This window comes from Indicator indicator, chromosome Z (genome assembly GCF_027791375.1).
Source record: "Indicator indicator isolate 239-I01 chromosome Z, UM_Iind_1.1, whole genome shotgun sequence".
In the NCBI taxonomy this organism is placed as follows: Eukaryota; Metazoa; Chordata; class Aves; order Piciformes; family Indicatoridae; genus Indicator; species Indicator indicator.
The window spans coordinates 45,219,394-45,353,937 of NC_072053.1; the positions used below are offsets into that span (position 1 = coordinate 45,219,394).

At 39.4% G+C, this 134,544-nt stretch overlaps 1 protein-coding gene across 1 annotated transcript; it reads right to left on the reverse strand.

Annotated features, from left to right (window-relative positions):
* Positions 1–1,991: 1,991 nt before the first annotated feature.
* Positions 1,992–112,827, reverse strand: SLC24A2 (solute carrier family 24 member 2). Its single transcript, XM_054397834.1, has 10 exons — positions 111,892–112,827; positions 58,140–58,178; positions 56,290–56,398; positions 34,753–34,803; positions 29,135–29,230; positions 27,557–27,645; positions 11,325–11,453; positions 5,323–5,412; positions 4,718–4,884; positions 1,992–2,241 (listed from the first exon to the last, which is right to left on the reverse strand). The coding sequence occupies exons 1-10, from the start codon at positions 112,825–112,827 to the stop codon at positions 1,992–1,994; spliced, it is 1,956 nt and encodes a 651-aa protein (XP_054253809.1).
* Between the last annotated feature and the right edge of the window lie 21,717 nt (positions 112,828–134,544).

Consider the following 134,544-nt stretch of genomic DNA (forward strand, 5'->3'; position numbering starts at 1 on the left):
AAAGCACTAAGACTAAGAACCCAGAGAGGTTGCAAATGTGTGCTCAAGATCAAACACTCATTCTGAATGTAGCTAGGACCTTAGGACAAGAACATGAATAGCAGACATTGCAGCTACTAGTTTTCTTGTTCATTAGTATCTCACATTTTTCTTCATGATATCATATAGGATTAACATGTTAGTAACTTTTAATATATATTTTTTACTGTTTTCTCTACTGCTTTTTCTGTCAAGTCCTTACTCTAATAAGATACTGTTATAAACAAACATATAACAGGAAAACAGTAAAGGACAAGGGTATGAGTGAGAGGCAAACAGCATGGAACACAGAAAAATTGAGAAGACAAAATGTGCTGAGCCTTGTTATACAGCTGTGAGCATGACATTGCCATTGTGAGCACAACATGAATGCTGAAACAGGTCACAGAAATGTGCTGAAATTTCATGAATTCTAGCTGCACAAAAGACTTGAACAAACAAATGATAATTACCTGAAATAATGTCTTAACATCTATTCCAGTTCTCTCACTTTTTTTTTTTTTTTAATTGTCCAAACTACAGGAAAGATGAACACTTAATTGCTTTCTCCTTCCTTATTTTTTTTTTTTTGTTCTAGGTTTGGACCTTCTCCTTCTCTTCAGTAGAAGAGTATTACGGTAGAAGAGTATTACGTTTTCACTCCTTCATGGGCTTCTTTAGGCATTCACACTCCAACAATATAGAAAAAAAAATCATGTAGGTTTCCTGTAGCTCCACTATATTAAAATTGTTAGTTTATCCTACCTAGTTTCAAGATTTATAAGAGCAAATATGAACTGCCCCAGCTTTGTACATCAGCTGGGATCTCTTTCAGCAATGCCTATATGTAGCTGTGAAGGTCCCTACATTCCAAGTAATACTGAAAGGTAGACTGTAAAACATATCACTTCAGCAATTAAGCTGCCACTTTACTTCTACTTTCTGTATTAAATACTATGCATAAGCAAATTAGCCTTTTTCTTCTGCAATGAAAAGGCAAACTCATACTGATAACAGCATCTGAAAGCCATGGTACTGTTGTTGGTATTGCTGCAATAGAAAAAAAGTGTTCACATAGTAGTTGTATGATGTCTCTGTATGCTGTGTTACTATGAGTGAAGAAAGAATATCCCCATTCTGGTCTTTGCATGTGAATGCAATGAAAATCTGCACCAGGCAGCATGGCCCCTTCAGTGCTGGAGCCAGAGTCTGTGGAATCTGAAGAGTTTTGCAATATGTAATAAACTACTATTAATATCCTGCTGACTGTCTTGCAGGGCTGTGGGGCAGAGGATCAAAACACTGATGAAGTCCCTGGTTTTATTGAAATCACATCATATAAATCCACTTATATGAAGAGACGTGAAAGCTCTTTCCTGTCTGCCACTCATGAGCTTGTTGTATGCTTTTGACTCAGGAGTTGTAGTAGAGTATCAGAAAAATCCCATACTGGAGTGTGCGGAGAGTGATTCCTCCACAAAGTTAATATTTGCATTCCCCTTAGAAGAGGAAGCTTTAAGAACTGAGCATGCCATGTGTCTGTGTATACTGCTACAGAGAATGAGAAGTCTGTGGGTATGTACGATAGGCATAGGAGAAGCAGCAGTTTTTGCTGTTTTTGTGCATGCACAGCATCTCCAGTAATGAGTGGTGAGGGTGTTCAGCAGCAGACAAAGAAAACCTCTGCACAGCTGGGCTCAGCCCTTCACGTGTGACTGCACTGTCCAGCAGTGGCCATTGTTCAGAATCCGAGATCCACCTGCTGTATCCTTTTCTTCCTTTCCTTTTCTCTCTTTTAAATTTGAGGGAGAGGAAATATACAAATCCATGGGTTATTCTCATAGAAGCTTTTCATTGTGGGTTTTGGGGTTTTTTTGGGTTTTGTTTTTTTGGTTTTTTTCTGTGTCATTTTGATACATATATTTTTTCTTGAATACATATTTACTTTTTTTCTTGAGAAACAGCACTTTCCACTAGATGGAGACTGGGCACTGGAGAACTTTGTCCTCCAGGAGGACACTGACAATCAGGAACACAAAGTAAAGCCCAAACATGAGAAAGCCCAGGATTTTATTCATCCTCCACTTGCAGAAAGCGATGGAGAGGATGACGAAGAGCAGCATGATGAAGAGGAGGACAATCGCACAGAACAGACCGTTGCTGCTGACTGTCACCGGTGCAAGGCTGTTAATCACAGCATACAGGAGCCATGGAAGAGGAAGACTGTTAAAAAAGAGGAAAATAAATTGGAAGCGTTGCAGAGATGCAGAAGGGGGTGCTATAAAGTTTCTGGAGGCAATTCAAAATACAGTGAGAGGGTTGCTGCATAAAGTGAGGCAGAAAGAGTTTCAACTCTTCTACTATATACATAAGTCCAATTGGTCAGCTTGCTGTCTGTGAGCAGGGAGATCACTTTCATTTACTTCTGGATTTCAGACCATATACTTTCACCTGTCTTTTCAAGAGCTTGCATGACGGGAGGGTGTGTCACATGCCATTGCCACAAAGCACCAGCATTCTGTAAGGTACTGCCCCCAGGATTTGGCCATTAAAAACCATGAGCTGCAGTAACTGTAAAAATCTGTGTTAAAAATGTGAACTTCAACTGAACTCCAACTTATTTTCTATTTCTGTATTTGCTCTTACTGCATTTTTCATTTCTGATGCTAAAGGACAAGGCAACATCCCTTTGGAAGATACCAAGCTGAAATAAATATTTAAGCCACTGATGGAGCTTTACAGACTTAAAAGCATGAAGAGAGCTGTCAGAAGCTCAGCACATTCACATTTTGAATAAGCAGCTCAAGAGAGAATAAATTATTACAGCCCCAGTACTAACTATGCCATCTCACTCGTGCCATTTCTGTTGTAAATATACCAGGGTTGACAGACTGGTAGAGGACAACATCATCTCTGGTGGCAGGAAGACTAAAATTATTATAGAAGTAATAAAGCATGGCAAAAATGTCTTCTGATGTAGCCTATGTTCTGTAAATTGAAGCACATGGTACCTAAATAATGTCTTTATATGTTTTGCAGGTCTGCTCCATATAGATGTTGTTTCAAACACTCTGGATTAAGAGAGAAAAGTGCCCCAGTTTTTCTGCTGTGTTCTAAGATACTGCCATTAACTAACAGGTGGAGTATATCCACTCTAAGTTCTGGATCCCTTTTTTTACCTATGCAGTTGCAGTATGCAGTTCTACAACTAGGCTGTTCAGGACTACAACTATAACTCGACCTGTTCTTCTGCATGTGTCATAGCAAGAAACAACCAAAGAAAGAGAAATTGAGAGTACAGACATGATTCTCAGTGCCTCTATCCTAAGATGGGAATAAAGACACTTTGTATAGTTCCTGTACGATTTTGAAGCACTAAGGCATAGATTACAACATGTCTGGAAATGATCTAGATCAGTCTCAAAAGGTCAAAAAGGAATCTGAATTCCATCTGCATCTCATCCATCATTATCCTAGAGTTGCTGTGAAGCAGAAAAGTGTAAATAGCACACTTCCTTTCACAATCTTATTTCCCCTCCCCTCCCCCCCCCACATTGACAGGGCTATAGAAAGGATCCTTAGTGTTAGTAGAGAACTGTATTGTAATTAGCCACTTGCCAGGTATATAGAAAAATCACAAATCAACAATAGCCTAAACAAGCTACATGCTATACAAGACTATGAGAGTCTGTTTTTATTACAGCAAAGGTGTTGAATACTGCAGAGGCAATTAGTTGTTCCCAACTACCATTTATAAAGAAAGGTCTAGTATAAGCACAATGAATGGTATAATGCAAACAACAGCAACCTGACAAAAAGCTGCAGAAATTCCTTCTTGGAAAAATACTTTTATATGAAGTGTGGCCAGCAGGTCAAGGGAGGTGATTCTCCCCCTCTACTCTGCCCTGGTGAGACCCCACCTGGAGTACTGTGTCCAGTTCTGGAGCCCCTATTACAAGAAGGATCTGGACATGCTGGAACGTGTCCAGAGAAGGGCCACCAGGATGATCAGAGGGCTGGAGCACCTCTCCTATGAGGACAGACTGAAAGAGTTGGGGCTGTTCAGTCTGGAGAAGAGAAGGCTCCGAGGTGACCTTACTGTGGCCTCCCAGTATCTGAAGGGGGCCTACAGGAAAGCTGGGGAGGGACTTTTTAGGATATCAGGTAGTGACAGGACTAGGGGGAATGGAGTAAAGCTGGAAGTGGGGAGATTCAGACAGGACATGAGGAAGAAGTTCTTCACCAAGAGAGTGGTGAGAGCCTGGAATGGGTTGTCCAGGGAGGTGGTTGAGGCCCTGTCCCTGGAGGTGTTTAAGGCCAGACTGGATGAGGCTCTGGCCAGCCTGATGTAGTGTGAGGTGTCCCTGCCCATGGCAGGGGGGTTGGAACTAGATGATCCTTGTGGTCCCTTCCAACCCTGATTGATTCTATGATTCTATGTGCAGTTCATTTCCCTAGTCAGCTCTGCAAGGTATCAAAGAGAGAATTAGCAACAAATATATAAATATTTTGTCATGCAAATGTCTATAAACTTCTGAGCAGCTGAAATAGTTACATACATTGCATATTTGCACCATTTTCCCTTTTAAGCATTGATAGCAAAAAGCTGTGGTAAGAAACACCCCAGCAAAATCATAGCTACAAGCTGAGAACAAAAGACTTGCTAAAATAAACACAATTTTCTTGCTGTAGGACTTACCCCACTGTGATGTCAAATATGTTGCTTCCAACAGAACTGGATACAGCCATGTCCCCAAGACCTTTGCGTGCTACAATAACACTAGTAATAAGGTCAGGAATGGACGTGCCAGCAGCTAGAATAGTTAATCCCATGATTTCTTCACTAATACCAATAGTCTCTCCAACCTAAAAGGGTAAGCAAAAACAGAAGTCCTGCAGTGAAGAAACGCTTTCTGCTGTAAACCTCTTTAACCAGGAATATTATCCTGGAGCATTCTGTCTAGCTTGGAGAATAGAAGCAAGATTGGAGAATTACTTGTTTTCACAGATTCCTACATGTTCCAGGAGAAAAGTAAGATTATCAAACAAAACCAGTAGGTATTGACAAGTGGTTGTCTATGGCTCTCATGTTCCCAGGACAATCAAGTCCTTTAGTCAGGACAATCACAGCTCTCTGAACTGCTTTCCATTTACCGAGTAGTGATTTACTTCATCCAGGGTTGCAGCTCCTAAAATAAAACACTACTCAGCATGAGACAGATGATGGACTCTGATTCTAAATGATCTCTCACAGTGCAAAATACAGCGCAGGGCTTGTACTTTGTACCAGTATCACCTCCTTACCTGATGTGCCCACCAGACCATTAAGTAAGAAAAAAATGCAATCCAGCTGATAGAGCCAAAAAATGTGATAGGAAAAAATTTTCTTGAGCTCTGAAATAGAAAGAAAGAGAAACAGTGAACAACTAGGTTGAAAGCTGTTGTGCTGTACTCTGAACTGTTTACTTACGAAAACGAGAGTGCTAGGTCTATGTAACAAAAAGAGAACAAGTTAAACTACTGAAGGAAGGAAATACAACTGCAATACTGTACAAGGCAGTAATTGTCTAAATCAAATTAGTGTTTAAAATAAAATCTGTACTGTCAATGAATGCTACCAGTCTTGAATAAAATCACAATCTTTATGGACATTGACCTTCTGAATACAGATCCCCACCCCAGATGACTTCTGACGTGCCACTAGCAGAATACTACAAATTTTCATGTACAATCAGTAGGGACTTGTGATGGTTTTAAGACTTTTTAATTTTTCTTCACAAAATTCAAACAGAGAAAGTGAAAGAATGTAAGTAAGTCACTCTTGGGTGTAAGAAAGCAAACTAATGATTATTCTAAACACTTCCATTGGAGAGATAGAAATGTTTAAGAACTACTACTCAAAACAAGGTTGGGGAGTTGGGCAGTTCGTGGCTGGCTCAGCTTCTGTCTGGCTTCTTCTTATTTTCTGGCTGAAGATAACACACTGACCTTGATAAGCTAAGTCTAACAGCCTCTCTGCTTCTTGACTCTGCCTTTTGCCAGGCTCCTGGGGGATTCCTTCTGGTTGTGGGGGGAGGCCCCTTGGGGAAAGGCCTCTTGGGGGAAGTAAAGGGGGCTTGGTTGTGCTTTTCTGTTGATTGTACACATTTGTAAATGTTATAAATAGTGTATATTTGTACATATTCATTGTATTACATCATAGATTGTAGTTTTGCTTGTAAATACAGCTTTCATTTGCTTCCAGACTGAGCTAGCTTGGTTATTGTCAGTGTGTGTGGAGGGATTTCAGCTCTCACACTGTTACAGGAGTACTTGTGGAAGCAAGCTGCACCACTCTGAATGCTTGTTTCAGCTGCTGCTTGATCAAGTGTGAGGTGTCCCTGTCCATGGCAGGGGGTTTTGAACTAGATGATCCTTGAGGTCTCTTCCAACCTGACAATTCTATGATTCTGTGATTCTATGATTGATGCTGCACTACCTTTTCCTGCAAAGTCCTTGCTAAATGCACTTCCGCTTTCCACTCTGCAGGGGCCTCCTGGTACAGCCTCAGGTTTAGGAACTGATGACCATGAGTGACTGTGGACAAAGAGAAGCTTGGTGAATTGGCCTGGCCATTAAAGCTGGTCATGTGGGAATGACCCTGATTTTTGTCGACTCCACCAGAAAAGAATGAGACTGGGCCACAGCTCACTGAAAATTGTGTAGACTCTTTCTGCTGATGGATATGTAATGAGATCAGGTCATTACTAATGGGAAAAAGGTGAAGTCAGCAATGGCAATTGTGCACACTTATCTACAGGACAGGACAATTAAAAGGTCTGTATCTGTTCCAGCTGCAGGTGCAGCTGTAGACTGTGGTACAGAATATTTGCAAACTCCCTGTGGGCGCTTTGCATATGCTAAAGATCTCATGAAAACCGAGCTTGTGCATGTTGACTAGCATAACCTATAAAATTCCATAACTGAATATACAGAGGAACACATGTTAAAGTTGTTGCAGACTTAACAACACTCCCCAAAAGACTTCAGATATAAATAAATAACTGAACTTCTGTTGGAGTAAGTAAGCTGTGCTGGTAGGTGTTTTAAACAAATTATCTTTAAATATAGGCATAAATATCCACAACAGCACCTGAAAACATCCTTTTCACATAAATTCCTTTTCTATCACAAGCACTGTTTCTAGAACTGCCCAGGACATGTTGGTTGATCTGGTTCTTAACTGCTTCTTAACTTCACAGAGCAAACAGAGTTACTTTTTCAAAACAAAGTTCTACATTTTTGTCAGGCCAGAAAATCTCACAAAGAGCTTCAAATGTTTAAATATATGCAGACTTTTAATTGTAAAATAAAAACTTCTTTTTCACCATTCTTAGGAGCCAACTCTTTCAACTCCCAATGTTTTTTTGTCTTTCTTGCAAAAACTGGAATTTTATTTTAATACATACAGTGAATGAGATGATAAAGTGATAAGCTCGTTACAGTTGGTCATATAATTTATGAGCTCCTCATAGCAATGCCATGTGAATAATTACAGTATTTAAGATAGAAGCATACATTGGCTTACACAAAACTACCAGAGCAATAGCTGTATTTGTCAGCAATGGCTCCTTGTCAGTGCAATTGTGTTTACCAAGTGGTTCTTGCAAAATAAGGTGACATCCACAGAATTCGGATGGTTAAGAATTATGTGTCAGTAACCTTGCAACACGTGTATTTCTAGCCTGTCCTAGCCAATCCTCCCCCAGTAAAATGAATTGATAAGCAGCAGTTCATGACCAAGAGTACTTTAATAGGCTTAACAGTTTAATTAACGTGTTTTAAAAGGGGGAACATTTAAACTCAAAAAGAGCACAATTTAATGCTTGTACGTGTTATAGGTGATGAAATCACGAATGGACGTGTTGAGCACGAATGCTCAATAATTTGGGCAGGGATTCAATTTTAAAAATGCAGTATTGACTGTGCTGATTCTATTTCAGATTGTGGATTTTATTTCCAGAGCGCATTAATGATCATGCTTATTTTGCAATTGATGACAGCACTCTTTTGAGATTTACCTTACTGCAACTCCCTGACTCTTGGAAATACAGGGAGATACCAATTCCATGCATTTTGCTCTAAGAATTAGAGAGAGCAGACAGTAATAGTCTCCACCTTTTCTGGTAGCTGTTGTGATGACTGTCTTGTAAAGAGAGTTCAGTTTATTAGCAATTGGTTCTGTTGTGGTTATGGTAACAGACAAATGAGAAAAGCTGTGTCTCATTCAATTCCTATGCTATTTTCTTTGAACAAAAGAAAAAAGAATTTCATAGTTTCACTGTAAATTGGTTGGATTGGTATTGTTCCTATCAGCAATCTTAATGATATTTTTCTTGGTATGTTGTTTTTATTGGTTTCATGCCAGTGTCTGAAAAATGGGACTTCAAGTACCAGGAATGATTGAAGTATTAAGTTTTTCCTCCTAAGAGCCTAACCCTGAAAGACAGTGAGTGCTTAATAATTTTCAAAGTAACTGTCTTAATTTTAGGTAGTATTATTAGCAACGTCTTTACTTTACCTTTTACCTGAATGAATCATATGTTTGTCTCACACATAATTTTATGTGCATTGCAAGGTTTGATTTTCCTTTCATACTTGACAGTGCTTAAATGTCATTACTCAGAACCTGCTCCTGTAACTGGATCTGTGCAGGAACATCTTGTCCTTCTCCCCTTAGTAACAGTGCATCTCTGTAAGGCAACAAGAGTTCATGTAAATTGTACCTCTTTGTTGGTAGTGGGAATTTGCAGAGATGGAATGAACAGCCCATATGGGCCATGGCAGCAGGATTGGAGCCCTGACAGTTTTTGGTTTTGGTTCTGTTTTTTTGGCGTGTAACACAAAGGAATGTACAGCGCAGTATGGCTATAACAAAAGAGACGGTGTTCAATATCTGTCACTGACCCGCTGGGCCATCTGGGTCATGCCATTTTTCTTTCAGTCTTTCAATAACCTTTACTGCAGGAGGCAGAGTTATGTTTGTGGCCTTTACAGACGCCACTGGGGAAATAAGATATTAGTGAAGGAAAAATTGTTATTGTTCAAAACACCTGAAAAAAAGTCAGGTACAAAAGTCCCCAAGAGCACAACCACATTTGGTATACTGCCTATAATGTTATTGATGTCATTGTAAGGATTTTAATATATACTGGCCTAATGTTAGCGTGTATCATTAAGGCACTAAATGCACATTAAAACGTGTCAGCTATCAAATCAGCAGAAAGTTAGTTGAACTAATGCATAATCTACTCTGTGTAAAAATATGCATATGTGTACACCAGAGCATAATAAAGCAAAAAGGACTTTGCAAACTTTATAACTGGAGACCTTGCATATGAAATAATTCTGAGTCTCATAAAACTCCATATAGCTTGGCATAGTAAAACTAGATGCAGCAGAGATAAGATATACTTTAGAGAAGAGGGTCTAGAAAGAAAGGAGGACTCATTTTTGAAAAGTGGATACCACAGGGAATGTCAAAAGCTCCATATGGTCTCTCCAATCAGTATATGACACACAAGTGTTCACTTTATCCACCTGCTAATCTGAGCATCTGGTTGCAGAATTTGCATTTCTGACTAAATTTGACACGCTTGCAAATCAAGCCCCTGATGGTAGGCCTAACTACAAAATCTATTTAAGTATTATTTTAGGTGTAACTAACCTTTGCCTCAGAGATTCCATGGGAAGTTGTTTCCTGCTGCACATGCTGACCTGTGATATTTGGTTTTGGTTTTGATAAGAAGGGGACAGCCATCAGTGAAAATATTTTAGAGACAAACACACAAATGAAGCATCCCTGAAAAATTAGGCAGTTTAAATAAACCACCTGGTTAACTTTTCGACAGCAATGATCAAAGTAAGCAGCTTGCTGTCACCTCTTTTGTTATTACTACATGCAATTACAAGCTGCATTTCTTCTGCATAAAACCCCTACTTCTTTCAGTGAATGAAATTTTAACACTGTCACCCATTGACATGTCTGGTATACACAACTGTTCTTAACTTGTGTGTTATGGCAGGATATTGTAGCTGGAAGATGTCAATATGCCAGTTCTGTTGTGAACAATATTAGTGTTAATAATCACATGCTGCACACAGTTACACACAATTTTTTGAGATACCACTTTCCAAAACCATTACTCTAACAACTGTTTTCGTTTGCGCAGAATATTGGATAAGGCTACCCTTCTACCAATGCTAACTGCAAATTAAAAAAAAAAAAATAACAGGGATGGTTTTGAATGATGGACCAGAAAAGCATAAATACAGAAATAATCAATCTTGAAATTCATGTAGTATGCTTTCTGTGTTACCAAACAAGAAGAGTTTACCAACATTTTTGGAAAAGTTTAGGAAAAGAAGGGAAGGGAAAACAGCAGTTTATATCCTTTGAGAAACCTTTATCTAAAACCAAATCAGAGCTCTTATTTTAGCTTGTTTCTTGCACTGAACTGCAGTTTTTCAGTGTGTGGGAGGAGGAAAACAGAATTTGGGGTGTTGATATATAACCTCATAAACTGTGCATCCCTCTCCTGCAGCAGTTTTAAATCTATTTTTGATCCAGAAAGGAAAAGAGATTAGAACACTACTAAAGATTTTTTTCAGCTCTTGACTTTTTTTCTTTTGCTTTCCATAACCCTCCCCAGTCAGGTCTATTTGTATATGTAAATATAAAAGTGGTCACAATAAGTCATTGGTATTAATAATCAGTATTACATTACTTCAAGCTCTGTTTGGGACAAAACTAGCATGCATTTTACATATGAAAGGACTTACAGATCTTATTTTAGAACAAAAATGAAAAGATGATGAGCAGAAGACAAAGGCCTAGTAGAATGTTCCTTTGAGAGAAACAAGTATCATTGTTTTTGAAGAACAGAGGAAATTTAGACAGTCTAAAGTGTTTCCAGTTGCACCCTTTAGGCCATTGCAGATGGACAGACTTCCCCCATACTTACATGATATTCAGTAAAGATCCACAAGTGCCGATGTGAGGGCCCCAAAGAGGTTTTTATGAGCTTTCACTTTGTGTCATAAAATATTCAAATGGCAATCTATACAGAGCTGTTGCCAATCAGGTGCCCACAAGCACTCATTTAAAGATCTGAAGACTGATCTTGTGACCAATTCTTCAAAGAAGAAACTATTTTAAAAAGCAATTAGCTGCATTTTTACACAAACCCACTACGGTATGTTTTTGGTGCTTGGCTAGACTGCCACCCAGTTGTGGAGAATACATCAACTTACAACAAGTTACTTACAGGTTTTCTGACATCTGGGAGGGAAGCCCACAGTGGAAAAACAATGGGTAATACAAGAAGGTAAGTGAGCTGCTTGCGTGGGGTGTCAGGCCAGGCCAGGCTGAGAGGCTGCTCCTCATCTTCTTCATTCTGTAAAAAAAAAGCAGAATACTGAAGGTTAGGGATTCTTTAAGGAGAAATCCTGAGAATTGCACTGTGTTTCTGTGAGAATCCATGAAGTCTGAAATCATTGCATTAACACTACACCTAACTAACAACATTAGTTAGGACACAGCAAAAAAATTTTGCCCAATTATGTATACCTGCAGCACAGGCTGCCTGAGGATGTCCATCTGTGGCTATGCTGAGAGTGAAGCTTTGGAATCTGGCCAAGTGGTCTCTTGGAAGGTACAGAGCAGTGTCATGCCTTATCCCTGGAGAAGAACCTTGTACCTCTTATACATCTTCTCACAATCTCTCTCCTATGGGGGACATGGGCTAGTCTAGTCATGGATCAAAACTGCTCTTGACCGCATCTCAAGCCTGGCCTTATAGCTAGATGTGGAGTGGGGCAGATAAGAAAGAATGCATGGAGAGAAAGGGAAAGGGAATGAGGGAGTGGGATGAGAGAGAGAACAAGAGAGAGAGATGCATGTGTGTGTACACACATGTACCAAGATATACGTGGATAGAAACACACATGTGGATATACGTATGTATACACAACTAAATTTTTTTGCGGTTTTGTGAGTAAATTTAAAAGGTACTGTTTAAGATATAACTGTATTTATATACATTGTCTGTAAGACCACAGGGTTAATTCAGGTTGCAAGGGACCTGGGGAGGTACACTGATTAGCTAGAGGGGTCAAACGAGGCTACTCAGGGCTCTGTGCAGTTAAGATATGAAATCACCAAGAACAGAGATGGCCCCAGCTTCACTGCTGGGCTGTCCTAGTGGGGAAACACCTTCTCTTTATCTCCAGCCTGAGCCTCTCGTGTTTAATCAGCCACAATACATCAGTCTTCTTAACAACTTAGTGCTAAAACTAAAGATAAGACTTTCTTCTCCTACTTGTGTGGCTTATTTCCACATCAATCTCTAATCTCCTTTTATGTGTGTGCTGTTCACTGTCATCTCTATTACAGAGCAGGTGTATAGGAATCTTGTCCCATACAGAAAAACTTTTGTCTGCCACACAGTTCCCTTCCTTAGACTACTAACAAAATGGAGCCCTCTCAGACTGCCACAGAAAGAAAGTGAAATGAACACAAAATATAGAATTGTTTTGGTTGCAAAAGACCTTTATGATCATTGAGTCCAATCACTATCTTACTCTGCCAAGTCTGGTGCTAAATCATGTCCCTCAGCACCACAAATATGTCTCTTTTAAACACCTCCAGAGAAGAGGATTCAACCACCTCCTTGGGGAGCCTATTCCAGTGTTGGATAACCCCTTCAGTAAAGAATTTTCTTTTAATATTTCTTCTAAACCTTCCCTAGCACCACTTGAGGATATTTCGTCTTGTGCTACCACTTGGTAGTAGGGAGAAGAGACCAACACTCACCTCGCTGCAACCTCCCTTCAGGTAGTTGCAGAGAGTGTTAAGGCCTCCCTTCAGCCTCCTTTTCTCCAGACTAAACAATTCCAACTCCCTCAGCTGCTCAGCATGATTCTGTCTTTTGGGTGTACGTACATGGTTCTAATTTATGCCACAGAACAAGGCAACAGAAAAAAATGGACCAAATGGTTCTTTCACATAGATGCATTACATGCAAACCCTGTCAAGACTATGGAAAGACTACTTCAGAGCTCAGTAAATGCTAAAGAAGCCTAAAAAAAGAGTGCCTGGTGAAGACTGCATTTGTTTGAGAGCATAAGAGGTACACAGGTATTTCTTCATATAGTCTTCCTGTTTTCTTTTAATAATTGAGAATTCAATTTTCTCTGCAGCGTGCAAGCTAACTTGCCCATAGATTTATAATACAGTCTTAAGATTGCTTACATAAACCTTGTAATGATGCTGTAACAACCACTCATTTGAATTATTGAAGCAAAAGAGTTTTTGATGAAACGTTACTGTATGTTGGTATTGTTCATAACATTTTCTAGTTATTGCTAATTTTGGTTGAAGAACCTGTCTTAGTCACTTCACCAATATGATCTCCTGAATTTCTCAGATGCTCAGCTACCTGAACTGGCAAATACCCACAGAAGGAAACCCAACTCTTAGCTCAGGCTCTTTCTTCATGACTGTATCATACGGATGGATTGAAAGCAAATCCATGTTTATCTCTCAACACATTGACAGGTTGCAGCTTCATTGACCATATGTGTTGATGTCAACAGAAGACAACATTTCATTAATTCCTACACTTTGCAAAACTCCCAAGTTGCCAGATTGTAAAATGACAGATGACAGTAAAGTGAACAGGTCATAACAGGTATAAGCATTCAGAGATTTTTAAAAGATACATAGGCACTATTTGTCATGCTCCACTTAGTACTTAAAGAGGGTCCTGTGCTGCTTCAAGAGTCAGCTTTTGCCTTTAGCTTTCAGCTCTTTACCAAAGGAAAGAGATGATCTGTACTTCACTAAGGTAATCTATTGAAGCCTGACTTTTAGGGGCTTGGGCTAGTGCAGGAGTTTGTGGGTCTAATTCCTACAAAACAGATCCATTGTGCTTCTATTCTTGTAAATGCTGCTGGGTGGGAAAGTCAATCTGAGACAGATACTCAGCATTGAAATATGATGACTGAAGTAAAATTTGAGCACAAAAGGACCAATTGATGTGTTGCCTAGGTAACTCTTTCTGAGTGGCCTGAGTATAATCCAAGCAATGGACTCAGCTGGAATAAAGCTCCATAAATGGCAGCTTCAGAAACAGCACTGAGTAACAAATACTTCCTGAATTGCCATCTTTAGAGATCAGCCATGATTAAGAACTGTGTTTAATCACAACAAAAGCTTTACATTAGTCTAAATTTGCACATGAGTTCGCAGAATGAATGGGAATGAAAAAATAAGCTGGTTCATGCAGTACTGTACTAGTAAACACTGCACTACAATGATGGGCCTCATTCTGGTCTTGTGCCTGTGTCTAAGAACACTGGGCTATCATGAGGACACAGGCAATGTGACTGACTGTAGGAAGGACCACAAAGTATTACATATGGATATTGGCAGATGTATCCTGAGAAACCCTGATCCATCTGTTTGAGACCTTTTAACCTTCAGGTTGTACTGCCTCATCCCTCTCCTTAAGATGCTGTCCCCAAAATATAATGCCAAGTTTGAGCTCACAGTGCTGTAGGGCAAAACCTTTTTTCTCATTAGTCTAACTGCAGGACATATTACAGATGCTACAGATTGGCTCTCCACTTCCTATTTTGTAAATCAGAATCAGTGTCTGATTTTCAAATGCTGACCTTCAAAAAGTCAGTTGAAGTGAGGAAGTGCAATGTACATGCAAATCTAGCTTCCATTAATTTCAAGCAGTGCTGAACTATTCACTGAAGTTGAAGACATGAGAGGGAAATACTTCTGGAAGCTATATGACCACACAAATATGAATGTCATGGACTAAGTCTGGACTAAGCAGCAGTGATACAAAGTATGCTGACATGGCACAGATTTATGGCAGAGATTGTACATGTTGTCTGTGGCTCTAGGCTATCTGCAATGTACGTACTGGATATGCATCCTCACAATTTGTAGAAACTGATACTGAAGCTACAGTTTTATTTTAGTCTGTATGATGAAAGGTCAGGATTCACAATGGTCAGTATGATTCTCTTCTGCAATGCTAAGATGAAAAACATAATGATAATGTGATATACTTGCTAGAATTCTGCTGCCTAAACACACATACAGTGGTGCCATTTTAGATACTTTCTGGTATCTCATTTGAACTCCTCACGGTCCATCAGAAGTAAAGAACATTCTGCTCATTTGCAACATACTTGCCACCACTACAAAAAAAAAAATCTACATTTCTCAAGGCTAGCTCAGATGGTGCTACCTAACCAGCTATATTCAAATGAGGGTCCTATGCCAAAACTCATTCCCTGATACGACTCTGTGGTGTGAATGGGAAAGCTGCATTAGTTGACATTAAGACTCTGATGATAATCCAGTACCTACAAAAAGTTTCATGTGAACCAATATTACCGGCACAAAAACACAAGCCATGTTATAGGCAAGCAAAACCTCACTCTATACAGACAATCATGGTTACCCATTTTGGTGACTTATCTGAAAGGCCAGGCCAGAATATGCTAATGAACATAGAAATGAACAGTTTACTTATATTAACACAAAAGTATTGATCCTAACTGTTCTTCGAACATTTAGAACACATAATATAGTCATGAAGTACATCAAGATTGTTCCTGGCAGAAATAACTAGTAACACTTTCTCTTAACCAGCATGATCATCTGAAGACATTTTCCCAGACTGCATTTAAAGGTTGGTATCTGGTAGGTAATAAGTGATTCAGGGGAGGGGAGAGAGGATAAAATAGTGTAAAATTGCTACAATATTTTTTATCATATGGTAAGATTGACTGTACTAGGAAGCTAGAAACAGCCATATTAAGTCAGACCAAAGGCCCATTTTCACCAATATCTTGCTTCTGGCAGTGCTAAGATATGGGCATTCTGGAAAGAAGAATTGGAATGTGGTATGATTTTTCATCCTTCACAAATTCATAGAATAATAACCCTCTTTCTTCTCTCATCATTCCCTGGAAGGATAGCAGAGAACACTAGTCGTGCACTTGATCCCTCTTAAGCAGTCATTAAAGACTCACACGTAAGTTGTATTAGATCATCCCATGTAACAGCTGTTAATGTGTTTCTATGAAATTCTCATTAGCTGTAATAATTCTTTCCACTCCTTATTTACTGCATCCTATTTTTTTCTTATTGTGCTTGGAATGTTTTGTTACATATTTTGGGTTCTTTGATCACAGGAAAGTTTATATGGCACCTGGTCTGCTGGTGGCAGATGGAGTATGAAGTGGCCATGAAAATGATCAGGGGGTTGGAGTACCTCTGCTATGAGGACAGGCTGAGGGAGCTGGGGTTGTTCAGCCTGGAGAAGAGGAAGCTCCAGGGAGACCTGATAGCAACCTTCCAGTACCTGAAGGGGGCCTACAGGAAGGATGGGGAGAGTCTGTTTGCCTGAGCCTGCAGTGACAGGACAAGAGGCAATGGCTTCAAACTAGAGAAGGGCAGATTTAGATTGGATATCAGGAAGAAGTTCTTCACTAGGAGGTGGTAGAACACTGGAAGAGGTTGCCCGTGGAGGTGGTTGAGACCCCTTCCCTGGAGATATTCAAGGTAAGACTTGATGAGGTCCTGGGCAGCCAGGTCTAGTTGGGGATGTTCCTGCTGACTGCAGGGTGGTCAAACTGGATGATCTTTGGAGGTCCCTTCCAGCCTGGACCATTCTGGGATTCTGTGATTCTGTGACTACACCTTCCTCAAAGGGGGAAAAGAATCCTTGGATAGGAGTTGGTGGGACTTGTTGAAAGGGCTTTAAACTAGGCTTACCAGAGAAGAGCCTAAGGACAGCCTTCAATCTGCTGTCCCACTTGAGGTGGATAACGGTGGTATATGCGACAATAAAAACACAGGGATCACTAATCACAGAAGTGGCTGGGAATGGTCAGATAGCAAGAGTGAAAACTGATGGCTGAAATCCCTCTCTGAAATGCATATATACCAATGCAAGGAGTATGGGGAATAAGTAGGGGGAATTAGAAACTATTGTACAACAGGGGAACCATGATATAATTTCTGTCGTGGAAATGTGGTGGGATGACTTGCACAGTTGGAGTGATGCAATGGATGGCTACAGGCTACAGGGGTAGGCAAGGAAAGAGAGGTGGAGGGGTAGCATTGTACATTAAGGAGTACTTTGACTGCCTCAAATTCGATGGTAGACACACCAAGGTGGAACGTCTATAGATAAGGATAAAGGGGAAGACCAAAAAGGCTGATTTTCTGGTGGGAGTCTGCTACAGACCACCTGACCAGGATAAAGACAGAGATGAGACATTCTTTCAACAACTTGGAGATGTCTTGCATTCCCTAGACCTTGTTTTCGTGGGGGACTTCAACGTACCAGATGTCTGTTGGAAATACAACACAACATAAAGGGGGCAGTCCAGGAGGTTTCTGAAATGTGTGGATGACAGCTTCCTGTTGCAGCTGGTAAATGAGCCTACCAGGGATAGTGCCCCACCTGACCTACAGTTTACAAACAGGGAAGGGCTGCTGGAAGATGTGGTGGTCAGAGGTTGGCTGGGGCACATTGACCATGACATAATAGAATTTTCAGTATGTGGTGAAGTTAGGAGGGCCATCAGCAAAACCTCTACCTTGGACTTCCGGAGGGCTGTCTTTGATCTATTCAGGATGCTGGTTTGGAGTCCCTTGGGAAGCAGCCCTCAAAAAGAAAGGGGCCTGGGAAGGCTGGGCTTACTTTAAGGATGAAATTATGAAGGCACAGGAGCAGGCTGTCCCTGTGTGCTGAAAAAAGAGCTGGTTGTAAGAAGCCCTGCCTGGTTGAGTGGAGATTTTGCAAGAACTCCGGAAGAAAAAGGGGCATCTTTGAAAAAAAGGGTCAGGTGAACCACGAAGTGTGTAAGGATATAGGCAGGTCATGTAGAAAGACAACTAGAGTTGCAAAAGATCAGTTAGAACTTAATCTGGCCAATTCTGTTAGGGATAATAAAAAGTGGTTTTATAAACACAAATAACAAAAGAAGGGCCAGGAAAAATCTCCATTCCATATTGCATGAAGCAGGGAACATAGTAATGGAAGACAAGGAAAAGGCTAAGGTACTTAACAGCTTCTTTGTCTCAGTCTTTAACAAAAAGATTGGATATCCTCAGGGCAGCTGGGCTCCTGAATTGGTAGACACAGACAGAAAGCAGGAGGAAGTAGTTAGTTACTACTGTGCCACTTAGATCCTAACAAGTCAATGGGCCTGGATGGGACTCATCCCTAGGGTGCTTAGGGATCTGGCATGAGATCTGGCTAAACTGCTCTCCATCATTTATCACCGGACCTGGCTAACTGGGGAGGTCCCAGGTGACTGGAGGTTGGCAAATGTGACAGCCATCTACAAGAAGGGCCAAAACTGGGGAACTACAGGCCTGTAAGCCTGACCTCAGTGCCTGGCAAGGTCATGGAGCAGCTCATCCTGAGTGCCATCAAGCAGCATGTACAAGACAACCAGGGGGATCAGGCCCAGACAACATGGGTTTAGGAAAAGAAGGTCCTGCCTAACCAATCTAATAACATACTGACTGAGTGACCCACCTCAAAGGTGAGGTCTGGTAGAAGAGGGGAAGGCTATTGATGTGGTCTACCTAGACCTCAGCAAAGCCTTTGACACAGTCTCCCACAGCATCCTTTTGGAAAAGCTTGCAGCCCATGGCTTGCACAGGTGCACTCTTCACTGGGTTAGAAACTGGCTGGATGACCAAGCACAGAGAGTGGTTGTGAATGGTGCAGCATCCAGCTGGTGTCCAGTGCCCAGGGGTGTCCCCCAGGGATCAATACTGGGCGCAGTGCCATTCAATATTTTTATTGATGACTTGGATGATGGGATGGAGTCTACTGTTAGTAAATTCATGGATGACACCAAGCTGGGGAGGAGTGTGGATCTGCTGGAGGGTAGGAAGACACTTCAGAGAGACCTGGACAGGCTGGGTCGAAGGGCTGATGCCAACAGGATGAGGTTTAACAAGGCCAAGTGCAGGGTCCTACACTTTGGCCACGATAACCCCATGCCGGACTGGGGGATGCGTGGCTGGAGGGACCTGTGAGTGCTGGTTGGTAACCAGCTGAGCATGAGCCAGCAGTGTGTCCAGGTGGCCAAGAAGGCCAATGGCATCTTGGGTTGTGTCAGGAATAGTGTGGCCAGCAGGACTAGGGAAGTAACTCTGCCCTGTACTCGGCACTGGTGAGGCCTCACCTCGAGTTCTGTCTGCAGCTCTGGGCCTCTCACTTCAGGAAGGATACTGAACTGCTGGAGTGAGTGGGTCCAGAGGAGAGCAATGAGACTGGTGAAGGGGCTGGAGGGAAAGTCTTATGAGGAGAGGCTGAGGCAGCTGGGACTGGTCAGCCTGGAGGAGGGGAGACTCAGCGGGGACCTTATCACACTCTGCAGCTACCTGGAGGGAAGTTGTAGTAAGGTGGGGGTCAGGCTCTTCTCCCAGGCAACTCGTGACAAGACGAGAGGGTGTGACTTGAAGCTGCACCAGGAGGTTTAGGTTGGATGTTAGGAAGCACTTCCTCACAAAGGGTGATTAGGCACAAGAATGGACTGCCCAGGGAGGTGATGGAGTTGCTGTAGCTGTTTAAGGAAAGATTGGATGTGGCACTTAGTGACATGTTCTATGTGGTGGTGTTAGGTCATAGGCTGGACTCGATGATCTCAGAGATCTATTCCAGCCTCAATAATCCTGTGTGATTCTGTGTGATATAAATTTTTAGAGATAATATCTTATGTATACTCATGCTTTTATTGGGTTATTTTGGTATCCTAATGCATATTAATTGATAATGATATTTAAACTAATTTTTTTAAAGAAAAACACTCTCTTCGCATATTCTGACAGAATTAACGAGGTACATCTTTAAACTACAAAAAATGCAGTTCTGATTCTGTATTTTCCAGCAACAAGATTAGAAGTGTTTTGCTCTCTCTTCTCTTTTATACGCCCTGTAACAAATCTCTTTTTCCCTTTTAAACAAGCGCATGTATATTCATAACTTTATTCTCACTACTTCAATTCTTCTTCTAGGTAACTCATTATAAACAATGGAAAAGCCACCAAATCTCTAGACATTCACAAGTTCTTAATCCAAAAGCATCTATCTCATGTCTCCAGTTCCACAGATGAAACCTCTAACTAGTTTGCTGACGTTTAGATATTAGGACATGGTTTAATAGCCACGGGGTCTTAGGTTGAAGGTTGGACTCCATGACCTTACAGGCCTCTTCCAAGTGAAACAATTCTACTCTGACAACTTCTTCCAGTCTCCCTAGAAAAGTGTTCCAAGTGAAATGATGCTGTGATTCACATTATATAAACAATGCCAACGTATGGTGACATTTCATCAATTAACTATTCTGTTTATAAACCACAGGTCATAGCAAACTCCATCTGCCAAAGTCATACTGTAGTCACTGCTTCCAGCAAACATCAGAAAATCATTGTCTCCATGGATGTTTACACTCATATCTTAGGAAAACTGGCTGCTTTTCTGGCACTACATCAACATGCATTTTTCTATTTTTTTTTCTGACAGTAGGACGGAATAGACAACAAGAACAATAAACTATCTCAAACTTATTTGAAATACTGAATCTGCCACTATTTACATACTGTTTTGTATTGTATCACATCTATAGCTTATGAATTATAAATATTGCATTCTAAAGATTATTCTGTTAGCTCAAATAAGTTGAAGAGTCTGAATGTCTGCACAGTTTCTGTTAATTTTGACTTCTGGTATCATTAATCAATTCAGAAGATACTGCATTAGGAACCCAGAAGAAACTGCAGATGGGACCCATTTGCAACTAAATATTTTCAAGCGGAAGTATAGATGTTTTACCACCTAGAAAATGGCAGTTTCTTTCTTTACCTGATAGTGTTGCAAAACACTCCCGTGCTTTTCTTTTTCTTGGGAGTGAAGAGCTCTGTACAACCTAGTCTCTCACAATGAAACAACAAAAAGTCATTATGGTTCAAAATGTTCCCTGTCTCAGAGGTAAGTACTTAGATAACTTTTTAGGTCACCTAATTTTTATTAACACTTTCTGCACTTTGAATTCACTGTCAATAGCTATTTGAGTGGAGCCCATGGGAAGGAGCAAGGATCAGGCAGGTATTTGTTCCAGATTCTACTATTGCTCCTTGTGTCCTCTTTGCTTTCTTGCATGAGCACCTGAAACTGCAGCTCCTGGGACTTATGTGCAGTTTTTTATGCCCAAGTTACTGCCAGTAGTCTTCACAGAATTTGAAAATAAATACAGGGATCTTATAGTCAAAACCGCAGTCAGCTCACTAGGACAAGTAATAGCTATTGTGCTATGGAGACATATCTGAAGATTAAGCCTTTGTCTTCACACCAGTTTTCAATGTCCTAGTTTTCAAGTAAATCAAACTGGTGTACACCAGAAAAAAAATGTGTGGAATAGGCATCTGAGTTGTCCTAGGAAAATAAAGATCAATTCCTGTTGATGTCAGCACCATTCTCTGTAAGTTACAAAAAGCTAAATTGGCAAACGATGTAGGCATTTACTTTAGACTGAGCATGGCAACTAAGAAAATGTTTGGGCCTCAGAAAATATATTTTTGATGATCCATCAAACAAATACAGGGATTCTGAAATATACCATCACCTTAAGACAAGGCTGATCTAATCTCCTCTACCCTCCCTCTGCAGACTAGAAATGTTTAATATAGCTCAGAATCACAACCTGGAACGCAGAACTCAACGTTGCTCAGATTCACATTTGATGCAAATGGAGTGAGCACTCCAGGGCAGGGGAGATTTTTACCCATGAGGAGCCCTGTCCTGAAACACTGTGCACTGTGCTGTGGGTTTTTGGTGTGGAAGGCAAAACATGGTCAGGTAAACGTATTAGATCCAATGAAAACAGTAACTCATTTGTAGCATTTCCTATGCATGGTTGTCATGTAAACATTTTCTGTTGGGACTTGCATAGAAACAGGTAAAAGTGTGCACATGGGTTCATGTGCCTGTGTGTATGTGTGTGTGTACACGTGTGTGTGTAGGTGGGAGGAAAAGCTGTTATCTTCAGATTGGAAGCTATTTTTAGGAAAGCCAGAGGTTAAAACGACTATGATTGAACACACTTAATCAAATGCTTGTTAAGAAGGTGGCAGGGGAGTGGGGAGAGAATTGAACTGCTCAGAAGGGTCACTTCTCTGAAGGGCATCCCATAAAACATTTCTTGAGATAGTCAGTGTCTAGATAGTGAAAGACAGCCTTCTTTCATTTTCTCATACATGTTCAGTACCACTGTATGAAATTTTATATAACAGCCTTCTCTGTTGTGGCATCCTGCTCAAGGTTAAGAGACAGAATGCTGTAAGTAGAACAAACTCCCTCAGGAAGATGCAATATCCAGCAAGAAGCAAGGCAATTTCTGGCTTTGAATGAAGCAGGAACATCTTACAGACCAAATGGTGAAAGGGAAGGAGACCAGTCTCCACCTTCTCAGCTGAGGATTCTGGTTTTCACAGAGTCACAGAATCAACCAAGTTGGAAAAGACCTCAGAGATCATCAAGGCCAACCTATCACCTAACACCATCTGACAACTAAGACATAGCTCCAAGGGCCACATCCAATCTTTTTTTAACACCTCCAGGGATGGTGACTCTACCACCTCCCTGGGCAGCCCATTCCACTGGCCAATTACTCTTTCTGTGAAGAACTTTCTCCTCACCCTTTCTCCCTTCGGCCTCCTCTTCTCCGGGCTTAACAATCCCAGCTCCCTCAACCTCTCCTCATAGGGCTTGTGTTTTATCAAAATGTAAGAGAGATCTGCCTGTTTACAATGGGAGTGGGATTATATGAGTCTTACTGTCTGGGACAAATCACCACGTTGCCGGGGACTTTTTCTGGAAAGCTTTTTTGAATTCATGCAAATAGCATGAGGACAGAGTTTACTTTATTGCTCAAGGGCTTGGGCTAGCAAGGAAAGTGGAGTAAAAAAGAATGAGTTAAGAGCCTAGGAGAAAGGGAAAAGCAAGACAGTGGTGTTTGGAAGAGAGAAATGAAGAAATGAAAAAAGAATAAAGTGACATCACCTAGATCATAAAGTTTTATGAAAGTCATTAACAGACAGTGTCCTCAGCTTTGTCCTGTGTAGTTTCAGTTATGTAAAATTGAAAAAGCTGGAAAGAGTGAGTCTGGAAAAACGTAAAGATTAAGAAAAAAAGAAAAGAAAGAAACGAGGAGATATAAAAGAAAAAAATAAATCATGGAATTTGGAATACTATGCTTTTTAAAGAAAATGTTTAATTTACAAGTAATGAAAATTAAAATAAAACATAAAGGTATTTTTCTCCCCCTCTCGTGCAGTCTTAGCCTGAGCCCTTCCTTACACTAGAATCCTCAATATCATACTTTCCAAAAAATACGGAGTTTATAAGATGGATTTATTTGCATATTCTCTTTGTACTAGTGGAAAGCACAGTTCTTAACATACTTATTTTTGGATGATTCTAACCCAAGTACAGAACTTTGTATCATTAAAATGCTTATGCCTAGGGATTTAGACCCAGCACCATAACCTGCACCAGTGAAAAGTAAGGAAAAACACAAATATGACTATGCTTGTTCTGCAAGAGGGAAAAGCATGAAGACCATAGAGGAACATGACAGTAGCAGAGAAAGAATGAGAGAAAGAATGAATGTCTTCTGTATCCTCACTGCAAACAGTTTTAGGAATACTTGATGACCTACTATGTGAGTACACCCATTTCCCATCTCACAGTTTTCAGAACAACATTTTCCTCCTCCTTCCTGAAAGCATATTAGAAGCTTGGTTCCTCAAGATGGACAGTGTCTCTAATTTCTCAGTTCTAAATGATCATCATTGGGATGTGGAGGCACTAATGGTAAATTTTCTTAAGAGATACTGTGAACAGCACTTACGGATCACAAAACTGTATCTCTGACATATACAAGTGAAAAACTGGAGAGAAGAAATTTTACACACTATTTCCAAATTCTGACACTACAGCACTTCCTTTTGCATTGGAGTAAAGAAAAAGTCATCAAAAATTCAACCTGGCAGATTGAATTCTACTCATGGAACAGAAGCAAATGATGTTCTCAGTGTAAAATGGAGAATATTTGTTCACAGAAAAGATCAAAATTCAAGAGTATTTATAGGTCAAGATCGAGTTATAATGAGATTGTTCTTGATCCTCAGCTTTAATGAATCAGTTTTTGAAAGAGAAGGAACAACTATTGGGGGGGACTGGCTGGTGTATTGTCCTGTGCCTTCAGTACTACTTCTCTGAAAGAGCGAATACCATTGTCTTTGAAGATACAGTATTTCCTAGGGTACATAGTGTCTGTATAAAGAAGAGTTGGGAAAGCAATGTTTAATTTTCCTTCCTCAAATTCTAATCATCAAAGAAAATGGTCATATGAATGCTGTGTGAGTGATCCTGTCATTGCTTACACTTTTATAAATCAGGAGAAATCCTACTAATATGCTTGATGCAAATATACGAAGCAGAAGGAAACTGAATAGCCAAGTTTTAGCTTCAGACTGATTCCATAGCTTGGGAAGGTGTATTAGGAAGCTGTGCACAAAATGCTAGGCAATGACTTGAGAAAGAGCCCCTGTACAGTACAGAGCAGACAGAGAATCTCACAGTGAATTAGGATCCTAAGTATCATAAAGACATATTTATTTGTTACATGGATGAGAAGATATCACAATTTTTCAAAAAATCCATTTATACTTTTAAATTACAAAATAGGTCCTAGCATATCACTAACTGAGGCAGCCTAAAACAGCAACAGCTGTTACGTTATCACTGGAAGATAAAATTAGAAAAGCCACTGGGAAAGAACCCAACAGGGGCCATCTCAAAATGTTACTAGTAGATTTCTATTTTTCAGTTGTGACAGCAGACACCTGAAGTCCTTTCTTTCAGACAGATGGACCTAAATCTGCAGAATCACTCCTCCACCAGTTGTACACCTCTCTGCTTGTTCCATCTTGTCACTTTGATAGGGATAAATAGTGTATCCAACCTCTGACACAGCACAACAGTTTTTCAGTATGTCCTAATATTTGTGGAAATTAATATATGAGTTCCAAATCCTGCCTCACTGAAAGTTTAAAATATCTAAAGGGAAATGGGATGAAGACATTGCTGAGTAATGTATGCTTGCACTGCAATTGCTTGTAATTGAAACCATTGTCTTGCATGGTGAGGCTGCTTGACCTTTCAAATTTTCGAACAAGCTTAGAAACTGCTTCATTACATAGCAAAATGATAGCATATGGCCATTTCTGGGAGACAAGATTGCTTAAGATTGACTTTTATTCATTATTTTCACTGAACAACCTCAGTGGAAAAAAATTTGCAAAGCAAGATCAGTTTCCTTCTTAAAGTACTGAACTCTATTAGAGATTTTTAGAATTTTCACACATCCCACACTGATTTACTTACACCCTAACAGGATACATCAGGCTATATCATCCCTATTTGACCTTTGAGAACAAAAGTCACCCTTGTTTTGCATGTCATTATTTTTTTTCCTGACAAAGTTAAAAAAATAGTCTAAAACCTCTGCAGTGGCACTGTTGGACTCTCAGAATAGGTTCCTAATGGATCTGAAAATTGATCTTCCCTTACCTTAAAATGTTGATTGTTGAAGTGCAGTGCAGAGATTTTTTTATTACATAGATTTTACTCATCTCACTTACTAAGTGGAATGTTTTGTTGGGCTGACAAGTATCTTTAAGTGGCATGTCAATCTGAACAACTCAGATTAACAGGCAATTTAAACTATGCTCTCCTTTCCAACAGGAGACTCATTATCACTACTGATCATTCAGGACACAACCGCCCCTGCCACATCTCTTTTAGATACTCAATTCTGTTCTCAGTTTCCATTCCTAGAGACCAAAATTATCTGTAAACAGGGAAGAATTAAAGCTATCTGCCAATAGTCTGTGCACTACCACAACATCTGGCCAGAATAATCTTGTCATTTCTCCATCTCCATCTGTGTAAAGCAAACAGATTCTTTCCTCAGAGACTCACCCTACTCCGTATCACTGGTTTTGCTGAGTCTTGCAGAAAAAAAATGGTAACTTCTCCCTGTTATGTTTCATTACAGATCATGCTTCTTGTGAAGGATAAGTGTGTTTAGGAAACAGCCAACAAACATAAACATACTCCATTACTTGTAGATCACTTGCAATTTCTCCTGTGGCTTGCAGAACCCTTTAAGGAAAGAATGTAACCTACACTGATGTTGCTCAGGTCGTGAAGGTGGCAAGACGATCTCTTGACTTGCACTAACAATTTTCCTAAATGACAAATAACTGAAAGCAATTAAGATATCAAAACCCAAACCTGGGATGATTGAAAGCAAAACTTGGCCATTGCCTTTACTGTGTGATTTTGCTGTATGTAAATGCAACACAGCTCATTGCACTTTTAATAAGGTTGTGTTATGGTATAGACCACTGCTATGTAATTTCTTGTCATACCTATCTAGTGTCACTATATCATAAGGACAAGGCTAAGAAGTAAACTGTACAAACAAATCCATTCTGAAAGGTTCTGTGCCGAAAAATTTTTAACAAGTCTTTCTCTCTCTATGCAGTGCTTGAGTTCAATGAAATCAATTTGCCAGCCTTCTTCCATTTGTTTGCCTACTTGAGAGGCAAGTGGTATTCTTTTTTTTTTTTTTTTTTTTTTTAATAGAAGACCTTATAAGAAGGCCTGGCAGAGCCAAAGTTTCCAGTCAGCTACCTTTGACAATGACAACTTATTTAAAAAACGAAGCTAGCTCAACTGCATGACTATGTCAGTAGCCATTGCACAAGTTAGACACAGTTATGGAATCACTTATTATCTGCAAAAGGCATATGTTAAATAAAACACATGTAAGTGTTTAATTACCTCTTTTGAAGATTCCGACAATATGCAATAGGAGTCATAAAAACACTGGTATGCTGTATCTCACTCAGTTTATTTTTTTTTGTCTCAATATAACAGAAAGCAGGATTGAGAAGTTTGTGTACAGCTCTGATTTTATAACTACTTTTAACTATCCCATGAAACACAACATGAGAGGTTACCCTCTTAAGAGAGCAGGTTTTGCACAATGTGATGATAATCAGACAAGTACATTCCATTAGCTGTACTTACGTTTGTGAACATCCAATCTGACAAGTAAAAGTACATTTCCTAAAAGAATACATTTCAGATCACCACCTTACCTTACACTGAAGGGCAGGGGCACATGAAAAGACCTTTTATATATAGCAAACTATACAACAGGCTGAGCTGTAAATGAAGATTAAATATATTGCAGACAGTTTACATTATCAGCTACTTGCTATTAAAACATACACTTTCCATGAAAAGCACAATCAAGCACACGATGTATTTACCAATGCAAAAATAAAAAGAAGAATAAAAAAGCCATTTACCTCTTCTTCAACATTATGGGCGATTCCATTCTGCACTGGTCCTGAATCACTTGGAGGTGTTACTGCAACTTCCACTTTTGCACTTTTTTCTGCAGCATCATCCATAAATAACAGTGGGAAAACAACAGAGGAGAATATTAAATCTGTTGGTGAAAATGCTGTCATATACTCAGTTTGTGTAAATCATCAAATATGAAAGTGGACCAACATCTTGCCTTTAAAAGGGAGGGACAAAAATCTGTCATGTTTGACCACTATGCATTTTGAATAAAATTCTTATGAGAGTTTACATCTAAAAAACTACTGGAACTCATGTCCTAGAAAACACTTACATTCTTTGCAATATTCAGTGATCTGTTTATGCTAAACTTGTGCAACGTAATATTCCAGGTGAAAAGTGACATACAGCATTCTCCCCAGACATTAGAGAAAACATGATGCATTTACTAGTGAGGGGATATACTCAGCAAGATGCAACTTTTGTAACACTCTAGCCCTTAAAATTAGTAGTTACTCCCAAACTGTAATCATGCTCTTTCTCATGCAAAAATGTGGGAAAAGGATGGTCTAATAGCATCCAGTGACAGAGGATATTCCTTAAAACAGACTCCTGTACTTCTTGTGCTTTTACAGGAATTGAATTACTATTACTGTCTTGAAATTCTCTAAGTATATACTAGATAAAAATGTCAATGGTAAAAAATTCCTTGGATAACATGAAGATATGGGGAATAGCAGTATGAAATGTCTAACTGAAGTTCAACGTGCCTTATGGTATGCTTCTGTGTGCAGAAGTAAACACAACTGTCTAGTTACATTACTGCTATTCTGAGATTCTACTAAATTAAAAATCAGAGATCACAGCCACATCAGAGTGCCAGACTACTTGTACTTATTTCAGTTAATGTGTACTGATTGTTAATCCCACAGCAAGCACTAAGGTTTATTAAGTGATTGTCCAATCCAAATACTTGATCCCAGAAGCAAATAGTACCTAAACATAGAACGTCAAAAAAAGTGTCCACTAATAAAATTATTAAGCTTTTATCAGATACATTTACATTTAGTTTTCTAATGTAGAGAACACATGAGGTAAAGTAGGGAAAAAAGAACATAGTACAAGTTTCTTTTAGTACAGGAACTTTGAACTAAAATGTAAATTCTCACCCTTAATGGAAAACCATAGTAAGCTAATTTTGCACAATTAACACATATTGGTCTAAATGACTCGCAGCAAGTAGTAGATAGACAAACCTTGAATATGAAGGTTGTTTCTTTTTGTGACAAGACTGATACCACACAAAACACATTCTCCTAGAGCAACTCAATAAAATCAGCGTTTCCTCTTTTCTTTCAACCCTGCCAGGAGACTTTCTAGATACCTTAACTGGCTTTATCTTCCAATATTTAACTCCTGTCCCATCCACAAGTTTCACAATATCTTGTTTAGGGAATAAGCAAATATTCACTAAAACAGCACAAATGAAATAGAAGGAGAACTAATCCCCAAGGATTTTTCAGTCAAAGAAAAAAAAAGGCCCTCAGGAACAGCTTATAAATCTGTCCTGCTGCACTCACCATGATTAGCAGCTCCATTCTGCCTTTCACTGTCTTCCACCTGGCACTTCTTTTTGGCGATCTTATGCAGAATTGAAGCCCTTTCCTTGAACTTTCCTAAAAGAGAGCATTTTTATTATTAAAATGCAGCCATTTTGAGAAGCAAAGTTTCTTTGCCATAGCTTAGGCTCCATAAATCAGTGCTGATAACCCATTTCCATTCCTCATCAAAGAGAAAGCATATATACTTTTAATTCTTTTTAGTGGAAATAAAAATGTATTTTTTTTCCTATACTGAGAACTCAGCAACAAACTGAACATAATAAATAAGAAAAAAAAGCTACTGTTTTTCTTAGGAAGTCATGGGTAAAGTTCCTTTTATAAAAGTGCTCTTGTGGGACTTAAGTCTAAACATACGATGAACAGAGATAAGTAAAAATAACATAATCAAACACCAAGAGTTTCAGGTCTCAATTAGAAGTGCAGTAACACAATTTCAGATGAACCCATATATTGCATCATGGTGAGTGTGGTCAACTTTGTACTCAGCTATGTGCCTGTGACTTCTACAGATATTTCAGAGGGGATGAAGAAATATCCACAACTCATGCCTTCCATACCAGCTTCTCAAAAGTAAGTTTTCCTCTCAACTTGCCAGGTGTTTTTTGTCTCCCATGAGGTTAACCACACATCTTATCATCTAGCTTGTCTCTAGAGCAACTCATCCTGTCCTTATTGACCTGGAGTCCAGCTGACACATTCAATCTAGGTAATGTCAAATATTAAGTGAAATTAATTTAATCCTTTCTCTATTTTGGTTGATCTTTCTATGTAAGGACTCTTTTGACATCTTATGATAGTCTGTGTTGTGTAGAAATATGATGTGTCTTTATTGTTATCCTCATTGCTGTTGCTCTTTAAGTCTTTTTTAAATCTGCCTAAAAGGTACTAATTGCTGGCTACAATACAATACTCTTCTAATGAAGAACACTATGGTCATACAGGCCCAGTAGCTGCTTTAATTAATCTCCAGTTTAAAAAAAATCCATTGAATACTGTTGGTGTCCCTGCAGCAAAACCGGCACAGACTTAAGACCAGAATCACACAACTGATTGACAGCAGAAATTAACAGTGACAACTCATGAATGAACTCAGTTGGATAACATTCATTGTTTCTACGCTAAGATAAAAGACGTACAAGAATAAATTATCATTCAAGAAAGAAATCCTCTTTTCTCTTCTCACAAATGGAAGCTTCAAATCCCTGTACCAACACCTTTGCATGAGAAGTAGCATATGCACAGTCCACAGGGACTAGCAGCTCTCGTTTGTTAGGAAGTGAAATTCATGTCAATAGCAAACCACTTGGAAAGTAATAAAAATACCACAAAGATTTAATAAGCAGCACTATCTGTTCAGCAGCCCTGGCTTTTGACAACCACATCATGCTCAAAAAGCCAATTAGCCATTCACAGTATATTGCAAAGATTATATTTTCTGGTACATAGTATCTAGAGTAACATTATCTGCAGAAGAGTATCTAAGCATAGAACACAATCATAAATAGCAAACCATCTCATTATTTCAATGCACATGGTCAGTGGCAGAGATTTCAGATAGAAGGGGAAGAAGAAACAAAGAGCTAAAGAAAAAGAAGAGATAGGAAAAGGAATTGCTTGGGATATATGATAAGTGAAAGAAAAAACAGAGGGAAAAAATGCAAGTAATATTTCCAAGTATTTTAAGCTGAAATGCTAAGAGTCAAGTCTGTTTCTAGCTTCTTTTGAAAATCTAGGAGCATTTAAAAAGTGCTTATCCAGAGGCATGTATAGGTACTGAAATGTGCCCGCATAATTTTCATCCCACATGTATGTTAGTTTACTAATGTATTGGTTTGGGTTTCAGACTCCAACACAACTTTGTGTGTTTGAGAACTTGGCTTGTGATGTCCAAAATACACAACAGTGTTTTTTCAAGTGATGCACATGATGCAAGTGAGGTATTTTCTGATCATTATCTCTGGAACCATCCATAATTCCACCAATTTGAGAACAGTTTAGGATCTTTTAAGGATCAATATAAAAAGGACATTCTAGTCTTCTGTTTGAGATTATTTGAAATAGTTTTGTTTTTAACAGATAAAATTGAGCCACTATTGAACTGAAAATGTATTTTGGTTTATTTCTATTTCTCAGTATATGCATGATGCAGCTTACATTGCTTTACATCATTTCTTTCCATTTGATTTACTCAGTGTAGCTAATGTTGTGAGAAAGTGATTAAAATACATACGAACTACCAAAAGCATGAAACTAAGGAAAGCAGTAGTAGTAGCCTGCAGTGAGAAGACAGTGAGATGTAAAAAGACAGCAGAGCTGTTCTATTCCTCTTCCCTCCCTTCTGCCTTCCATTTTCCTCCTTCAAACCAAGTTTTGTTCAGCAAAGAGGAAGCACAGACCCATAAAGGAAAAGCCATTAGCTCAGAATATTTCTAAGTCATTCAAATCTATAGAAAACTCTGAAGGTTTCATCTTAGGCACAGACATTCTCCCATATCTTTATTTCTATTCTTTAGGGTTACTAAAATGATCCATAGGAATTTCATGTTTCTGTTCTTATTTCTAGGAGGGGCCAGGAGCTTATGTTTCCTCTTTAGCAGTTATATGTACTATGGGTTTGACTACCTAAGAGTAGTTTTTACACCATCTGGTAACATGAGAGTTTAGGTGAATTACAATGCTTGATTGCATGGATCCAAAATAGGAAAAATCATCATAGAAAAATTCCTAATTAATCTAGATTTGCTGAACTCCGAGAATTTTCAACTCACTTTACAAAGAATGAGGCAAAATGAACAGAAGATCAAGGCCAGGTGACTAGCAAAGAAGATGGCTTAAAATTAAATTGTTTTTATTTGAATATATGCAAATAAATCATTATTGTGTAACTGAAATATGCCTTGATGTGTATGAGTAACTCCAGCTAGCATCACTTGTCTGAGATTCTGCTCCTGATCAAGGATATATTAAAAAGCCAATCCTCTGAACCCTAAATCACAGGCTATAGATTTTCTGGGTCAGAAAATCCTTTGAATTGATAGGAAACCAGTTTATCTTCAGAAATTCAGTTTTTTTTAGAAAATTCAAGATTCTACAATTTGCTGAGCTTTCAGTGTCTGATCAAATACGTATTATATATGTATGAAAGCCAAGCTTTCATAAGTCTTAAGACGTCAACTCTATTGCTGTTCCGCAGTCTACACTGCACCTACTAGTCCTGCTCATGGTCAGTCGTGGAAAATAAATAGCGTGTGACAACTGATCAGTTCCAGAAATCTACCTGATGTGCTTTTCCCTTTAATTTTAAAATGCCAGAGAAGTATCAAATGAAAATATACTCAGTTTTGTCACATTGTAGGCTGTTGGTGGGGGTTACTTGACATCACAAGATTAATATGAGGGTCTCTTACCATCTGGTAGAGTGTATTTTCTCTTGCAGTTGGGCCCAATTAATCTACAACTACTTTAAAGTCACTTTCATACAAAATAGGACCCAACAACACAATAGATATCATTGGAGCCATTAGGCTATATCTGATCAGGCATTGTATCATGACCTTACCACTAATTTTTGCCTCTGACTGGTCTGATGTATTAGCAAGCACAGAAGAACAGTTCTTCCACTGGAGGACTGAAAGATTTGTTGCCTATTTCCACTTTGAGTAGACCTGGAAATAAGGATGTGCTATTTGTAACTGGGTTTACATGTTCCTGTGATGAACTTTCTGTACAAAATGTATATCAAGCTCAGTCAAAAAAAAAAAAAAGAGAGAAAACATAACACAAATGCTTCATTTCTTATTTTAGCTACTGGATTTATGCTGTTGCTACAGCATGGGGAGTGCTTTATGAAATGACATTGAATACTAACAGCATTACTGCAGAATAGACACAGTATTGATATATACAGAATCACAGAACTGCCTGAATTGGAAAAGACCTTTAAGGTCATTGTGCCCAATCATTAACCAAACATTGACAAGTCCTTGACTAAACCATGTCTCTAAGCACTTCATCTAGACAACTCTAAAATATCTCCAGTGATGGGGACTCCACCACTGCCCCAGGCATGGGTATTTTCCATTTAACTGTCAATAGGATATGCATGAAAATCAGAAGGCTACTAATGTACTAATTACTTCTGAACTGACAGATTTAATACTTCAGCATAAAGAATAAAAACTTCAACATACCCAACTCTGATGCTACAATGAGAAACGACCTTCACATCTTGATTCAATGAAAACTGAGATGAGACATACTGCAAAATGCACAGCTCCAGTAGCTGTGTCTGAATAGCCTGGGTTAATGAATCATTTCAGGTGCTTCAGAGGTGTATTTAAACATATAGACATCACTGTTCAGCTATTAATATCTCCTCTCAGACATGTTATATTGGTGTCATCTCTGCGAATCAGATGAGCAATCTGGGCAATGGACAGCAGCAAGAGCATTCTAAGAGCTCACATCTGCTACTCATCTTCTAACACCAGGCACAAAGGAGAAAGAACTGTCTCCTAGAGCCAGTCCAAGAACAGTATGGACGTATGTGAGTATCAACCAAGCATAGTATGACTGATGTGAGTATCAACAGCAGATAGAGAAAATGGGCAATAGTCAGAAGTCATATAATGAAGATTTTCCTAAAACCTTTTTAGCTACAAGATTAATCTAAAATAGAAAATACCTTGTGTTTTTAAGAAGAAAATCCAGCTATTTCCCTTATATCTCCAATATTAAAAGTAAGTAGGAATAGATGGCCACCTGTTCTACAAGCCTCAAGCTTATTTCCATCCTCACACAGGTCATTAATTACTAAACTGAAAATTAATGAACCCATCTATCTGGATTATAGTCATAGAGATGGATAAGTGGCCTCGATCCTACAGACAATCAGGCCTCAGTTAAAGGAAATGTCCAAGTTATAGAAATGCTGACCACACTGGGACAGAAAGCATGTGCTGGAAATTTAGCTACTTTCCTGAATTAGTATAATAAATTGCAAGGCTTTTGAACCAGCAGAAACATTTCCCAAGACTTCACTGGGTCCTGATTCAGATCCAAATTGTTTCCATCTTGTATTCCTAGAATCAGAATTCAAAATTATATACCTTTTGCACTGCAATTAAGTGCACAATTAATAACCCAGAAATAGTTATGTCTAGTTTTCAGTCTACTCATTACTTTTGAATAAGATTGAATTCACAGAATAATTGTTCTCAAAACGAGTGCTATGAGCATCCATAAATTAATTCACTTTCTTGAATGCTATATAAAACATGGCATAAAATAAGCAGCTACAATTTATGTTATGCTGTGCCACGCTGTGTGGTTTTGTATGTATGCTCTTTAATAAAAACATTCCATTGTATTTCCTTATCTGAAATAGCAAAACTGAAATGCTGAAAACAAAACCTGAAAAAAAGAGCCATAACTGATCACGCTGTCAATGAAGACATGCAAAAAGGAGTTACTATGAAAATGGAGAAAATGAAAAATGGAGGAAAAAGTAAATACATAAGAGGCTCTTAAAGGGCTTCAAGAAAAGCTGACACAAACAATTCTAAAGCATTTCTTACCTTCTTCAGTCATTGTGTCATAATATTTTAGGTTTCCATATGATCCAAGCTCTACAACATCACAGTAAAAGACACAGAGATAAGGAACCAGCAGACATTCAAGAAATGTACACTTTTTTGCATGTGCTTCATAAACTCAAACAGTGATTATGCAAAGCTTCTGCAGGACAGCGAAACACAGATTACAGAAATGGCAATGCCTACCCCCCTTGAAATTTCACAGGTCACTGGCTTTAGATAAATAACTTGCTAAAGTGAGATGCAGGAGAAGCACTGAAATCTAAAATTCATCCCTTTCAAGCTGATCACCACTTTAGTGTCCTCTGCATTTGGGAAAATATAATAAACCTTGACCTCATCAGCAGAAGTGTTGGAAAATAAGATCTTTTAACATTCCCTAAGTCAGATACTAAAATACTCAAGCCATCCAAATTAAAAAAATCTCAAAACATTGTCCAAGGAACTCTTTATAATTCTGCCTCACAAACACTATTTTGATATCAATGCGGATGTTGATTTGCTTTAGAGAGGTTACTGTATTTAACCACATTCTCATCACTTGTGAAATCAGAAGAAAAACCTGCTCACTTCATTAGATGGTATGAGACCTAAATTGATTAAATATTTAAATAGAGCTGAATATATTGCATTATGCAGGACAAAGAAAAGAAAGGAATGCAGAGATCTCCAGATCTTTTAGGCCTACTATTTTTGCCTGATATGATATTGGATGAACTCGCCTTTTTTCTCTAGATGTTGCTTTACACCTCATTTCCTACAGTACTTTTTTCTTAAATGTTGGCATACATGTAAATATACATATAAATAAAATAACTAATGCAGGTCTATAAAAACAGGCACAGAGAAATTAAGCACAAGAAGGATTTTGTGGATTATTTAATTCGCAATTTTATGTAAAGTTTTACAACTGAGCTTCTGAGCAACCAACCTTTCATAAAGGGTAGTTATTGAAAAATGGATCTTAACAGTTTGGTAGTGCCATCTTCTTTGGAGGTATTCTTTTTTCATGTTTATGAACAAGCTTAAGCAATTAAATGTAGAAATACTGTACAATTATTTTTTGTTTTCAGCAGATGCACTTCATTATCTCTCAGTACTTTTCCACACAGGTGAATTTCAATAGGGGCCTGCCTATTAATTTTTAGCTATAAAATACTGTGGTGGTATGCAAATCTGATGCTTTGAAAGATCCTTTTTTAAAAAATGCTTATTTGCAGGCAGATACCTGAATCTACCAAATGAATATTCTTTCCACAAAGAGTGAAAACTTTATGGCCATGTTACTGGATCACCATTAAATTATTAAAACAGTTAAGACTGAATTGTAATGTTTTTTTTCATAGACATACTTTATCAAAACCAATTACAAATATTGACATATTCTTGCTCATCTAAAGTGTCTTACTTGTACATAAGTATGCCCAGTAGAATATGACATTACTCTAAGTCTCTCTTAAAAGAAAGATGCAAGTTAAAAACAGTTTAATGTTTTGTAATTATATGCAATACATAAGCTTTTTTGTAAAAATGTTCTTAGTGTTGCAATATTATTTTTGTAGCTTCTTTAATATAAAAGAAGCTATTGGGCTACCATCTTGATATTAGTCCTAAAGATCTGTATTCCTTACCTGGGAAGAGCTCCCAGTAACTTCAATACAAACTTCCCTCCACACAGCATTTGGGACCACATGTGGCTTACCTGGGGCTCAGTATCTGCCGACTCTATGGCCAGCACCTTTGTTTAAACTTATTCTCATTGACCTCTGCCTTGGTGTCTGCTTTAGTAGAACCTGGGGTGAGGACATGAGTAGAAAACAGATGCCAAAAGGAGTCCAAGAGTAATCAGAGAAATGAAAGCACATGCAGGATACAAGACAAACAGTAACGAATAAAGGAGGCTCTGACCTTACAGAGAATGCAAAGGAACAGGGAGATGCATGAGAGCGTATGACGCTGATGTTAATCATGTTCCAGGAACCCCGGTAATTCAACATGCCAAGGATAAAACTAGGTTAATTCTCACAGTTCATAAAATTATTTCCAGGAAAACTCTAATCTTGCTGGAGAGATTATGTTCCTTAAAGCTTTTCTAGCCCTATATTCAGTGCAGAACATTTTATACAATCAGCAGCTCACTAACTGCAGTGCACATTGACGATGCCAGAAAACGTCAGCTGTATGTACTCACATGAATTATTTTGTGGATGTCAAGATTACTCGGATCAGTGCTGCTCAGCAGCACGCAAGGCCTGACTCTATACAGTCCTGCCTCCAAATTCCAGTTTTATGAACATTATATGCAGCTCCCACAGGGTGGTCATAGCAGACTGGCTGACAGCCAGTACCTGCAACCCTTTGCTGTAAATTTTGGACTAAATCTGGTTTTAAAATTTTCCTGTTATAGTAAGATTCTGTTCAATATGATTCTGTCAATTCAAACTGAACTGTAATATTGTCTGGAAAAAAAATTATATTGGAAAATGTTCTCAGCTTTTAAAAGAAACTTACTTTAAATGGAATTGGAAATCTGAAATACTATGACAAAGGGTACTTGAAAAAATACCCCCCAGATCCAACACTACTAAAATTAAGTAATTCCAGTTTTATGAACATTATATGCAGCTCCCACAGGGTGGTCACAGCAGACAGACTGGCTGACAGCCAGTACCTGCAACCCTGCTTTTTGCATGTAACAAAGAGGATGCAGAGATGTGGATTAACAGCTGATCCTCAATGGTGTCAGTCATTGAATTAATTTGTTCCCTTTGTGTATTTTTACACTAGAAGAAAACAGATGGTTCCTGATAATCCTGTTTGACATTCCTGAAGGATTACAACAATATTTGCCTTATTACCTACTGCTCATCACTGTGTATGAAGGTGTCGCACCATATCAAAGCAAACAGCAAGAATAAAGTTGTTAGTCAACAGTGCTAAATTGTTTGTAATTTCAGATTACATTTGAGACAGCACATGGCTTCAACAAGGGCAGTTCTTGCCTGACCAACCTAGATGCCTTCTATGATGGAGTGAATATATCAGTGGACAAGGAAAGAGCTACGGATGTTTATCTTGGCTTCTGTAAGGTCTTTGACACAGCAGCCCACAACATCCTTCTCTCTAAAATGGAGACATGAATTTGATGAACTGACTGTTTGGTGAATAAGGAATTGGCTTGACAGTGGTTCAATGTATAGATGGAGAACAGTGTGTTCCTCAGAGGTCATTATTGCAACCAGCATTTTTTAATATAGGATCATAGAACCATAGAATTCCTTCATCTGGAAAAGATTTTTGAGATCATTGAGTCCAAAATTATCTAACTCTACTCAGTCTGGTGCTAAACCATGTCCCTTAGCATAATGGAATCACAGAACCACAGAATGGTAGGGGTCTCTGCAGATTCAACTCCCCTGCCAACGCTTTGAGAAGGTCACCAAGAACCCATCCAGTGGGTTTTGACTGTCTCTGGAGATGGAGACTTCACCAGATCTCTGGGCAGCCTTTTCCAGCGCTCTACCACCCTTAAAGAAATTTCTCCTCATTTAAATGAGAAGAAACTGATGTTCAGTTTGTGCCCCTTACCCCTCGTCCTGCTGCTGGGCACTACTGAAAAAAGCCCAGTCCTACCCTCCTGACACCTGCCCTTTAAGCCTTTATAAGCATTTGTGAGATCCACCCTCAATCTTCTCTTTTCCAGACTAAAAATACCCAATTCTCTCAGGCCTTCCACATATGAGAGATACTCTAGAATCTTAATCACCTTTACAGCCCTTTTCCAGCAAGTCCCTGCACTTCTTGAAACTGAGAGCCCAGAACTGGACCAGATGTGGTCTCACCAAGGCAGAGGAAAGGGGGAGGATAAACTCCCTCAACCGGCTTGCCACACTTCTTGATGCAACCCAGGATGTCATTGGCCTTCTTGGACACAAGGGCCCAATTTTCTCTTGTGGTCACAGAATCACAGAAGTATTGAGGCTAGAAGAGACCTCTGAGATCATCAAGTCCAGCCTATGACCTAACACCACAACATCAGCTAAACCATGCCACCAAGTGCACATCCAATCCTTTCTTAAAGTCCTCCAGTGATGGTGACTCCATCACCTCCCTGGGCAGTCCATTCTTGTGCCTAATCACCCTTTGTGAGGAAGTGCTTCCTAACATCCAACCTAAACCTCCTGGTGCAGCTTCAAGTCACACCCTCTCGTCTTGTCACGAGTTGCCTGGGAGAAGAGCCTGACCCCCACCTTACTACAACTTCCCTCCAGGTAGCTGCAGAGTGCGATAAGGTCCCCCCTGAGTCTCCCCTCCTCCAGGCTGACCAGCCCCAGCTGCCTCAGCCTCTCCTCATAAGACTTTCCCTCCAGCCCCTTCACCAGTCTCATTGCTCTCCTCTGGACCCACTCACTCCAGCAGCTCAGTATCCTTCCTGAAGTGTGAGGCCCAGAGCTGCAGACAGAACTCGAGGTGAGGCCTCACCAGTGCCGAGTACAGGGCAGAGTTACTTCCCTAGTCCTGCTGGCCACACTATTCCTGACACAACCCAAGATGCCATTGGCCTTCTTGGCCACCTGGACACACTGCTGGCTCATGCTCAGCTGGTTGCCAATCAGCACTCACAGGTCCCTCTCTGCGAGGCTGCTCTCCAGCCACGCATCCCCCAGTCCTGCATGGGGGTATCGTGGCCAAAGTGTAGGACCCTGCACTTGGCCTTGTTAAACCTCATCCTGTTGGCATCAGCCCTTCGACCCAGCCTGTCCAGGTCTCTCTGAAGTGTCTTCCTACCCTCCAGCAGATCCACACTTCCTCCAGCTTGGTGTCATCCAAGTCATCAATAAAGATGTTGAATAGAACTGGGCTCAGTATTGATCCCTGGGGGACACCCCTGGGCACTGGACACCAGCTGGATGCTGCACCATTCACAACCACTCTCTGTGCTTGGTCATCCAGCCAGTTTCTAACCCAGTGAAGAGTGCACCTGTGCAAGCCATGGGCTGCAAGCTTTTCCAAAAGGACGCTGTGGGAGACTGTGTCAAAGGCTTTGCTGAGGTCTAGGTAGACCACATCAATAGCCTTCTCCTCTTCTACCAGGTGGGTCACTCAATCAGTATGTGATTAGATTCTTTAGGCAAGACCTTCCTTTCTAAACCCATGTTGGTCATCCTGTTGTCCACCAGGTCTCACAGCTGGAGTCTTTAAACACACTTTTAAATGGAATGCTGATTTAGCCATCTCCCTGGGGGCTTATTCGAGTGTTTGATAACCCTTCCAGTGAAGATGCCTTCTCTCATCCTCCCTTTTCTCCAGATTCAACAACCCCAGTGCCCCCAGCCACTCCTCATAAGACCTGTTCTCCAGAACCTTCACCAGCTTCATTGTCCTTCTCTGGACATGCTCCAGCAACTCAATGTGTTTCTTGTGGTGAAGGCCCCAAAACTGAAGACACTACTCAAAGTGCATCCTCACCAGTGCAAAGTACAGGGGGACAATCACTTCCTTGGTCTTGCTGGCCACACTATTCCTGATACAGGCTAGGATGCTGTTGGCCTTCTTGGCTACCTGAGCACACTGCTAGCTCATGTTCAGCTGGCTATCAGTCAACAAGCCCAGGTAATTTTCTACCGGGCAGCCTTTCAGCCACTCTATCCCAAGCCTGTCACATTGCAAGGGGTTGTTGTGACCCTGGTGCAGACCCTGGTATTTGGCCTTGTTGAATCTCACACAGTTGACTGTGGCCCAGCCATCCAGCCTGTCCAGATCTCTTTGCAGAGCTTCCTACCCTCAAGCACATCAATGCTCACACTTGATTTAGTGTCATCTGCTGATAAAGATATTAAACAGAACTGGATACTGAGCCTTTGGGCACACCACTTGTGTGCATCTGCCAACTGGATTTAACTCCATTCACCACCACTCTTTCACAGAATCACAGAATTATTGAGGTTGGAATAGACCTCTGAGATCATCAAGCCCAGCCTATGACCTAACACCACCACACTGACTATAATGACCATGTCACTAAGTGCCACATCCAATCTTTCCTTAACCACCTCCAGAAACAGCAACTCCACCAAACCCCCCAGCAGTCCGTTCCAGTGCCTAATTACTCTTTCCATGAGGAAGTGCTTCCTAACATCCAACTTAAATTTCCCCTGGTGCAGCTTCATACCATGCCATTTTGCCTTGAAGAAGACCCTGACACCCACCTTACTACAACTTCCCCACAGGTAGTTTTAGAGTGTGGTAAGGTCCCCCCTGAGTCTCCTCCAGGCTAAATAACCCCAGCTCCCTCAGCCTCTCCTCACAAGACTTTCCCTCCACTCCCTTCACCAGTCATGTTGCTTTCCTCTGGGCCCACTCCAGCCATCCAGCCAGTTCCTATCCCAGCAAAGTATCCTCCCATCTGAGACAGTTTCTTCAGGAGGATGCTGTAGGAGGCAGTGTCATATGTTTTACTGAAGAACAGATAAACAACATCCACAGCCTTTCCCTCATCCACTAAGTAGGTCACCTTGTCATAGAAGGACATTGGGCTTGTCAAGCAGGACCTGCCCTTCATGAACCAATGCCAGACCACTTGATTGACCTGCACATCCTGCATAAAGGCACTCAGTATGATCTCCTCCATGACCTTCCCAGGCACAGAGGTCAGACTGACAGGTCTGTAGTCCCCCACATCCTCTTTCTGGCTCTCCTGGTAGACGGGCATCATGTTTGCTGATCTCCAGTCAGCAGGTACATCCCCAGTTAGGCAGAACTGCTGATAAATGTTGGAAAGGGAGCTCCCTCAGTGCTCCTGAGTGTATGCCATCTGGTCCCATACACTTGTGCAGCTGGTCACTAACCATCTCCTTCTGGATTTTGAAGGCTTCATTCTGCTCCCTATCTTCCAGCTCAGGGTTCTGGGTATCGAGTGACCAACTGGTGTTACTGCTAAGGAATGAGACAAATTAGATATTAAGTACTTCAGCCTTTTCCTCATTTCTTACCCTCTTCATCCAACAAACGATAGAGATTCTCTTTAGGCCTCCTTTTGTAGTTAATATATTTGTGGAAGCATTTCTTATCTTTAACATCTGAAGCCAGATTAATTTCCACTTGGGCTCAGGTCCTTCAAATTTTCTCTCTGCTTAGGCTCATAAAAATTTTGTTGTCCTCCTGAGTGCCCCAACCTTTCTTCTAACAACCCTAACTCTCCTTTTTCCCCTGAGTTGCAACCAAACCTCTCCACTCAAACAGGCAGGGCTTCTTCCCTGCTGACTCATCTTCCAACACATGAAGAAGACCTGCTCCTGTCCTTTAAGACTTCCCTTTTGAACAATGTCCAGCCTTCCTGGACTCTTTGGCCCCTCAGGACTGCTTACCAAAGAACTCTGTCCAGCAGCCTCTGAAATAGGCCAAAGTCTGCCTGCTGGACTCCTGCCTCTTTAGTTCTCTAACAATCAAGAACTCTTATCATTTCATGATCATTGTGCCCAAGACAAACCCCAAACATTACATCATCCACAAGCTCTTCTCTGTTTGCAAACAGCAGTTCCATCAGGGCACCTTGCCTAGTTGGGTCCATTTTCAGCTGCAACAGGAAGTTATCCTCCACAATCTCTAGGAATCTCTGGGACTGCTCCTTCTCTGCTGTGTTGTATTTCCAGAAATCAGGAAAGTTGAAATCCCCTATGAGAACATGGGCTAGCAATTGTGAGACTTCTCCCAGGTGATTAAAGGATATCTGTCTTTCTCTTCACGCTAGTTGGGTAGTCTGTACCAGACTCCCACAAAGATATCTGCTTTGTTGGCCTTCCCCCTGATTATTACCCATAAACACTTAACCCCATCACCACCACCATTAAGCTCATGACAGTTAAAATACCCCCTGACATATAGGACCACCCCACTGCCTCACCTTCCTTGCCTATCCCTTTTGAAGAATTCGTAGACGTTGATTGTAGCACTTCAGTTGTGTGAGACATCTCACTGCATTTCTGTGACAGCCACTATATCATAGTTTTCCTGATGCACAATGGCTTCCTGCTCTTCCTGTTTCTTCCCATGCTGCACACATTAGTGTAGATGTTCTTCAGCTGGTGTAACAGTCTCTTCACCTTTTTTGCAGGGAGAAGTCCTAATTCCTACCCAGATGTTCTCAGGAGCTCCTGTGGTTACTAACACATCAATAACCATTCCATCTTTGCTGCCCTGGGGATCTCCATTCTCTACATCCACTGACATGGCAGACCAAAAGACCTTGCTAGCACAGCACACTTCAAAGGTTGAGTGTGCTGGCCCCAGGCTTATTTCTAGCAAGCCCAGTTTTGTGTCCTAATCCCTTCCAATCTAGTTTAAAGGCCTTTCAATGAGTCCTGCTAGCTCCTGGGCTAGTATCCTTTTCCCCTCTTGAGTCAGGTGTATCTCATAAGTTGCCAACAGGCCTAGTGTCCTGTAATCAATCCCTGATTAAAGAACCCAAAGTCCTGCTAGTGACACAAGGCTCAGATTGAGACATTGAGATGATGACTCTTCCTGTTTATTCCCTCATCTTTCCCTGCAGCTGGAGGGATAGATGAGAACACTAATTGTGCCTCTGATCCCCTAACCAGGTGTTTCAAGGCTCTGAAGTACCTCTTCATTGCCCTTGGATTTCTTATTACTACTTCATCACCTGAAAGATCCATAGTGGATCATAATATGAGGGCTGTATTATGGAAGGAAGCTTTCTCCTTATATGCTTAAGCTGCGCCCAAGGGAAGCAGCAGACTTCCCTAAGAAATGGGTCCAGTCTGTATATCAGGCCTTCCACACCCTTCAGAAGTGCATCTTTTACTCTTTACTGAAGAGGCTTTGATATGAGATGTAGACTGACTAAACCTCAGCAACAACTACAAGCTTAGTAGCCTATTATCCTTACCACCATTCACTTCCTCTTGAAGAGCTTGGTATCTGTTTTGCAAGGGCATTTGGGAAGGTGGGGTAGTTACTGGGGAACTTGTTGCCATTGCCTAGTATCCTCTAAGTTGTCACGTTTAGTCAGGTGGACAGAGGACCGGGAATTCTCCGTACCGTGAGCTCAACTTCATGTCTACACCAATGCCATAGCAGGATCAACTGCACCCTCAGCAAGCTTGCAGATGATACCAAGATGAGTGGTGCGGTTGATATGCCTCAGCAACAGGATGCCATCCAGAGGGAGCTGAAGAAGCTTGAGAAGTGGGCCTGTGTGAACCTCATGAATTTCAACAAGACTAAGTGTACCTGGGTTGGAGCAACCCCCAAAACAGGCTAGGGGATGAAGGGATTGAGGGCAGCCCTGCCAAGGACTTGGGCGTACTGGTAAATGAAAAGTTTCTGAGTTTTCAATGCCCATAAACACAACTTACCAAAAGGCTGAATACACAAGATATAAGGGATAAATAAAATGAGTGTAAGGGCTTAAAATTCGTAAGTTGTGAATGAGCATGCAGCCATGAACTGCAATCAAATAATTAATAAAAAGATTGTAAACATGAAGCCTAACTGAGTATTGGAGAGAATTTTTGTGTGAGGTTTCACATGTAACTCTGACAGTTAGTAGGTTCCTGACAGTCTTCTAGCCGTCATAAGAAAATTCAATTAGATGATCAGAGACTAATCCATTAAAAAAAAAAAAAAAAAGAAGGCTGCTTCAAAAGTCACACTGGATAAGTTGTAGTAGCTATCCAAGCTAAACTGGAATTAAGCTTTATTTTATTTCATTAATGATGGTAGATTACAAACAAAGAACTCTCAGTGCTAAAAACTTGTAAAAATCTAGTAGAGATTAACATTAAAGGTGTAAAATAAGAATCCTAATTTCCATTAGATCTTTAATACATTTATATTTATTTGAGGCAAAATACAAAAAATCCTGCCAACTGACAGATATGATGCATTTTGATTTTTAAAACAGAAGAATCCTTCTGAAATAATTTCCTCGCAGTGAAACTCATCTTAATTTTGACTTCTACCTTTTACAAACTCCATAAACCTCTTAACTTTCTTGTGAGTACTTATGTTCTATCTGGAATCGACTGTAAGTGCTGTGGGAATATGTATGTGTTATTGCAGAATTACAGGCTGATTTGAGTTGGAAGGGACCTTTAATGCCCCTTCAGTGAGCAGAGACATCTTCAACCAGATCAGATTGCCAAAGTTACACTTACAAGTCTGTCCAGATAGGCAAGGATGAACTCCGTCTGGTTCCACCCACTCTGTGTACAGGATGAATGTGCATGCTCAGGACAGTACCCTACTCTGAAGTAACTGCCTAGAAGAAAAAAAAATAACTGTTCCATCCTCATCAAGTGTGGACCAAAGGTTTGCATGGTGTTGCAAGCACTGCTCCCTGGAGAACACAAACTGCTGCAAGGGGAGGATTTTTCCACCTCTATCCTGCCACAGAGAACTGTGTGAAAATGCACCATGCTTGTGACCTTCAACACATCTTCAAATTTAAAGTAACTGACTATCATACTGTCATAGAAGGGGCAGAGCAGTGGAAAATTCAAATTGTATTGAGTACTGACCAAGCAAACCATAATATGGTATGCTCCTGAGGAGTAAAAATACATACCACCTTTAAGCTCCATTCAGGTCTAATACAGAACAGCAAATTGGATTTTATAATTTGAAAGAGAAACATGGGAGATCAGTGCGTTGTGATGAAACTAGAAGACCTCTAGCCTGTTAAAATGCATGTGAAAAATGGGGCTATTTGGCCTAGATTTAATGAGAAAATAGAAATACCATATGGAACTGTAGCAGAAGAATAGGAAATGGATAATATTGTAATAATCTGAGCACAGGCACGTCAGTCATGTGACATAAATTTTATTTAGTGTTTCCCATTCACATCAAAGGCACTGCCCCTACAGCTTCAGTTTCTGCTTTTTAATGCATACAGGGAGGGAAGGTAGTTAACTCCCAGCATGGTGAGGTTGGCTGACCAGACACAGAATCACAGAATCAATATGGCTAGAAAAGACCCTTAATATCATTGGGTCCAACCATTACCTAATTCTACCAAGGTCACTAGTACACCATATCCTTGAGCACCATATCGAGATGGTTTTAAATACATCCAGAAACAGCAGTTTAACCACTTCCCTGGGAAGTCTGTTCCAAGTCTTTGAGAACACTTTTGATAACATCCAAACTAAACCTCCCCTGGCACAATTTGAGGCCATTTCCTGTTGTCCTACCAGATGTGACTTGTGAGAAGAGACCAAATCCCACTTCTCCACAACTTCTTTTCAAGTTAGATTAACCCTCCATTCCTTCCCAGACAGAACTGCTGCAGTGTTAGTGTCTGTCCCTTGGGAGTGATTGGACAGACAAGCCCTGATGGCACCAAGATGATTGGAAATCAGCTAGGCGGGAGGAAGAAGGATATGAGTGGGGAAAGAGGAATACATTGAAAAAAATCTCCACTGAACTTCAAGAACACGAATACTGTACTGGGAGACTGAGTTTGTTGCCCGTTATCCTACCCAGCACTGACCCCAGAAGAGCTGTGGTATGCAGAGGACAGGAAAGAAATGTTTGAAAATTCAACAAGACTTTTTCTCCTACTACTTCCAGGTAACCCAAACTATGCAAGTTATTATTAAATGTCATACTCTATATTTTCACTTGTGGACCTTCAAGATGCCAGTTCTTGCAAAACGGAAGTTCTGCCACTGAGCTGTTGCAGTGGAAACTACAAATGGACCTCTTTTGTATCTCAGTACTACAGTAAATAATACATGCATTTTAGAATTACTTCTTTTTGGATTATGCTACTACCAGTGTAGCTTTATTAATACTCCTAAGCAAATAAAGTCATATAAATAAAGACTTTCAGGTTTTCGACCAGAAGGCAGTACATTTGGATTAACTAAATTATGTTATGCTTTGTACATCTAAGCTCTAAAAACACGTGGTCACCTTTCATCTTGTGTTTAAATTGCAAGCCTTCTATTCTTGTTCTCTTTTCTCACATGTCCTTAGTCTGTTTTTTATTGTAGGTGTTTTTGTCCTAGTACTAATTTTATTAGCTGTATCTGCTTTTACTGTAATTAGTTTATTGCAATTTTATCAAATTGGAGTGTGACTACAAATATAATTAAAATTTTATACAATCAGTAGAGCCCTGGGCAGCTCAGGATAGTCAAAACACCCAAAAGCAAGATCTGCCTATTACTTTGTTGTTCTTACAGTTCGCATTGTCTAGCAAATCTTTTTGGGTGACAAAAAGAAATTTGTCAGAGGATGCATAGGAGTTCAGTTGATCCAAGTTAAAAAGTAAGTATTTTTAAGGAGGTGATTAATAGCATGGTATTAACACATATATGTAACAGAAAATAAAGCAATTGAAATTACTAATACGTGTCAGACTCCACTTTTGATATTTGTAGACCATTTTTTATATTAATTTAGGAAAAGCATGTTGTTCTTTGTTCCTGAGGGCTTTGTTTCCTATTCCATCTCTTTCACACATAAATTACCTTAGTGCCATCTGCCACCAAGCTCTTGCAGACAGGTGTCGTACATTCACTAGAATGTAATAACACCAAAACAAAACGGATATTTAACAGAATTGATCCTGCTTGGATCACACATTTCCATCTGTGTGGGTTATTTATCTTTGAAGATATAAACGGGTTAAAGGGTTTGAAAGTTAAAGGGGTTATTAATCATTGAAGATTTTTCAAATATTTCCAAAAAGGAAATTCCAAACTGTAGAAGTGAAAATCTTATCCTGTGGCATGAGGACACCGTGGGGTACTTGGCTCATACAACTCCAAGAGTGATAAATTTCAGCTGTTCTGGTTTTCAGAATGTCCAATGAGAATAATATGAGGGTAGCATACATTCCTTTCATTATCTGGTCATAAGATCCAACCATCCAGTGGAGGATGAAGTTATTTGTGATGTGGAAAATATATTAAAGGAAATAATTTACTTTCAAATTCAATACAAAGTCCCTTATAGCTGATATGCTTCCTTGATCCATACATGTTTATCAATTATTCATGTTCTTTGTTCTTAATATTTTTAACACAGAAATTCAGAGTTAGGAGGAAACTTAAAATGAGGCTAAAGCCATTAAGCAAGGAAATGCATCAACAGGACAGCTGTACCCTGTTCTGAGATCACACTTGTATTGAAATATTCATGTCTTCCTTGCACACTCTGTAAGGAATCCCAAGAAGAATATGCTGTCTGAAGAACAGGATGTCACTGGAAAATATCATGGAGATGAGAGACAAGAATTTTGTCTGCAGTAGCAGCTTGAGTAGATGATGCAATATATTGTTGCAAAAAGTAACATTTGCCACAAACCAAACCTAACGATTTCAGATTTTTCAAAAACAGATGTAAAAAAGCATCAGAAACTTTAATTATTTAAAATTTGCTACCTAAAAAGAGCGATATTGATTTTAAAGGGAAACTTGTTCTTCAATTTTTAAGTAGCTAGAAATTCTATCAGTGAAATTAGCAATGTGTGCTACCTTCTCTCTGTATTTTGGGACCATCCGAACTTAAGCCTATCTGACACTTACTGCTGCAGAGTTTGAGGCCATCTTAAGAATGAGGTACATTTTGCCACTGCACTGTCTATTCTGAGAGAAATTTGTTAGGGTTCCTTTGTGCCTCAAGTCATATATAACAATAACATAGCACATTTTTATATGTGTGGATAGGATAAAACCTGGAAGCCTGCTCACCCTATCAGTCATGGAAGTACACCCACTGTCTTTAGAAAACGCAAGACCAACACCCCTAAAATATGAAAAGAATGAAGTGGTTCCTGCATACATAAATCAGAAACATAATTTTGGTGGTCTCTACCATAACGGAAAGGTAAAGAAAGCAGAAAGGAGGCCTAACTAGTGAGTGATATGCTTCATTGCTTCACCAGTCTCATTTACTTGCTTCAAATCTTCCCCAGGAACATATTTCTTCTTGCTAATGACTGTGCAGAGTTAGCTGAGCTAGCTGAGCTAGCAATGTGCCCTTCCAGTCCTGGTCTAGCCTGTACACAAGACTCATGGACCCACCAGTACACCTCCAGCACTGGCTCACAAAGGTCACAAAGGAATGGGAGCATCTCTCATATGAAGAGAGGCTGAAAGAGTTTGGACTTTTCAGCCTGGAGTAGAGAAGGCTCAGGAAAATCATATCCACATGTATGAATACTTGATGGGAGGGAAAGAAGAAGAGGGAACACAACTTCTCAGAAGTGCCAATTGACAGGGTGAAAGTCAATGGGTGCAAATTAAAATCCAGAAAATTCCACCGTAAACACAATAAAACACCTTTTATTGCAATGACAGTCAAACACTGAAATGGTTTTCCCAGAAACACTGTGGAGTTCCACTTGTGGAAATACTCAAAAACCCATGACTGGACACAGTCCTGAACAACTTACTCTATGTGAACTGCACAAGCAGGTTAGACTAACTGAATTTTGTTATTCAAGAGGTTCCTCCCAAAAAACATGAAAAAAACCAACCCATTTCTGTGAAAGCTAGCTTCACAAAGGGGGTGTATCTGCCTTTGTAAGAAATAACTCAATTTTGAAGGTAAACCTAACTGTCCTCTTTATTGGTTTCCTGTCTTCGTATCAGGGCATAGCGATAAAGGGAAGATAGTATATTATAATCAACTGCTATTAATTTGTATGTGAGTCTGGCACAGAGCCTCTATCTTCTCTGACAGAAGTTCTTTGCAAACATTTCAGCCTTCATCACAGGAGAAAGCCAAAATGCTCTAAGCATAGTGCTCAGAGGGATGTGTTTCCCTGGTGGGCCAGAAGAGGAAGCAAAAACTGTTGCAAGCCAGGTAAGAACTGTTGCAAGCTGAACTACCCGATCTTACTTCTCTGAGGACGTAACAAATAAACATCTCAGGCAGAAAAGCCTTCCCAGTGAGAGGGAGCATGGACATGATCATGTAGCTTACTTAGGCCAAGGGAAAAACAAGAGCATAAGGGTATTGCAAAACATGACCAAACGCTGAAAGCTGCTGAGTAGCCAGGTGGGTGAAGGTAACACAACCTTTGCAGCTGTCTTTGCGGTACACTGACATTTGCATGGCATCTCAGAAAAGAATACAAGCAGCAGCAGCAAATTAATCCAAATTGTTTGAGGTGAATGGAAAAGCTGGAAAATTCTTAAGATCTAGGAACAGAACAGGATCTATTGAGTAATTATAAATCACTACTACATAAAATCTTTTAAGATTAGGTAAAACTTAATTTTCCTGAGAAACATGAATAGAGGTTTCTGCTCCAGTGCTGGCAGTGACAGTACTGTGTTTTTCTGCATTCAGTGGAGGAAGTGACAGAACTACCAGCTCAGCTTTATGCAACAGGTTGCTTCTATCACCAATAATATGCACCATTATTTGTGTTGGGTTCTTTTGCAGGTTTTGTTTTGTTTGTTTGTTTGTTTTTAAGTAAAGCACGTATGATAAACAACAACTTTTCTGCAGAAGTACATCCTGTAGTTCTCCACTTTGGAAATTGGACTAGAGGTGGGAATAGGAGAGCCAAAGATAGTTACTTCTGACTGGGGACTGGGCCATGACAGGTTCATTTTTATGCAGTGGATGTCATTTACATAAGAGTTATATCCTTGTCAAGCAGGGCACAAGGGAGTCAGCATCTAGCTAAATGCTCCCTTGAGGAAGATGTCGGCCTGTGGCAGCTCATTAGCAGAAAGAAAAGGGGTGGCATGATAAGGAAATTATCTCATCCTTCCTGTACCCTGCTAAAGGAAAGCAAGGTAGCTTAAGCTTGCACTGGCGCTCTGAATTCTCACTTCACCACCAGCATCCTCTCTCCCTTTTCAACAGAATACCGTCAGGAGGCTCCAAAGAGGAAAGCCTCTCTCCACAATCCTGAAGGAATCATTCTTTAAAGCAACATATATATATATATAGATATATATATCTATATATCTATATATATATATATCTATATATCTATCTTGTAAGGAGAAGGTAGGCCTACTATTCATGGTAGACACTTTCATACAAAATACTTTCCCTGTTTTTCCTTCCCCAGCTCCCACTGCAAAACAACAGCCCTCTTCTATTAAAAAATGTAAAGAAATTTTTGTAAACCATACACTTTAATCACTCAAGAATGTGTTTAAAAAACTAGGACAACGGTATCTGAGGTACAGGACTCAGAAGAAAAAAAAATAATTGCCATGATCTATGTTCAGGTTGCTTATATTTTGGATCGGGGACTGACCAACATAGCAGCTCTGATGAGGTCATACCTATTCACATGGGCAATGCTGTTATGAAGAGTTCAGCTCACTACTCAGTAAAGAGAGGATTGCCAGACCAGCACTTAAGCAGAAGCAAATACGGCACAGGATTTTCTGGGGATTAATGACTGGCTGGGAATTGATGATAGCCTGATGCACTGGCTGACATTAATCTTAATCCTCAGGAAATGGTCTGTACCAAGGTCATTAATTCTGTAATAAGATAAAAGCAAAAAACTAATGTCAGAGATATTTGCATGTTTTAATGAATAATGATGTTTCAACTATAAAGTTTACATCCCACTAATGAATACCTTATACATTCACCTGTTACGAGTCACTGAACTCTTAGGATCTTGATTCTGAGACCAAGATTCTGAGGAGGAGAAACCTTACTCGTCTTAAGACAAGGCTGCGCACCTGCCTGAACACAAAGTGTCAAATGTTGAGCAGCTCCTACTGATCTCAGTTTACTCATCTGTTAAAGGTAGGCTCAGCGCTTTGCAAGCCCACTGATTCCAAGGGGTTTACAAGATGGCTTTCGTAAGACAGGCACAAGTCATGGCAAAACCACATTTGTGTGGAAAGTTAAAAGGAAGGACAAGTTCACAAGTGTGTAATTTTATATCAGGACGTCTCTGATTATCTACATTTTGTGGAAGGTAAACCATCTTAAGGCAAATTCTCTTTTATTTCATATTTTCCTATTTAGAATCAAGTGCATTTTTAAGAGGTTCTCATTTAGAGGTTGGTTCTGACTTCACAAATGAATTATTCAGGAGTAAATGATGAGCTGGTTTCCTATAAATATATAGCATGTTAATGTAACCCTAACACTGTGTAGGTCAAGCTGACCTTTAACAGTCACACAACCTGATTATACATTCTATATTGCTTATGTTATCAGGTGTGCAAGCAGCGTGTGGATCCGGTGCTTAGCAACATGCTTTAGTGTTGACCCTTCAGTACTGGGTTCAAGGTTGGACTGAAGGATCTTTAAGGTCTCTTCCAACCAGATACATATTCTGTGATTCTATTATCAAGAGTTAGATGAGACTTATTTTCTGCTAGCCTTGCAAAATCCACACAGGTCCAAACAACAGAGCAGTGTGCCTTCTCATGCTCTTATAGTCCTTATAGTTATTCAAGAGAACATAACAGTGAACTTTATTATTGATGCAAAGAGAAAGAAAAGCTGGACCTTCCATCAGCAGTGCAACAACTTGAAATACTACTTCTAATGCCAACACTTGATGAGGAAGCTGTGAAGAGTTAAGCACAGAGCTCCTTGTTTTCAGAAGCGCTTTTCCAGAGATTGAAAATCCAGTTCTCTTCGTTGTGCCAGCTGCAGGGCTGCTGGCATCTTCTTGGAAAGTACTTTGACTGATGGATGCAGCAGTCCCAAAGGGCATGAATTGCTGATGAAGCCATCCTTCCAGAGGAGGCTGAAACAAGGTGGCTGCAGATGAGTGAGGTGAAATACAAGGAAAGGCAAAGGAATTAAATGGCAGCATAATGGGAAAAGAGGGAGAAGGACAGAAGGAGTATGCCCAGGTGCAGGAGATGCCAGAGTACATGTATCTGTTAGCTTTGATTTACACCTTTTACATCTTTTTTCCTTTGAGAACAAATAGCACTTTGTAATGTTCTTATACACAGTGTTCTCTTGCTGCAAACCCTACAAATATGGATAATGACACTATAGTTTTGACCTATTAATCTAAGTCATCATCTGGCATAAATACTGAAGGGATTTAAGCTGAGTAATATGGGTCAGAAAAATGCTTGGAACCTCTTTCTGCTGCTTGAGCATGTTCCATACTTGCATTAAATGATGTGGAAGAAATCTTTTGACCTCACAGGTCATCCACTAGGTCCATCATCTTTCATTACACTGTATCATGAGTGCAACAGAGCTAATTTCTTTTGCTTGCACAAAACTCAAAACTAATACATTATTTTGTCATTATGTCTAGTTTTTTTTTTTTTTTTCCATTAGGAAAGGACATGTGAAGTTGAGAAAGCAAAATGGGCCAGAGAAAACACCAGATAATTGTTTACATTTCTACATTACCCAAAATAGTGGGTTTATAGAGCAAATGACTGCAATTCTCAGACACTTCTAATTAATACTACCCCTTTTTTAATTCTTAACAGATAAATTTAATCAACTTAAAAAATTACTTAGGTAGCATGGTAAAAGTCTGCTACGCAGTAGTTGATTGTTTGATGTTCATTATACATAGGAAGAATAAAGCATATATTGTGAGATTTTGGCAGGTAATATTCATACAGAGTCAAACAGTTAATCAATATGGTGTTTACAGCATGTACCCATATCTGCTATTGCATATATATTTTTAATTCAATGTAAGATTCAAGTACAATCCAAATTTATTAACTAATACTACTCACCTTGGCCAGACACAGTATTTACATCAAACTAAAATACCTTTTATTTTATGGAGGTTTGTGGAATTACGTGCATTTAGAATAACAAACGTGCGTACTCAAATGTTCAGGAAGCAACGAGGGTTCAGTTGTGTTCAGATATCAAATATCTCCTGTGTCTGCTTCCAAACAGCTTTCAGTACAGAAGATCTTGAAATTCAAGTCTGCCTGCAAATGAGGTGGTGCCTTGGAAAAGCTTAGTGACCATACTGTTTCAAAGAAAAGTGTATAGATTTTGATTTCTCCTACACATATGGCCGGATTTGTAAAAAGCTACACAGTTCCATATGCAAAAATATTTATTGGATTGCACGCCTAAAATACTACTTCTGTGCTTTCATTAATTAAAATTTGAATTTTGTTGAAATTTGAACAATTAAGTCCCTTAATATTAACACCAACTTAAATGTCAGCACATACACAGGCTATTTTCCAGCGTCTTCTTGGACATTTCTTCATCAAAGTTGTGTATTAAAATACAATCTTTGTTGCAATGTAGGTAGTGATTTGTGGGGTTTTGTTTTGTTTTCTGATTTTTTTTCCTTTGTACATTTAAACTCAATGTGTCAGTTTTACAGGTATCTGTTGCCTTGTACTTATTTAAAGGTCACAAGAGACTTATATTCCATTTGCTTTTGAAGAATATTAGCTCCAGGACAAATATAAGAGTTTGGAGAGTCAAAAACAAACCCTAAAGTATTATGAGCAAAGAAACGCTGGAGAAAATTTTACTGCAGTATTTTAAATGAGATGTATCCATTGTAACTATATTTGTCAATCCACATTGATCTCAAGCATTTTACTGATACAACAAAGAACAGCATTCAGTTAACTGATAATTATAATATCTTAATTATAATATCTAATATTTAAAAGTGCTGGGCTTCTGTGTCTCCCAAGATGGATTTCAGATTTCAAAACTGTTTTCCTATGCTGTCATGACGGGGGAAGCCTCTGGATCACACTAAATGGTACAAGCTTGCTACAGAGCAAAAGTAGAGAGAAAATGTCCAAATGCTTAACAAGCTATGTCTAGGAAACAAGTGGAAGAAGCTTGAGCAATGGAAAAAATACTTGAAAGCTGATCTTATTTCTGAATCTTCTTTAAGTACAAACTGAACTCCACTCAACAGTTCTAGTTTTCCTGTAACCTTCAATCTGTCATAAAGGTTCCGTCCCAGCTAGTAAGCTCTTCCTAATCTGTTTCTGTTCTGTCTTATTTTAAAAAAATATTTTATAGAGTCTACCTAATGCTTCAGTTGATTGGTATTTTTGTGTTAGCAATACTTGAGATACTACCGATGAATCCACAGCCCAGGAACTTTGCTTTAAGGGTAAAGGGGAGTGCAAAGGATTGTAACGAAAAATCAGAACTTTTCATTAAAAAGTGAAAAACTGAGATTGAAAGTCCTTTGTTATTCTAGAAAAAGGAAAAGTTTGGCTACCAGCTGCATAAAGATGAGACTTACTGAGTGCAGCAGTTAGAAAGCCTGCTCATCTGCTATAGTGATGCAACTACGGGAAACCAAATATATAACTGGAATACATTTCTTAACTCCTTTTCTGGCATTGAATGGGATTACATTGAGCACAGTCTGTTCATGACTCCACTCTAACAGGCAACAGATTTTGGCAGCTGGTAGTGCAGCATTATCCAAAGAGAGAAGCAACATGAATCATGATTGGAGTAAAAATCGTGCTGTGGAGATTGCAAGGGCTAAAATTGCCCTTTTTTGACAAAATGAGTGTCAGCTTCAGCTTTTGAAGAGGGAAATGAAAGAGTAGATTTCCTTGTACAAGTGATACAGAGCAATTTAAAATGCTGTATGCACTGAGAAACAAAAATGAACTTAAATGAAGTGTTACATATACTTTTTGATCACTGAATTTGGAAGGCCACTCTGTCAGTAATATTTGAGGTCTCTAGTACCTCACAATTTCTTCCATAATGCTATTTCCTAAGACATACTTTACTACAGCAAAAAAACTTCAACAGACACATATTTAGCAAATAAACCCTTGACCTGTGGTGGTGTTTGTTGTTTGTTTGTTTTGTTTTGTATTGTTTTATTTTGGTTGATTGTTTTTTATTTGTTTGTTTGGTGTTATGTTTTGTTGTGTTTTGTTTTGGTTTACTGAAGTCTACCAGAAGCTGAGATTCAAAGCACTCTACAATTGCAAAGCAGTTCATGGTATTCCTTCCAGATTTTCAGACTGAAACTCCTAACTTCTCTAAGAAAAAAACCATAATTACACCCCACTTGGATAAAGCAAGCAAGCTATTAACATGCATGTAACACAAAGGAATGCTTACTGGTTTTTTACTAACATCAAGCCAACCCAACAGAGTCTCTCATTCTTTTCTATGTTCCATGCAATAAACTTCCATTTTGGCTTTTACTCACCAGTGGAAATCACTCACTAGTTTTTTTTCAGATGTATGAAAATCAAAGAAAATAAAAAAGCCTCTACAAAAATACATGATGGATAGAGATTCTGTAAATTTTTAATTGCTGCTGAAGCCAAAGGTAAAGCAAGACAGTAGTTACGATACGCATCAACCGAGTGATCAGTTTAAGTTAGCACCACAATTAACAGATTTTCTAAGACGAAAGTTTTGGTGGCAGCAGGTGTACCACACTATAGGAGTGCAAAAATCTCTCAGAAAATTCAGACACATTCGGAAAAGACTAGTGAAAGCAATTAAATGCAAAAACTAGTTTCACAGGGAGAAGAGAAAAGGAAAGTATTTGTTTGCTTTTGCAAGTAAGTTCCCCAAAATTAATAGGAATACCTTCAGCAAGTGGGTCAAGTGTGTGAATCATGAGCTGGAAGATGCTGTTCCTCATCAAACTGTTGTGGAGGGATGCGGAGCTTCCTCCCCGCTGAAGCCGTGGCTTGGTCTAGGTGGAAAAATGAGAGAAAGAACTCAGTTGGAGTGAAACATCTCACTTTGGTTCAATCCATTATGTACTTATAAAAAAAACAGGTTGTGAGTGTGGTAAGGCAGTGCAGACACCTACATACAGCACACAGGCATCTTTTAAGTGTTTTTAATCACAGAATCATAGAATGATTTGGATTGAAAGGGGCCTTAAAAATTATCTAGTTTCACTCCCCTACCCCTGCATTATGCCCCTAGGGATATCTGAGTTGCTCAAAGCTCCATCCAACCTGGTCTTGAACACTTCCGGGAGGTGGGCATCCATAACTTTTTGGGGCAAGCAGTTCCAGCGTCTCACGAACCCCACCATAAAGAATTTCTTTCTTTTATCTAATCTAAAACTAACCTCTTTCAGTTTGAAATTGCTACCCTCATCTTATCAATACACTCCCTCTCCATCTTTCCTGTAGGTTCTCTTTAAGTACTGTAAGGCTGCTCCAGTCCCTTATCATCTTTGCAGCCCTCCTACAGATCCACTGAAGATTGTCTATGTCTTTCTTTTGCTAAGGTTCCAGAGTTGGACACAGTATTCCCCACAGGGCCTCACCAAGGCAGAAGAGAGGGAAAGAATCACCTCTCCTGACCTGCTAGCCATGCTTCTCTTGAGGCACCCCAGGATGTGATTGGATTTCTGGGCTGTGAGCACACATTTTTGGCTCATGTCCAGCTTTTCATCCACCAGTACCCCAAAGTCCTTCTTCTCAGGGCTGCTCTCCATCCATTCAGTGCCCAGCCTGTATTTCTGTTTGTGACTGCCCCAACCCATGGACATGACTTTGCACTTGTCCTTTTTGAACTTCATGAGGTTCACAGAGGCCCACCTCTCAGTCCTGTCAAGATCCCTTCAATGGCATCCCTTTCCTCCATCATGCCAACCACATAACAGCTTGGTGTCATCAGAAAACTTGCTGAAGGTGTACTCAGTCCCAGTGTTTGTGTTGCCGACAAACACATTAAACAGGACCAGTCCCAGTACCAACCCCCAAGAAATGCCATTCATTACTGGTGTCCACTTGTACACTAAGCTGTTGACAACTCTTTGAGTGTGACCATTCAGCCAGTTCCTTATCCACTGGGTATCCATCCATAAAATCAACATCTCTCCAATTTAGAGACAAGGATATCCTGCAGAACAGTGTCAAATGTTTTGCACAAGTCCAGGTATATGTTTTACAGAGATTTGAAACATATTCTGAGGTTCTTCCCCACGTGCCATTTTCTAGTACAATAATCAACACATTTAATATATCCCATAGAGTAAGACTACTTTGGAGATAGCTGTTAGCTTGTTTTGATAAAAACGATAATCAGAGCCAGCAGACTCCTGACTAATAAGACCCTGAAATGCAATTATAGGTAAAAAATAACCCTGGAGAAAATAGTCTTTTACAATAATACATGATACATGCATTAACCTTTGGTGCCATGAAAATAAATAAATAAATAATAAAATTATTTTTAAAAAAAATTGGTAGAAACAAAATATTTTTAAATTACCTAAAAAAAAATACAGAAACTGAACAAAAAATTCATTGACCACTTTATCTTGGGAAATAAATTCTTTAAATTCTGCAGCAGCATAGAAGAGGGAAAGAAATTCCAATAATCTGGAAAAATGCTGATGGTGTCAAACCACAGAAGGCTTGTCTCACCACCCTCCTGAGAAATAAATGCTGAGACACATACTAATTGCTGCCTACCGTCAGCGTTTGGTCATCCTTGTCGCCAGCATTAGGTGACTGCATGAATGGGAAGAAGAACAAAGAGAGTGTCAGATGAAGCATGCATAGAATGGAAAGGCAGTAAAACACCACAGATATCTCATCCTATGAATGCTGTGATTGGTTTGTGAAGCACTCCAATTAAACCATCCTAGTGATCAAGCATAACAGAGTAACTCACACTGCAGTGTTGCAGGAGTCTTTAATTCTTGTCAGTTTCTTGAAAATGAACTGTTGCAATTTCAAGACCTGGCACACAGCACTGAGCTGAAGATCAATTTGTTTCCTTCATACAAATTTTGCAGGGAGGTAAACTCCCTGTACATCAGCAAGTTTTGAGAGATTGAGGACTGACCAACTATTCAATAAAAGCCTAAAACAGGAGTAACATTACCTTGGTACTTTGCAAAATGGGACCAGGCAAGAGTAAAAAAAAAAAAATGCAATGTTTGTGTTTAACAACTCCCAGCCCAAACTGGCTGATTAAGGGCAGGCAACATGGCACATACTGCTCTGCCATGAAGGATAATTAGACTCTGAATAGGTTTGAAAGGAAATTAATGCTTCCAAGTAAAGTGAAGATGATTTATCATCCTGAAGATGATTTATGATTCCTTTATCCTGTCCCTAGAACGGCAGCAGTGGAACACAGCATCAGGAAACACTCTAAGGGAGAACAGAATCTGAACTGAAAACAAGCAAATGTAAAATTTTTGATCTGATTTGTAGTCAAGAGTTTTGCTTGTTTCTTTAATAGAATTAGCACTTGTGCTAAATGGGAACTCAGAACTTTTGACATAGAATATGTTTCCACAGCATCATGAAAATCGCAGTATTTATCTAGTCATTCTACTTAACATGAGGAAGGAAAGTTAACACCAAAATACACCAGTCATTAAGTACTAATTAAAATAGGAAAGAGTGTACAAAGTATTAGAATTTTTCTCTTATAGAAATATTTAATATTCAGACACCACATACAACCATTTAATTTAAGCCAACAACCGACAACTGGCCCAATGTTAAAATGATTGTGTTACTTCACACTGGGAGTAAACACTATATATTTTTAACATACTCAATAGTAATGTCCTTAAAGAAAAATAAATATTTTCTGTAAAGATAAGTTTGCTCTTAAATCATGACAGCTGTTATGTATTAGTTCCCTTGGGATCAGAAAGACAGAAATTCCATGTCACCTGTGCATTATATAAGTTTCTGAAGAAAGTACTGGTATCTTTTGCAACTACATTTCTTTGAAATTTTAATTGAGATTTTAATATAGCTCTGCCAAATTAAACAATGCATTTTAGTACACTGTCTTATTCTTAAGGATCTGGGGTGCAATCCATTATTATATTATCAGAATTATAAAAAAGATTTATTTTTTTAGAGAATTCACCAAAATATTTCTTGATTCTTCCACATGCCATGGCAGCGTGTAAGAGATTGTCCATCCTCCTGTTTATATTGGTGATCATGTATTCAAGACATCTGTGTTAAAAGTCTTAAAAATATTGTATTTCATAGAGAATCAAGAAAAATGACTACTTGCTCTGAAGAAATGGACTATGGTATCCTATTCACATAGCTCTTTTTCTCAGTGACCTAAGTTCATCACCGATTAAGAGTGGCTTCTTCCTTGCCTTGTATGAAAGTGCATTTTCTTGAGAAACAGGCTCCTGAAGTAATTCATACAAGAGGTGATGCCTCAGTAACTATGTGGAAAATCATCTCATGCTTTCCTTTAAAATAAAGGGCATCATAACACTTAAATGAGGAGCATAATCTATAAAGAGCCCTAGATATTTGATGCTGAATATCCTTGTTAATAAAAGATATTAATAAACATTAGGTATTCCAAAACCAGCATCAGAGAGCTGACTGCTTGCAGGAATGTTGTTATTGAGGAATAAGGGTGTGGGTAGCCAGCCCTGAAGAATAGCCACAAGCAGGTTGAAAACATATGGGTAAAATTAGAGATCAAGGCAACAAAGTGAATCTTGTGGTTGGTGCCTTGTGAGCCACTCAATCAAGGGAAGCCTAGTGTTGAAGCTTCTTATTCCAGCTACAGGAGGCTTTGTGCTTGCATGCTCTCATCCTGCTGGGGGACTTCAACCATCTTGGTATGCACTGCAAAAGTAACACAGTGAGCTGTAGGTAATCTGGGAGACTCCTGAGACCATTGAGGATAACTTCTTAGGCCAGACAGTAGACAGCCATACCAGAAGTGATGTGACACTGGACCTGATGATTACTAATGAGCAAGTGAGCTCATGAGTGATGTCAAGATTGGAGGCAGCCTAGGCTGGAGCAACCATGGAGTTCACAGTGCTGAGGGACAGGGTCATGTTAGAAGTAAAGAAAGGACCCTGAATTTCAGGAAAGCACAATTTGAGCTCTTTGAGGACTTTGTCAATAGGACACCCTGGGAAGCAGTCTTCAGTATCAAAAGAGTAGAACAGAGCTGGCAGATCTTTAAGGATGCTTCCATAGAGTATATGAGCTCTTGAGTCCAAGAAATTTAAGAAATCAGGCAAAAAAGGGAAGAGATCAGCATGGCTGAGTTGAGAGCTGCTGGTGACAATAAAGGGCAAGGAAGAAATGCACAGGAAGTGGAATCAAGGACAGGTATCTTGGTTAGAAGTTAGAGACACTGCCCAGTTGTGTGGGGGTGGGGGCAGGATGGACAGGACATGGCCAGAGCTGAACTTGGCAAGGGATACAAAGAATAACAAGAAGGACTTCTACGGGTGTATCAACCAGAAAAGGAAAGTTAAAGAAAGTGTACCCCCACAATCATCAAGAATGGTAAACTAGTTACAACAGATGAGGAGAAGGCTGAAGAACTCAACCATTCTTTTGCCTTAGCCTTCACCAGCAACCTCTCTTCTCTTACTTCATAGGTTAATGGACCACAAGATGAGGATCAGGAGTCAAATTCCTTCCCGCTGTCAGAGAAGATCAAGTTCATGAGCATGTCAGGAACCTGAACATGAGATCTATGAGATCTGATGAGACATATCCTAGAGTCCTGACGAAATTGGCTGACATAGTTGTTAACACACTCTCCACAGTATTTGAAAAGTGGTGACTGAAAGGTGTGAAAGATTGTGCCCATTTTAAAAAATGGTAGAAAGATGAACCCTGTGACCTACCAATCTGTCAGACACACCTCTTTGCCTGGGAAGATCATGGAGCAGATCCTCTGAAGAGCTATATTAAGGAACATGAAGGAAAGTGATTTGTGACAGCCAGCATGGCCTCACCAACCTAGTGACTCTCTACAATGAAGTGGAAAAGGGAAGGGAAGTGAAATAGTTGTCATCTCTTTGGACTTCTGTAAAGCTTTTCACATTGTCCCCTACAACATCCTTCTCTCTACGTTAGAGAGATTTGATGGTTGGACTGTTTGATAGATAATGAACTGGTTGGATGGCTGCATCCAGAGAGTAATGGTAAATATCCTGACACATAGAAACCAGTTACAAGTGGTGTCCCCTCAGGTGTCCATACTGGGACCAGTGCCATTTCATATCCTCATCAGTGATACAGACAGAAGGATCGAGTGAACGTTCAGCAAGTTTGCAGACAACACCAAGCTGAGCAGTAGTTATATTCCGGAAGGACAGGATATCACCCAGAGGAACCTCAACAAGCTGGTGAAGTAGGCATGTGTGTACCTCATGAGGTTCAACAAGCCATGTGCAAGGTCCTACACCTGGGTCAGAGCAACCTTTAGTTATCAGTACAGGCTGGGGGATGATGTTATTGAAAACAGCGCTGTGGAGAAGCACTTTCAGGTACCAGCAGATGAAAAGTTGGGCATGAGCCAACAATGTGTGCCTGCAGCCCAGAAGACCAATTGCATCCTGGGCTGCATCAAGAGTGTACATCAGGCTGAGAGAGCTGATTCTGCCACTTTGCTCTGTTGACACCTTACCTGGAGTACTGCATCCAACTCTGGGTCCCTCAACACAAGAAAGACATTAACCTGTTAGAGCAGGTCCAGAGGAAGGCCACAAAAATGATCTAAGGGCTGGAGCACCTCTCCTACAAGGACAGGCTGAAAGAGCTGGGGTTGTTCAGCCTGGAGAAGAGAAGGCTCCAGGGAGACTTTATTGTGGCCTTAAGTACTTAAAGACAGCTTCCAAGGAAGACAGGGACAATTTTTTTGGCCAGGCTTGTTACAACAGGACAAGGGGTAATGGTTTTAAATGAAATGAGGGTCGTTTCACACTAGATGTAAGGAAGAAATTTCTTACAACAAGGGTGGTGAAACACTGGCAGACGTTGTCCAGAGATGGTAGAAGTTCTGTCCCTGGAAGTGTTCAAGGTCATGTTGGATGAGGCTCTGAGTAACCTGATCCAGTTAAAGATCTCCCTGCTTACTGTGGGGGTCTTGGACTAGGTGACCTTTAAATCATAGAATCCTAGAACGGTTTGGGTCAGAAGGGACCTCCAAAGGTCATCTCCTCCAAAAGCCTGGCAGTGAGCAGGTACATCCTTCATTAGATCAGGCTGCCCAGAGCCCCATCAAGCCTGACCTTGAATATCTCAAAGGATGGGGCCTCAACTACCTCCCTGGGCAAACTGTTCCAGTGTTCCACTACCCTCACAGCAAAGAATTTCCTCCTAATGTCCACCCTAAATCTACTCTTCTCTAAAGCATTCTGTGACATCCATATTTAAGCTACGGTAAACTGATGGTAAGGATTTTAACTTACATACTACTGCTTAGTAGATTGTTACCTGAATCCAGTCTGTGAACTGAGAACCTTGATTATATTTAAGAGTGAAGGAAAAATCTTTAGTAAGCACAATACAGGAAAATAAATCAAAATTCTCTTTCATTTTGCCTGTTTTCTTCCTTCCTTTCACCTTGCCCTGGTGGATTTACATCATGCCAGGCCTGCTAGTGGCAGATGGAGTACACCTCTCCCAAAATGAGAGAAGGGTTTTACCACAGGAGTTAGCTGGGGTAATTGACAGGGCTTTAAACTGTATTGGAAAGGGGAAAGCAGAAGGACCAGGCTCACTGGAGACAACCCTGGAACACTTGTGGGACAGTGTAATGGCTCCATGGCTATCTCAGGGGAGGTAGGGGACAGTGGGCCATGAGATAAAGAAGATACAAGAGCTATTGATGAGTTAGGACCTGTGGTAGTGCCTGGGAGTGATCAAGCACGGAGTGGACCCCTACCCTGCACAAAGGCACCCCAACTGAAGTGTATCAGTGCCAATGCAGGGAGCATGGGGAACAAGCAAAAAGACCTCAAAACTATTGTCCAGCAGGAAAACCATGATATTATTCCCTGATGGTGGGCATGGTGGGATGAATCCCATTAGCTGGAATGCTGTGTTGGATGGCTATAGGCTCTTCAGAAGGGACAGGTCCAGAAGGAGAGGCAGTGGGGTGGCCCTGTGTGTTAGGAAGGTCTTAACTCTCTTGTGCATGATAGTGATGGTGATGATAGGGTTGAACGCTTGTGAGTAAGAATCAGGGGAAAGGCCAACAAGTCAGATGTCATGATGGGGGTCTGTTATAGACCATCCAACCAGGATGAGGAGGTTGAGGAAGTGTTTTATAGATGTCTGGGGAAAGATTCAGAATCGCTAACCCTTGTTCTTGTCAGGGACCTCAGCTTAGCAGACATCTGCTGGAAATGCAGCACAGCAGATAGGAAACAGTCCTGGAGATTCTTGGAGTGCATAGAAGATAAACTTCCTAAAACAGCTGCTTTAGTACTCTCTACTACTGCTCTACTCACAGCTCTCTACTAGACCTGCTGCTTGTAAACAGAAACGGACTAGTAGGAGATGTAAAGGTTGGTGGCCATCTTGGACAAAGTGACCATGAGATGGGGAAGTGTACAATTCTTATCCAAGTTAGGAGGGGAGTCAATAGAACTACATCCTTGTTGACTTGTTTAGAGACTGGTTGATGGCATCCTCTGAGAGGTAGTCCTGAAGGACAAGGGAGCCCAGTAAGACTGGGGTGTTCCTCATGAGGGAAATATTCAAGGCACATGAACAAGCTGTCCTGTGCATCAGAAAATGAGCTGGTGGGGCAGAAGACCAGCCTGGATAAGTGGAGAACTTTGGGTAGAACTCAGGAAGAAAAGGAAAGGCTATGGAAGAAGGGGCAGGGAACTCAAGAAGAGTACAAGGGTCTTGTAAGGATATGTAGAGAGAAAATTAGAAAGGCCCAAGTTCAACTAGAACTCAATCTGGCCAGTGTCATTAAAGATAATAAAAAGTGCTTTCATAAGTACATTAAGAGTAAAAGATGAGCTAGGGAGAATGTCCATCCACTACTGGGCACAAAAGGGAACCTGGTGACAAAAGACAAGGAAAAGGCTGAGCTGCTGAATGGCTGCTTTGATACAGTATTTGGCAACACCACCAGTTGCTCCTTGAGGGTTCAGTCCCTGGAACTGGAAGGCAGGGATGGGGAGCAGAAGGCAGCCCCCACAATCCAGGAGGAAATGATCAATGACCTGTTGTTCTACTTAGATAGGCACAAGTCTATGGGACCAGAAGAGACCCACCCAAGGATATTTAAGGAGCTGGCAGAAGTGCTCACCAAGTCACTCACCATTATTTGTTGGCAGTCCTGGCTAACTGAGGAGGTCCCAGTTGACTGGATGCTAGCAAATGTGATGCCCATCTAACAGAAAGAGCCAAAAGGATGACCCAGGGAACTACAGGCCTGTCAGTCTGACCTCAGTGGCAGGAAAGGTTATGGAGCAGGTCATTCTGAGTGCCATCACCCAGTACATATAAGATAGCAGGGACTCAGCCCCAGTCAGCATGGGTGTATGAAAGACAGGTCCTGTCTGACTAATCTGATCTCCTTCTACAATGAGGCGACCTGCCTAGTGGATGAGGGAGGTGCCATAGATGTCTTCTACCTGGACTTTAGTAAAGCCTTTGACACTGTCTCCCACAGCATTCTCCTTCATAGTTTCATGGCACAGGGCTTGGGTAACTGCCTTCTGGACTGGATAAAAAACTGGCTGGATGGCAGGGCCCAAAGAGTGGTGGTGAATGGAGGTAAATCTGGCACTGGCTGGAGGTATATCCAGCCACTAGTGGTGTCTCCCAGGATTCAGTACTGGGGTCTGTCGTCTGTGATGTTATTAATGATCTGGACAAGGGATCAAGTGCATCAGTAAATCTGCAGATGACACCAAGCTGGGTGGCTGTGTCAGTCTGCTACAGGGAAGCTTTGCAGTGGGATCTGGACAGGTTAGACCAATTGTATGAAGTTTAAGAAGGCCAAGTGGAAGGTCCTCCACCTGGGTCACAACAACTCCACGGTAAGCTACAGACTTGGGAATATGTGGTTGGAAAGCTACAACTTGAAAAGGGACCTGGGGTTGTTAGTTGACTGAACATGAGTCAGTAGTATGCCCTTGAAAGATAATGGCATCCTGTATGTATTAGAAACACCGTGGCCAGCAGGGACAGGGAGGTGATCATGCCCCTGTACTCGGCACTGGTGAGGCCACACCTTGAGCACGGTGTTCAATTCTGGGCCCCTCACTACAGGAAGGATATTCACATGCTGGAGCATGTCCAGAGAAGCACAATGAGCTCATGAATGGCTTGGAGCACATGACCTATGAGCATTGTCTTTAGGGGCTGGGGTTGTCCAGTCTAGAGATGAGAAGGCTCTAAAACTACCTGAGGTTGGAGTGAGGAGGGGGCCAGGCTCTTCTCCCTGATGACAAGGGATGAGACTAAAGGAAAGGGTTTCAAGCTGCACCAGGTGAGGTTTAGGCTGGATATTAAGAAATATTTCTTTACTGAAAGGGTTATCAAACATTGGAATGGTCTGCCCAAGGCAGAGGTGGAGTCATCATTCCTGGGGGTGTTAAAGCAGCATGTGGACCTGGTGCTTAGGGACATGGTTTAATGTTGACCCTTAAATACTGGGTTGAAGGTTGGACTGGATGATCTTCAAGGTCTCTTCCAATCAGCTATATCCTGTGATTCTGTAATGTGCACACACATAGTGAATCTTCCATCTTAGCTGATGGAAGCAGTGATGAATGGATAGTTTAAGGTATCAGTTACTAAATTAGATGTTAAAGATTTAATTTCAGATTTTTACACATTCTGTTGGACAAAAATAGGACTCTTCCAGTCAGCCTGTAGGACCAATCATAAGATATCTAGTTATTCAACATGTGTAAGAAAGTCAGAGTCTGCCCCATGTCTCTTACCTTCTCTGAACTTGCTTAAAGTCAGGTATCTTTGGCTTAGGATGGTAATGTAATAACTCTGGCTTAAGGACTTGATGAGTTTTTAATCACCTTAGTGTCAGAATTAATTATGCAGTTTTAAGTTGTGCTCTTATCCTCACTTCAGGACTTGTCAATGAAGTCACCTTTTGCTGTTTTTTAAAACATACAGATCAGCACCATAGTTCTCTATGCCTATATAACTTTTAGGGGAACCTAAAGCTAGGGACATACAATGGTCATTAGATACTCATGCACACAAAACATTTGTTCTCAAGTGATGGTTTTAAGTACTTCAGAATGGATTTATGTGGGTAGCTTTAAAATACCTGGACTTGTTTAATATGCTGTTTAACACGCTACCACTTCATCAACAATATTACTTGGGAATATTGGGAAAATTACTTGGGAGCCAGTGCTCCAAGACTAACTTTACAAAATTTAAAACATGTCTAAATTAAAATCACCTATGAAACAAAACCAGGCTTCCCTGGGCACAGGGCTAGGAAGGTTTTCAGATGACCTCCAACTACACCATAGTGACTACTAAGAGGAGATGCCTCTTTACCATTTCTTACAACTGAATCAAACATGAACAGCCTAGTAAGAAGTCAGCAAAAAAGGATTTCCTAGGACTTCTGATTACATAAATACACAAAGAATCTGCTACAGATTACAAAGGTTTTAAAGTTTGCCTTCAAAGTAGTCACAATAATTCCCAGAGAGGAGTGTCTGAACGTGCTTGCTGATACTCTGCTAATTTGCAACTACCAAATAAATCTCATTGTAGTAAATTGCACTGGATTGGATACATTGCAGAGGATTCATCACAAGGGCAAAAAGGCTGTAGTTCCTGCCTTTCTGCCTCCAGTACCCTGAAAATCCTGAAGGACATAGGCAGCTTCAGGTGCAGCGAAGAGCCCAGCCTTCACAGCCTCTAAGGAGAAGATGCTGAATCAGTGCTTCTACAGCTGCCCTCATCACATTTCCACTGAGCTCTGCTCACCTGTTTCATGATTGCCTTTCCCCCTCAGGTGACTTTTGACACCAGGATCTCTGCCATCCTTATTGTCAGCTGGCAGAAACTCAAACCAAACCTAGCTTTAAGGATAGTTACTGCAAGAATGTAATCAAATGTGAGAAGAGCATATAAAATAATGAATGATATTAAGAAATCCAGCTGAGCATTGCTAATAGTTGATGTTTCACACTATGTCAGAACAGAAGAGAATAGATGTGGAACACCGGCCCTTAAATGAGACAAAGGGAAAGCCTCGGCATGCTATATCAGGATGATACTTAAGGTACAAATGTTTCAAATAACTGTGCTTTAAAACATAGAATCCTCATTTGCTGGGAGTACCCTGCCAGCTCTAGACTGCAGGACTCTGAACATCAGTTTTGCACCAGCCTAAGAGCTGCTGGCTTCTGTTACTCCATTCCTCCATCTGTGAACCAGAAATAGAGAACTTAGTTCTGATGAAGAGGGCTGATTGCTTTAGAGGCAGTTACTGAGTATGACTACGTTCTTTTTAACAATTAAATACACTATTGGATTTTGCACCTTCCACTGAGCACAATACACATGCTCATTACAATAAACTGCAATGCAGAAAGTCTCAGAACAGCATCCCAAATAGCTTTAGGTAAGGAATCAAGAAGTACCTCTCACAGTGTTTTGTTAGCTGACAAACATCAAACAGTTTTTAAAACTTTGGGCCATTTATGTCCTTAATGGGTCCAAGACTATGCGTTTACAAGGTCATATGACAACAAATGCAAGCAAAACACACAAGGAGGAGACCTTATCACTCTCCACAACCTGAAGGGAGCTGGGTTTTTTCAGTCGGAAGAAAAGGAGGCTTATGTGAGACCTTATTGCTCTCTACTACCTGAAGGGAGGTTGGAGTGAGGAGAGGGCCAGCCATTGTTCCTTGATGACAAGCAATAAGAAATGGATGCAAGCTGCACCAGGGAAGGTTCAGGCTGGATGTTAGGAAATATTTCTTCACTGAAAGGGTTATGAAACATTGGAATGGTCTGCCCAGGGTAGTGGTGAAGTCACCATCCCTGGAGATGTTTAAACAGCATGTGGACCTGGTGCTGAGGGACATAGTTTAGTGGTGACCTAGCAGTGATGAGTCAAAGGTTGGACTAGATGATCTTGAATGTCTCTTCCAACCACATATATTCTGTGATTCTGTGATTTCTGATGACCTGAAATATAGGTCATCAGAAACAGTAGGGAGAAAAACTGTTAAGAAGAAATAGAAAAGACATTTTACAGAACAACCTGCAGGAATGACACCAAGACTGCATTGCCAGTAAGGCTGATAGAGATGTGGACAGAAAAGTCTGAGTCTGAATTTCCAAATTTCACCTACAACTGTAAAGCAAAACACAGAATCACAGAAAAGGCCACATCAGCTTCTGTATTACTCTGACTCCTCCTGTCTTTTAAATATTTTTCTACAACGCTCTGCTTTACATTAAGATGAAAGAGAAGTTCTGTGCTCTGAAACCAGCAGCATCCTTGTCTGCTGGGGTTCTGGAGATCACCAGCCACGTGGTCTGGAGAATCTGCAGCATGCACATGCCAGGTTACTTTTAACTTTTTTGAGTCAAAGGTGTTAGTCAGGCAGAAAGATCTGAACAGCACCATTTCTAAATGCAAACTTAGAATATCAAGAACTTAAATCAGACCTCCCCCATTTTGGCTTTCAGTGTTTGGATGCTGCATTTGGGGAACTATGTCCTACATGGCATAGCAAAGGACAGACAAAAAATCTTTGTCCTCACCTCCCTTCATCAGTCTGCTATTTAATACTGCCTTTCATACTATTAATTTGTCTCTGCAGCTACAAACCAGATGCCTGCAGGTAACCCATTGCCACGTATAGTATAGAAGTAGTGGATCTGTTGCTCTCCTCTGCAAAGCCTGGTCCTCCCAGAACACCTTTCTAATATTTAAGGTAAATTTACAGCTCCAAAGATAATTCCCACAGTGATCAAATAGAATAAGGCATTAAGGTAAACATGCTCTGGGGTTTGGGAGGACTAAATTATAGAGGGATGTAGTAGGAGATAACAGATACAAGAAAGCACGAGAGATCCTGCCTAAGCAGCCCTAGCTCAGGCTCTATCTGCCTTCCACTTCTTTTCCCTTTACAGCATAGGACAAAAGCATTTCTTTACCTCCAAGCTGTCAGGCAACCTTCAGTGTAAATCATGAGATTTCTCAAGAGACTTTTGCTGAGATGCACTATTTTGAACTTCAGCTAAAATCACAATCTGCAAGATCTTTCAATCAGAAAGACAAACTCACACAAACGCCATCATCTTTTAAGTAATCCATTCCACTACAAAAAAAATCTAGTTTCTCTAAAGCACTACAGGAGTCAAAAGCAGGAGATAAAAGGCTCCTTTTAGCCAGTAGCTGCTCCCTAAATGCTTTGTCTGCCTCTGTCTTTTTCTCTCATAATTTCTCTTCCAGCATCTCTGCTACTTCCATCATGTCTTGGACTTTCCTGCTGCCTTTCTTCCTTCTGTCTCTTTGTCAGAAACATCACACAATGCCCATGGAAACCCAGACCATCATGTACACCTCTGTTCCAAGGACTGGCACATCTCTTTTTCTGAGACGGATGCTCTTACTGTTTCAGCTACCTGTTTTCATTAAGAAGTGTGATCATACCTACCTGCATTTACTAAGGAGAGAGCCATTACACCCCACCCTGATTTCAAAATTTCACAGCCTCACTGAACTTTCTTCAGTCTAAAAGGTGCAAGAAATTGAACATCAGTAGAAGCCTTTAACAAAAACCATGCTCTTGCATAAAGTGAAGTCACCATTACGGAGGTGATATGGATTTGCATAGCAAAGCTGCGCCTTCATAATGAAATATACTAGATGTGAATTTCATTAAAGCAAGTAAGATACCTTCTGAGCCTCAGTGTACATACTTGCTGATTGTTTAGTAGCCAGACTCGGGTTTCTGTGGCTGTGTTCTGAGTCAGCATGTTTTTGCCTTTATTGACATCCCAATGTAAATCCTTGTTTTCAGGTAATGCACATAATGCCAGATCTATAAAAATCCATCTGTTCCAAACCTTTAATACACCTTAAAAAGTCAATAAAGAAAACTGCAAGGTTAGGTAAGCCGGAAATCACTACGCATATTGAGTCTTAAGCTCTCTGGAAGTCATCCATAAACTAGTTTTTGATTCTGAATGTACACATTTCTGTTTCTACATTATTCCAAAATCACTCTGCAAGCATATAAAAATTTTAGTAAACAATGTACATCTGATTCTCTTCACAGTATTCACTTAAGTTTGGGAAGCCGTAGTCTCTATTGTGCTAAACTGACAGTAAACATGGTTATCACAGGTGGGACTTTGTGAGACTCCAATGAGGATTTTATGAATTTAAGCCACTTTTTATTATGTTGTGTTCTATACATAGCCTTTTACATTAACCAACTTTTGTTACCATGTTGACCAAGGGAGTCAGAGAGAAGAAATGTATTCGATCTGTGAAATAGTGTCTTCCCATTTGTAAAACACTGTGTGGACAGAATGAGAAGAAACAGGGATTAAAAATCCCTTTGTCTTCATCGTGTTTGCTTCACTGGAAATTTTACTGTAGATATCTCTGTTCATATGCATTTTTAATATGCTTCATAAATAGTAATCCTGCTGCAGATGTCTATGGCTATATTTGAAGAGTGCTTTTTATACTATTTTTTCTTTTAATTCAAAACTGTGCTTATTCGATGGGAAAGAATCATTAAGATTGTTACTGTCCAATTCCTGTTAAATGTGTTCCATTTCCAAACTGAACACTCTCATAAACAAGCACAGAAATCTCCTCTCAAACCATTTCTGTTTTTCAGTATTCTAATGAAATCAATAAATCAAAAGATCTTCATTCTAGTTTGCAATCATATGACAAAAACTAAGAAGGTCAAGGTAAAGTCACAATCTTAACACAAAAAAAATGACAAGTACAGCGGACACCTCAAGCAGATCAAAAGAACAGAAAAAACTGGCTCAAAGTCTGATTTCACACCACTGCAAATTAATTCCCTGGGATTTGCAACTCAGTGAATTGAAAGCATGATCTGGATGAGCATGCAGGAAGAGATGTGGTATTTATTCCACAGCATATTAAACAAGGTGACAACCTCATGATTTGTTATACACCAAGAAATATACAGTGAAAATAAAACATGCACTTTGCAATATGTTTTCCATCGTTAGGGTTCTACTGGCTGATAGAGCCTACTGCATTTGCAGCCATGAGAATAGCTATCATATGGTATTAAATAGTTTTTCTCCTTCTGGATGTTATTGCCTGCTTATTAAACTGGTTTCATCTAAGTTCATCTGTAGAAGGTGCTCACACCTTTCACACCTATCCTAGACCTTGCATGACAAAGGTTTTTTCCATCACACGGTCATGTTCTTACTCCACCTTGCAGATTGTAAAGACTTTGCCAGCTCAGCCTGCAGACTCACTTAGCACATAGCCTGATGAAAAATGTTGAGACCTTGGTGTAGTTTAGAGTCACATTTTACTCTCATGTAACACTGCAATGACTAGAACTAAGAAGACTGGGGACTGTAGATCCAGTTGCTCATCTTGACAAGCATGATCAGACTGGGCTTGGGTATCTACTCTGTAGAGTTCACCTGCTCCAACAACAGTCAGCGCTTACAGCAATAATCATTTAAAAACCTCACAAATTCAATTTTAAAAAGTTTATTTTATTTTAGTGCTGTGGCAAATTATGGTGAGTTCTGCCACTGTCTCTCCCACATAAAGGACTGACCACTCTCTAGCAGCATCCAGAACAGCTTTACATACCACCAGAGCAGTAACACTGTGGCTCAACTGCTCTCCACACCCCCCACCACTTTCACTCCTGGCCTTTGCGACATGTGCAGTCACAGGCAAGTAAGGACAACATTATAAACGACTCAGTGAGCTCATTAAAGGATGGAAAAGCAGGAACTGCAACAGGATGCAAACCCTTTCATGTCTCATTTCTAACGGAAAGCTTGTTCAGGGTGGGAATAAACAAGATCTGCTACTGTCTGCTGGATTAATAGTTCCATCTGTGAAATAAGGGCTGCAGAATCAACTCGGGTGATAGAAGATTTTGGTGTACTAACAGAATCTGTAGTAACACTGCCAATGCCTAGCAATCTTTTGGGCACATCCAGAAAAAAGCAAAGCACAGATCTGCATGGGGATAAACTGGTTCATTGAACCAAAGACACTGGACCTAAAAGTCAGCATGAAAGTTTTTGCACACTGTTTGGAAAAATTGCTCTCCAGACTCTTATCTGTCCTGTGGAAGAGCTATACATAATCATTCCCCTGATGGAAACAAGTTAGTTAACAACTGTACAACTTAATTTACAATTCTGTTAATATAGAAAAGGTTAATTTTTTGTTCTAGACCACATGAGATACCTTAGATGAAAACAAGTCAAAAGATAGAAAATGCCACCAAAGCAAAAAGTGTACAAAAAGTACACATTTTTGTGACCACGAAGACAGTGCTCTACCCACAGAAGCAAGAGTGCTTTTATCTTCTTACTAAATAAGGACATATACAGTCAGTCTGAAAATTCTGTCTTCAAAAGCCTTTCTTTTCTGCCTAAGAAGCAGCCACACACCCAGCTCCAGACTGAATTCTAACCATTGATTTATAAGGGAAAGACACTAAATGTTTGTTATTTAGCTCTTGGAAACGTGGGGCAGAAATCTTCCAGAAAAATGTAGATATGTTGGCTAAATCTTTCCAACCATGACTTGACATAGAAAAGTACTCCTGAGAGCTAATCTAAAGCTACATTTTAGTTCCTGGACCATGAAAGAATACCCATCAAAGGGACTTTCATATGTCTCTGATGAAAATATTGTGAAAAAGCTAATGGCATGTTATACCTATGTTATACCTAAAGATAATTAAATAAATCAGAACAACAAAGAACTGCAAGCAGCAATGCCCCAAACAAAACCCAAGCACTTCAATTTGCAAAACAAGTTGGGTTACACATGAAGTTTTGAAAGTCTAATGCGGCAGTTTGGATTCTACTTCATAGAATCATAGAATCAGCTAGATTGGACGAGACCTTCAAGATCACCCAGTCCAATCTATCACCCATCCCTATCCAATCAACTAGACCATGGCACTAAGTGCCCCATCCAGTCTTCTCTTGAACATCTCCAAGGACAGTGACTCCACCACCTCCCTAGGCAGCCATTTCCAATGGCAAATCGCTCTCTGTGAAGAACTTCCTCCTAATATCCAGCCTGGCACAACTTGAGACTGTGTCCCCTCATTCTGTTGCTGGTTGCCTGGGAGAAGAGACCAACCCCCACCTGGCTACAACCTCCCCCAAGGTAGTTGTAGACAGCAATGAGGTCACCCCTGAGCCTCCTCTTCTCCAGGCTAAACAACCCCAGCTCACTCAGACTCTCCTCATAGGGTTTGTGTGCCAGGCCCCTCACCAGCTTCGTTACCCTTCTCTGGACACGTTCCACTACCTCAACATATCTCTTGAATTGAGGAGCCCAGAACTGGACACAGTACTCAAGGTGTGGCCTGACCAGTGCTGAGTACAGGTGAAGAATAACCTCCCTTGTCCTGCTGGCTACACTATTCCTGATCCAGGCCAGGATGCCATTGGCTCTCCTGGCCTCCTGGGCACACTGCTGGCTCATGTTCAGGCGGCTGTCAACCAGTACCCCCAGGTCCCTTTCTGCCTGGCTGCTCTCCAGCTACTCTGTCCCCAGCCTGTAGCGCTGCTTGGGGTTGTTGTGGCCACAGTGTAGAACCTTGCACTTAGCCTTGTTAAATCTCATCCCATTGGCCTCTGCCCACCCATCCAGCCTGTCAAGGTCCCTCTGCAGGGCCCTCCTACCCTCCAACAGATACACACCTGCTCCTAACTTCGTGTCATCTGCAAACTTAGTGATGACAGACTCGATCCCCTCATCCAGATCATCAATAAAGATATTGAACAGGATGGGGCCCAGCACTGATTCCTGGGGGACATCACTAGTGACTGGATGCCAGTACCATTCACCACCACATTCTGGTCCTTACTGTCATCACAGCACTATCCATTTCCTAAAATAATACCTTGCTTACTATGGAATTGAAACAGACTGATTCAAAGCCTTTGCAGCAAATCTTTCATTATCAAGTCTCATGTAATTCATCCTCCTGGGAACTGGAGCACTATTTTCTTTAATTATTTCATGCACTTTATCTCTTTTAATGAGGCCTTGTATTAGAATAATCCCTGCACTTTGTTTTCTGTCATTTAGGAACTCAGAGTTTATCATGAGGTGTGTGTGCCTAACTTCCTTAGGAAAAAAAAGATTATTTTTTCCTTCATTCATTTGCTCCCTTCTTCCATTAGTTGAACAGAAAACTATCTCTGTAATTTAAACTCAATGGGCTGTTTTTCAAAGTATTTCATCTGCTAGATCATTTAGCTCATCTAACTTTGCCTGACTTATTACTTACACACACTAATGCCTAGCATCTAATACCTACAATTTCTCCTGATTTCAGGAGGAAAGTAAACCATTACATGAATCTTGGTTTAATTTATCAAATAGTATTTTTACTGCTTTATCCTTATGAAGAGAACCTTGTAAACATAAACTGACATAAGCCACTGACTAGCATTAAACCAGTTAAAGTAAGCAAGTTTTATTTCTGCATTAAAAGCTTGAGAGTGGTGGTGGAGTCACATGCGAGATCTAATCAAGCATACAGTGAGAAGCAAACCTTTTTCTTATACTTTATACCTCATATTTTTGTATTTTTCTTCCCCAAGGTGTCAATAAAGGTTTTCAGCAATGACTGCGTCAAGATCAAAGATTCCTTTAAAAATCTCAGGTAGAAGATATTGGCTTCTTGAAGAGTTGCTGCTTCTTACTATATTATCAGTGAAAGTTCACCACTGAGTAGTAGGTGACTTGCTATTGCAAATGAACAAACCCAGAACTCTTCCTATGGACTTTTGAAGTCCTTTAAATACAATTGCAATTTTGGGATGCTAAATAGAAATAATCCCATTCCACACACTTAAGGAAAAAGGTTTCAGAATCTCCAAGAGATAAGATTGATTCAGCATTCTTAGTCTGATGCTAATCTGGTCTTCAGAATGATATTCTCAGAAGGATCATATACATATTAACTGTCTTGCATTTTTGTTTAACACTCTTAGTTTTTCTGTGAGTTCCTCCAATAACCTCAGGAGTAAAAGTTACATATGACCTTTGCTGTGGTCAGAAGTATCTAACAGAACTTTTAACATGAGTGGAAAATGCCATGTAGTGCAGATCCCACTTCTTCACAAGAAATCAACAGAACTATTAAAAAAATCCCACTGGTAGCAGTGAATTAATCTGCTGCAGGATCAGTTTTGAGTAAGTGCCTTGGAGAGATGTAATTATGACTTCTGTTCACTCTAAATGTACACTGTATGCTACTTGACCCAGAAAGGCTTGCAATGATTGTTGGTCATTATCTTTTCCCTGAACTACACCACTGGAGGTAAAGCCCATAGGAATATGCAAATGCAGCCTATCAACTGGAGAGCCCTGGACATTGAGGAATCATCAAGCTGTGCATGGTTTTCATAAATAACTGCTCCCTATACCTTTTCAAATAACTCAACAGATATTTACAGGGCAAAAGCTATAGTAACTCCAGTCAAAAATATAGTTGAATGCCAAAACCATCAGCATTCATTTTGGACCATGTGACAGCATAAAGACAGACAATGCCAGCTTAATGGTCAGGGAGACTTAGTCTAATATAAAAAGATCAACATCACAAGGTTAAACAAAAAATAAAGCTAGAAAATCTTAGGATACCCAAACAGATAGATGCCCGGCAGGTGAGGTGAGAGAGGCAGTATAACATAATCCCTGGAAAAGCCATGGCAAGCTAGGGGAGATTTATCTTTGGGCAGATTCAGGTCCACTTGTGAAAGGCTGGTTTTCTGAATTCAAATGCAGCTGAATAGACTTTGTAGTGCAACACTCCTACAAAAGTAACTCCTGTGCTGTGCCTACTCTAGGTGAGAAGTCCTCTTTATCATGCATGTCACCCAAACTCACAGTTTTGAAATAAATAAGGTTTCAATAAACATCTACTTCATACAATCCATCTGATTCTGGGTTAGACACAGTAAGAACGCACAGGGGGAAAACACGCTTGGGAAGGGTCAAAGTGGACTGGAACACATTATGTAGTAATTGGTTCTCTTTCAGAATTTCTTGCACTTCCTTGTCTTCTACAGTATTTTTGCAACCACAGGATAGTGATCATGCAGACCCTTAAAGATCAATGTCACTAAATCAGGCAACTCACTGAAGGGCTCATGCAAGTAAGAGTTTTTCGGACAGCGCTTCATTTCTAAGAGCAAATACATTAGGATTTTGTAAGCTCAAAAAGGCTTGTGAGGGTAATAAGCCATAAAGCCTATTAAGCTATTAAGGTAACCAAATAAAGCCTCTACATTTTGATCTGTCTGCAGTCTAAATACTCAGCATGAAGCTTTCTTAGTGACATAAAGAAGTTTGAAAAAATCATTCTCCATACAACAATTTCCTGTGTTCAGCTTCTCTTAGAAAAGAATATAAATCTTAGAAACTTCTTCCAATTTTACAACATATTGAATCAGCATTATAGCTTCAATATTTGAAAATGTCTTCTCTGTTAAAAGGATTTTTTATTCCTTTAGTCAAAGGGTATAATATACTGATTCTTTTAGCCTATTTACATTTTCACGTTTCCACTGGTGTACCTTATACAAAATCTGTCAGTTACATTACTCCTGAGGCCATCTTTGCTTCACCTACTGCTTTTTATCACTGCTCCACACCATTGGCTAGATCTTCTCCACAAGTATTTGTCTTTTTAAAGTTCTTACCACTTTGATGCAGAATCTACTTAAAGACAATTTTCTGTGCTGATCATACCAGGCAAAGTTCATGAACTAATGAAACTCAATTAAATGAAACTTTTTAGCTAATATTCCTTGGAGCTTGCCGTTCTGCATATTGATTATGATGCAAAATAAAAAGATGAGTCTGTTTCCACAGTAAGCTGTAATTGCTATATTACACACAGGCACTGTAGCAATAAACAGACTGTGCAGCGAAGATGTATTCTGCCTGAGTGCAACAATAGGCCAACGTTGATCTTCTTAAGCAATTCTGATTTTATTATTTCTTCCCCTTTACTTTTTTCATGACAGCTGACATTTAATTACCACACACCATGTCTAATGAAGGTAAACATGAACAAGTCTTGGATGAGAAAAATTGTGGCTCAAAAAGTTTACTTACAGGATGAATTGAAAGGATACAGAAATATTCCCTTCATGGTATTTGTAATTTTCACTCTCACTAAATAGTTCTCACTATCTGGAATGACTTGAGCATTATTCAGAATGAGTGTGTCATAGTGATCTTGTACAAGCATTTGCTAAAGGTACAATTAGATTATTTTTACATTAGTCATCCAATGTATTCAGATGCAGGTACTCCAGGTTTAGCCTCAATGACACCACATCAATACAAGTATTTTTACAGTGTAAGCTTACCCCAAGAGAAAGCTTTTGCTTTGATCAGTTGGTAGCTTACTAGGAAGAAAGATTACAAAATTCCAATTTCAGTAATTTCATTTATTCGTGTAAATGACTGCAATTATTGTGTGTTTATTTTTTAAAACACTTTCCAAAAGTAGACTGAAAACCTCTAGGCTTGCACCTAAAGTGTTAAAACTACACTTAGACTGATTTTAATGCCTATAGTTCTCTCTGTGCATCAAAGAAAATCAATTTCTTCACAACTGAAATATCTGTAGCTGAAAGGTAGTTACAGTTCACTATAAAACAACATAGTAATTTGAGACGAGAGACCAAGAAACTGCTTGAGAAAACTAGATGAAAAGTGCTATCTGGCTACATGATGGATGCCATGTTCTGCTTGCATTTTTTGTACATATGTCAAGCAGCTTATGAAGTACTCCACATCTATTTTAAAGTCATCCAGATCTGCTCATCCAGAATCTTTTTCTGGAGAAACTTTTATTATTAAAGGACTTTTACATAAATCCCTGAAAGGCTAGGCTCCTCAGTGGAGGCCAAACATTTCTGTGCTGTGATTAGAAAGGTTTCTTTTCTTGCTGTGTAGTGCTGTGATACATACTACCATTACTGGTGACTTGGATGAGGGGATGGAGTCAACTGTTAGTAAATGCCTGGGGGGCAGTGTGGATCTGCTGGAAGGTAGGAAGACACTTCAGAGAGACCTGGACAGGAGCTGGTATGAGGTTTAACAAGGCCAAGAGCAGAGTCCTACATTTTGGCCACAATAACCCCATGCAGAACTACAGACTGTGGGATGAGTGGCTGGAGAGCAGCCTGGCAGAGAGACCTGGGAGTGCTGGTTGACAGCCAGCTGAACATGAGCCAGCAGTGTGCCCAGGTGGCCAAGAAGGCTAATGGCATCTTGGATTGTATCAAGCCAGCAGGACTAGGGAAGTAACTCTGCCCTGTACTCGGCGCTGGTGAGGCCTCACCTCGAGTTCTGTCTGCAGCTCTGGGCCTCGCACTTCAGGAAGGATACTGAGCTGCTGGAGTGAGTGGGTCCAGAGGAGAGCAATGAGACTGGTGAAGGGGCTGGAGGGAAAGTCTTATGAGGAGAGGCTGAGGCAGCTGGGGCTGGTCAGCCTGGAGAAGAGGAGACTCAGGGGGGACCTTATCACACTCTGCAGCTACCTGGAGGGAAGTTGTAGTAAGGTGGGGGTCGAGCTCTTCTCCCAGGCAACTCGTGACAAGACGAGAGGGTGTGACTTGTAGCAGCACCAGGGGAGGTTTAGGTTGGATGTTAGGAAGCATTCCTCAAGGAAAGGGTGATTAGACACTGGAATGGGCTGCCCAGGGAGGTGGTGCAGTTGCTGTCCCTGGAGGTGTTTAAGCATAAATTGGATGTGGCACTTAGTGACATGGTCACTATAGTCAGTGTGGTGGTGGTAGGTCATAGGCTGGACTTGATGATCTCGGAGATCTATTCCAGCCTCAGTAATTCTGTGTTTCTGTGAAAGGCAGGAGTCCCATCCTTCCTGAGGACTTCTCGTTGTTGTCTTCTATCCTACATTTTCCTAGGATGAATGCTTATATGAATCAGCTAATTAGACTAATATAGCAGAAGTTTTGCTTAGGCACTTGTACTGAACTTGACTATAAACAACTGAAGTGAGAACATGGGCAGCCCCCTGTGGATTACTCTGGCATGTGAGGCAAACACTGACCTGCCTCTTCTCCCATACAGATGGTGAGAACTGAAGGGCAATAGCACGCTTTGTAGGAATGATTGCTAGTTGTCTCTTCAGTTCTTTTAAGGATCTACAGAAGCACTGATGAAATGTCACTTCTATCCATATCTAGAATTTGCCCTGTCTGACAAGTCAGATAAATAAGTTCTAAGTAATTCTGCATAAATAACTTTGCTTCAAATGGAATAAAATTAGTAGCAGACATAAGTCGCATTTAAAAATAAGATCCTTAGTCTATCCAAATCACTCTTACTATAGGTGCTTTACAGTCAGCTTAGATCAGCTGTGCTGTCCTCTATGCAAATGGAAAGGATAAGCAGGATCTGGCATTTGATCAGACAAATTTGTGACATCTCATTCCTTCTTGTGAGCGATTGAGATACAGCCGGGACATAAATTGCCCTGAAAGGAGAGAGGGAACAAGACCTTACTTGCATTGGAACAAGCACTTAATTCAGCACTGGACACTTCTGGCTTGCATTAATGTATCTCTGAGTACACCAGCATTTTTATCTTGATAGCCTCAGAACTCTTTCACACACTTTTAAAAAACTAAAAGCTATCCCCACACTAAGTGTGAGAATATCCATTTCTTACAGCTTTATGGATCCAGATTTTTGCTTTGCTGGAAGATAAGGGAGGCCAGCCCTAGCTCCACAGTAAGAATGGTCTCTTCCTTTCAATACATCCACATTTATATTTAAACAATATTAATTCCCAGATTTATTTTGATGTCAGGAAATTTGGTATGAAAGCAAATCCACCTGAGTAAAACAGCCCCAGATTGCCCAATTACAGAATTTGTCTCAGTACACTATATCTTACTCATATTTTATTTGAAGCGGTGGTACTTCAGTGCCAATCTAGGTATTTTGGTCAGAGCAGTTTCTGAGTGAAGGCTGAGTTCTGGATTTATCGCCTAAAGGCTGAGTTCTGGTCTAGCACCAGACTCAACAGAGTTAAATAATGATTTGACTCGATCTTATCAAAGGTCGTCTCCAACTAAAACAATATGATTCTATGAGTCTACACCACTGTTTTACAGAATACAAATAGCTCTAGAGGATCTGACACAATATTTTAAAGTTTTAGCATTTGCTCCATTTTGGACAGGTAAGTGGCCTCAAAGTATAAGGAAGAGCTACAAAGAAACATAGCTAACAAAGAAGGTGTCAACATCTTGAGCTCAATTAAGGTAATTTTCCTGCTTCCAGATGGAAAATTGAATTCTGTTCTTTATACTGCTGCTGAATTTTTAGTTTAAATGCTGGTACAGACCTGCATAGCACCAAGTAGTGCTGCTGAATCTCATATATCTTACCACTTCTCAACCTCAACGACCAAAGGAGGTCCTCTCCTACAAGTCTGAGGACAGCAAATGGTCCTATATGCTACTGAAATGTTCCATTGTTTCAGTTTGTAAGTAGATAAGACACCTATGTATCATCTGTATACGAGTTTATTCTTTCAAATACAAAAATATTACGGATCCAATAATGAGCATTACATGTAGCAACATTTATACTCAAGAGCTGATCTAAACTCTTTTTTATTTGCCAGAAAAACGTTTTCAAGTCACTGGTTCTAGTTCCACAAGGATAATGGTGATGTAGAATAGGAGGCTCTCAGCTTTTTTGAGAGCTTTATTGTTTACTAAGATTGGTAAGATTAGGATGACAGACACAGTCCTAGCAGAGGTAGCAGAGGAAAGAGTACAAGGATGCACTTCTTGTAACGCTTCTAGCAAAAGGCAGTCAAACGTTATGATTGTGGTGACACTGGTAATGTCAGTTGAAGGAAAGAACAAATCCACTTTCTGCCTTCAACTGGCATATTCCCTTCCCTTTATTCAGACTTTGCAGACACGTAGAATGCTTCATTTCTCCAGATGCTGAAAACTGTACTGTCTGTTCTGAAATGGAATATCTGGTTAAGTGTATCTCTGATCCCACTGAAATGCACACTTAAACCTTTGTGAAGCAGGTCTTTAGTGAATGCTGTGGCTTTTTGATTAGCCACAGAAAACATGAAAAGAAAGCAACCTGACAAGACATAAATTTATCTTTTCCGTTATGATCTCCCTTCCAGAGAGGGCTGTGCCATCGCTATACATTTAGGATATACTATGAAGTTTGGAATTCCTACAAATAAGCACTACTTATTCACAACAAACAGTCAAAAGATTAGTAAGTATTCTTGGTTCCCCCTCTAACATACTGGATTGCTGTTTGTTTCCCCATCTGCAAAATTAAGATAGTACTGCTGACTTTTTTTGAAGTGCTTTGCAATTGGAAAATTCAATGAATGAGCTAAATGTTTGATTCATTCATCTACTGCCTTCACTATTCCCTTGTCAATTGATATTTCTATTTCCATTTACTTCTAGTTAAATTCCCATGCATCTTGGGAAACGTTTTTTGTCAGTAATGAAACATTTAAACAGCTACTCTTCCTGATGCTCGGAATGCTTTTCAATGTTGAAATGTATATACCAATTCAAAATATGTCTTAGTCTAGCTCTAAGTCCTACATAACAAATATTTACATTTGGTTTTATGTAATTTATAAAACAAAACATCTTTTCAGCCCTGTATGGAAAGTCTGCCTAGAAGTAAGCATGTACCAACATGCTAACCTGTTAAAGCATGCACCAAATCAATATAAGTAGCAGCAGCGGAACAGTGAAATAAATGAGTAAAACTGTCCTTTCTTATTTTCTAAACTTCTGCTGCTATAGACAGCAAGCTTCCCAGTTAATTCTCTAGGAGGCAGGAATCTTCAGAGCAGAGTAAATGGGAAGCCTGCTGATGAGCTGGATTAGGTCCACTTGAAAATTCTTCTGTGGTGTACTTTGTTCCAGTAATCTAGGTGGATGCTTTTGTCAGCAAGACTCTTCAGCCAGCCAGGCTAGGCATTTCATGCTGTTTATATAACAGCCCTTAGTTCCTATGCTTTCTTACTGCATACTTCACAAGAACACTGCTATTTGGATAATGGCAAAACCTATCTCAGGAATCAATGACTGCAACAGGCACACACTCTTGGAGGTAATACTGTTCTGTAGCCTTTTAAGAATCCTGTAGAAGACCAGGATCCTGTACTTTGGGTTTGCACTTGCTGCTTCTGAAATCCTGGAACAAAAGAGCAAGTTCCAAATTAAATCTTGCTGACAAACTACAAGGACTTCTGACATTCAACAGCCTAAGCAGACCAATACAGTTAAGTTTTGTAAATCTCAGATTTAGTAGAAGCCACATATCAATCCTCTAAAAGTCTTGGTCTTTGTTACTTATGCATTCAATGGTAATTAGGCAAGTGAAGCCACAGAAAATATCCTGGCTTAACTAAGCTACCACAGTTTTCATTGTGGTGACCACTGAAAGTCTGTGACATCATCAGAGTTCTAAAAATGCACTGCTGTAAGGTACCCCCAGTAATTACAACAATATTATCAACACATAAGCAGTTCTCATAATGACTAATCTTGCCAGAGGTTGCAGGCATTATGAAGTATGAGCGAGGGATATCAACATTGTCTTAACCTTGACATGGACAGCTTAACTGTCATGTACGACAGACTGTTAAAATAGCAAGTTCTGTCAATCTCATTTCAATAGCTGTTCTGTTCTTGCTTTAGTTAAATCTTTCTCCTGCACCTAATGCTGCTGTAAAAGTATTTTTTTAATGTTTATTGTTCAATTACTAAAATACATATGTATTGTCACAACTGTTTCATAGTGCATCTTCCAACTGTTCAAGTGCTTCTTGGCTTTATTTACTGATTTCAAGTCAAGGAGGCTCAAACTATGGTGCGATTAAACAGGAAGCCTTAATGTACACACACGCCATGAATTTTCTTTTTTCCTATCAAACGTACAGAGAAAAATTAGTTCAAAATCATAATTTTTTGGCATTTTTATATAGCCTTCCCATATACTGCTCTTCTCCTTGATTCCCGCCCTTCTTGGTGGAATTTTAATTGCTAAAATGGAACGAAGGGCTTTTTATTTTTTCCTTGAGTACATATTTTCTCTTCTATCCAGAAACAGCATAAGGCAAGCTGTTTTTCAGCATTTTTACCTGACTTTTATTATCTTGTGATTTATTTTTCTTCATGAAGAATGTTGAGACTTAAATGATGTATTTGGCACTATCACTCATCTGATTGAAGAGTTCTTTGTACTAACGAGGCACTGGCTATCACTCCACATCCTTCTCTGCATGTGTCATAATATATATAGCTCTTGCTGTGCAGAGAGGTTGATGATGCTGACTGCAGTCTGGTTTTGTTTGATGAGAACAGTGCAGATGTTCCCCATCGGATATGAAAAGGTCAAGGAAAGACACAATATTGCCTTAAACGAGATAGGCATTAGTATTTTTCACTGGAATTGTTTATACTCAATGAAACAGGGAGCAAATTATTTAGTAGATGAGTTCGGCTCTTTTTCTGCCATTTGTAAAACTTTCAAAGCATTTCATAGGACCTAATGTACAGCCTTACAAAAGGTACATATTGGTTATACCATCCTACATCAGCAACAACAGACTATGAGAAGACAATGGGGAAAAAAATTCTACCATTTTGTGCACGCCCTTAGGTACTTACTGGGGCAAAAAGCCCCAGTAATGTACACTGTCCCTATATCACCTCCTAAGTGCTTTTACTCCCTTCAGTACTGATGAAGCTAAATACGATGGAGATCAAATTTGTGAACTCCATATTCTTGTTTTAGGAAAATATTGTTCAAATTTAACACATCAATAATGACATTTTTTAGCATGCTTCCTAATGAGTTTTTGGTCCACACATGAAGTTCACTGCTTCCACCAGCTTGCTGTTCAAACAAGCTTGCTGTTCAGAAGTCATCTGCCATAACTGAACAGTGCAAAACACTGAAATTACATTACTAAGTAATAGCTTGCATATTTTCATTAGGTTTCTACAGTTAGGTCCATATACAGAAAAGCCTTTTATAAAGACATTCTATGACCTCCATTATGTGGAACTGGTCAACACCTCACAGTTCAACAATAATACAATTGTTCTACCAGCAAGAAGTTTATCAGTAAGAAGGAAAAAGGACATATTCTGTGACAGGATGATGACAAGCCATGTACGTGTTTTCACTGCAGAAAACCTACACACACCAGGATGTGTCAAGGAAAGTATTTCCAACAGACATTGGCAGCACTTCAAAAAGGCACTGAAAATGGCTCAGCTGCAAGGAGGTGAACTGCTCTACTCATATGCCACTAAGAAATACGGGTTCTCACTAGGGCCAGTGCTGGGAAGAGCACACGGGTGAACAGGAAATGAGGAGATCTCAGAGCTTGATACCTCTATGTAGGAAAAAACAGCAGAATAGGCACATGAAGAGGGCAAAACAAAAGCATTGTAAATTGGCCAAGGAAACAATTACTGTAAAAATTAGCAGGATTCCCACATACAGGAATGGTGAAATTCTGAGCACCAGTACTTCTATCTGGCCTCTTCCTGGGGCTCTGGCAAGTGCATACAAGGGCAGAACAACCTAATTGCTGCTGATTGCAAGCAACAGGACACAGAAGTCCATCCTCGTGCTGCAGCATATCCTAATGAAAATCTAGGAGGAGATGGTAATTTTACTAGGTTTATGCAAATAATTTCATCCATTTGGTTATTATGTGCAAGAAACAGAATTCTTCTTCATTATAACAAAATGGAAACTGCAGATACTCATAATAGCAAACACAACACATGCATATACACCCAACTCATGAAAACGCTCCACAGCAGAATTTGGTTTTTAGCTAATTAGGCATTTTATTTTAATAAGCAAGATCTACCAGTTTTTCTGAATTGTCTTCTAGTCAACATGATTCACTGGTGGTTCATCACTTTGACAGTTGACAGACTTCTGCAGACACATGGTAGGATGGAATCTCCTTATCTTTGTTCCCCACTTAAAACACACAATTGGGGAAAATTGACAAACTGAAGTATATGGTTTTCCAGGTGGGAACTCTGAGCATAAAGGATACTTTGGAAAGCTTTATAATAACCTGAAAAAAACCCCTCCCTCGTCTACAGGAAGTGAGCACATTTTTGCACCTCTGTGTTGTGTGTCACTTTGAGAAACCTTCTTCTTTTCAAGATGGAAAAGTGAGAAGGGTCATATAATTGCTTTCACTTTCTATATTAAATGAAAACTTTGAAACAAACACCTGTACCCTGTAGTAGGTTATGACTATAGTTGGAACTACTACAAGTGAAGTAGAACAAGTACATGAAATGACAGAGTTAATTCAAACTTACTATTTCATGGCTACTAAAATTATAGTTCATGCTAAAAGTGCCAGGATGGTATATTTTGTGCTTAAGGCATAGAAGATAGCAACTAACTTCAAGGACTTAGTAGGAGGCTATATTTGTATCACTGCCTTTTAAATCCTCCCATCCTAGTATGTAGGTGTAAAAGGCCATATTTAATACACTGTAATAGCACTGAAAATTAAAGACAGTATATATGTTGCTAAACACAGCAACATTAATTTCCTTAGAAATCATGTCATTGACTAAGTCTAATATGTAAATGTAATAGTACGTTTAATCAGAGCCTATTAAAATACTACACCCATTGAAATACTAGTGTGCATCAATAAAATATGTTTATAAAACACATGAAAAATTAAACATAAATCTGATTTTCTAAAAACAATTAAACTTTGATGACACAGACCTGAATTATCATGTTCACATAATAAAGACATTTATCATACTTCGTGAAATAATCCCACATGGCAGAACTAAAAACTATATGATGGGAAGTGAGAATAAATATTATTCTAATGCTTCCATTTAAAGCTAGACTACTTCATTTAGATTTTATAAAGGAAATGAGTTCCTGTAATACTTAATAAGAATGCAGCTATTAATTTGGATGCAAAATGACCATAGTGATATGACAGAAAATAATGACCTTCAAATGCAAATTAAAAAAAAAACAACAAACCCCACCACTTTACTAAAACAGCAGTAGTGGATACTGCCTTGAAAACCCATATTTGCACATAAGAATATTTAGGTAACCCATCTAGGAGTTAGATGTAGAAACTACTTTCTCCTCCCTCACACTAACCCACATGCACACATACATACACACACTGCTGTCCATGGTTTAGAAAAGAGGTAGCAAAGCCAAAAAAAACCCCCAACAACCTACTGATAAAATCTCATTTCATTCCAATGACTTAATTTGATCTAATTTTATGAAGTATCCTTCAAAACCAATAATACCAAAGTATGCAAGGACCTCCTTATGCTTAACTAAATATAAAATGCTGAGATATATGTCTGAGCGATGCTAAAAAAAAATTACCATAAACCCATACTAAAAAGTATGTACCTTAAACATACTTTAAAAGGGTACTGTTATCTATTCTGCAATTCCCCCTTCATTAAAAAATACCACCACCATCACCCTGTGTATGAATTTCCTGGTTCAAAGAAAGCATTTGACACACCATTCTGATTCATACTACTGGGGTCTGGCTAGTATGAAGCTGCAGAAACCCAATGAAATTTTAAACTCCAAACAAAGCTCAGGTTCCTTAAGGAGTCTAGGTGGCTAGAGACACCTTAAACCCATTGTACCTTGGCATTTTGCCTTGTGTAGAAGTTATCTTAAACTCCTTCACAGCCATTTATTCAGTCTGGTCCAAGAGAGCCCATGATATAAGATACAGACAGACTGGGAAACCTTCCTATCTCCCAAGAAAACCTCATTCAGTTTCCCCTCAAACTTCTGATAAGGCACAAGTTTAAATCTTTATAAGTAGCATCTATGAAAAATTCAATCAGATGTAGCTTTGCAAATAACTGCACACGATATTAAATTGCAGAAGAGAATATTCTTTCCTCCACTGGCAAAATGTTCTTCCCTCCTGCTTTTCCTAGTCTACTTTTTCAGTGGCCATTCCCCTAAACAATACAAAACAAACTAGAAGTAAAAAGAGGTGAAGTTTTATCAGGAAAAAGCTTTAACTAAGTCTAAACTTTTTTTTTTCCATCTTCCTCCACTTACCCCTCCAGAAGGGAGCAAAGTCCAGCCTCTGCAGCTCAGAGATTAGGTATTGCAAGGCTTCATTGTTTAGTAGCATCTACAAATTTTTTTCCAAATTTTGTGTTTGTTTATTTGTTTGTTTGTTTGAAGTAGGATCTTGCTTGTTAGTGAAAAAACTTTTTTTTGGATAATGCAATCTACTCATCTGTTCACAGTATTCCTATAGTTATTTCAATGTATAATGAATTTTTTTCTTATCTTTGACTTAAAATTAAAGCAAGAATAGCAGCTAAATCTCTGCTTAAACGTTACTTATATTGACTTGCAAAAAAAAGTACAGGAAATTTACTTATTTCACTAGTTTTGCATTTAGATTCTTTTGCCAGTAATAGCACTGCAAATGTGATAATGTGACATGGTGGTATGATAAATTCCTGGCTAAGAGAGAGATACAGACTGCAAGAAAACACTTTCATCTTTCAAAATGCCAAATCCCCCTAAGTATCAAAGCTATTACAGAGACAGAAATAAAGCTAGAATAGCTTGTAGCAGTGAATAGTCCTACCTCTAAAGTAAAATCCCCAAGGCCTAAAACATGGCCCATGTTTGTTCCTTTACAAATATAATGGTTTAGAACGTCTATTTTTCTTCTCCAAATACCAGAGAAAGAGATACTGATTTAATGACTTTTCCAATGAGCTTCAAGTACGACTATATTAGCCATTGCGCAGTGGCTTTCTGATCATGCCTGATCTGTTCCCTTCCACAGAGAAAATAATTTTCACTCCTGTGGTCATAACATGAATGACATCAATATTTTCCTGACAAGTTTAAGGCTTAAAGTAATCCTCAGTGTGAAAGCCTGGGTGCTGAAAAGGTATGCAAAGTCAGCAGCAAAGGGAGAGATTCTTCCATATGCATACTCAAAAATTCTATCAGTTGTTAGCAAAAATAGCATTTCACATTTCTAGAAGAAAAAGTGAACTAGAGCATCAGAATAGCTATTAACAGAGAGCTTGGCAGCTCACTGTGTCCACCAAGTGCACTGTGCTGCATTGGAAAGCACTGGCACAAAGGACTACATTCTGCTAGGCAATCCTGTCCCTATGGGATGGTATCAGTTTGCCAGGTGGACTTCTGCAGCTGCAGAGAATCATTTGTTTGATAGTTCTAATATGTAAGTTAAAAGCATGAAGTCAGAGGAATAAAGCACTTCAAAATGTACTTTGCTTAATTCATAATTGCTGCAGAATATTAATTATTTATGACAACATCTCAGAATGCACTAACAATATGCAATAGGCATTGTATAAAACAGTGGGTTAGGAATCTCGGCTACAGCAACCTGCTGTTAAGTCCTTCCTGAGAAGAGGGGAGAATTACAATTTTTGCATGGATTAGCAATATGTAGATTATTGTGGGTCTGCAATATTGTAGTTTTTAAGTCATCTTATCAATTTTAATTCTTTTTAAACTAATCCCCTTGGACAACAGGTCCCAAAGAATACTTAAAGAACAAAAGTCCTAAAATCATAGTCAAAAAATAAGTATCTTAGACAACTTGAGTAGCTGACTCAGAATCTGCTTTCCATAATATTAAAATGTTTAATTAAGAATGTTGTTCACAAAATAAGTCAAACCCTAATCAGCTGTACTGCTGCAGTTTATTGTCTAATAGAAGAATATTTTGTGGCAAGTGTTTCAACAGCAGGACCAAATTAATTAGTTACATAAATTTATGACAAACAATGAATATAAACCGGAAAAATCACATGAAGCATTCTGTACCTTATTATGACAAAATTATTTTACCCTGAATAAATCATATTACTTAACACCTACAATATTCTGTAGATAAAAAGTGAGTATGTACAAAATAAAATCAGATAACTGAGAAATTTCCACTTGCAATTTTGAGTTCATGCATTACAAGTGACAATTTAAAGACCAAGGAAATAAAATAGACATCATAAAATTAGATATATTACAACACTGAGTTAAATACAAGTGTAGCTTATACTTTGGACATCCAGAAATTGCTTATAAGTATGTAAAATGATAATTCTTTTAGGAATTTGGAAAATCCTCCATTAGAAACATACCCCACAAATGAGCCAAGAACTTCTGGAGTTAAATATGTCATTATATTCTTTTCTTGGAGTATTAATTTAGACTATCCTGCACAGAACAAATTTGACAGCAGCCATGTAGCAGAAAATGCCATTGTGAGCTACTTGAGGCCTGATTTAACCATCCTACTTGTTCATTAGGCTCTTTAATTGAGTCACCTGAAGTAATGTCACACTCACTAACCTCCGTTTCTACATCTTACCTTACAATCAAGTCACTCGTTCCTGCTTAGCAGGACCCTGGATGACAAAAGAGCTGTACTCCAATACACAATGAGCAAAAACATAGTGAAAACTACATAGACTTGGGGACAGCTCCACGAAAAGTCTCCAGGTCAGCAAACACATCTTAGGGACATGAATCTGTAATCAAACTCCTGAGAGAGGCTTATAGGGTTCCGATTCAGTGCATGAAATGAATGCCTCAAAATGGGGTCCCACTCAGCCAAGGATCCTGAGCAGGGAACTTCCCAAGAAGACAGCAGAATATAGTGAGGCTGAGGACACAGACGGGAACATTTGGTATCTCACCACAGGTGGCAGGAAGGTCACACCTATTTGCTTATGTGCCCAAGCTCACATAATGGCTTCTGAATGTCAGCAATTGCTCAGCAGGCATTGCTCCTGCCTGCTGAAAGGCTGCTTCTGTGCTGTTGCCCACATTTCAGTACAGACATGTCCACACTATGCTGCAGGAAGCCACTTTACAGCTTACAGGCAACATGTAACCACCACCGACACTGCTATTGAGGTGCCCAGAAAAATACATGTGTAGCCCCTTGACCTTCTGTTTACCTCATGGGTTCTCCCCTCCTCTGCCTCTCCCTTGCCCAGAAAACAGACCAGTCCAGGCCTATGAAAATGAAGAATTCAAAATTCATGGAAATATTCTTCCCCAAAACGTGTAAGACCTCTGTCATGCTGGAGCCCTCTCTAACAGGCAAAGGGGTCCCAGCTGCAGCCCAGAGTCACACTGCCCCATGCTTCATCCCTGGACTGGCAAATCAATGGCAGATTTTTCCCCACAGAAGCAGAAGTGTGGCCCCAATGGCGTGAGCCCACAGACTGATGGTTAAAATACTCTTCTGGGGGACAACAGAGACAGCACTGATCTCCAACAGGCCAAACCGAAGTTAGATGCCCAACTTGCTTGTTGCTAGTCATTTGGGCTGGAAGGAGCCTAGGGGGGGTCTCTAGATCAATTCCATGTTCAAAGCAAGTGCAACACTGAACCCAGTTCTAGGTTGTCAGCCTGTGTCTGGTCAAATCTCAAAAATTGCTGAGGTACTTCATTCTGTAAGAAGCCCAGTCCTCTAGTCTGTGTGGCAGCTCACCCACAGAAACCTTCCACAAGATGATGCCTCTGGCACTCAATCAGAGCACAGCTGAGTTTCCACACCACGTCTAGGCTTTTGTACAAAACTAACAATACAGAAGAGACTTACGTACATGTGCAGATCCTCAGTTCAAGAATGCTATTGTTAGGTCCTTCCAAGACGCACCTAATCCCCATTTGATGGGACTCAGCTATTTCTATGTAAATAACCTAACAACAAACCCTACGACTTAGAAATTCAGTCTGCCTAACATCATAAAAATGGCCAAATGATGGTAAAGTTTTCAGAAAAATCTGATTTTCTCTCCACAGCGTTGAACTGTTTTATTAACCAGCAGGTACCAGATAAATATGTGGACACCTGCTGGTTAATAAAGCAAGTCAGCTCTGAATTTCTAGCTGTCATGTAAATACTCACTTGAAGTGATTACTGGGCTTTATAAGCTTTTAAATAGTTGATTCGTAAGTCTTTGCATAGACAATGAGGATGCAGGGTCTGAGAACTGATTAAAACATCTGGGACTTGGCTGCATCCCCAGCCCTTAAATGACTACACTGTGGAAGAACTACACGCTCTCAAGTAAAACTTGTTGATACAGAAAGTACCTTTGACTCAAAAATAGGTTTACTCAATTTCTTCCTTTCTCCAAAGGATGCATACAATATAATTTGTTTGGTTTGTTCCCACAGAGCTTGCAGTGGTTCCAGCTCCCTTGTCTAATGCTGCTTCTCTAAACAGATAGCCTTACTGAACTTCTGTTTATATTAACCATTCATGCTCCTATACATTAACTGGCATTCCAGAATTTTAAAATTTTTGTTAATACATAAAAGGAAGTCCTTCTCTTTTTATAATTTTGTTGACTATATCATGTGATTCTGACAATGTGCATGGCTCCATGTCCTGGCTGTTTATTAACTCTTGATTTTAGAATTCAAGTGTCTTCTCCATGGAAAACTGTTTTCTTGAACCAAGAGAGATGGATTCTCTATGGACCTTTAAAACAAAGTTGTCTTTGCTGCTGTATTTCTCTTCATTCTATGCCTGAGCTGTCACATGCAAGTCTTAACAGGCCCCTGTAAGAACCTAAAAGTAAGTTTACGGGAGACTGTCGTAGGGTCACAAATGGAAGGTTTTGTAGTATTGTTTTCAATGTCTATACCTTCCCATATATAGGTCAAAAGGCCACTCTGTGCCTGTGGGGCCGGAAAGATTATCTTCTACCCAGAGAGCCATCAAAAAGCCAGCTGGATTTGTAAGAAATTTTTTCTCAGATATTCTGAGTGCTTCCATGACAGAAGACATAAACACATGATCCAGTAATATTTATGTCTTGTCTAAGAGGAATGTTCCACAGACTTTTTCAAGCAGGTATCACGTAATGTTAGTTCACCATCACCATCATCCGTTGCCTTCGTTGTACAGTGAAACACAAAGACAGCCTCAGATGCACACTGCTTTTGGGCAGCCTTCTACAGCAAAAAGTCTGTTTGCAGCATGTTTAACTGAATGACTTTACACTGCTATCAGCATGAAGTAACCTGCCTTTGGCTCTACAAGCCGCTGAAGTAGAAGGGATTTGCTTTAGAAATAGGAAGTATGCCTAGGTACAGAGCAGTCTTGTTTCACAGTCCATAGTCGAAAAGATGTGTTTCTGCTGTTCTTGTTGAGTAACAACCCTGCACAGCCCTACTCAGTCCCACCATAATTTATGCAGAGTGCCTAGTTAACTGTGATTCAGCGACAACTCCTACACAGATAAACCTCCTTGCAAGGAAAGTTTAAATCTTATCATATCTGAACCAGAAAACTGATTTAAAATTGCTCCTTGACTACTGAATGTGAAGAACTCTGCAATGCCACAGCAGTTTCTGCAAATAACTGAAACCACTGTGGTGTACTGAACATTGCTGCAACAGACATTAGCAAACCACAGCTTTCACTGCCCTCTGCACCACATCCTGTTGGTATAAGTGTGCTGTGATTCCTATGGAAGTTTAAGCGTTGGTGTACCTCAAGAGGATTTATTATAAATACTTCTAAGTTTAGCACACAGGCATAAAGCTCTGAGTAGAAAACCCCGAAATAAGTAAACTGCTGTGTGTGTCTGTTTCAGTGAAGCCCACAGCAACCACTGCCACTCCTTGCCTATTCCTAAGTAACTCATTAAAAACTGCAAGTAACCCTTTTGCTTGACAGTTGTTATTCATCCTGTTTAACTCTTTGAACTATTTTATTTTTATAGAGACTTAGGACATTCTACTATCATCATTGTATGGCAGACAGAAAACATTAATACTACAGTGCCTGTCAGCTGATTTTTCTATTCCCTTTCTCTCTTCTTGATCATTTACAGTGCATTTGGTAGTCATTCATTACAACTGAACTGTTTCAACCCTTTCTGTTCCTCCTGATGTGGCAATGTGCTTTCTGCTTGGGAATGAAGTGGGCAATAATTGAACTTTTTTTCAACTCTGATTTGGATACTGAAGGTATTCACCAGATTCTTGCAATAACTGAAATTCCATCTGATTTAAGGCTTCAAGGCAATGCCTGCCTAATACTTGCCACACATTAGGCATAAAACCACATCCTAACTACCCATCATGGCTGCTAGCTCAAGGCTCCCAGACAGAGGTCAATCCCGTATTAGTAACCTTGGTCACTCTTCAGAAGACTGTTTATGCTGCTGCATGTAAGAAGTCTTCCTAGAGTGGTGAGCAAAGTGGACCTCAAAACCATGGGTTGCAGATCCCCACCACATCTCACCTCATGCCTTACATATCTGCTTAGCTATTTGTCTGCTTTAAAAAGACCTTCGTGTATTGAGACTGTTAGACACCGTCAGTAAGTGGAAGGAAAGCCATTGATACTAGGGCTGTTTATTTAATTTATTTTTTGGTTTAGCCACTAATTCTAACAAAAAATAAAATTAATAAATAAAAATTTTAAAAGATATGTAAATATATAAAAATGTGTTTGTAGCAAATTTGCTCTGAAATTAGCCTTAAAATTGACTGAAACCTCATTCCTTAGAGTGGATGTGTAATTGAAATAGCCCCCTTTGTTTGCATGACTGAGATGGGTTGCATCTACCTAAGTATAGCAGTCTACCTCTAATAAATTCCTATAGATTTTCCCTGCACATCATAGAGAAAAAAGTATATCCTGGGTATAATGCAGGAATTCTCGTCCTAGATAGTCACTGTAAAAGCATTTGCTTCTCTTTCTAGCCTTTGTGGCTGAGGGAGGTGATTCTCCCCCTCTACTCAGCTCTGGTGAGACCCCACCTGGAGAACTGCATCCAATTCTGGAGCCCCTATGACAAGAGGGATCTGGAGGTGCTGGAATATGTCCAGAGAAGGGCCACCAGGATGATCAGAGGGCTGGAGCACCTCTCCTGTGAGGACAGACTGAAAGAGTTGGGGCTGTTCAGTCTGGAGAAGAGAAGGCTCCGAGGTGACCTTATTGTGGCCTTCCAGTATGTGAAGGGGGCCTACAAGAAAGCTGGGGAGGGACTTTTTAGGATCTCAGGTAGTGATAGGACTAGGGGGAATGGAATAAAGCTGGAAGTGGGGAGATTCAGACAGGACATGAGGAAGAAGTTCTTCACCATGAGAGTGGTGAGAGCCTGGAATGGGTTGTCCAGGGAGGTGGTTGAGGCCCCATCCCTGGAGGTGTTTCAGGCCAGCCTGATTTAGTGTGGGGCATCCCTGCCCATGGCAGGGGGGTTGGAACTAGATGATCCTTGTGGTCCCTTCCAACCCTGACTGATTCTATGACTCTATGATTCTATAAAGAGTGTTAGATAATACTCATACTGGAGCAGTCTTATGCCAGACAAATCTCACTTTGTTGAGAGTGCAAGCAAGCAGGTGTTACCTTCTATACGTTGTTATTGCCATCCGTAGTGAAAATACAGCTCTAACTGTAGGCAAATATAAGGTGGATTTTTCCTATTCTAAAAGGAAAAATGTCACAAATCTGAGAGACACGCAGGATAAACATGTTGAGGAAGAAACTGCTTGAGAAAAAAAAAAGTTGCTCAGAAACAGGCTTTGATAGTAGTAATTTCAGAAAAAAAAAATGGGGAAGACAAAATAATTTTAATGCTGTTGAGAGATGCGTGGAAGTCCAAGTTCTTGACGAGATGTCAATCCTGTGGTAAACAGATCCATTCAGTTAGTCCTAGCTAATACAGAGACTGCTCACAGAGGAGACATTTGGTTTTCACTTCAGCATTAATGTTGCCAACTCATTATGGCAATCTAAAGCAATCAAGTAATTTCTGTCTTCTTTAAGTTGTGCCTGAACAAAAGGTCAGCAAAGATTATTGTGTTTGTCTGTATGACTTCAGAGCAGGAAAAACAGTTGCTTAAAGTAATTCCTGGAACACACACACATTGCTTCACCCGTTTTCTCCTATGCTTGTCCAGGTATTATGGTATGACACTACAGGAAAAGTATTGACTGTTTGCATTGGGTATATTCTTCACGGTTCATACTTTATCATTAAAAGTGTATTTCCTTACATCTCATTGGAATAATTAACTTGCACACTAATCTCATGTACTTTGCTTTTATCTTGAACACAACAGACTTCATAGGAATCTAGTAACAACCTAAACAGCATGTCAATACTACCTGTGTATACTGCAAACTGCAAGTTCTTATAAGCAAACAGGTGACTAAGGATTGCTGCCTGGTTTTGCTGTCAGAACACAAAACTCCTACTGTATTGGGACAATGCACCTGCCCAGCTAAGCAGTGGCTACCAGCACTTCTCAAAAATCTTGCCCTTATGTCAGTAGTCTTTGAAATTGAGTCTATAATTAAGAAAGCAAAATTCAAGAAATGTTGATGCTAGGTTGGTTGCCTGGTTTTGGAAAATAATCACGTATGAAATTAAAAAAAAAAAAAAAAAAGAAGTAGATTTTTGTCCCTTATTTTCCCAGAGAGATGGAAGGATTTCTATACCATACACCAGCTCTGCAGAACATGGTATTAGCTGTGCTTTAGGACACCTTTTGCTTTTTTGTTCTCAGGGACTGGATCCTTTCTGGCAGCTCTGCACTACTCAGATTTCCTCCAGCAAGAAGCGGCCACTGGTCTTGTGCAGGAATGGGTCTGGTTTATATTAAGAAGTGGCATACCTCAAGTGTTTTCAACAAACATCTTTGTAGCCCTAACTTACACTGAAATATCTCAGAAAGAATTTAATCTGCCAAAGCTGCAACTTTGATCCAGAATAAGAGAGTCTATAACACATAATACACAGCATATAAATATATACACTGCTCATGTTTACTGCAAAGTGGCTGAAAACTGGACTGTCAGAATACTAACAAGAATTTTGCTTGATAAACAAGTAGGTATCTCGATGAAGGGATAGTGTATGTGACTTAGTTGAATTTAATTTCTTGTTTCCTTTTCATGTATGAAACAAATGTGAGAGGGGTCTGTATAAAACAAATGGTGATCTCAGACACTGGGTAGAAAATTAATAATCAGATATCAAAATAATGACCTAAGATATTTACAGTTTTCAGTCTTAAAGTAGCTGAATTCCTGAATTTGCCCATACAAAAGAAAAATTATTGGCTGTTTACCATTTGAGGTGTTCAGCATATTATGCAGACCAGAACATGCCAAAGAAGAGCAGCTGAGAGAGGCAGGGCTGGTCACTCTGGAGGGGAGAACGCTCAGGGAAAGCTTATGCAAATGTGTAAATATCTGACGGGAGGGTGTAAAGTGGCCAGACCTTACTCAGTGGTGCCCAGGGAAAGAACAGGAAGCAATCGGACAGACTGAAATACAAGAAATTTCTCCTTAACCTTTGGAAGAAAGCAATCTCTTTACTGTGAGGGTGACCAAACGTGGAACAGATTTCCCTGGGTGCACACACACATTTGGCTATGTTGATTTCTCCACTTTGGTAAGCAGAAGCCCTCTGCAGTCAATATATAGAGATTAAATAACGTAGGCATACTGTAAATATGTATTTTTCTCACTGATAGAAACCCAACATACCCAAGCTGCATCTTGGACCCCATTATAAAGGCATTTGCACACCTATCAGGAAAAGACTGCATGAATGACAGGAAAAGCTGACATTTGAACCTCACTTAATTGTCCTCAGCTCCTCGTTTAACATGAGCAGAAATATTAACCTCAAGGCTCCTAACTGACACAAATGCCCTGAGCAACTCTTGATATGTGTATTTTACAACAGCGAACCATTGCTTATTTCTGTGGCTACCAATTTGTGATCCACTGATATGTGAATTATGATTAATTCCATAGTTTCCCAGAAGAGTAATTTAGAATAGTAATTTAGACCTGCTAATAGTCCAAGGTTGTAGAGTTCTTTTAGCTTTGTTCAGATACAGTTTTGCTGAAACCTTATATAAGATATATAGCATTTTTTTTCCTGACTCATGGGACAAGCAAATCAACTCAGTAATTATGTTGTTTTACACATAACCCTTTATATACACTTTCTGTGAACCATCTCTTATATTCCAACAAACTAATAACTGGTCTAACAGGGGGGGGGGGAGGGGGGGGGGTAATGTGGAAATAAATAATCAGGCCATGATCTTTTTAATCATGTGATTGAAATGGTCAATTGTCACAAAGAGTCCTGAACCACACAGAGTTAACTGGATCTGCCTCTTACAGAACATGTTCACTGGAATTTATGTGACAGCAGCATTAAAAAAAAAAAAACAAAAACATTTACTTCATGAAAAGTGTATCATTGGCATACATGCTGCATTGGAGATGCTAGCAACCTGGCTAAAGGAGAAAACTGGCAAACATAACTGTTTCTGCTTATAAGGAGACTAATATTTCGGTGTTGCATCTCATCTTACCTTCTGATCTCAATTAAACTTCTGTAAGTTCCAGTTTGGAAGGTTCATGCCAGCCCCTACATGCAACAGCCAAAGTGGAACTAACCAAAACCAACAGAATGGCCACCACAGGCTCAGGAGAGCATTGCCAGCTGTCACCACACAGTTCAATCACATCAAAACCGTTTCTGCTGTATTTCTTTTAAGCCTTTATGTATTTTACAAGGAATAATTCAACCAGTTGATATACAGCTTTGTCTGTAGTAGCAACCTGTTTTGGAATATTGCTGTATTAAAAAAAAAATCTGTATATATTTCTGCTCACAAAGCAGAAAAATTAGCAGTTTTACTCAACACTATGCTTTATATTCATCACACACAGCTTCAAGAACTTAAGTAAGCTTTTTATGTCAGGAGCATAGTACACATTCTATGGTAATAGTTCTGGTTTTTGCAAGCCTAGAAAAACTCGTTTCCAAAGTTCTTGCTGGGTGGCCTAATATTGGGCAATATACATATGCCGCCTTACAATACAAAAAGTTAGAATGTCTTCAATAGTTAGAAAATTTTGCTTCCTTTTCCCACAATGCCTGCTGCAAACCAGTATCATAATGGTCATCACCTTCTGCACAGAGTATGCTGCAACTAGATGAAGCTTTTCTTGAACTCAGAATCTGTCCAAACCCCATTAAAACCAACAATGGTGATATCCTACTGCAAACAGAAAGCTGGCCCCAGGCAGTTGGTCAGCTCTCTCCAACATGCAATCCTTGACTGACATTTGGAGCTGAAGGAACAGATTCTTCTCCTGCTCTTGGCATCAGGAAGCATTTTGCTATATGCTATTTCGCAGGCTGCCAGAAAGGGTTCTGTGGCTCACACTTTGAGAAACAGTGACACAACAATCACAGCCCTTGGCACCTGGCAAACACAACACATTGGAACAGAAATGTCAAGATATTAGGAAAAAAAGTAAGTCACAGCTTCCTGCCCAAGACTCTTCTGGTTTTTCTTATTCGCCCTTTGCTGCAAGAGGCTTTGTGAACAAATTGCAATTAGCCTTGGCCTTAGGAGAGGCGTGGCATTGGCCGGTCACCTGCACCTGACCCCTTCACTGAATGTACTTGTGTCTCAGAAGGGTGCGCAGCAAAGGCAAGATGTTAAATTTCTGTGTTTCCATGGCAAATGGACAGTGGTATAGATGTTATAAAATCTGTGGTTAATATAAAATAACACATGCATAAGAATGAGGTATGGCATCAAATCCTTAACACAATAGGAAGAATTTTGCCCTTTAAAAAAAACCTGTTTCTCATTACTGATTTCCCATTGGTATGACTTACCATAAAATGACTTTTATCCTTACACTGGTACACGATGACAATGCAATTGCTACTTTGACAAAGCTAATGAAAATTTAATTAATTAAAGAATAGGTTAATTAATTAATTAACCAATACTGCAATTCCCTGAAAATTAAAATTATATCTCATTTTATAAAAAATAATCCAGAAAAATCTGCCATGAATTACAGTCTCTGTAGCTGCAGTACCAGTGAGTTTTCTATAAATAACAGTAAGACTCACTTAATAGCCACATGCACATCTTTGGAACTACATGTGCTACCTACATACTGACCTGAATACCAAGGGAGCAAGTGAAATGTTCACAGACTTGATTAACACCTAAATAAGCATTTTATTTTGCTTAGTGGCAAAGAGAAACAGCAGTTTTGAATAAACCCTGTCTAGAAGGTGACCCTGTGAAAAATGACATCAGGTTGTTACCACAACCAGATAGACTTTCAAGTGTTAGAAAAGGCAACACAATGATGTACATTCAGACTATTGCAATAAAAGCACAGAATATGGATTTTCAGATTTTACCAACCTCTTGCTATAGGTGATGGCTCAGATTAATTTTGCACAGTTTCAGGTCAAGAGATGACTAATAATCCTTATAATAAAGATCCAAATCATGCTGTAGAAATGCTCATTTCTTTGCATGGGACACAGAAGTAAACTAAGGAGACAATTTTGGCAATTTTGAATGCAGATCAATTAAATCTGAAAATCCTGCTTTTTTTATTTTTGCATATTTTTCTGTACAAAGAGCAGGTTATTTACAGAGGAGAGTTCTCATCTTCTACATCACTCACAAAATTGTGCTTGTATGTCTGCTGACTAGTTGTACAGCTGTAGATTTTTCTACATTTCAGAAAGTAATTAACTGACTGTACCTGTATTCAGCATTACCCTTAAAAAGACAGACTCCTAAAAATGATGAAGGCAGCAATGGTTTCTAGGGATGAGATAATTGAGACAAGACTATTAAGTACTCATCATTAACAATTGCTTTGAGATTTATCAATAATCCAAAAACTACCAACATGACCTGACAGATCAGGCTGTGAAACACCAAGTGCCTTTTTCCAGTATAAGTCCAAGGCCACAGAAAGATGATAAAGCCTGTTTTGGTTGCTCTGCGTCCAAAGGAAATTGCTTTGTTCACTAGGAGTGATTTAATATGGAAAGAGAGCAGCTCAGAGGATTGGAATTATAAAGTAGCACAGAGAGATCAGAGGAACAGCAAAATTATAATTCTCAGTGTCCTGCCTTTTGGGCTTAATTTCACTTTTATAAAAAACTCAACACCAAAACTTGCCATCAACTTTAAGCCTGCCTTATATTCAATGGTCCTTTCCCACAGAAAAAGAGAACTCTTGGAATTATAAGAATCTATGCCTACAGGTTGGTTCAAGTCCAATTTAAGTTTTTTCACTACTATTTCTTGTAATAGTTTTTAAGGAGGGACAGTAACATCAATGACAGGAATAATTCGTAAGCAGGAAATCTACTAATATTTAAAACTTCAGCAAAAATGGCTGCTAAGAAAATTGTTTTCCATGATGCTTAAAAAATAATATGCTACTAAATGAGAGAGGCAGTATCTGGCTTGCCAGTTTCCACCAAGCCTCACCACTGTTTACCACCGTTCTCTCAGATGCCACATGTTCTGCCTTGCCTTAAGATCATTTTGCCATCCATATGCTGACCACTGTTTTCCTTGCACACTAATCCAAGCAAGCAGAAATAAACCTTCCTACAGCACACTGTACAACGTTCTACAAGGGTTGAAAGCCACAGGTTTCTAAGAAAGAGAGAATCACATCTCAACACTTAAATCCAAAACTAAGACATGAGTTTGCAATTCAGTGTATGCCTTTTATTGAGCCTATTGCTGTTATTGTAAGATGACAGTCTGTGTTTCTTTATGCATATCCATGTGAGCATATAAATCAACATTTACTTCTATGGTCATTAAAATGAAAGAAGAGTTGTAAATATATATACTAATTATTACATTCTAGATAACCTTATGAAATCTCTTGCAGACAAACAATGGACAAAGGAAGTTATCCAAATAATTTAGTAAGCCATTTCAATCTAATATTTTTTTTAATACTTGGTTTCAGTAACATTTGCAAATAATTTCTTATATGTTTGCAAACACATGTACTAATACACTTGCAATCAATTACAGAATGGGGCTGCTGACTTTTCTGTTCCTTGGTTTATGATGACTTACACTTTCTACAAGTAGTAATTCTAGAAAGTAATACTTTAAATTCATGTCCCAACTTAGAGCACAGTTTCTTCCTTACATAACAAATTTTACTTACTGTAATTCCAGCTGTTGGCCTTTCTTCTGAATAAGAAGTGGCCTTTGCTCTGCATGAAATGTTGTGTATTAAAGTGCCCTGGGCCATTCCCATGATACAATTAGGTCCTGACTACCTCACTGAAGAGGGATGGTTCCTTGCTTTCCAGTGATACAGACCTCCTGTTTCTATCTGTGTGGAGGCACAGAATAGCAGGAATTACTAACATGATATATTAAGGTATAATATGTCAATAGTTCCGTGCATCATATCCTTGGCCTCAGGCAGGAGGTACTTGCTGCTTAGAAGGTGCCCAAATTTAAGGAGAAAATAGAGACATTTTTCTTTGAAGAGCTATCTGGAAAAGAATCTATAAGAAACTTGCTGCTTAGAAAGTTTAAACATTTGAATAAGTCTTATGGAAACATGCTGCTAGGTATAGGACACGTAGGATGCAGGAATGATGCAAATTACCATTCTATGGATATGTGCTGTATCTCGTTGACCATCTGTATGGCTTACAGGGCACCTTTCAGATTCATGATTACATGTGCATGCATGCCTGTATATACATAGGTGTGCCTACAAACACAAATGGTAAATGGTTCCTGTATAGACTTTTATTGCCTGGTAGTTATAAAAGGGATTTAATTAGCAATTTGATAAAAGCTTGCACCACAAATTAAACAAAAGTAGCATCTGATTAATCCCAAAAGAGGTGCTCATCCTACAAACTTCAGCCTCTTACAAACATCTACATAACTGGACAGGTCTCAAATGATGCCCTTGAAGGTCATCAAATGTGTCTGCGATGTGGACATGTGTTTTCATTGGTTCTCTAGATCCGCTAGAGCTGTTTTACAGCAATGTGAGAGGGTGAAGAGTTTACGCTAGCTGGTTATGCAATAAATGTCACTGGTATTATCACTGACTTTAGACTAGACTCCCAGCAGTAAGCAGTTAAGAGGTGATAAAGCAGGATTATTTCCTGAGAAAAAATTGTCATTATTTTGTCAACATAGTATGTACACATTCCCTGCTATCTTTATTCTTCCTTGAACAAGAAATTATTCTATGATTTTACCCCAATCTATTCGTCCCTTAAGTGCAGCACTTTGCAGTGATGTTAATGTCATTGCATGCACACCTTTAAGCCTGTTCTCTCACACTCACCTTTAAAGAAGCCATCCAAGATCATTGCTATTTATGGCTATACATGTAAATGAATACAACTTCAATGATACAGAGGACAGTGGAATAGTAATGGAATAGTGCAAAACACAGTAATTAAGCAGTAACTATTCTTTGAACTGCCCTGATGGAATTTTATCTGGCAGAGACAATAAAATTATTCAAAGTAAACCACTATTGACTAATGCCGAGCAGTAGCTATGATGCTAAATAAAGCTGCTTTGGAGGCAACGTGAACTCTGATCCTCCACCTGCTGTAGAAATAAGTAACTCTTAAAACTCTCATTGCCCTCCCAAGACATGAAGCTCAATTCCACTGCAGCAAAGCAACAACTGTTTTCCCAATACTGCATTTTTTTATTTTCCTTTTTTTTTTCCAAATAGGAACACATGTAAGCCAACAAACCACCAAATGACAGCAAAGAGCAACCGTATTTCCTCAAAGCTGCAGATATGGCCTACAAAATAATGAAAGACATGGTAATGTATTACAATGTACTTTTCATCACGTGTAACTGGTTTGTCTAAAGTAGGTGCTAAGGCTGCTCTAAGGTAGGATTTTCCATTTGCTTGCATCAGTGACCTGTCCTTAAACATACAGTTGCAAGAATTTCACACACACATTTACAACAAAACCAAACAGAATCCAAACTCTCTGATCTGCCTGTTTTCAAAAACAAAACAAAGAACAAAAGCACCCAAACAAAATCAATAAAACCCCAAACCAATAAAACACAGCAAAACAAACAAAACCCAACCAAACAAAAAAAAACCCAACCAAAACAGCAAACCAAAAAAAACACCCCAAAATAGTGCACCAACATCATTATTCTGGTTTAGGTCCTATTATACAAAGAATGCTGTCTTCTACTAGATCCATCACTGACTCTTTCTTGCAAAGATCTATTGCTAGAGCATATAGATAAATAAACTATTTCTTTAAATTGCCTTCTAGATATCTGTGTGTAATAAATAATCAGCAACTCAGTGACAGCTAGGATGATGAGGAAAAGTCTGATGGCATGCTAACTATACAGAAGACTAAGCATATATTAATGTACATAAAATTATATATGGGATGAATCATATTCCTCTTACTAGGCACACTGAATGGCATTTCTGTTTTTCCACCATGAGCTACTGAGCAGAGGAACTGTGATTTCATACCGTTGTCTATGCACCTAATGTGATGGAGACTAGATTATCATCTCAATTACTTGGTATTAAAATTAGTAATAGTCTCCGGGGAAGGTTTAGGCTGCATATTAGGAGAAACTTCTTCACTGAAAGGGTTCTAGAACACTGGAATAGGTTCCCCAAGGAAGTATTTAAAAAGACAAGAGATGTGGTGCTGAGGGACATGGTTGAGCACTAGACTTTGTAGAATTTGGTAATGGTTGGACTCAGTGACCTTAAAGGTTTTTTCTAATTGAAACAGTTCCATAATTCTGTAACATTTGTTCCTGTGTTAACACAGAGTCAAGAACATTCTGTAAGCAGGAGTTCTCACTGACAGACCAAATTTCCGGAATTTTTATACACAGAGGTACTAAGGTATTTGGTTTGTACTGACAAAGAAAGGTAGTGATTTTCAAGAGAAGTAGTTACTGAAAGGTTTTGGATTAAAATCACAAACCAGACACCTTTCTTTTTCAAAATCACCTGTATCTCACCTTATGATGCATAACAACTGATCTGTGCAATTCATTACAATTATCTGATTTTGCTCTACCTCGTCATTTTAGGTTAAAAAAAAAAAACAACAAACCCCAAAAAAACCAACCAACCAACAAACAAACAAACACCCCTGCCAGTGCACACCCCTGCCAGTGCCAAGAGAGAACTTCAATCTGTAGTCTGTGCCAAGAGTACACTTTCTCTTGCACAGCTTAATGGAACCCATCACTAAGTTAAATAATAAAGTGTGTTATTTAAGAAAGAGCTGGGCTGAAATACAATGGAATACAGCTAATCCTAACATAGGTTAAGGTGAAGAAAACACCTTTATTTTACAGAATCAGTAACACTACACCAGTCATGGTTTGAAGGTTAGGCAAAACACTGTGAATTACTAGGGAGAAATTAAGAAGTCTTTTTCTTTATATTGAAGTTTATTTTATAAATAGCAAAAAAGATTACTAAATAAATAAGAGACGTTCTAATCTATTATTACAGGTATTGCACTTATTTACATATACTAGTCTCTAACCTATCTCCCCATCTGTTCTTTTAAAGTGCAAATGTACAGATCTCCTTTGTCTCCGTATTTCTTTGCTTTTCTGACTAAAATGAGATTTTGAATTTTGATCAAAAGGACCAAATGAAGCTATTTTAATTTTTAAATACTGGTATAGCATTGATTGTTGCTTGCCAGAAAGTACTCACTAGTTTTATACGTTTGTGCCTACACCTAAGGGGTGAAATTTAACAAATGTGAAAATCTCCTGTTGCCTTACCCTATCTTTATAAAACACACAAGTAACAGAGAATAGGAACACAAACCATCCACTTCAGGTTTAGTCTTTTCCAAAGCTTTCTGTACAGAAGGTCTCTTAATTTCTATGTTTAAACCTTCTAGCTTTCAACAAACATCAGGCAAGCATGGATATGCACCTTATTTTTAGGAACTTCTACATAGTTGGTTGGGTTTTTTTTAACAGGAATTTCTTCAGTATGAACATACTATCCGTACTGCAGTAACAAGTTCAAATTGGATATAAACTTATTCTACAGTTACAAAAACAAAATGCCTGAATTCTTGGAAATTTTGGAAGGACAAATGGGCTGACTCCTGCTAATGAAAACAACTACACCTCAGATCATGCACAGGGCAGAAACACTTCATCGAACCTAATTCCTTGGTATGTAGCACTGGTGATGTAGTGCTGGCTGTACAAGGAAAGTCCCTACTCAGGAAGGCCAAGGCCACCCTACGGTCAGGTCTAGGGCAGCTTCTACCTTCCACATCCCGCTCTTAAGATAGGTACCTATACCAGCCCTTTAAAAACATGGTGTGGAGGGCTCACTGTTGCCTTTTAAACAAGGCCAGAAAAAGTACAGAAGTCATCTGTGCCTTGCCACCCAAATCTTTTATGTGGTGAGTGGGACACTAAATAAAGTGAACCATGCATGTGGGAGATCAGAGTTGAGCACTCTCACCCCCAGAACCCTGAAGAACTTCTGAAAGTCACTTAATGTTGTTAAATATTAGTCTGAGAAGTAAATTTGGGAAACTAATTTGGAGAAAAAAGTAGGGGAATGTGGCTTCAATGGAAAAACAGTACCATGCTGCTCCACATGGGCCTGGAATTTCTGAGTCAGCCTGGAAGCAAAGCTATAGCATCTGAAGATCTCTGCTTAAAAAGTGAAGCTACTTCAGAGTTCAAGCACCCCTAACCAGGAAGGTATTTTGAGGTCTGGTATACTTATTTGGGGATTGAAACTCAACCCACGCTCTTCTGTAGCTCCCACAATCTGTTGAGGATCCAGATCACAGTACCCAAGACTAAGATGACAGGAGGGAAAATAATTATAACGTCTCCAGACTTTGTGACTGTACATTACTCTCTTTGTACAGCTTCTAGTACAATAAATTTAAGCATTTCTGGAGTTCTTCTGAAATACAGCACAACAAACATTTGCCAACACAGCTGGTTTTCTGCAGTCTATAAGAAATATCATATAACTTCTTTTAATTACATATGCTTTTTATTTTTAAATATATCGATATGTTGACCCCTTGTTGGTAAAGGTGGCACCGTTTTAGACTTTCTTTTCCCAATAAAATTAGCAAATGTTGCCTAATGAATCTCAGTGGACAGCCATGATTTAAGAGCATTTAATATATACCGCATATCCATGGTGTCACTTTCTGTTCATTATCAGGGCTCACAAACTCAAAATCAAGAGACTTCAGTGGTGAAAACCACTCTAACCATTGCTTTGTAGTCAATAAATTACTGAGATGCACTAAAAGACACTGAGAATATTATCAGTCAACCTGTGGTTGTACATATCAGCTTTTGGTAATGCCACTAGTAGCCCTGAATTTGGTTGTATGTATCAGCTTTTGGTAATGTCACTAGTAGCCCTAAAATGCTAAATACTCAGGACAAATAAAACAACAAGTTACCTCTACTGGAGTAACATTAAGTTAACATAGAAGTAACGTGAAAGTTTTTGAAATAATAAAAGCAGATAAAACATATCACAAACCCTGGCTTTTATCAAAACAAAACATCATACAAGGACAGTGATGATGTTCATGTTCCAAGTATGTACTTAATGTAACCATCTTGCAAATGTTGGTATGCAAGATTCAGATACTCGTGCCTCTATATTCACACACACACACATGCACACAAGCAGACCATCTGTGAAACATCTGTAGAACAAGACTCTGATCTCCCTGTGAACTCTGGATACTCAAGGTATCTTTAGTCATGGCGAGCGAAGAAAGGCTATTCTACAGAATTAGTTACTGGTCCTGTGGATTCAACATTAAGTCATGAAAAAGAGCTGTTTGGGAGCTCAAGCCAACCACAAACTCAGACCTCTTACAGATCGCTGCTTTTCCTATATGCACGCAGATAATTTGTGTTTTTCCTTAAACACGTATCAGATCATTCACTGTAACAGGGATGGTGCATGTTCAGTGCCAATACAGCCACCAAGTATATAAGTATCTAAAAATATTGTTAACAGCCTTTCCTTTAAAATGCAAATATTGCCATTAAATACAATGTGGCAACATTTGAGATCAGTATATCTCATAAAACATGAAACACAAGCTATTCAAGTTTCTTAAGACAATGAAACAGGCAAGAAAATAACGTCAACCAAGTTGTGTTGGTAAAAATAGCTCATTTTCCAAATGCAGTTCACTGTGAATGTAGAAAAACTGTATCTGTCTTCTTGCCACATATGTTATATACCATAAGGTATTTATCTAAAATGGTACTGACAGTGAAACAGATGTCATTGCACAATATCCTTGTGCCACCCACATTCTGTTCTCCTAGTTGCTGAACAGAATTGTTTTGAGTTATTTACTGAGCTATCAGATTTAAGCATTTCTACAATTATTTCCATGCTACGTTGAAGTTCCTAAATAGAGAAATGCAATTTTGCATCTTCCTGTGATCTTACATATTCAATATGCCTTCACTGGTACAGAAGGAAAGACTGAAATTTGAGGTATTTTTTTTTTCCTTTTAGACTGAAGAAAAAAAAAAGAAAAAGAAAATCTTATTTTTAAAAAATTGGTACATCAGGTTTTTCCATTTTCCTCTTCCCATTCATTGTACTCAGTTTCAAGCTTCTGGTTTTAAACATCTTCCTTCACTCAGCTGAGGAAGATGTAGAATTAATACCAAAGTCATAAAAAAGAAATAATTTGTCCTTTGCAGAATAAACCTAAAAATCATGCCAAAGAACAAGTTAGGCTGGAAGGGACTGTTAGACATATCTGTAGGTGGGAGTCATACTACATACTGCCCATTTGGGGCTTCCCAAGGCTCAGTGTCATTTGTCAGGGACCCATCTTGGTCTTTGTATGCCATATGCCTCACTACATAGTAGAATTTAGCCATCTGGATTTTATTCTGTCTTTTCATCCTGCCTTGCATTTTTATCTTTCCTCCATTTTTTCATCTTTGTCACAGTAATCTCTGGAGTTCATCACTATCAGACTGCTATCAGGCTTCCTTGAGGGTGTGACAAGAGCATTAGATGAAGACTATTCACAGTTCAAACAAGACCTTGCCAGTGCCCCCCATTAACTTTAAATGCAAAAAGATTGTAGCCTGTACTCATCAGTGTCACCAAATTTTTGCCAAAAATCAAGTTACCAGACTTTCTCAACCTGTACCTTTTAAAATCCTACATTGTGTTTGTTTAAAATCACGTGAAGAAAAATAGTTATCAAGTATTGTCTGCATTCACGTTTGTACAAGTAACAGACACACTAAAGAAAACAACATTAGAAAAAGTAGTTAAGTTTGAATATTCAGTTTTCTACTATAAAAGAGTGCCTTGATTCTTAAAATCATCAATGAAAGGAATCTACATTCTACCAACCCAATGAATACATCTAAGAGTAAGTGACAGGCGAGCAGAAAAATAATTTTATGTCTAAGACCTTCTTCTTCTGGGACATACTTGAGAATGTAAAACTTTCTTCACTCTTTCAAGATTACCAATAATAAAAGTACCAAAATTAACACTAAAATACATTTTAATATCTCAAGAGATTTTTAATCTTATCAGATTTTTACTCTTTGATACTTGTTTGCTAACAAGCCACCTAACCCTTCAACTATCCAGCTTTATGATGCCTTAATTAGACCTCTCAACTTTGTGAGCTGCTTTCAGATTACCACACAAAGTCTTAAAGATAAATATGGCAGACACTTTTTTTTTTTTTTTTAAGCAGAACTCTTGCCAGTTTGGTAACAGCAAAATGGAAAACAGACAGAAGAAGGAAAAGAACAGAACTTTCAATATACTCTTGAAATACACTTCCTTCAAGACACTCTAATCCACAGATTTCAGAGAGCTGCCTAACAATTTGCTGCCTTAATAGAGAAAAAAAATGAATGAAACTGTTTCCGTTATAAATAACTGAGACTGCAAATTATGCATGTGTTAAACATAGACACTCTTGATGCCACAAGGATTTGTGACATCCTTGGGAGCTGGACTAGATGACATTCTGAGGTCCCTTCCAACCCAGACCATTCTATGATTCTATGATCCTTGCTATCAGAAAATGTGTTCATTCATCCTACTAAATACTGTTCAATTGAATACTGAAGTAATTCATAATGAGTTATAATTTCAAGGTGTTAGCTGAATATTAAAAAAAAAATCTTTACTGCATGACTCACAGAAAAAAAAAAAAAAAAACATGTCCTGAAATCTTCAGAAGCTATTTTTCCCAAGATGCAGAAAATACGTATTAGCTAAATTTCAACAACATCAGAGTATCTCTTCCAAGACACTCTACCCCTCAATGATTTACAAATACATTATTTTATCATTTTAATTAACTCAATTAATTAAAAAAATCTTCATGAAACATAAGGTCCAAAGCTTTCATTTTTTAGGAAAAGTAGCTGGTTTTCTGATTTTTAAATCTGTACCAGAATTCTGTGCACCTTTACTACGAATAAACACTAAATAACATATCAAAAAATGAATGCTCCTAAAAGTCTTTTGAAAATTAAATCCATCTAGAGCACTTTACATATTTCGTATGTTCAATATGGGTCACAAATAATTTATTCTTCTATCCAGTTTAAGATAACTGAGCACTTACAAGGGCATATAGCCACTCTACCTCACCCTATATCCTGGGCAACCCAATGCACTTGCTTCAAATTCAGTTTCTGGACTGCATTGAAGAGTTGTTTCACATACCACAGACTCTTCTAACCATTACACACATTTGGCACAAACTTTCAAAGCACTTACAGTGCATTGTGAAATGTTACATTATTTGGAAACTAACATAGTTAAAAAAGCCCTTCATTCACCAGGGAAAAATAGTTTGTTGGTGTTGACCCTTCCTTTAATTTACTTAAAAATCCCACTTATGCATTTTGAGAAAGATGAAGATGAGCATGCTGAGATGCACATGCTGATTTTGGAGAAGGTACAGGACAAAATGGAAAATATTTTAAGTAAGTGTACACGAGTTAATAAAGAAGAAAGAAAATAAAAGAGACTTTTCTGAATTTATTTTTTGTGGGTATTTTCATGGCTCGTCCTGAAACTGAAGACACCTGTTTATACTGCTAAAGTACTAATGTCTCTCTCAGAAGTTAGGCATGTAAGCAGAATCATCATTAACTTCTGTTAAGTCAGAGTCAGGTAGCCCATCTCTACAGTGGTATGTGCTCTACCTCTCTATCCTCCTATTTATACACCGATGCATCTATATCATTGGATTGTAACTCTTCTGAACCACTCATAAAGGGCTGTTAAATGAAAGCAACAAAAACAGTGAACAGTTCCTTGATGCTCTGAATAACTACTGGATAATAAAACCTTACCTGATGAATAAGAGTATTGTTATATATAATCAGATATTCCAATTTCAGTATTAAATATTCAATTAGCGTACCACCACATATATAAGTCTTTATGGAATGAGTTTCCTAAGTCCCTTAAATATAGCCTGCTTTACGAGGAGAGTTGTTTACAAAATGATAATTGCTGGAGACCCTGTGAGCCCTTTGTGCATAAATGCCCTTCTCTACTTGTGGACAGGTATTACACCAAAATTTAATTTCCTTAGTTGCAAATACCATGAATGAGAAATCCTCTATGCCAAGAGACAACATCTGCCTTTTGCCATTGTGGTTACAGGTTTTTTTCCAGATATTTTTTCTATATAATTGATACTAATTATAACTGAAAATTAATACTCAAAAACATGTATAAAAATACTTTTGTATACTGTTCTGAATTGTTTGCCTTTATTTTAAGAAAAATGTGCTTTAAAAAGTCTTTGAAAAAGCAAATTTTGCCACAAGATCCTTCCAGGATATTGTTACTGCTTAATCCAAAAGTAGTAGCTATATATCTGACCTCAACAATGTCCCAAAATGCTGAGTCAAGGCTTATGTCTTTTTGCTGGCATTTTTTCTTGCTTTCTGTGATTAGGACCATTCTGGACTTAAAAGGTATTGAATTACTAGAAGGCTACCTCCAGTTTTATATTTTAAATCCTATTGGACTGATTAAACAAAAAAGACCTTACAGCAAATCAGTGAAACTTTTTACATTACTTACTCTACTATATCAAGAGCCTTATGATACAGAATGGCTCAGCACTTACAAAAACATTATTAAATATATACTAATTAAAAATTGACCAACCGTTCCTTCAGCATCCACTGTTGTTACCTTCTCAACTTTGTTCCTGTTCAAAAATTTCTTCACCCATTCTTCTACTTGAACATTGAACTTCATGAAAGTCACATAGAAAAAATACGCTGTCAGGAGTGTTAAACTTTCCCACCACATGATCAGGTTATCCAGAAAAAAGATGATTAGCAAGATCAAGTCAATGATGTAAAAGGAAACATCTCGAAAGAGTGGCCACCAAGTAAGGTGCAAGATCTCTTTAGAAAATAAAGCACACATTCCAATAACAAACAAGATATTGAACACAGCAGATCCCACTATTGTACCAATGCCAACATTGCTGTGGGATATAAACACTCCTATTAAAGAAGTGAAGAGTTCTGGGGCTGACCCACCAGCAGCCATGAAGGTTGCTCCTGCAACATCATCAGATATGGCCAGCTTTTCAGTGATGACAGTCAAGGAAGGAACAAAGAACTCATCACAGACTATGGCTAAGGCTATAAACATGTAAATCATTCCAATTACATGGAGGATCACGGCTCCCTGTCTTCTCTCCTCAAGAGAGAAAAGGTCCTCAGGGTACTCTCCCTTGGCATGATCATCTGTTGCATTGTCTTGCTGGGCTTCGTATTTCATAGAAACAGGCAGGTCTGGAGTGCCGTTTTCATTCTGTTCCGTGAAATCCAACAGAGTTCTTTGGTGCCCATGCACCAGCTTTTGGCTACCTAGGCTGCCAGCCAACACCATGCTATGTCGTTCCACCTTGAAAAAGGCACTAATCGAAAGAGAGAAAGTACTAATGGCCACTACACTGACAAGAAGCCCTATAATTCGTATTAGTCTCAGTTTTTTCCTAACATTCTGGTGCCGCCTGCAACCAAACAGTAGTTCCTCCAAACACCACTCCTCCAAGACATCAGCAGCAGTTTTTTTCTCAAGAGACATTTTGCGTTCTATGTTGAGATGCTGAGGGACTCAGTTGGATTTTTCCTTCATAGTTTTCTCCAGCTTTGAAGTTAGAAGTGCTTTAAGAATTTTCCCCAAATCAAGTACTTTATTCTTCATAAGAAGTATTCATTCATCTTAAAAAAAACAGATGATATTAATATTAGTGAAACAGCACGTGAATAGGATCTTCTAAAATGCACTTTACAGACGGAGTAAAATGTATAATTTAAAGCAGAATATTAGCAACTGTGACATAAACCTCTGTCACATCCCATCAGGCACAAGATGTTTGGTTTCAGCAGTAACCCTGTGGATAACTCCATCAATACTCAGATAATTCTATATCTCTGAGCCACTATTCTCCTCAGTTGCTGACCAAAAAAAAAAGTCCTAGTGAAAGGTAAAAACTGTCCCCAAACATTGCATAAAAAGGAAGAAACTACTATTTTAATGGCTATACCAAAGATTACTACCTTCTGTAATTATTTTCCACCATGTATGAAAATGCAATCAAAGTGCTAACAAGTATCTCATCCAACCTTTAGGCAGCTGGGGTGATATTAATTAAAAATTTTTGCATATCTACAGTAATAGTCATTGACACATAGGTAAAACACTACACTGTTGGAGCAGGATCAAAATTAAGATCTAGACAGCCAGTTTCTTCGAGTCCTCTGCAAAACCAAATCAAGTTTACGCAGAGAACTCTGCTTCTGATCAGACACAGGACATTTACTTGGACCAGCCAAGACAAAATTTCCATTCACCTCGGCTTTTGTTTTAGTTTATCTTACACATTTGGCTACAAACGTAGGAAGTTACTAAGACTACCAATGCCATAAGTATATTTTCTAAGTGATCCTTAAGAAAATAGTTTAAATTAACACAAAAGTTGACCTTGAAACAAATGAAGCTGTGAGAAATTAAACTATATTAGAAGGACCATTCATGTATGTCAGAGCCGAATATATTAGATAAATGGCAGTTCTACGGCAGGAAACAAAACACTACTTTGGTTACTGAATTTGAAAAATACAGGTCACCTATCCATCAGTTACATGTGCATTATGTGTGGTCAATTGCCTGTTATATGACACAAAATGCAAAATGCTTTCTAAATAAAACTAATTATTAGTCCTTACTATTACGGTCCAAAAAAAATGTTTTTACACCACTTAAGAAATTTCTAGTAATAGCTGAAAATCAAACAATCTGTTAACCAGTAGGATATTGGTTGCTATTTTAAAATACAGAATTAGATGCCTTACATGCAGTTATTCACATAAACCTTGTCACGTGCAGTTTCTCCTGATTTCTATGCATAACTTCCATACTTAGACTATGTGATAACAGAGACATACTTCTTCTATAAGATAACAGTACCACAGTGGATATATTTTATTTTCCACCCTAGAGTTGCTGCTCACAGAAACACTCTGCTCACAGTTCTGCCACAGAAACAGTAAGAGCGAAATACACCAATCCTTGCGCAATTTACGGCAATTTACGATCAGTCCTGCACCGTTATAAATCACGCGAACGGGAAATGGGAGAAGCCCCCAGGGTGTCCTCTGCCCTGTCGCACCCCCAGCAGCGCCCAGACAGACCGCCACCTCCAGTCCACCATCCTGCTCGTCCGCTCGCCCTGGTCCCTTCGTCGACCGAGCGCAGTCCCCGGCTCCCCGTGAAGCGCGGACGCACCTTCCCCGTCCCGCTGCGAGCAGAGATGTGACAGAGCCTCGCCTAACTCAGCCCGAGTTCTCACCGCTCTGCTCCGCACCCTCCTATGCCGCACAAACTTTTCTCCTCGCCGAAATGGGCGCAGATCCAACCCCGGAGTGCTGCCACAGCCCCGCACCCAGAAAGGCACTGACCGGGGGCTCGGGATGCAGCGCACCCCTCAGCAGCTGGGTACCAACTATGGGGGCGGTCATTTGGGGAGGGGATACCCTGTGCCGCCGCTACAGTCCAAACCCTGCCCGCGTACACCGATAACGCTCACCCGCAGCTGCGCTGCGCGCCGGCCCGCAGAACGCTCGGCCGGGGCAGGGGCACGCGACAACGAACGGGCAGGCGCTGTCACCGCCACAGCGCCGCTCCGCTCTGTCTGCGGCGGGCGGTGGCCGCGGGATCCGCCCCGCCCCGTACAGGCGGGGCAGGGGACGGCCCGCCCCCGGCCGGGGTCGTCGCGAGTGTAGCTGCCAGCAGCGTCTTGCTGCGCCTCCGCTCCTTGGTTTGGCCACTGGCTAAAGCGGGATGGCCAGGATTGACTTATTTTTATTATTTTCTCCTTTATCAAGTGAGGGTAAAGTTCATCTTTTCTAGCACAGATAACAAGTCTCGAGGAATGTGGTGATTTTTTAGAGGGCTGGAGCACCCGAGGACGAGCTGAGTGAGTTGAGGTTGTTCAGCCTGGAGAAGAAAAGACTCCGGGGAGACCGTATGGCGGCCTTCTAATACCTGAAGGGGGCTTACAGGAGAGCTGCAGAGGGACTTTTTTTAAGGGCGTGTGGTGACAGGACAAGGGGTAATGTTTTTAAACTAGAGCAGGGTAGAGTTAAATTAGACGCTCGGCATAATTCCTTACTATGAGGGTGGTGAGACATTGGAACAGGTTGTCTAGACAAGTCGTGCACAACTCATCCCTGAGCGTTTAAGACCAGGCTGAACGAGGCTTTGCACAATCTGGTCTAGTGGGAGGTGTCCTTGCCCATGACAGGGGGGGCGGAACTAGATGATCTTTTAAGGTCCCTTCCAACGCAAGCCATTCTGTGGTTCTATGATTTTATTCTGTCTTCTGATCAAAATAGTCTTCCAAATGGCTCTGAAGACAAACCAAGAGATGACTGAAAAACACACTGCATTTTGATTTTGAATTTAGGGAAGGCAGTATGTCCACTATAAAGTCATTATTATTCATCACGAATTTATTCATTATGAGAAATTCTTCCAACTGCATTTCTTTTTGTTAGTTTGTTTTGTTGGGGGGGGGGGGAGGGGTGTTGTGTTTTGCTGTGCAGAGAACAATAACAATACATGGAACCCTAGAAAACAGGAAGTTCATAGCCAGAAACGTCTTTTTTCTGTTTTGGTCTCCATCTTTCAACATAGTTATTTCCCAATAAATTGTGCTTTGCTAACTAATTTCTTCAAGATTCAAATACAGTAGAACTGTTAAAATGCAGTTCTGTCATGGATGATTTCTCTTGCTGTGTGCTGTAGACCTACTAGAGTACACAGGTGCTGCTCTTTTGAAGCACCACCTGCACTTCTACTCCATAGAAAAACCCTCATGGCAATCTGTGGATAAACAATAGTCTAGTGTTGGTGTGCCAACACCACGGAAGGACCTTCTTTGGGTCAGGGCAGCTAAAAAAGCTTATTGTAAATGGTGAATTCTCAGTCCCTTTGGCTTAGAGAATAACTTGGATTTATATAATTTCTACCTTCTTAATTTTGAATTCTGATTTCATCATGCAGCAAAGGGAAAATAACTACTACTTGGTGCCTCATGAAGAATAGAAAAAGTAAGAATTTTGGTTAAATGATAAAACATGGCCATTGCAAGTATCTTCACTTTTAATTAGGATATCAACTGAAAAATAAGGTCTGTCTGGGTAGGCCTTGGGTGATTATTCTGTTTCATCACCATGGGCCATTTTGGTTTCCTTGGCATTGATTGAACATCCACAAGTTCTAAAGAGTTATGAGATGGCAAACCCAAAACTTAGAGACAATGTGAACATGAAAAAGATGCGAAAGCTTCAGAAGATATTTCCAAAATTTTACCAATTTCTAGTGAGAGCTTTGGCTGACTCACACATACCTAGTACCCTTCAAAGCCAGAATTTGCACAGGTGGTTTACATTTATTTCACATTACACACTAGAGGGCTCTCATTTGTGGCTGACAGCTGATAGCGGCTATTGATTATCCAGACTTGCATTGTTCAGGCTCAGGATGATGGAAAGAGACAAGTGGAGATTGTTTAAATCATCCTTCTATAGCCACCACATAGGTAAGAATTACTTAAAATGCAGATTTACTGCCTGTATCCATCTATGTGCAAGATCCAGATGATATAGCTACATATCAAATACCCAGCCTGTGCCTGCTCTACGGTGATAACAGATTAAAGGGAAGCATGCTCATATGATATCTTATGGTTGCTCTACTTTTCACTTACCAGTCGGTGAGAAGCAACCACTCAAAAGACATACCTAAAAGATGTTCTCTCGGCTTCACAGATGGCCATATGTGCACTACCCCATCTTCTATCCATTTCTGAAGTAAAAGTGGAAGCAGGTGAAATCTGTGAATGACCACAAAGTAGAAAACCCCCTATAATCATGTTATAGTGTCCCCTGTAATTATATTATCTAGCAGCCAAAACTCCATGTATCTGAATTGTAATATCCGTCTGTTTCTGTGCACTTGTGCTGCTTTTTCCCCCAACAATATATTGCAAGCCAAGGAGAATAAAATCTGTAACAGATATGTGTATGCCTATCAATAACTTAAGCATTTTTTAATCAGATGACCTCTTCTCACATAAATGCTGCATAATAATGATGACAGAAACAAAAGACTACAGTTAAATTAGTGCAACTAATAGGATAAATAACAGTGAAACAAATTCCATGTTTTTCTCACAAAAGTGTCAGAGTATATCCTAGTTACATTCAGAATAATTAGATTATTTGAATAAAACCGTCTTTGTCTTACATCTGCCTCAAGAGTTCTTCTTAAGTGAAGAGAAAAGAGATACTCATTCAGTACTTGGATTCTGCGTCTGCATATTTGTATACATGACTAGGCTTTCTTTTTTACATATGCCGAATATGACAGGTTTTTTATACCTTGTATATGTTTACTGCACCATGGAGTAGAACTTTTTTTTGTTTTTTATACATATATATATAATTTTTTATATATGTATATATATATATATATAAATAAATTATTTATGTTTTGGCTCTTCCCTTACTGTTGTGTGCTTTCAATTTGGTAAGAGCAAGCACAGAAGTGTCTTGTGTGCAGGAGAGGGAAGGAGGAGTGAGCCAAACAAAAAATCCTGAATGACAACATCTCTAAGTATTATAGCATTACTTTCTGAAGCTGTTGAGGAGGTTACCATGACTACAGAGGCGGCATATTTGAATGAAAATTGATGTTAAGCTTTTAAATGCTAATTGCAGCTGGGAACAGGTGACAGTTGAAATATCAAAATCGTTTCAGCACTTTGCCATGTAAAACAATTGAAAGAGGGTGAAAAAGATTACCACATAAAGTTAAATTTGGTGTAGTCTTTATCTTTCAAGTATGTGGCATCATTTACTTGTTTATAGTAAGAAGCAAATAAATTGGATATAAGTGACAGTGTCTGAGAGGCAGAAATTGTTTGGTTAACTGACAATTACATTCTTAGGAGTATATTGCATAAAAATTAAAGCAGGCTTCTTAAAATTAACTACAATAATATGTTTCCAGCAGCCCACATTGAAGAGGCTATTAAAGCTTTATATTTAGAAAGAACTTTAAATTCTCAGTGATGAGTAAATCTTGTAAGTGCCTGACATTAGGAATGTTTCTGATCCGCACTCCATGTACTGGGAAATAAAAGGTGAGCATATATATAATGGTAGTGTCCTCTCTAGAGAGGAAACTGTAAGATAAAATGGCATATAGACCAGTATCGCTGCATAACTACTGCAGTTTGCTGCCACCCCATATAACCAGACTTGCAGGTTTAGCTTTTAAAGATATAAACAGTGTTCTTTACTTTCAGCTGTAAGTGCTGTCTTACTATTAATATCATCTGATATTTCTGTTTCACTTGCAGTAGTTTAGATTCTACTTGCTAATTCATGCCTTTTGAAACTGTCTTGATACCACTACTATTTGTCGTGATCAGCTGTAATGCAAATTTACATTTTGTAACAAATTATTTACTTGAAAAGTATTGAACATTTTTTAGCGTTTCTTTGGAGTTTAAGACATGAGAAGTCTGGGGGCTTTGCCTGTATTCTCAATAGCTACAGTGAGCACCACAAACAGCATTGTTAAGGAGAGTAATGCTAACTGCTTTTCTGATTCCAGTTTCTGTTAGCAAATGCAGTGATAGGAAAATACAAGTGGCATATAGCTTTAAAAGAAAATGGCTTTTTGGGACATGTTTACAAAACACTAAACATGTTTTTCTAATGTAATATTTAAAATACTAATTAGACATCACAACTGTAAATGTTGTCTTCATAGCATGCCAGTATCTTCAATGGACAGTCTACATTAATGAAAGTACAACTCCTCCTCTTAGTCTAGGTTTAAGAGGTCCAAACCATAGTAGAACCACCACAGCCTAGCATCTAGTGATGTAATATTAAAAAAATATTGTATGGGATATCATTCTTGAAATCTACTTTAAAATCTGAGCTATCATGTCAAGATGATTATTTTTACTTACAGGGTAAGTAAAATTCCTAAAAACAGCAGGATGGAGCAATATGACTTTCTCTTTCAGATGACTTTCTATTTCAGATGTGGTAATTTGCTCCTCTGAAGCAACTTGTATCCAAGAGCTGTAATGTAACCCCAATGAGCTGTACTGAAGTCAGCAAGAGTGCTCATTTTGCTGTAATCTGTAGTTTACCAGCCTCATTTATAAAAACACCTGCAAGCTGGCAAGTCAGCAGCCTTAGGAACAATTGTTGATTTGGTGGATGGATTCCAACTTCCTTGCTGATTTCCCAGCAGTTTCACATATCAAGTTACTTGGAACCTCAGCCTGAAACCCTTTGCTCCCTGTGACTCACAACACTTAGGAGTGCCTGAGGGATAGAAGTCAAACTCAATATTAGCTACAATTCTGATTTCTTACACAATTTATTTCTGACTCAGTCATTGTCCAAGCAGAGCTCAAGGGAAATGTCTCCCACTGACCGTACTCATCTCGCAAATTAAATTGTCTTCATTGCTATACCATCACAGAGTAATTACCCTTTTCTTCCTTTTCTTCATCCTTACGTTCAGTCTTCTCATATTCCTTGCACTCAATGAATTTCAAGCTGTTTTTCTTAGTATCTGCAATAATCTAGTTTTCAAGTAATCTCCTCTGCCCTCATGAAGTGTTTCAGGGAAATAAATACAAGGTAAAAATCTTCCTCTAATAGTGAGATGTGAAACTGAGAGAATTTATGAAATAAATGTTGTAATCTGCTGATTAACTTATGCATAGAGCTGGTATGCAGAGAAGGCAGCATGAAGGAGAAAAAGATGTCAAAAAACAATTTAAGGCTGCAGTCAGCACTAACCTCTTGACATTTCTAGTGAAAGGAAAGGAAAGTCATGGAGTCATTTCCTTTTTACATCGTGTGTGCATAGTACCAACTGACATTGCTCAGTTAAAGAGTCCTGCACGCATGCACCAGAAGTGCTTATACCATGAATTAAAACCTCTCAGCAGAGTTTCCAAACTTTCAGTGGTTGCAATAGAAACAAAAGTCTTTCAAGAAATAGCTGACACACTGGACTTTGCATTTAGTAGAGGTCATGGCATTGAGTCATATTACGTTGAATTTTAGAGTAGGATCAAAAGAGTGGTTTAAAGCAGCATCAAAAATCAGTCAACTGAAAAACAACAAAACCAAACAAAACACAAACCCCAGACTTTTCAAACTAATAAGAGTATCTGGAATCAGAATGTAAAAGGAAAGTTGGAACCAAAATAAATGGGTATTTGGAGAAGCTTTCAGAAAGCAAGATACACAGGTTTTGTAAGTGGAATACTCTATCAAACTAAATAATTCAAGTATATGTAATCTTCCTGCATTCATTCAGAGCTTTTTACATAAATTTGCCCCAAAACCTTGCCAAATTTCCCAAGCTTGCAAACTTATATTCTGTAGGATAATTCTGATCACAAGTGATGTTCAACAATCTTGTTGGTGTATTGCAGTAGCCTTTTTAAGAATCAAGCGAGCAAACAGACCAACTCAGCAGTTTAAGAGAAGCAGCAAAGAATTACTTACACAGTTGACACATAAGAGAAAATAAAATAAAGGGATCTGGAATTAATCATGCATGGTTGGGTTTTTTTTTTAATCCATCTTGATTATAATGCAGTTTAACATGCAGGCTACGATAGGAGTAAACAAATGAGACTATTTGGAAGATGATTTAAATATTCAAAGAATTCAAATGCATCACCCAGTAAACATTCTAAGGTTCACTGTAACATGTTCATTACATTAAGAACAATTTGAGAAGACAGGTGCAATTACCTGATGTGAGGATTTTTTTTTCCAGATATGTGATCCCTAATGCTGAGAAGCTAGCTTTATGTCAGATCTAAAAGATGCTGACTTTTGCAGGTATCTCCATCTGGACCACCAGCACCAGTTCCTACAAAACCTGAAAGTCTCCATCCAAGTACCAACGGCCAGTATGACCTTGAACGCAATCTCCACTGATCACCACTTAATCCCAAAAGAGCTGGGAAGGTCCTGCTCAAACTTGTTTTCCCATTACTTCCAGACAGATTAGGACTGTCTCACTGACCCTTACAAACTTGTGACAGCTTCTTTATCTCTTTATCTGTGTTTAAGAGGCAGGAAATTACATTTAAGTCGTATTTTTAAAGACTTGTTTTGAGACAAAGTACATTCCATTTAACTCTATTTTAATACCAAGAATGAGTAAAGATCTTCACTGATTTCTGTCATCTCTGGAAAAGAGTAGCACTTTCATGATTTTTTTGTATTGAACAGTAAATGCTATGTACCGTGCCCCAGGTCAGAGAAGGTTTCGCATGTGCACACACAGTTAAAATTAAACCAAGTACTGTAAGTATGGTATAAATTACAGGTTGGTTCCCTTCTAAACTTGGCAATCAGATTTGTATTTTTCAGCACTAATGAGAAATCTAAGCACATTCTTATGGCTCATGAAGTCTTTTATCACGTATATCCATGAGTGTTTCTTCAAGTAAACATTTGTGTTTCATGTTTCAAATAGAACTTTACTTCTCCAAATCTTATCCTTTGCATACAGGCTGTTTGCATGTTGTTACAATCTACAGATGTGCCAATTGAAAAAGGGTTGAGATTGGCAGAAGCATTGTTTAGCAAAGGCTGAGCCTTAGAATTTGGGTTTTAGGTGCCTTCAGGACACAGCTAACTCCACTGAAATGGCATGTGTGGGCTTGCTTGCAGAACGTAAAAGCCAAATCTTCTTTGGCAAAATTATTTCCTCTATGAGTGATTTCTGCTGCTTTCTAGAGGGCCCAAGAGATATGTTTAGTTTTATTTAATCTGTGGTCAAGTTATTCCAAGAGTTCAAATTGGGTGAATCAGTCATGGATTTACCTGAATTGCCAAGGTGTTGTTGTGGTGTCTGAAATCCTGCTAGACTAGTTATAACTCAGTTTTATCCTGACTTGATATTTTATTTTGGGAGAGTGAGAGCAAGAGGCTGGCTGCTTGCAATGCTACTTTAAAAACAAAGGACTTTGCTGTCAATAGAAACTGGGAATGTAGTTATTTTTTTAATTTGTTTTCATATCAGACACGTTCTGTTGGTAATTTCATTAAACTGATGATTAATACATTAAAAAAAAGTGAAATGGTGACTGAAGGAGGAAATTTCCCACCAAAACTGCAGCTAAAGTGCTAGGTAGTTTTGCACAGCTGATCTTTCATGTCTGGTCTTCAGATATGGTGACCTTGTCAAACAAAGCTTCTAGGGCAGTTGTGAGAATCTGCAGGAGGGTGAGCAGCCATGGCTTGGTGCAACTCACAGGTGCATGTCTTGCAGAGGGGAGGTGCAAGGCAGAGAGAAGCCCTTCTCCCCAGTTGCTCCTCACAGACATGAAGGAGCTGCCTGCCTCATGGATGCTGCACAGCATATTGGAGGCCATCCTATGCAGAGGGACCCACCTCTTTGCTGTGAAGTCACAGAGTTGGACTGCAATTTTTCAAACACCAGTGATCACAAATTGTTGCAGGTCTCAAAGCTCTGGGAGAATATGTGTTTTTCTAAACAATAGAGTGATAGAATATTTTGGGTTGGGTCATAGAATCATAGCATCAGCCAGGTTGGAAGAGACCTCCAAGATTATCCAGTCCAGCCTGTCACCAAGCCCTATCCAGACCATGGCACTAAGTGCCTGATCCAGTCTATTCTTGAACATCTCCTGGGACAGCGACTCCACCACCCCCCTGGGCAGCCCATTCCAATGGGCAGTCACTCTCTGTGAAGAAGTTCCTCCTAATACCCATCCTATACTTCCCCTGGCACAACTTGAGACTGTGTCCCCTCATTCTGCTGGTTGCCTGGAAGAAGAGACCAACCCCCACCAGGCTACAGCCTCCTTTCAGGTAGTTGTAGAGAGCAATGAGGTCATCCCTGAGCCTCCTCTTCTCCAGGCTAAACAGTCCCAGCTCCCTCAGCCTCTCCTCATAGGGTTTGTGTTCCAGGCCCCTCACCAACTTCGTTGCCCTTTTCTGGACACATTCCAGTACCTCAACATCTCTCTTGAATTGAGGAGCCCAGAACTGGACGCAGGACAACCTCCCTTGTCCTGCTGGCTACACTATTCCTGATACAGGCTAGGATGCCATTGGCTCTCCTGGCCTCCTGGGCACACTGCTGGCTCATGTTCAGCCTACTATCAACCAGCAGTCCCAGGTCCCTTTCTGCCTGGCTGCTCTCCAGCCACATTGTCCCCAGCCTGTAGAGCTGTTCGGGGTTGTTGTGGCCAGAGTGTAGAAACCTGCACTTAGCCTTGTTAAATCTCATCCCTTTGGCCTCTCTCACATGCTGTAGCATGTCTCTACATGTCCCTTCTCCATCTTTGATATGGTTTATGAAATCTTCCTTCTGAAAGCCATATGCTTTCCTTCTGAAAGCAAAGATATCAGCTATTCTTTTAGTCAATGTGACACTCCTATGGTTTCCAGGCATTGATTTCCATCATATATAAATAAACATGTGACAGCTTCTGTAACTCCAGTTTATTTGGTTTTCCTTAGGTGCAGCTTTGCCCATTTTTTCGTAATTGTATGAATAGTCAGATTCTAGCCCTCATTTTAACAACATATTCACATTTTAAAACTGCAGTCACCTCCATAGTGGCATTCCATGATTTTAGTGATGCTGTCTTACCTTTTAACAATATTTATTCAAAGTCTAACCTAAAATACCATCTTAGTTGACTGGGTTTTTTGTATCGTTTTCCACTATTCTGCTCTATTAGTTTCAGCAAGGTCTGTCAGTTATAAAATCTACCTTCTGTGGCATTTAGCTAAACTGATGGCTGTTATACAACATCCCACTGTCAGACATCATAAGTTGTATCTGTCAAGAAAGACTTTGATAGACAATTGTGTGGTGGTCTGTAATCTGTTTTCTAGCAAAACAGTCTCTGAGATGATAGAATAATAATGCAGTTCTCAATCAAACCCCCCAATTTTTATAAAGGGGCCAAATTTTTCCCAATATTAATTTTTTTATGTTGGCTTGTCTTATATCTCTGATATATAGGAAAAGTTTTAACATATTTGTTGAAAAACAGTTGTTGGAAGAGACCTTTCACTTTAGTAGCAGTCGTGCAACATCAGCTGTGTGTCAGCTTTGGGTTTACAGAATAGTGGTCTCTTTCTGTGAGTACTGAAAACAAAAAAAAAGGCTGTATTTCCTAACTTAGGGGAGTGGGAAGTTTATTCTTCTCTTCTAACCAACAAAGCTGTATTGCTTTACATAGCATATGGCAAAGAATCAAGAAAGGGAAATGGCATTTAGAAAATAATTTCAGAGACAGTATTCAACACTGAATGCATCTTCAACTTCTAATTTGAGCAGCCTGGTTTAAGTGGAAAGCATCCCTGTCTATGGTAGGGGGATTGGAACTAGGTGATCTTTGAGGACCTCTCCAACCTAAACCATTCTATAGTTGTATGATGCTATGATTATAAAGATCATTACTACTTTGGCCCTTAGTTTTTCCCACATGCGTATGCAGATCATGTGCTCTTCTGGCTTCATGATTTAAGAGAACAAACTTTTGCATGAAAATTGCGGACAACAGCAATAAGGTGAGTTTGAGTTTTCCTACCACTCACAAAGTCGTATGCATTTAAAAAGAAAAAAGCAGGTAGAATATTTACCAAGAAGTCCACCACAGCTCTGTTGTGAATTGGATAATGTGAAGGTTTAGCAACAAAATTGCCTTAAGAAATTAAAGCTCCATTTTCAGCCACTAAGATAAATCAAGAATCAATCATTCTTCTAAGCAAAATAATGTAGTATTACATTAAATAACATTCAGGCAGAAAGTGGACTATGTTAGCTGTGCAACCTATAAGTCATGCTTTACAAAATGCAATTAGCTGGGCACCAAGACATTGAAGTTACTCAGTAACTATATTTTCCATTATCACACTAACCACAGAAGTTGTATGATTCAATCATACAAGTTAATATTTCTGAGTAATTTAAGAATTTTTCTGTAATAACATAGTAAATAAAATAAATTTGCAGGTTCTTTTGACCTTTAAATACCAGTGTAAACTAAATGTCTGCGTTGTTTATCATGCCAAAATATCTGAAATGTTGGAAGATCTTGACAGGCTGTTTGCGTGGGCAAGAAGGAACTGTATGAATTTTAATGAGGCCAAGGGTAAGGTCTTGCACCTGGGAACACATAACCCAGGAATGCAGCTCAGATTGGGAGCCACCTGGCTTGAGAGCAGCACTGTGGAGAGGGACCTGGGGGGTTTGGTAGACAGAAGGCTCAATGTGAGTGAATGGTGTGCTGCAGTGGCAAAGAAAGTCAACAGGATGCTGAGTTGCATTCATAAGTGTATCACAAGCAGGGATAAAGATGTAATTCTCCCACTCTACTCGGTGCTGGTCAGGCTGCACCTTGAGTACCGTGTACAGTTTTGGTTCTCACTATACAAGAAGGATGTGAGCAGGCTGGAAAGGGTCCAGAAAAGGGCCACAAGAATTATTAGAGGACTGGAAGATCTGTCATGTGAAGGAAGGCTGAGAGAACTGGGTTTGTTCAGCCTTGAGAAGGCTTAGGGAAGACCTCATAACCACGTACAAGTATGTAAAAGGCAGCTATCATGAAGGGGGAGACTCCCTTTACAGAAGAGTCACAGGCTGAAGAAAAGGGGGAAAGGGTACAAGTGGTACTGGGGAGATTTGGACTGCATGCCAGAACAGTTTTTTCACCATTTGAGCTATTAAGACGCTGGAATAAGCTCCCAAGGGAGGTGGTGGATTCCCCTACATTAGACAGTTTCAAGGCCCAGCTTGACAGGGTGCTGGGCCATCTCATTTAAACTATATTCACACCCTGAAAGGTTGGACTAGATGATCCTTGAGATGCCTTCCAGCCTGGTATTCTATGAATCTATGAATCTCTGAATAGTTGCAAGCAACACAAGCAATCTTTAAAGAATCATAGAATCATAGAGTAGTTTGGGTTTACAAGGCACCTTAAAGATCAACCCTCCCCTACCATGTCCAGGGACCCTCACAGTAAAGAATTTCTTGCTAATATCTAATCTGAATGTACTCTCTCTCAGTTTGAAACCATTACCCCTCATCCTATCAGTACACACCCTGACAAAGGGTCCCTCCTTATCTTTCTTGTAGTATTGAAATCTTTTAAGTATTGAAAGGTGGATGCAAGGTCTTATCTTCTCCAGTCTGAACAATCCCAACTCTTTCAGCCTAGCCTCACAGGGAAGGTGCTTTAGCCCCCTGATCATCTTTCTGCCCCTTCTCTGGACCTGCTTGAGAAGGTCTGCTTGTTAATTAGGCTCTCAGGGTGCCAGAACTCAACACAGTATTCCAGCTGAGGTTTCACAAGAGCAGAGTAGAGATGGAGATACCTCCCTCAACCTGCTAGCCACACTTCTTTCAATGCAGTCCAGGATGTGAAAAGGAAAACAGAAAACAAAACAAAACAAAACAAAACAACCAACCAAAAAAAACAAATCAGTTGTGCTTTCTGTTAAGGAGAGAATGCAAAGCAATTTGTCAGAGAGAGAGAGAGGAAATTATTATAATGTGCTGATGACTACAGTAACACTGCTTTTCTTTTCCTCTTCATATACTCACACAGTTGTATATGGTAAGATTACAAATTATGAGCTTGCTGATAAAAATGTAAAATTTTCTGTACTGGTACTGATATCCTCACATGCAAGAGGATTTAGTGAGATACTTAATACTTTCAATGTATTGTCTTTTCAAGTAAAAAACACATGGGAGCTCATCCCACATGGTTAAGAAAATGTGATTACACATACTATTAAAGAAAGCATTCTGTTGCTTCCACTGAAAATCTTTTAGGAACTCATTCAGCTCTTTTAACATGCATTTTTGGGGGTTTTAATGAGATTTTTCTTTTGCTCTGATACACAAACAGGACCAAAGATAAATCTTTACTGCTAGAGAAGGTAAGGATCTAACTTGGGTTGTTCAGTGATTCCCAGACTAGTGTTAGGAAGTAACATCTCCCAAAAGATAACCTCCTACATCAGTGGAGTGAAATGGCTAAGGGTCATTCCAACACTGAGAAATCCTGAAATCTACTTGCAGCATAACCTGATATCATTGCTAGCATGGGCACTACTGCCATCCAGGACAAGATTCCAGGTTTTCTTCTCTGTCATTCTAGCTCCGAACTTCAGCAGAATTATCTCAGGTTCATACTGAGCTGGTGAGACTGACCTTGTTAATTACTTTAGGAACACCGTGACCTCACCTAGAGCAGGCTGAAGTCCAGGACAGCCAACAAGCAGCCTCTCTGTGCAGAAACAGCACTTTTGGAACTCTCTGCCTGTAGAGATTTTCACTGCATAATACCAGTGCTATTTTGTATTATCTTCAGAATTGACAGTTATATTATTTTTGCATTTCATAAAATCTGGATAATTAAAACACATTGACCAAATATTTTTGCACTTCTTGCTTCCACTTTTAGGTTCACATCACAGTCTTAACACTTTAACATAATGTAACAGTGTGAGAGCTGAAATCCCTGTCCGACACTGACAATAACCAGGCTAGCTCGGTTTGGAAGCAAATGGAAGCTGTATTTTCAAGCAAAACTACAATCAATGATGAAATACAATGAATATGTACAGATATACACTATTCACAACATTTACAAGTATGTACAATTAACAGAAAAGCACGACCAAGCCCCCTTTGCTTCCCCCAAGGGGCCTTCCCCAAGGGGCCTCCCCGCCCAGCCAGAAGGACTCCCCCCAGACCCTTCTGGCAGAAGGCAGAGAGTCAAGAAGCAGAGAGCCTGTTAGACTTAGCTTGTCAAGGTCAGTGTGTTATCTTCAGCCACAAAAGAAGCAGGCAGACAAGCCGAGCAGGCTGAGACTGCCCAACTCCCCAACCTTGTTTTGAGTAGAGATTCTTAAACATTTCTACCTCTCCAATGGAAGTGTTTAGAATAATCATTATTTTGCTTTCTTACACCCAATAGTGATTTATTTACATTCTTTCACTTTCTCTGCTCAAACTTTGTGAAGAAAAAATTTAAAAAGACAGTCTTAAAACCATGACACATAAAAATACTATGTTAAGATTGAAATTGAAGACGAGCTTCACTAAAAACACTAAAGAAAAAAAACCACACCAAAACCCAAAAATCCCCCCAAACTACAGAAGACTGCTATTAGTTTCGTTTGGGTTTTAGCATTCATTATGCTTGGCTTCATCACAAATCAAGTAATCAAGTATGAGGCATAAAATTTGAATCACGTAGTTATGCTTGTTTCTCTGATATCTATAATGTAGTTGTTGAACTAAGATGAACTAAAAATGTCTTTGATGTCCACAATTAGCACTCACATGAGTTTAAAGAAGAACAAACTTTTAAAAGAGAACTTGGTAATAAAACAGGTAAAATTTTAAATACTGCATTAAATGTTCAGCTTGACCATTTCCACATATTTACATTGACTGTAATTTTATTGCTGTAGTAAATTGCAAATACATGAAGGTGAATGAGAAAAAACACCCATTCTGGTATCCCTATTCATGTATTCCATATGTAAACTAACATTTAAATCTGACTCCAGGAAATAATATACTCCAAATCAGGTTTCAATGCTATCACAGGGGGCAAAAAAAAAATATTAAAATATCAGAAAGTGCCTTATTTATAGGACCCCTGGCCACTACAAGACACCAATTCCACCTAGTGATTTTTGCAAAAAAACAGTAGAAGAATTCATCTGCAGAGGTTGTTCTCCTGATCAGATGAACTCTAATCTCATTTTAATCTCAGTGGGCTATATTAAACAAAAGCAGAAGGTCTGGATTTTAGAACAGATTAGCCTTGACCTCACAGAGATCAGACTTACTAAGTAATCAGGTGTACATAATTGCCATCAAGAAGGGCTTTTAATGATGCATTGTGGGTAGCAATACAGGAACAAAGTAAAACTTCCTTGTAGTACAAGCCAAGCAAGAAAAGTACAGCAATTGCTTTGCTACATTCTACTGAAATTAGTACAGTTTATATGGGAAGCCCCTTTCTATCAAATATTTTACTGCTTCTTAAGGAATAAAATGTACTTTCTGTAGGTATTAAGAAAGGATGATGATAAAAATCTTTAGGTAGGAGCTACAGAGAACTAAGTGTTGAGAGTTTGTGAAAGCATTACAGTATAATCAGTAAAAGACACAGATTATGTTAGGGATGATAATCTTTTAAACTCACTAGGCTGACCATAATGGTCAGCAGAAACACTCCCAAGCAGCCACTCATCTGGTTGTCATATATATCCTTAATAATGCAAAACCTGCTTCATATGACTGGGGATAATCTCCAGAGTTACATAGCCCAACACCCTGCTATATCATCTCATTTTACATTTAGCAGTACATTAAAAGCCTCAGAAAAAGTCTACTCTCAGAAACTCTAGGAGACTTTACTTGTCTGGAAAACAGGAAAACTCCTGTATGCTGTTAAACAAAGATACCATGTTTTCATTTAATTTACAGTTTGTACAACTAGTCATTGTTTTGTCCCATTTACACCTAAGTTTATACCTATTCTCCTGTTCAAAATTTGCTCTGAATACTTACGTGGTATGATTACGGCTATGTTAGGCAGTGGTCATGTTGCAGTAAATCCAGTTTGAAAGGACTAGTTTAAAACCTTATCCATGTAAAACAAAGCACTGAATTGTAATTAAATCTCTCTGCCAGTTCAAAACTGTTCTAAGCCTTTTTTTTTTCTTTTTTTTGTAGGGAGCTCAGCAGACTTTATTCTAGATCAAGAGTCACCTCTCTTCCGAAAGTGTAAAGTTGGCATAAACATATTATTGTATGTGATAGCTAATTCAACAGAGTCATAAATCATGCATTCCTTCTGGTCCAGCTTGGCTTTCATGTGCCAGGTGATCTGCTACTGTGTGAATGTGACCTTAATTATCAAATAATCACAGCCAATGGCTAAATCTGCATTTTTGGTTTTTTTTTAAATACAGTGCTATTCATGCTATTTTCTAGTTGCATGGTACCAACATCAAAAAGCTTATTATTTACTGAGTACTCTGGATTTAGCTCTAACCTTGCTACCTGAGCTATAATTTCCCTTTCTATATCCTTATTCATGTTCTCTATTTCCACATTGAATCATCTTTATAAAAAAAGATGATTCATCTTTATTTATCATCTTTATTAAAAAAATCAGTCAAAATACTAATTTTATTTTGGAACATATGTAGATTCACCTTAATATTTACTTCAGTCTTGGAGAGAGCTGCAGAGAGGCACATCTGGGTTTTTGTTATTATTTGTTTTCTGCGTGTAGCACTGCTGACTAAAAACTTTATTTTCCTTTAGAAGTTTGAATTCATGTTGAATTTTGGCAATCCTAATTTTATCGCTACCTTCACAGATGTGGGTGTCAGATTTCTTCTCCTTCTCCTTCTCCTTCTCCTTCTCCTTCTCCTTCTCCTTCTCCTTCTCCTTCTCCTTCTCCTTCTCCTTCTCCTTCTCCTTCTCCTTCTCCTTCTCCTTCTCCTTCTCCTTCTCCTTCTCCTTCTCCTTCTCCTTCTTTTCCTTTTTTTCCACTTTCCTTGTTCTCTATTACTCTTAAAGTGTTTTCTACGTGTTTGTCTTTTCAGTGCGGTCCCAATACTTTTTCTAAACTTAGGCTTAAGAAAAAGTCCAGCCTGGTCTGTGTTCAAGTCTTTCAGTACTGCTGATTTCAGTAACTAACCCATTTTATTTTATTTTGTTGGGGATGTGTCTGCACATGGACATGCAAATTTGTTAGTGTTTACAGTGATTACGGCTTTAAGAGACGTATTAACACTGAAAAAGCAACATGGAGACAAACAGAGAATACTAGAATAGGATTTCCTATTTCTCCCATCAGTTTAGGGACAACATTAAAAGAATTTCCTCATACTTCTATTCCTGAAGATGCTCACCCAAGACGGAAAATATTTTTTAATCTCATCTACCTGTCTGCTCACAGTTGTCTGACCTCTTATTCAACCAGCTGTAGCTGTACTGCCTTGAGATTTTATGTCAATGATCTCCAGCTTAACTGCTAGCAGCTGTCTGAGCCTCAGCATGTTTGTGCTGGTGTGGTGGGGTATAAGCTACAGTTTGTGATTATGTTCCAAAGCTTGTGATTCTTCTCTGAGCCTTTCAGAAACTCAGAGCTTATAATGTTTTTTGTTATTCCAGATACCCACTGTTATACCAGAACCACCCCACTGGTGGTTCATCACTGACAGCTGTGTTTTTTCATGTCAAGCAGTGCCTTGGGTACTCATCCTTGTTCCTACCATGGCGGGGTATCTCCTCTCCAAAGGTATGTAAAACAAGCCCCTTACTCTGCTAACATTAACGCTGTTGCTGTTGAGAACAGATCTACTGAACGTATGTCTATCAGAAGTGCATTTGTCAGGTAGACTTTGCAGGGTATGACCCTATAAGTCAATGACTGAAGGGTAAAAATGAGAAAGAAAAGTTGCATCACACACACAGATGTTTTTCTTCCCTGCAGAGCATTTTTAGAAAAAACAGGTAAAGCTCTTGTTCTTGTTGTTCCCTGTGATGTTTCATTCTTACTGGGTTTTGGTATTATCGTGATACTGATTGTTATGTTAAAAAGACAAATATCAGAAACAAAAAAGCAATTAAAGAGAAAAGCCTGACACAAAGGTAGCTTTTCACTTTTTAAATGTTATTGTTTTAAAACAGGTCTCTGGACCATGCTAGGATATGTTTTTACTATTACTATTGCTGGCTCGTTCTGTCTGAGCTACATATAAGAAGAAAGCTGCACCTTCTCTGTTATGAAATATGAGGACACCACTTTAAAACCCACATGTGCTGCTGCTCCATTGGGTTCTGATCAGTGATTGGAGTAATCTCTAGTGAACCTGTTAGTTTCAAATAGCACTGGAAATAAACACTGAAATCTGTCTACTCGTCAGCTTGAATCAGAAAATGGTAGAAGACTTAAAGAAGGTTTAGCCAGGCTTTCAACTATAGAAAAGGACCAGAACAAAGATTCATATTCAGAGAAGAGCAGGGGCGGTCACAGAGGTTTTGTGCAGGAAACTTTTAATTAGTACCTGGAACATTTTTGGGTCATGTCTTCTCTTGTCACACATAGTGTACACATACAGGCACTAACAGATATATATTATGAGAACAAAGTACTTTTTTACTGCAGTATAGCTTCTGAAAACACAAAGGCATTTTCTAAATCAAGCCACCACAAGTAGCTGAGCTATGGTAGTTGTCCATGTTAGTACTCATAACCCACTGCAGAGATATGGAAAAAATACCTTCCTCTAGGCCAGCATGCTTTACTGTGGGTTTCCTGGGCATCATGTTATTGCAGTTATTGCAGTTCACTGTGTGAACAGGAATTTCTTTAGCTACTCTTCTATACTCAGAGATACACCTGTTCCTACTGTTAAATCCAGGAATGGCACCTTTCCCCTCCAAATATTAAGCAGAAGTCTGAGAGGACTCCCAGTTCTCTGTCCATCTGTTCATACCTTCTTAAAGCAATGGGGAAAACATGTCTATTCCCAGAATTAGCCATGATGGATCAGCAACTGCTCTGTGAGGTAGGCACTGAAACACTCCTTTTGTGTGCAAGCCCTCCCGTGTCTGTAAATATCAGACAAATTTTGTTTCATATGTGAATGCAAGAGGCTCTATGAGCAGCAGTACAGAAATGGTTCTGCTGAAGAGTGTTTAAGATAAGAGCTGTGGCTGCCGCATCCAGAGAGGGCTGTAAGATGTCTGTCAGAGTGGAAATTGGGGATGCAAGTATGGAATGGGCATCTCTAAGTACATAGATTTATTTTTCAAGCTCTCCTCTTTGCAAAAGGGAGCATGGACTGCACAACCCACAGGAGTGCTGCAGCTGCAATGTTTTCAAATGGTTTCCTGTGTCTGTGGAGATCCTTTGCCTAAAAGTTGTTTTATTGAAGCCTGGTGCAGGCTCTAGAATTTGTTCCTTCTGAGAAACATTTGAGAATTGCAGGGGAAACTTTTATCTTATTTTGTGTCTTTTACAATGGAGCCTGTCAGTGCTCTCCTGCGTGGAATCTGTCCCTGGTTGAACTGTGCTGAAGACAGACAAACATTTTCCCCTTCATCAGGAAGAGGAGCCTTATATAACTCGTCCTCACTGATTGCACAGATGCATTCGAAAAGCCCTGTATAATTCATTCATCCTCTCATCTGCATAGCTCAGCACTGACGTGACACAGCATTTTTGCTGTGGAAGTTTACTGTAGGTTAGTCATCTTGGTGGTCAGGATGGATTTTGAGCTGACAGCAGCCTTTACCAGATTTCAGATCAGCATGATGTGCAGCAGTTTGAAGCAGCTATGTTTTTTTTTTAAGGCCCTACTCCATTGTTTCATTGCTCTTTTTACTGCCGTTAGCTGAATGTCAGCCACTTGGAAAGATGTCCACTGCGTGCATTTGGATTGCTCTCAAAGGAGCATAATTCTTGCTGTTTCGGTCTTTACTGTTTGCCCTCTAGTGGAGATACATCTCACTGTGCCCTTCCCTTTCAGGGGATCATGTAGCAGGCAAAGTGGGCAGTTCGAGGGCAGAGCAAATGCTAGGCTGTAGTTACTGTGGCACCATGGGTATACCTGTGCCAGCTGTGCTTTGCTATGGAATGGCTAGCACACTTCCAGTACAGGGTTTTCATTTGTTTACCCTTCTCTTAGCCCAGTAAGACTTAGGATCAGTAGTTCGCTATTACTTCTAGAGGTAGTGTATATAAAGACGTTTTTGCAATTCATACAGTTTTACACTTACTAAATGTTTTTCAGGTCACTGTTTTTCAGATCGCTGCAGCATGGTGGCTTTAATGCTCTGCAAATACACTGATAGCTTTGTGAACATCAGTCACACCTATCTGCAGTGCAGGTGTACCTCTAATGTGGGAGACATTAGAGTCAGCATTTTCTTACACTGCATGAATTAACATTACATTCTAGAAAACCTTCTTAGGATAGGGAAAGCAAGCTTATAAAAAGGAAATTGACTTTCATGGCATTTGCCATCCCCATAATGATTCTTCCCATACTCAGAAATGCATCTTCATAAGATGAAAAAGCTTTTATTTTTAAAATAAAAATATACCTGTCTCACACAAACAATCAGGAAGTACTTCCCCCC

What these genes read in the sequence shown, in the direction of transcription:
- SLC24A2 (XM_054397834.1), bottom strand. Translation starts at nt 112,827, where the DNA reads ATGTCTCTTGAGAAAAAAACTGCTGCTGATGTCTTGGAGGAGTGGTGT. An exon ending in TGACACAATGACTGAAGAAG is followed by an intron (nt 29,231 to 34,752) that starts GTAAGAAATGCT and finishes GCTCTCTTTTAG; the next exon opens with GAAAGTTCAAGGAAAGGGCT. An exon ending in ATATTTGACATCACAGTGGG is followed by an intron (nt 2,242 to 4,717) that starts GTAAGTCCTACA and finishes CTTTTTTAACAG; the next exon opens with TCTTCCTCTTCCATGGCTCC.